At 46.9% G+C, this 144,179-nt stretch overlaps 1 protein-coding gene across 1 annotated transcript; it reads right to left on the bottom strand.

Moving 5' to 3' along the window:
- Positions 1-54,188: 54,188 nt before the first annotated feature.
- LOC123448822 lies at positions 54,189-57,347 on the bottom strand. The gene is made up of 2 exons (XM_045125842.1): positions 57,196-57,347; positions 54,189-56,977 (listed from the first exon to the last, which is right to left on the bottom strand). The coding sequence occupies exon 2, from the start codon at positions 56,945-56,947 to the stop codon at positions 54,317-54,319; it is 2,631 nt and encodes an 876-aa protein (XP_044981777.1). The 5' UTR covers positions 56,948-56,977; positions 57,196-57,347; the 3' UTR covers positions 54,189-54,316.
- Between the last annotated feature and the right edge of the window lie 86,832 nt (positions 57,348-144,179).

The following is a 144,179-nucleotide window of genomic DNA, read 5'->3' as shown; positions in this document are numbered from 1 at the left end:
GGCTCCAAATGACTTGAAAATTGACAGGAAGCTTCACAAACATACCAGGTTCACAATACTAGCACTGAACCAAGTCCAGTTCTCAACAGAATGACCAGCACATCCTCATCTACAGGTGAAGAAAATGTTTCCAGCATCCCAGACTTTGTGAAATTTTCAGAGTTCAAAAATCTGGAATTTTCCAGCCACATGCCCACTTTGTCTAGGCTTAGTTTGCACACACATGTCACCAAGAGGTAGTTGACACCACTATGGTGTTAAGCACAAACCCCTTCTATTGACACACAAAACCCCATGCCCTTGGGCTCCATTTATACCATGGAATCAAAGACCAAACTTCTCACAAAACTGTAAATGCAATTCCATAAGGTATTATTCTAAGATGACAATAACATAAGTGAGTTTGATGTGCACAATGACAAAGTGACATGGGGGTTTGAACCCCATGTTTGTGTCATGCACATCAACAACACCAACACATCTACCAAACTATCCCCACACACAAACACCATGCCCTCTCACATATAGACATGTGAAGGTGCATAGTTTTGCAAAGGTGGAGAAGTTCCACACACAAACATATACTCCACCTAATCCACAAACACATCTTGCTCTAGATCAAGCACCTACCTACACATGTTATGATGGCAATAAACACTAGAATAAGCTCACACACACAATTATATGTGGTGAGGGTGGGCACCCCTACATTCACACAAACTTGCACAAGGCCACCATCATGAGGACAACTAGCACCCACATGCACTAGCCTAGCAAGGCACACAAGTAAAATCACAAATATACACACACTTGCACACACATCACACCTCAAGCACCAACTCACAAGCACCTAGATCCACACCACTACTACCATCACAAATCTACTCCTACTCCTCCAACAAATAACATGGAAGGAAAGAAATACATACGGCATAAGTATTCCATTGAGCTAGACATGGAGTTGCACACATAGCAAGGAAAAACAACTGCAAAAACAGAAAGAAAAGATAAAAGAAAAAGAATCTGGGGCTCACTGGGATTCGAACCCCAGATTCCCTATTGCAACAACACCACACCCACCACTGCGTTGCTGCAATTGCTGTGGACAAGGAAGGTGGTACCTGCAAGACAAGGTATCTCTGCAGTGCACTGAACCGTAAGCAAAACAACCGAAAAAAGAAAGTGCCGAGGGGGGGACTCGAACCCACGCCCTCCTACACGCACATACGATGACAGCGCTACCACTACCACCACGCTACGTTCGACGTCTGGCTAAAACAGGTTGGAACAACCAGGACAGCCCTCTCCACGGCAGGGGAGAGTCCCGCCGGCGGCCGAACCAGAGAGAGCTGGCGCCGCCTCTCTCGACCACCTACGCCCGGGAGGACCCTCGGCGAGGGACGCGGGGGCCTCAGGGATTCCATTCCCGCCCTGAGCACGGGAAAAGGTTCCCCCTTGGCTACCCGGACTGCACCGGAGTTTCCGCTGCTGCTGCACCACCGCTTGACAGGGAAGCACGGCGACAGAGAAGCACCGACTGCTCGTCGAGCTGCTGCTGCTACTGCACCACTAGGGCCTACTCCGACGCTACCCTGCTGCTGCTGCGTGGTGCTAGACACGCACTTCTACTGCTATTGCGAACTTGCCTCTCCACCCAACAACGCACGCACATCACAAATTCGGCACAGAAGTACAGCAACTACGACTAGCCGGAGCCGACGAGGGAGAAGGGAGGACGAAGGAAGGGGAAGGCACCTCACCTTGGGGAAGGAAGGAGGGAACCCCACGGCGACGAGACGACGGAGAGGGAGGGGCGAACTGCTGCTACTACTGAAGAAGAGGAAGAAGAACCCATGGACCGAGGCGATGATGGGGTCCTGGCCGTCGTTGAGGTCGCTCCTCGACCTCAGCGATGGCGGGAATGGAGTGCGGGGACCCACCCCGAGCCCTTGGACATGGCCACCGGTGCCGGAGACGACGGAACGGCGGGGTTGACGGTGGCGGCGCTGCACTCTCTCTCTCTGCTAACTTCTACAGAAGCTTACCAGGGGAAGAAAGAGAGAAGGGGGAAGGTGGCGGCGCTGGGGAGAAGGAGAGGGAACCCTAGGGCGGAGGAGGAGAACCTGGGCTCCTTATATTGTCTCGGGAGGCGAGCTTGAGCCGCTGGATTGGGGGGAGGCGATCGGGAGGTGGAGCGAGGTCCATACGAGAGTGACGTCGCCAGGAGGAAGAAGAGGGACGTCGAGCGGGCTGCTGGAGCGAAGGAACTTGGATTTAAAATAACTTTTGGGAAGAAGGAATTTTGACATGAGATAATAGGAGGGAAAAGGATTTAAAATAGCAAAGAGCTTTGAACAAACTTAGCACTCACTCCTACCCATCACACACCAACATCACATGCATCACACAAGATAGTGCAATACCACAACATAACCCTAGCAAGATCACATGCAATCATAACACCACAATACTAACTCCTAGTAAGAACATATGCCAACATGATCATGACATGCAATCATAAGGTATGGCAAGGAAGGATATGGCATGGATGCATGCATGCAGATGCAAAATAGAAAGTGGCACATGAAATCAACGACACAAGTGACATCATCATATCTCTGACATGGTGGACCCACATGCAACAGGTTCCAAATAGGGAAGGTTCCACACTTGGGGCATTACAAACTCTCCCACACTACAAAGAAGATCTCGACCTCGAGATCTAAGACTGAAAGAAATCGGGAAATTCGGAACGGAGGTGATCCTCGCGTTCCCACGTAGCCTCTTTATCGGAATGGTATGACCACTGCACTTTGAGAAACTTGACAGACTTGTTACGGGTCTTGCGCTCAGTCACCTCGAGAACCGCAACTGGATGCTCGCGATAAGAAAGGTCAGGCTGAAGATCGATATCCTGAAGATGCACAGTGCGCTCGGGGTTCTTGAAACACCTCCGAAGCTGAGAAACATGGAACACATCATGGACATTTGCAAAGGTTGACGGAAGCTCGAGCTGGTACGCGAGGTCGCCCCTCTTGCCAACCACTCTGAACGGACCAACGAAACGAGGCGCAAGCTTGCCTTTGATGCAAAAACGCTGCATACCCTTCATAGGCGACACCTTGAGATAGACAAAATCATCAAGCTCATACGACATGTCACGGTACTTGCTATCGTAATAGCTCTTCTGACGAGACTGAGCTGCTCTGAGGTTGTCGCGAATGATCCGACACATCTCCTCAGCTTCTTCTATCATATCATTGCCAAGGATCTGACGCTCGCCTGTCTGGGACCAGTTGAACGGAGTACGGCACTTCCTGCCATAGAGAATTTCAAAAGCCTTGCCAGAACTAGCTTGATAACTGTTGTTATACGAGAACTCCGCGAAAGGCAGACAATCTTCCCACTTCATGCCAAAAGAGATAACACAGGCTCTCAGCATGTCCTCAAGAACTCGATTCACCCTCTCCACTTGACCACTAGTCTGAGGATGCAACGCTGTGCTGAAGCGGATCTTCGTGCCCATAGCAGACTGAAAAGAGTCCCAGAACTTGGAAGTGAAGATACTCCCGCGATCTGATGAGATCATCATAGGTACACCGTGCAACGAGACAATCCTCGAGGTGTACAACTCTACCAGCTGAGCTGCTGAAATGGACTCCTTGACTGGAAGGAAATGCGCCACTTTACTCAATTTGTCGATGACGACGAAGATAGCGTCATTTCCCTTCTTAGACTTCGGAAACCCTGTGACGAAGTCCATCTCAATGTGATCGAACTTCCACTCGGGAATCGACAAAGGCTGCAAGAGGCCCGCTGGTCTTTGATGTTCTGCTTTCACCCTTCGACATACATCACACTCATTAACGAATTGTGCAATTTCACGCTTCATACGGGTCCACCAGAAAGTCTGCTTCAAGTCATGGTACATCTTGGAACTTCCCGGATGAATAGAAAGCAGAGAATTATGAGCTTCTTCCATGATCACCTTCCTGAGATCACCTTTCGGGACGACAAGATGGTCCTCCAAAAACAAAGTGTCCCTGGAATCAACAGTGAAACACTTATACTTGGGAAGACTCTTTCCCACACCAATCTTGACCTTCTTCACCATAGTATCAAGTAGCTGAGCTGCTCTGACCTGATCTTCCAAGGTAGGAGAGATCTGAAGGTTCGCAAGAAAACCCTGAGGAACCAGCTGAAGATTGAGCTTCCTGAAAGACTCATAAAGACTCGGCTGGAGAGGTTGCAGAATCAGACTGTTGCAATATGCTTTCCTGCTCAATGCATCTGCCACAACATTTTCCTTGCCTGGCGTGTACTCAACACTCGGATTAAAATCCTGTAGCATTTCCACCCAACGTGTTTGCCGAAGATTCAAGTTAGGCTGACTGAAGATATACTTGAGGCTCTTGTGATCGGTGAAAACTTCAACCTTACGTTCCAACAAGAGATGTCTCCAAGTCATCAAGGCGTGCACAACAGCTGCTAGCTCGAGATCGTGCACAGGATAGTTCTTCTCCGCAGGCTTCAGCTGCCTGGAGGTATAAGCGACCACCTTCCTATCTTGCATCAAGACTGCACCAAAACCCTGGAGAGAAGCATCGCAAAAGACCTGGTACGGCTTGGAATCATCCGTAGGAGCCAATACCGGAGTGGAGGTAAGCTTCTCTTTGAGTGTATCGAAAGCGAGTTGACACTCTGGAGACCACACATACTTGACACCCTTCTGAAGAAGACTAGAGAGCGGCTTGGCGATTTTGGAGAAGTTCTCAACGAATCTTCTGCAATATCCGGCAAGACCGAGAAAGCTTCGAAGCTGCTTCACATTCTGCGGAGGTTCCCATTCAACAATGGCCTGAACCTTGGACGGGTCAACCTTAATGCCCTTGGCAGAGATAATATGCCCAAGATAAACCACTTCTTTCAGCCAGAACTCGCACTTGGAAAACTTGGCATACAGCTTGTATTCTCTCAGTTTATCAAGCACCAACCTGAGATGTTTCTCATGTTCTTCCTCATCCTCAGAAAAGACCAGAATGTCATCGAGATATAGCAAGACAAACTCATTCTTGAACGGCGAGAAGATATAGTTCATCAATCGGCAAAGAGTCGGAGGAGCATTAGCCAGACCAAAAGACATGATCGTATACTCATACGAGCCAAAACTGGTCCTGAATGCCGTCTTCGGAATGTCTTCCTCGCGAATGCGAATCTGATGATAGCCCATTCTGAGATCAAGCTTGGAGAATACTTTAGCACCTTTCAGCTGCTCGAACAACTCATTTATGTTCGGAAGCGGATATTTGTTCTTGATTGTCTTCTTGTTCAATGGGCGGTAATCGACACACAGCCGTTCCGTACCATCCTTCTTCTTGACAAACAGAACACCACATCCCCATGGAGACGAGCTTGGTCTGATCAAACCCAAACGCTCCTGCTCATCGAGTTGCCTCTTGAGTTCCTTCAACTCTTCTGGACCCAACTTGTACGGCCGCTTGCACACTGGCTCTGTGCCTGGCTCAAGCTCAATGACGAACTCCACTTCACGGTGTGGAGGCATCCCTGGCAGCTCTTCAGGAAACACATCTTGATATTCGCAGACTACTGGAACTTGCTCAATGGGATTGATCTCACCCTTTTCATTCAAAGAGAACAAGCGGATTGTGTCATCGCGCGCTACGAATATAATCACATCCTCCGAAGAGTGGGTCAGCTTCACTTCTTTAGTTGCACAATCAATTGATGCTTTGTTCATGGCCAACCAGTCCATACCAAGGATCAAATCAATGTCGGACTTGCCCAAGACAATAGGAGACGCCAGAAAAGCATAATTGTCCATTTTGATAGAAACATCCGGAACCCGACAATTGGAATTCATCAATTTACCAGGAGACACTATGGACATAGGCTTAACCAAATCTTGACAAACAAACTCATGCTTAGCAAAGAAAGGACGGGACATGAAGTAGTGTGATGCACCAGAATCAAACAAGACTTTAGCAGGAAAATCATTGACTAGGAGATTACCCATGATCACATCCGATGAATTTTCTTCCACAGCTGCATTCACCATGTTGACTCGAGCTGATCTGGGGTTGAACTTCACAAGAGCGTTGCTAGGAGGTTTGCCTGGAGGAGGAGGCGGCAGACGGAGCTGAGAAGTGCATTTGTTGGCATAGTGACCCTTCTGCCCACATTTGTGACAAGTGACATCTGCTGGCTGCCGGAACTGAATCTGAGGAGGCCCCTGCTTCTGATGCTGATATCTCTGCTGGAAGCCATGGTTGGGTGGGTGGGAAGAACCACGTCCACCTGAGTGCTTCGGCTGCTGAGAGTGCCGAGGAGGAGGAGGAGAAACCCAAAACCTCTGTTGCTTCGGAACCACCTGAGTCGAGGAAGAGCTGGAATCTCTGAAACGTTTCTTGGAGTTCTCCACCCTGAGCAAGGCTGCCTCTGCTCTGAGAGCTAAGTTATAGAATTTTTCAAACTCCTCAGGATCGTGCAAAGCGAGTGCTAACTGCTAACCCTCCTTCAAGCCACCCCTGAACTGGTATATCTTGCTCCTCTGATCCGGAACATCCTGCAGCGCGTAACGGGCCAGCTCGTGGAACTCAACATTGTACTTGTACACAGAATTGCTGCCCTGCTTCAAGCGCCTGAACTTCTCACGCATCTCCTCAACAAAACTGGAAGGGATGTAGTGGGACCAAAAGTCACGACAAAACTCGTCCCAAGCCATCACCCTGCCACCTCTGGAGTCCTTAAGCTGCTGCCACCAAATAGAAGCCTGCCCCTTCAACTGGAATGTTGCAAACTTGACATAGTCCTCTGGACGCACATTGCTACACTCGAAATGCTTGTTCATATCACGGATCCAATCTTCCGCATCAAACGGCTGGTCGCAAGAAGTGAACGTCTTAGGCTGGTTTGACAGGAACTGACTCAGACTGGCGAAGTGGTTGCCACCCTGCTGGAAATTATCCTGCTGATGATTGGCTCTCTCCTGGATCAACTGCAACAGCATCTGAGTGTTTGCATTGGTAGCTGCCATCATCGCCTGCCAGGCCTCTGCAGGAGGAGGCGGCAGCGGTGGCGGAGGAGGAGGTGGAGGTGACATATCCTCACGCGCTGGGGTCTGACGAGTTGGTGGAGCCATCCTGAAGACGGACAGCATATTAGACGACAGAATAATTGAAGATATCGCTGAATCAAAAGACAGAATATCTGAATAGAATTTAGCATAGCACTCGAACAACATAGCAAGAGTGCATCCTCAAAGTAACACACGACAAAATTCCGATAAGGGCCACTGCAACAAGTGTGAGCTAGAACTGCTCGGAACAAACATATGATCAAGATTTCCCCAAACCTCAATCAAACGTATGTAGGAAGATAGTCCTATAAGATACTACTAGATATCCCACCTATGAATTCCCGAAATAACTGGTTATGCAATTAGATACACGGATACAAGGAGTATTTCACACAACTCCTAAACTAACCCGTCACCTGTATCACATCCTTCAACACACGACCAGCATCTCGGACCTTCATCTACAACAGATCCTCGTGATCACAATGATACAAAGTGTGGTAGTACCCCCGAACAATCTACACCAGTACTAGGGACATCGGGGTTATCTCACCACTACCCGTATTGAAGCAATAACGAACACCCTCCGTTCTTGGGTACTCAGAAATCTGAATGATGGCGATGTGCGCGATAATCCCTGGAGCTCAACTCCCCTGATACTTAGAGCAGATAGGAGGCACCAGGACATGATTCTGTCACATCGAAATCATATAGATTTCACAAATACCCGCGTGATCCTAAAAAAAATTTGAGCGAGAAGAAGGAGTAGAGTTAAAGATAACCTAAGACGGAAACCTCACCAGAGCAAAGAAGAGGAGAAAAATGAACCCTACTCTCCGATATAACTACGACTCAAAACATTTTCTAGACTCGACTCGGCCAGATACGATCACACTAAGGCTCCTATGGTCGTAAGGCTCTGATTACCAACTTGTAACGACCAAGATGCGGTCCTTTCCGATCTGGGGTCGAGGCCCCGAATAGGAAAGTAGCGCATCTAAGCGTTTCGCAAGCAAGTAACATAGCACAAAATAATAATACAAGTAGACAATTCGGGATTCAACTGTCTTCTTATTAATAACTCAGAGTACAATGCAGATACAAACAAGGTAGTTCCGGTACGGACTACAAAACAAGGAAAATGCTATGCTACCCACTGCAGGCCCACGATCACGACCACGCCTCAGTCGTCGGGATAGTTCACGTAAAGCCAGTCTGTCTCCTCGTCGTACTGCCACACCAGCTGGGTGTCGTCGGGATCATCTGTCTCTGGGGTACCTGTACCTGCTCAGAGTTTCGGAGGAATCCGTGAGCCAAGGGGACTCAGCAATCTAAGACCTTGGTGCCAGAACTAGTCATGTTATTGGGTAAGGAAGGGATGAAGTGTATCAGGCTGCTGCATCCTATGATAGAATAAGTGGCTAACTTACGCAAAAGGGGAAGTGAAAGTGGTCTATGCTAACGGTCGGGATTACTTGATCAGAAAGTGATCCTGAACACCTACCTACGCATTCATAACCCCACCGTGTTCCCGATCGGAGAGAGGTCTTCGAAGGGACAGTCACGGTTACGCACACAGTTGGCATTTTTATTAGTTTATGTATAAGTTTTCTAATACCGGATGTTAACAAAATATTCCAAGTTGCCACATAACCGCGGGCACGGCTTTCCGAAAGATTAAACCCTGCAGGGGTGCTCCAACTAGTCCATCACAAACGAACACAGGCCGCAAAGGCATCCTCTATCACGAATCTCGTGATCTCGTCGGATTCCTTAGAGAAAAACCTCAACTCTGGGTGAAACCAAAGCTTCACTGGGATTCCTATACGCAAGATATACCGCTAAGGTAAGGCAAGGCTAGCAGGACCTCCCGACGTGTCGACGACCCTGATAAGAGCCGTGTATCTCAGTCTCAGGACACACCGGATGAGCACAGCGTACGGCGGCCTGATAGACATCTCCCGAGTTGCCCCGGGTTGGCCCCGCACACGACTCAAGTTTGGACCAATGCTCATGAGGAGCACTGGCCCGGGTTGTTCATTAGAATCCTCGGGGTAGCTATTCCCTATGCAGTTTATTATTAAGTGATTAGCAAAATAACACGAAAGTTGGGTCCTGCCGGACAAGCCTTAGCACTACGCGATTTATCAAGGGGGTCCCCATAACAACCCCGAACGTGTTAGGAGCGATCATTATGGAATCAAACACCGGTAACCGGTAACTAAGGCGGCAATAACGGAACAAGTCACCCGGCAAAAGGCTAGGCCTCCCGTCATTCACCAAGTATATAGGTGCATTAATTAAATAACAGAATTTAATAGAATGATATCAAGCTCATGTCATCACATGAGTTTATATCACCTGCAACTAACAATGCTAACATTAGTAGCTGAGCAAGCCTACCTAGCCATACAAGTTTGCTAGGAAGGAGTACGGTGTTTGGGCTCATGGCATATGAAGAGGCAATTTAATTTCAGTGGTAGGCAGCGAGCAATATGACATGGAATCGAAACTAACATAACAAGTCTAGAGATGGAATCAAGGTCATATCATCTTGCCTGTGATATCCTCAGCTTGGAATGGTTCTGGATCGTCCTGCACGTACTCTCCTGACTCCACATATTCATTCTCCGCTCCCGGTGCTACCCAACATAATATTAACAGCCAATGAACAGCAGCAGCACAAAATGCAACAAACACATGATGCATGGGATGAAAGTTGAGCATGCACCACTATTCCTATCACTAGCACAAGCAAAATAAGCTACAGCAAGTTTCTGGACAGAACTTTGCACTAAACTATTTGTACATGCATGAGAATGACATGAACAGATGCAGCTCGTAAAAACGGTGCAAAACCATATAAAGTATATTGCAAACGGAGCTACGGATCAACGGGAATCAACGAAACAAGATATGAAGCTCTACGTGAAAGATTCAACACCACACACACAATTGGCACAAATCTGGTATTCCCAGGTTTCCAAGACACATAATAACCCAACATGAATGTAATGGATCAAGGTAGAACACCACAACATCAATTAAACACACACTTTGAACAAAATGGCAAAACTACATAATCTGCCAGTTTCTGCATCTTAGCTGTTTGGGAGCAATATGCAACATAGCTACAGGTCTTCAAACATGACAAATAATATATGTGGCTGTTGCCAACCAAGAACACTACAAGACCCAGCGAGAATCACAGAAAAAGGAATTAAACTCTAGAAGATACAAGGCCACAAACTTTCCCAAAACCATCAGATCTCAGGGACTTAGTGAAAATTCCTGCACCTGAGTTTCTGTTTCTCTTCTGAAGCTTTTTGACAGCAATCAAAACACAAGCTAATGGGCTCCAAATGACTTGCAAATTGACAGGACGCTTCACAAACATACCATGTTCAAAATACTAGCACTGAACCAAGTCCAGTTCTCAACAGAATGACCAGCAAATCCTCATCTACAGGTGAAGAAAATGTTTCCAGCATCCCAGACTTGGTGAAATTTTCAGAGTTCAAAAATCTGGAATTTTCCAGCCACATGCCCACTTTGTCTAGGCTTAGTTTGCACACACATGTCACCAATAGGTAGTTGACACCACTATGGTGTTAAGCACAAACCCCTTCTATTGACACACAAAACCCCATGCCCTTGGGCTCCATTTATACCATGGAATCAAAGACCAAACTTCTCACAAAACTGTAAATGCTATTCCATAAGGTATTATTCTAAGATGACAATAACATAAGTGAGTTTTATGTGCACAATGACAAAGTGACATGGGGGTTTGAACCCCATGTTTGTGTCATGCACATCAACAACACCAACACATCTACCAAACTATCCCCACACACAAACACCATGCCCTCTCACATATAGACATGTGAAGGTGCATAGTTTTGCAAAGGTGGAGAAGTTCCACACACAAACATATACTCCACCTCATCCACAAACACATCTTGCTCTAGATCAAGCACCTACCTACACATGTTATGATGGCAATAAACACTAGAATAAGCTCACACACACAATTATATGTGGTGAGGGAGGGCACCCCTACATTCACACAAACTTGCACAAGGCCACCATCATGAGGACAACTAGCACCCACATGCACTAGCCTAGCAAGGCACACAAGTAAAATCACAAATATACACACACTTGCACACACATCACACCTCAAGCACCAACTCACAAGCACCTAGATCCACACCACTACTACCATCACAAATCTACTCCTACTCCTCCAACAAATAACATGGAAGGAAAGAAATACATACGGCATAAGTATTCCATTGATCTAGACATGGAGTTGCACACATAGCAAGGAAAAACAACTGCAAAAAACAGAAAGAAAAGATAAAATAAAAAGAATCTGGGGCTCACTGGGATTCGAACCCCAGATTCCCTAGTGCAACAACACCACACCCACCACTGCGCTGCTGCAATTGTTGTGGACAAGGAAGGTGGTACCTGCAAGACAAGGTATCCCTGCAGTGCACTGAACCGTAAGCAAAACAACCGAAAAAAGAAAGTGCCGAGGGGGGGACTCGAACCCACGCCCTCCTACAGGCACATACGATGACAGCGCTACCACTACCACCACGCTACGTTCGACGTCTGGCTAAAACAGGTTGGAACAACCAGGACAGCCCTCTCCACGGCAGGGGAGAGTCCCGCCGGCGGCCGAACCAGAGAGAGCTGGCGCCGCCTCTCTCGACCACCTACGCCCGGGAGGACCCTCGGCGAGGGACGCGGGGGCCTCAGGGATTCCATTCCCGCCCTGAGCACGGGAAAAGGTGCCCCCTTGGCTACCCGGACTGCACCGGAGTTTCTGCTGCTGCTGCACCACCGCTCGACTGGGAAGCACGGCGATAGAGAAGCACCGGCTGCTCGTCGAGCTGCTGCTGCTACTGCACCACTAGGGCCTACTCCGACGCTACCCTGCTGCTGCTGCGTGGTGCTAGACACGCACTTCTACTGCTACTGCGAACTTGCCTCTCCACCCAACAACGCACGCACATCACAAATTCGGCACAGAAGTACAGCAACTACGGCTTGCGGGAGCCGACGAGGGAGAAGGGAGGACGAAGGAAGGGGAAGGCACCTCACCTTGGGGAAGGAAGGAGGGAACCCCACGGCGACGAGACGATGGAGAGGGAGGGGCGAACTGCTGCTGCTACTGAAGAAGAGGAAGAAGAACCCCTGGACCGAGGCGATGACGGGGTCCTGGCCGTCGCTGAGGTCGCTCCTCAACCTCAGCGATGGCGGGAATGGAGCGCGGGGACCCACCCCGAGCCCCTGGACATGGCCACCGGTGCCGGAGACGACGGAACGGCGGGGTTAACGGTGGCGGGGCTGCACTCTCTCTCTCTGCTAACTTCTACAGAAGCTTACCAGGGGAAGAAAGAGAGAAGGGGGAAGGTGGCGGCGCTGGGGAGAAGGAGAGGGAACCCTAGGGCGGAGAAGGAGGACCTGGGCTCCTTATATCGTCTCGGGAGGCGAGCTTGAGCCGCTGGATTGGGGGGAGGCGATCGGGAGGTGGAGCGAGGTTCGTACGAGAGTGATGTCGCCAGGAGGAAGAAGAGGGACGTCGAGCGGGCTGCTGGAGCGAAGGAACTTGGGCCAGGGAGGGAGAGCTACTGGGCCAGCAACGGGAGGAAGCCCATGCTGCGCCAGGGAGAGAAGAAAACGCTGGGGGGTTCTATTTAGATTAAAACACACAGGGAGGAAAAATAATACACAAGATAAACTGCTGGGATAAAAATCAAAAGGAAATACCTCCTGGTCATAAGGAATTATGGCCCATTAGAATAAAATAGGAAAGCAATATTTGGAGCCATTGAAATAAATGCAAAACAGTAATTAATTTACTGTTTTGGGTTTATTTGCACCTTTAAAATCAAAGAACAAATCAGCAAAATTACACCTCCTCATAACCACAATTTACTCTAACCACCAGACATTTTAGAATAACTTTTGGGAAGAAGGAATTTTGACATGAGATAATAGGAGGGAAAAGGATTTAAAATAGCAAAGAGCTTTGAACAAACTTAGCACTCACTCCTACCCATCACACACCAACATCACATGCATCACACAAGATAGTGCAATACCACAACATAACCCTAGCAAGATCACATGCAATCATAACACCACAATACTAACTCCTAGTAAGAACATATGCCAACATGATCATGACATGCAATCATAAGGTATGGCAAGGAAGGATATGGCATGGATGCATGCATGCAAATGCAAAATAGAAAGTGGCACATGAAATCATCGACACAAGTGACATCATCATATCTCTGACAGGGTGGACCCACATGCAACAGGTTCCAAATAGGGAAGGTTCCACACTTGGGGCATTACAAAAAGTCCTACGGCCCCAGTTTCGCATAGCTTGCACGCATCATTGTGGTGCATGGGCTAGCGACTCTTTTGGTCGCGGGGAATGGTTTTGATATGCATCCTTCTATGGACGTTCGTCCATTACCGTTACCCTTATCTGTGGATGTCTTCACGTGCATAATTGATAGGTTAACACCGCGCTAATTAATTCTCGGGACCGACAATCTATTTACATCCATTGATGGATATACTTACTAATGCCCTGTGGTATGAAAAATCACCACCGCCTAGATTTACTGAGACCTTTTCGACCATCTTCTTCACATACTCATAGTCGTACAGTCCAATCTGTGGGTTTTTCCAAGTTGGTTTTGAAAGCTCCCTCAACGTCAGGTTGTCGAGCATAAACACCTGCATGTATTTTTAGTTTGAGGAAACTGTGAGAGTGGTCTTGTATCACAAAAAAAATGCAACCATTAACGACAAAAGTGTCGTCATACGTGCGTTTTGGAAAATACTTGCCTCGAGGAAAAGATGGCATCCTATTATATGTATGTTTGGATTCCTCTTGCTGACATCTCCTTTGAATTTCCTAACCGCGGCAAACAAGTGTTTCACCACGTATCCACACCAGTTTCACTATGATGCTTCTTCCAGGTTGTTTATGGCAGCCCAAAAATCAATGGTGATGTAGTCATGCTTAGCAGACAGAGCTAGGATATGTCCAGCCACAAAGACGAGCAGTGCAATTTTAAAACAATCATTTTCAATCTTAGTGCACTCTTGTGTTATTTCCTTCAGCAGTATAATTTCTGCTGCCTTCAGACTGTGAGTTCCTTTGTCATTAAACATGGCTGCCAGTCGAGTATACTCAATGCATGATTCACAAGGATCGACTCCTTCAGCGGTAATCTGTTTCAGACCACAAGGTAATCCAAATATGTCATGGACTGATTGTTCAGACAAAACGATTGAACCTCATGACTCTAGATTTATAACTAAAGAATCTGGATCTGTTCTATCCATTTTATAGGCACTGTACTTCAAATTGATCTTCTGCCGCTTCAAGTCTAGCATTTCTTCAAATCCTATTTCTTTTGCTAGCTCATGTTTGAAATGGCTAAACTTCAAAATAACAGAGCAAACCTTCATGATAGACAATCTAGAACAAATTGAAGGTGATCCAGCCGCACGAAGTGAGTCTGGTGATAATTCCTCCTCGCTACCTACATCCTCGGGGTGGGGATCGCTCATGTTGTCATGAATCTCTAATGTCCGGATTTGATCGGTACCTATTTCAATTGCGTAGGATCTAGTCTAGCACTGGGCAAGCAAGGGGATGTTGAATTAGAAATTGAATGGGTCGGATTCTGCGGAAGTACTACTACTTGCTTGGACTGAAGGATACATTGAAACGGCTGCTGTGGGAGCTCGATCTATAGCTCCGACCACCGAGCTTCATGCAAGAGTTTCAAATCGCTGTGAGCGTCGCCGACATACTTCTGCGCCTTGGGGGCGATGGATGCGTGCTCGGCTCCTCCGCTTCCTGCCTAGTGGAGTAAATGCGGTGATGATGTTGGGGACGAGTGCTGAAATGGTGACTTGACTGCTCGAAATCACTATGGCCTTAAACACATCCCGACGGGCCTCAAAAAAGTATCAATATTCTAATCTACCTTACGCCCCAAACCCGCTGCCTGTTGCACACATGGGCTAACTCCTCCTGCTCATAACCCGTGCTGCCTTCTTGCCTATTTCGTTGTGGTTAACATCCACATATTAGCGTAACGTTATGGTTAAGCATCCTAAATTATTTAGCGTCGACAGTGTCAGCCCCTACAGCTTTTTAATACAAACATCAATCATGTATTTACTACACTCAACAATCAAACAGAAAATCGCTTCTTACTATTCTACCATCTTTACAGTGTTAAGCTCTCACGTTGAACAAAACTTTATTCACCATATGCTATCATTATGGTGCTAATCTGCTGGCTCATGCAGTAATTATATGGCGCCTCCGCCCTGACAAAGCAAACCATCATCAATTCATACAACAGTGGCGACCTACGAACGGGAGTGATGGCCCACCTACAATCTCCCACATGTTCAGGAAAGATGCTGGCTTGCCCAGGTTCGATACCTGTCCCTCCAATGGTGGCGAACAGTAGCGTTAAGTAACGTGATTGTTTAAAAAAACAGAGATAGACTAAGATTTGTTTCTGCCTTAATTTGTACTTTAAGATGATTATGTATTTTTATATATATCCACGAGACTCAAGCAATACAATATTTATTCTACCAATCCCTCGATTCCTGTTTAACATGGCATCTCCCGTAAGTTTCTAGACCTAGCCGCCGCCCACCGCTTCCACTCCGCGCGCCGCCTCCGGGGCGGTCGGCCTCCATGACTGCCGCCGGGGGCCACGCAGCCCGTACCTAGGCTTCGTCCACCGGGCGTGTTGCCCAGCTGCCCTAGTGAGTCTTTTCCTAGTCTCTTGATCCGGATTTTCTCTCTTTCGCAGGTCACTTTGATCGGCGTTTTCTTTTTGGTTTTCCGATCTAAGATCGGTTTGCGTCGCCCGCCGGCGCCGTCGACCACCGCGCCTCTACTCCAACATCGGCGCAATCTGGCCTCTACACCGACACGGGAGCATCGCACGATGCGGTGGCCCCTCACGACCGTAGACCGCGCGTCTGCTCGCCCCTCGCCCTGCACTGACCGTCGTCGCCCTTCTCCGACCGGGACTGCTTCATCATCACCCGCCTCCACCGTCGCCTCGTACGGTCGCGCCGTCGCCTGCCTCGGGCCGGCTGCATCGGGCCGGCTGCGTCGGGCCAGCTCCCGGCTCAGGACGCATCGGCCTCGCCGCCTATCTCGGGCCGGTTGCGTCGGGCCGGCTACCGCCACCGGCCGCGCCGCCTGCCTCGGGCCGGATCCCCGGCTCCAGCTATGTCGGATGCCTCGGGCCGGCTACCGGCCCCAGCCGCATCCGCCTCGCCGCCTGCATCGGGTCGGTTGTCGGCTACTCGGCCGCCGCCACCCCGCCTCCACCGAGCGTCGCCTCCGACCTCGCGCGCGATCCGCGTCATCTACGCCGTGCGAGCGATCTGGCCCATCGGTTGCGCGTGCCCCTGCATGTCCCATGAAGACTGTCCCGAGTAAAGCGCGCCCCTCCACCGATCGAGCATCGGGTTGCCGCTGCGTCGCCCCATCGGGCCGCAGCGCCGCCACCCCGTGGTTCTCCCGTCGACTGCATCGCCGCATGCTGCCGCTACGCTGCCCCATCGGGTCGTCGCGTTGCGGCACACGGTCTACGCCGTCGCCCCGACCCGCGCGCTGCCGCTTCGTCGCTCCTTCGGGTCGTAGCAACACGGCGCGTGGTCCACTCCGCCGTCCCAGCGCGTCGACTTTCTGTGGTATTCGCCGCGCCGTCTCCTTCGGCGGAGGAACACCATCGTCTGTGCCGGTCTTCGTCATGCTATCGGGCTCCTCGCCTACTTCGAGCATTGCCGCTGCGCTCGTAACCAGCCACCGCCGCCGCTCTCCTTTGGCGCTGCTGCAGCTCGCTCACCCGAGCCACACTGCCCGTTCACCACCTTCATCTTCGTCCAGCACCAACTCATCGCCAGCGGCGTCGTCGTCTTCCCCGACTGTCGTGGTTTTGTCACGGCAGATGTCCTCGTGAAAGGACTTAGTACGGGAGCCATCGCACCTTGGTGGCGACTCAAAGGGGTTGAACAGGAGGAACACGGCGGGTTACCCAGGTTCGGCCCCTCGTGTGGAGGTAATAGCCTACGTCCTGCTTTGCGTGTATTGATGTGGATTCGATTACAAGGGAGGCGTAACTCGCCTAACCTAGCACTCGATGATTTCTAGCCCTGCCCTCCTCCTTCCGACTCGCCTTTATATATAGGTCGAGGCTTTAGGGTTTACAAGAGTCCCTTCCTCCTTACAAATCGTGACCATCGTGATCTCTAAGTCGCCGTCTTGCGAAACCCAGAGACCTTCCACAAATCATAACCGTCCCGTGGCCTTGAACCACCTAGGCTGAGGCCCAAGTAGCCCAAAGGATGAATCGCCTTACTAGTAACCCGGCCCACATTGGGTGGGTCACTTAGTAAGCAATATCCCCAACATTAGGCCCCAAATTGACTTGAATTTTCATGCAAATGCTTCCACTTTAGTTGAAGGTGATTCACTCCTTCGTCTTCCTCCATACGTCAGAAATTTTAACTCGCCATCCGGCACCAAAAAAATCTTTGAGTCGCCAATCCATTTCCTGTTGGCATCTTCCTTATCCCTCGATCTTCGGGATCTTTAAATTAATCCCAACGGATCTTTTAGTGCATCATTATCCCAAAATTTTCGGACGTCATCATGGTGAATCTTTTTATTCCCCAACGGTTCCCGCTCACGGCGCCTCGATCCCAGCGCCCGTCCTGATAAATAGGCGGAAGGGACAGGGCTGGCGCTGGCCACCTACCAGTCTCGTCAGTCCCCCCCCATTATCGCAGCAAAAGACCGCATCGCTTCCCGAGGGCTCCGCCGCCGGCCGCAACTTCCGCCCCCGTTCGAGGAGCTTCAGTGCCGCCCGCAAGCCATCGCCGTCGTCAAGCTTCGCACCTCGGTCGATCCGTCCGCCGTCATTGTTCATCGCATCATCACCGGCAACCTCGTTGCTCGCCCCGAGCTCCGCCGCCGCCGAAGGCCTCTTCGTTCGTCGGGACTCCCGCGCTTCCCCAGCGATCTCCGTCACCGTCGGTCTTCTTTGATCGAGAGCATCAGGTTAGGCCCTCGTTCCCCCTCTTAGGAGTAGGTTTATTCCCTGCTTGTATTTCCGCCATTGCCGTAGCTTTGAAGCTTTCCGCTCATAGTCATTCATTTCCCACGAATCGGTTAGTCCGAGCGCCGCTAGGGTAGCCAGTGCCTTGAATAATTTTAACCATCCGCTGTACTTGCGAATTTATGAATACAATGTCTTCTCCAAACGAGGGGCGTCACCTGATAACACATTGTTCATGCCCAGCCATATTCGTAGGTTTTTATATCTGTTCGGCACATCCATTCCTCATTCACTGTTTGTAAAAAACTGTTTGTAACCTTCATCCCCCCCTTAGTGCTTTGGAACGAATAGATTTTACCATCCACGGAACATAGCCTTTGGAAATAGCCCTGCTTCCATAAGTCGCCATATCAATCCAAACCGGCCTCTTAGTCTGGCGGTTTAACATGAACTGATCCCGATTCATATAGTAGATGTCCAAGACATGTAATACCATACTTCTACCCATTTGTAGCATGGGTGCCGTTTTCAAGAGCGATTGGCTTCCTACCAAAGTTGATGATGCCGTCTTAGCTAATTACGTGAAAGCGGGCTGTTTGGATCCTCAAGATGTCATTGGATGGCACACCGGGTTGGGAGAAGATCTCCCCAACCCCAAAGAAGGGGAAATAGTAGTCTTTGTGGAACACTTGGAACGGGGTTTTAAGCCGCCCGGATCCAAATTTCTTAGGGACGCTTTGACCTTCATGAACGTCTGACTCCAGGATTTGGGACCCAATTCCATAAGCAACTTGAGCCAGTTCCAAGTCCTCTGTGAAGCTTATCTGCGGATCGAGCCTTTCGTTCCTCTGTTCTGGCACTTTTTCCATCTGAATCGCCAGACGGAATTCCACAACGGCCCCAGTTTGGAACTCGGCGGTGTCAACGTCCAGCGCCGTAGGGATAGTCCGTTTCCTTCACTCACCATGCCTAGCCATCCCAAGGGCTGGGGTGAATCTTGGTTTTATTGTCAAGAAACGTCCCCTGCTAGTGAGAACAAGCTTCTGGGCTACAGGCCAACCCGCCTTCCGGTTAACTTCAAGCTCCCCGACAAGCTCACCGAGGAAGAAGAGTCGGAGTTCATCCCAATATTGTCTGAACTGAGATCCCTGACGAACAATGGTCTTACCGGGGTTGACCCGATCCGCTGCTGGGTCGAATGGCGGATTCTTCCTCTGAGCCGCCGAGATGGTCTAATGTGTGAATTTGACGGCACTCTAGATCATCCCCAATGCTACTTTCACACAGCATTAACAGAGAAAGACATTGTTGCCATCATCAAAAAACTGACCGGCGAGCCCGCAGGAAAGTGCGGCCAAATCGGCCTTAAGCCCTTCTGCAAGGTTAACCCGGCGCCCAAGGTAACCAAAGCTGACCCGCCCTTGATTTTTATTCCTTCTGTTTTATTGCCATCATGACTTCATACCATATACCTTTCCAAAAAGGCGACAAGTTCTGGTCCAGGAGACCTAAAAAGCAAGCCATGAAAACTGCTAAGCCGCCCTCTAAGAAAAACAAGGGCAAAGGTAAATCTGCTGCGGCTGAGTCATCTGAAGTCGACGAATCTCAAGTCGGCGACGCACTCTCAGAGGTACCAATCCGTCATCTTTTTCACTCGCCACCTATTGCTTTTGACCTTTTATTTATATCTCTCACTCTTCTTGTAATAGAATGAAGATAACGAAAGCCAAGAAGACTCTGTTGAGGTAATTTCTGTTTCCTCCGATTCATCTCCTTCTCCACCTAAGCCGGCCCGGCGAATATGTGGGAAAGTCCCCTTCTCCTAAACTAACCCGTCACCTGTATCACATCCTTCAACACACGACCAGCATCTCGGACCTTCATCTACAACAGATCCTCGTGATCACAATGATACAAAGTGTGGTAGTACCCCCGAACAATCTACACCAGTACTGGGGACATCGGGGTTATCTCACCACTACCCGTATTGAAGCAATAACGAACACCCTCCGTTCTTGGGTACTCAGAAATCTGAATGATGGCGATGTGCGCGATAATCCCTGGAGCTCAACTCCCCTGATACTTAGAGCAGATAGGAGGCACCAGGACATGATTCTGTCACATCGAAATCATATAGATTTCACAAATACCCGCGTGATCCTAAAAAAAATTTGAGCGAGAAGAAGGAGTAGAGTTAAAGATAACCTAAGACGGAAACCTCACCAGAGCAAAGAAGAGGAGAAAAATGAACCCTACTCTCCGATATAACTACGACTCAAAACATTTTCTAGACTCGACTCGGCCAGATACGATCACACTAAGGCTCCTATGGTCGTAAGGCTCTGATTACCAACTTGTAACGACCAAGATGCGGTCCTTTCCGATCTGGGGTCAAGGCCCCGAATAGGAAAGTAGCGCATCTAAGCGTTTCGCAAGCAAGTAACATAGCACAAAATAATAATACAAGTAGACAATTCGGGATTCAACTGTCTTCTTATTAATAACTCAGAGTACAATGCAGATACAAACAAGGTAGTTCCGGTACGGACTACAAAACAAGGAAAATGCTATGCTACCCACTGCAGGCCCACGATCACGACCACGCCTCAGTCGTCGGATAGTTCACGTAAAGCCGGTCTGTCTCCTCGTTGTACTGCCACACCAGCTGGGTGTCGTCGGGATCATCTGTCTCTGGGGTACCTGTACCTGCTCAGAGTTTCGGAGGAATCCGTGAGCCAAGGGGACTCAGCAATCTAAGACCTTGGTGCCAGAACTAGTCATGTTATTGGGTAAGGAAGGGATGAAGTGTATCAGGCTGCTGCATCCTATGATAGAATAAGTGGCTAACTTACGCAAAAGGGGAAGTGAAAGTGGTCTATGCTAACGGTCGGGATTACTTGATCAGAAAGTGATCCTGAACACCTACCTACGCATTCATAACCCCACCGTGTTCCCGATCGGAGAGAGATCTTCGAAGGGACAGTCACGGTTACGCACACAGTTGGCATTTTTATTAGTTTATGTATAATTTTTCTAATACCGGATGTTAACAAAATATTCCAAGTTGCCACATAACCGCGGGCACGGCTTTCCGAAAGATTAAACCCTGCAGGGGTGCTCCAACTAGTCCATCACAAACGAACACAGGCCGCAAAGGCATCCTCTATCACGAATCTCATGATCTCGTCGGATTCCTTAGAGAAAAACCTCAACTCTGGGTGAAACCAAAGCTTCACTGGGATTCCTATACGCAAGATATACCGCTAAGGTAAGGCAAGGCTAGCAGGACCTCCCGACGTGTCGACGACCCTGATAAGAGCCGTGTATCTCAGTCTCAGGACACACCGGATGAGCACAGCGTACGGCGGCCTGATAGACATCTCCCGAGTTGCCCCGGGTTGGCCCCGCACACGACTCAAGTTTGGACCAATGCTCATGAGGAGCACTGGCCCGGGTTGTTCATTAGAATCCTCGGGGTAGCTATTCCCTATGCAGTTTATTATTAAGTGATTAGCAAAATAACACGAAAGTTGGGTCCTGCCGGACAAGCCTTAGCACTACGCGATTTATCAAGGGGGTCCCCATAACAACCCCGAACGTGTTAGGAGCGATCATTATGGAATCAAACACCGGTAACCGGTAACTAAGGCGGCAATAACGGAACAAGTCACCCGGCAAAAGGCTAGGCCTCCCGTCATTCACCAAGTATATAGGTGCATTAATTAAATAACAGAATTTAATAGAATGATATCAAGCTCATGTCATCACATGAGTTTATATCACCTGCAACTAACAATGCTAACATTAGTAGCTGAGCAAGCCTACCTAGCCATACAAGTTTGCTAGGAAGGAGTACGGTGTTTGGGCTCATGGCATATGAAGAGGCAATTTAATTTCAGTGGTAGGCAGCGAGCAATATGACATGGAATCGAAACTAACATAACAAGTCTAGAGATGGAATCAAGGTCATATCATCTTGCCTGTGATATCCTCAGCTTGGAATGGTTCTGGATCGTCCTGCACGTACTCTCCTGACTCCACATATTCATTCTCCGCTCCCGGTGCTACCCAACATAATATTAACAGCCAATGAACAGCAGCAGCACAAAATGCAACAAACACATGATGCATGGGATGAAAGTTGAGCATGCACCACTATTCCTATCACTAGCACAAGCAAAATAAGCTACAGCAAGTTTCTGGACAGAACTTTGCACTAAACTATTTGTACATGCATGAGAATGACATGAACAGATGCAGCTCGTAAAAACGGTGCAAAACCATATAAAGTATATTGCAAACGGAGCTACGGATCAACGGGAATCAACGAAACAAGATATGAAGCTCTACGTGAAAGATTCAACACCACACACACAATTGGCACAAATCTGGTATTCCCAGGTTTCCAAGACACATAATAACCCAACATGAATGTAATGGATCAAGGTAGAACACCACAACATCAATTAAACACACACTTTGAACAAAATGGCAAAACTACATAATCTGCCAGTTTCTGCATCTTAGCTGTTTGGGAGCAATATGCAACATAGCTACAGGTCTTCAAACATGACAAATAATATATGTGGCTGTTGCCAACCAAGAACACTACAAGACCCAGCGAGAATCACAGAAAAAGGAATTAAACTCTAGAAGATACAAGGCCACAAACTTTCCCAAAACCATCAGATCTCAGGGACTTAGTGAAAATTCCTGCACCTGAGTTTCTGTTTCTCTTCTGAAGCTTTTTGACAGCAATCAAAACACAAGCTAATGGGCTCCAAATGACTTGCAAATTGACAGGACGCTTCACAAACATACCATGTTCAAAATACTAGCACTGAACCAAGTCCAGTTCTCAACAGAATGACCAGCAAATCCTCATCTACAGGTGAAGAAAATGTTTCCAGCATCCCAGACTTGGTGAAATTTTCAGAGTTCAAAAATCTGGAATTTTCCAGCCACATGCCCACTTTGTCTAGGCTTAGTTTGCACACACATGTCACCAATAGGTAGTTGACACCACTATGGTGTTAAGCACAAACCCCTTCTATTGACACACAAAACCCCATGCCCTTGGGCTCCATTTATACCATGGAATCAAAGACCAAACTTCTCACAAAACTGTAAATGCTATTCCATAAGGTATTATTCTAAGATGACAATAACATAAGTGAGTTTTATGTGCACAATGACAAAGTGACATGGGGGTTTGAACCCCATGTTTGTGTCATGCACATCAACAACACCAACACATCTACCAAACTATCCCCACACACAAACACCATGCCCTCTCACATATAGACATGTGAAGGTGCATAGTTTTGCAAAGGTGGAGAAGTTCCACACACAAACATATACTCCACCTCATCCACAAACACATCTTGCTCTAGATCAAGCACCTACCTACACATGTTATGATGGCAATAAACACTAGAATAAGCTCACACACACAATTATATGTGGTGAGGGAGGGCACCCCTACATTCACACAAACTTGCACAAGGCCACCATCATGAGGACAACTAGCACCCACATGCACTAGCCTAGCAAGGCACACAAGTAAAATCACAAATATACACACACTTGCACACACATCACACCTCAAGCACCAACTCACAAGCACCTAGATCCACACCACTACTACCATCACAAATCTACTCCTACTCCTCCAACAAATAACATGGAAGGAAAGAAATACATACGGCATAAGTATTCCATTGATCTAGACATGGAGTTGCACACATAGCAAGGAAAAACAACTGCAAAAAACAGAAAGAAAAGATAAAATAAAAAGAATCTGGGGCTCACTGGGATTCGAACCCCAGATTCCCTAGTGCAACAACACCACACCCACCACTGCGCTGCTGCAATTGTTGTGGACAAGGAAGGTGGTACCTGCAAGACAAGGTATCCCTGCAGTGCACTGAACCGTAAGCAAAACAACCGAAAAAAGAAAGTGCCGAGGGGGGGACTCGAACCCACGCCCTCCTACAGGCACATACGATGACAGCGCTACCACTACCACCACGCTACGTTCGACGTCTGGCTAAAACAGGTTGGAACAACCAGGACAGCCCTCTCCACGGCAGGGGAGAGTCCCGCCGGCGGCCGAACCAGAGAGAGCTGGCGCCGCCTCTCTCGACCACCTACGCCCGGGAGGACCCTCGGCGAGGGACGCGGGGGCCTCAGGGATTCCATTCCCGCCCTGAGCACGGGAAAAGGTGCCCCCTTGGCTACCCGGACTGCACCGGAGTTTCTGCTGCTGCTGCACCACCGCTCGACTGGGAAGCACGGCGATAGAGAAGCACCGGCTGCTCGTCGAGCTGCTGCTGCTACTGCACCACTAGGGCCTACTCCGACGCTACCCTGCTGCTGCTGCGTGGTGCTAGACACGCACTTCTACTGCTACTGCGAACTTGCCTCTCCACCCAACAACGCACGCACATCACAAATTCGGCACAGAAGTACAGCAACTACGGCTTGCGGGAGCCGACGAGGGAGAAGGGAGGACGAAGGAAGGGGAAGGCACCTCACCTTGGGGAAGGAAGGAGGGAACCCCACGGCGACGAGACGATGGAGAGGGAGGGGCGAACTGCTGCTGCTACTGAAGAAGAGGAAGAAGAACCCCTGGACCGAGGCGATGACGGGGTCCTGGCCGTCGCTGAGGTCGCTCCTCAACCTCAGCGATGGCGGGAATGGAGCGCGGGGACCCACCCCGAGCCCCTGGACATGGCCACCGGTGCCGGAGACGACGGAACGGCGGGGTTGACGGTGGCGGCGCTGCACTCTCTCTCTCTGCTAACTTCTATAGAAGCTTACCAGGGGAAGAAAGAGAGAAGGGGGAAGGTGGCGGCGCTGGGGAGAAGGAGAGGGAACCCTAGGGCGGAGGAGGAGGACCTGGGCTCCTTATATCGTCTCGGGAGGCGAGCTTGAGCCGCTGGATTGGGGGGAGGCGATCGGGAGGTGGAGCGAGGTTCGTACGAGAGTGATGTCGCCAGGAGGAAGAAGAGGGACGTTGAGCGGGCTGCTGGAGCGAAGGAACTTGGGCCAGGGAGGGAGAGCTACTGGGCCAGCAACGGGAGGAAGCCCATGCTGCGCCAGGGAGAGAAGAAAACGCTGGGGGGTTCTATTTAGATTAAAACACACAGGGAGGAAAAATAATACACAAGATAAACTGCTGGGATAAAAATCAAAAGGAAATACCTCCTGGTCATAAGGAATTATGGCCCATTAGAATAAAATAGGAAAGCAATATTTGGAGCCATTGAAATAAATGCAAAACAGTAATTAATTTACTGTTTTGGGTTTATTTGCACCTTTAAAATCAAAGAACAAATCAGCAAAATTACACCTCCTCATAACCACAATTTACTCTAACCACCAGACATTTTAGAATAACTTTTGGGAAGAAGGAATTTTGACATGAGATAATAGGAGGGAAAAGGATTTAAAATAGCAAAGAGCTTTGAACAAACTTAGCACTCACTCCTACCCATCACACACCAACATCACATGCATCACACAAGATAGTGCAATACCACAACATAACCCTAGCAAGATCACATGCAATCATAACACCACAATACTAACTCCTAGTAAGAACATATGCCAACATGATCATGACATGCAATCATAAGGTATGGCAAGGAAGGATATGGCATGGATGCATGCATGCAAATGCAAAATAGAAAGTGGCACATGAAATCATCGACACAAGTGACATCATCATATCTCTGACAGGGTGGACCCACATGCAACAGGTTCCAAATAGGGAAGGTTCCACACTTGGGGCATTACAAAAAGTCCTACGGCCCCAGTTTCGCATAGCTTGCACGCATCATTGTGGTGCATGGGCTAGCGACTCTTTTGGTCGCGGGGAATGGTTTTGATATGCATCCTTCTATGGACGTTCGTCCATTACCGTTACCCTTATCTGTGGATGTCTTCACGTGCATAATTGATAGGTTAACACCGCGCTAATTAATTCTCGGGACCGACAATCTATTTACATCCATTGATGGATATACTTACTAATGCCCTGTGGTATGAAAAATCACCACCGCCTAGATTTACTGAGACCTTTTCGACCATCTTCTTCACATACTCATAGTCGTACAGTCCAATCTGTGGGTTTTTCCAAGTTGGTTTTGAAAGCTCCCTCAACGTCAGGTTGTCGAGCATAAACACCTGCATGTATTTTTAGTTTGAGGAAACTGTGAGAGTGGTCTTGTATCACAAAAAAAATGCAACCATTAACGACAAAAGTGTCGTCATACGTGCGTTTTGGAAAATACTTGCCTCGAGGAAAAGATGGCATCCTATTATATGTATGTTTGGATTCCTCTTGCTGACATCTCCTTTGAATTTCCTAACCGCGGCAAACAAGTGTTTCACCACGTATCCACACCAGTTTCACTATGATGCTTCTTCCAGGTTGTTTATGGCAGCCCAAAAATCAATGGTGATGTAGTCATGCTTAGCAGACAGAGCTAGGATATGTCCAGCCACAAAGACGAGCAGTGCAATTTTAAAACAATCATTTTCAATCTTAGTGCACTCTTGTGTTATTTCCTTCAGCAGTATAATTTCTGCTGCCTTCAGACTGTGAGTTCCTTTGTCATTAAACATGGCTGCCAGTCGAGTATACTCAATGCATGATTCACAAGGATCGACTCCTTCAGCGGTAATCTGTTTCAGACCACAAGGTAATCCAAATATGTCATGGACTGATTGTTCAGACAAAACGATTGAACCTCATGACTCTAGATTTATAACTAAAGAATCTGGATCTGTTCTATCCATTTTATAGGCACTGTACTTCAAATTGATCTTCTGCCGCTTCAAGTCTAGCATTTCTTCAAATCCTATTTCTTTTGCTAGCTCATGTTTGAAATGGCTAAACTTCAAAATAACAGAGCAAACCTTCATGATAGACAATCTAGAACAAATTGAAGGTGATCCAGCCGCACGAAGTGAGTCTGGTGATAATTCCTCCTCGCTACCTACATCCTCGGGGTGGGGATCGCTCATGTTGTCATGAATCTCTAATGTCCGGATTTGATCGGTACCTATTTCAATTGCGTAGGATCTAGTCTAGCACTGGGCAAGCAAGGGGATGTTGAATTAGAAATTGAATGGGTCGGATTCTGCGGAAGTACTACTACTTGCTTGGACTGAAGGATACATTGAAACGGCTGCTGTGGGAGCTCGATCTATAGCTCCGACCACCGAGCTTCATGCAAGAGTTTCAAATCGCTGTGAGCGTCGCCGACATACTTCTGCGCCTTGGGGGCGATGGATGCGTGCTCGGCTCCTCCGCTTCCTGCCTAGTGGAGTAAATGCGGTGATGATGTTGGGGACGAGTGCTGAAATGGTGACTTGACTGCTCGAAATCACTATGGCCTTAAACACATCCCGACGGGCCTCAAAAAAGTATCAATATTCTAATCTACCTTACGCCCCAAACCCGCTGCCTGTTGCACACATGGGCTAACTCCTCCTGCTCATAACCCGTGCTGCCTTCTTGCCTATTTCGTTGTGGTTAACATCCACATATTAGCGTAACGTTATGGTTAAGCATCCTAAATTATTTAGCGTCGACAGTGTCAGCCCCTACAGCTTTTTAATACAAACATCAATCATGTATTTACTACACTCAACAATCAAACAGAAAATCGCTTCTTACTATTCTACCATCTTTACAGTGTTAAGCTCTCACGTTGAACAAAACTTTATTCACCATATGCTATCATTATGGTGCTAATCTGCTGGCTCATGCAGTAATTATATGGCGCCTCCGCCCTGACAAAGCAAACCATCATCAATTCATACAACAGTGGCGACCTACGAACGGGAGTGATGGCCCACCTACAATCTCCCACATGTTCAGGAAAGATGCTGGCTTGCCCAGGTTCGATACCTGTCCCTCCAATGGTGGCGAACAGTAGCGTTAAGTAACGTGATTGTTTAAAAAAACAGAGATAGACTAAGATTTGTTTCTGCCTTAATTTGTACTTTAAGATGATTATGTATTTTTATATATATCCACGAGACTCAAGCAATACAATATTTATTCTACCAATCCCTCGATTCCTGTTTAACATGGCATCTCCCGTAAGTTTCTAGACCTAGCCGCCGCCCACCGCTTCCACTCCGCGCGCCGCCTCCGGGGCGGTCGGCCTCCATGACTGCCGCCGGGGGCCACGCAGCCCGTACCTAGGCTTCGTCCACCGGGCGTGTTGCCCAGCTGCCCTAGTGAGTCTTTTCCTAGTCTCTTGATCCGGATTTTCTCTCTTTCGCAGGTCACTTTGATCGGCGTTTTCTTTTTGGTTTTCCGATCTAAGATCGGTTTGCGTCGCCCGCCGGCGCCGTCGACCACCGCGCCTCTACTCCAACATCGGCGCAATCTGGCCTCTACACCGACACGGGAGCATCGCACGATGCGGTGGCCCCTCACGACCGTAGACCGCGCGTCTGCTCGCCCCTCGCCCTGCACTGACCGTCGTCGCCCTTCTCCGACCGGGACTGCTTCATCATCACCCGCCTCCACCGTCGCCTCGTACGGTCGCGCCGTCGCCTGCCTCGGGCCGGCTGCATCGGGCCGGCTGCGTCGGGCCAGCTCCCGGCTCAGGACGCATCGGCCTCGCCGCCTATCTCGGGCCGGTTGCGTCGGGCCGGCTACCGCCACCGGCCGCGCCGCCTGCCTCGGGCCGGATCCCCGGCTCCAGCTATGTCGGATGCCTCGGGCCGGCTACCGGCCCCAGCCGCATCCGTCTCGCCGCCTGCATCGGGTCGGTTGTCGGCTACTCGGCCGCCGCCACCCCGCCTCCGACCTCGCGCGCGATCCGCGTCATCTACGCCGTGCGAGCGATCTGGCCCATCGGTTGCGCGTGCCCCTGCATGTCCCATGAAGACTGTCCCGAGTAAAGCGCGCCCCTCCACCGATCGAGCATCGGGTTGCCGCTGCGTCGCCCCATCGGGCCGCAGCGCCGCCACCCCGTGGTTCTCCCGTCGACTGCATCGCCGCATGCTGCCGCTACGCTGCCCCATCGGGTCGTCGCGTTGCGGCACACGGTCTACGCCGTCGCCCCGACCCGCGCGCTGCCGCTTCGTCGCTCCTTCGGGTCGTAGCAACACGGCGCGTGGTCCACTCCGCCGTCCCAGCGCGTCGACTTTCTGTGGTATTCGCCGCGCCGTCTCCTTCGGCGGAGGAACACCATCGTCTGTGCCGGTCTTCGTCATGCTATCGGGCTCCTCGCCTACTTCGAGCATCGCCGCTGCGCTCGTAACCAGCCACCGCCGCCGCTCTCCTTTGGCGCTGCTGCAGCTCGCTCACCCGAGCCACACTGCCCGTTCACCACCTTCATCTTCGTCCAGCACCAACTCATCGCCAGCGGCGTCGTCGTCTTCCCCGACTGTCGTGGTTTTGTCACGGCAGATGTCCTCGTGAAAGGACTTAGTACGGGAGCCATCGCACCTTGGTGGCGACTCAAAGGGGTTGAACAGGAGGAACACGGCGGGTTACCCAGGTTCGGCCCCTCGTGTGGAGGTAATAGCCTACGTCCTGCTTTGCGTGTATTGATGTGGATTCGATTACAAGGGAGGCGTAACTCGCCTAACCTAGCACTCGATGATTTCTAGCCCTGCCCTCCTCCTTCCGACTCGCCTTTATATATAGGTCGAGGCTTTAGGGTTTACAAGAGTCCCTTCCTCCTTACAAATCGTGACCATCGTGATCTCTAAGTCGCCGTCTTGCGAAACCCAGAGACCTTCCACAAATCATAACCGTCCCGTGGCCTTGAACCACCTAGGCTGAGGCCCAAGTAGCCCAAAGGATGAATCGCCTTACTAGTAACCCGGCCCACATTGGGTGGGTCACTTAGTAAGCAATATCCCCAACATTAGGCCCCAAATTGACTTGAATTTTCATGCAAATGCTTCCACTTTAGTTGAAGGTGATTCACTCCTTCGTCTTCCTCCATACGTCAGAAATTTTAACTCGCCATCCGGCACCAAAAAAATCTTTGAGTCGCCAATCCATTTCCTGTTGGCATCTTCCTTATCCCTCGATCTTCGGGATCTTTAAATTAATCCCAACGGATCTTTTAGTGCATCATTATCCCAAAATTTTCGGACGTCATCATGGTGAATCTTTTTATTCCCCAACGGTTCCCGCTCACGGCGCCTCGATCCCAGCGCCCGTCCTGATAAATAGGCGGAAGGGACAGGGCTGGCGCTGGCCACCTACCAGTCTCGTCAGTCCCCCCCCATTATCGCAGCAAAAGACCGCATCGCTTCCCGAGGGCTCCGCCGCCGGCCGCAACTTCCGCCCCCGTTCGAGGAGCTTCAGTGCCGCCCGCAAGCCATCGCCGTCGTCAAGCTTCGCACCTCGGTCGATCCGTCCGCCGTCATTGTTCATCGCATCATCACCGGCAACCTCGTTGCTCGCCCCGAGCTCCGCCGCCGCCGAAGGCCTCTTCGTTCGTCGGGACTCCCGCGCTTCCCCAGCGATCTCCGTCACCGTCGGTCTTCTTTGATCGAGAGCATCAGGTTAGGCCCTCGTTCCCCCTCTTAGGAGTAGGTTTATTCCCTGCTTGTATTTCCGCCATTGCCGTAGCTTTGAAGCTTTCCGCTCATAGTCATTCATTTCCCACGAATCGGTTAGTCCGAGCGCCGCTAGGGTAGCCAGTGCCTTGAATAATTTTAACCATCCGCTGTACTTGCGAATTTATGAATACAATGTCTTCTCCAAACGAGGGGCGTCACCTGATAACACATTGTTCATGCCCAGCCATATTCGTAGGTTTTTATATCTGTTCGGCACATCCATTCCTCATTCACTGTTTGTAAAAAACTGTTTGTAACCTTCATCCCCCCCTTAGTGCTTTGGAACGAATAGATTTTACCATCCACGGTAACATAGCCTTTGGAAATAGCCCTGCTTCCATAAGTCGCCATATCAATCCAAACCGGCCTCTTAGTCTGGCGGTTTAACATGAACTGATCCCGATTCATATAGTAGATGTCCAAGACATGTAATACCATACTTCTACCCATTTGTAGCATGGGTGCCGTTTTCAAGAGCGATTGGCTTCCTACCAAAGTTGATGATGCCGTCTTAGCTAATTACGTGAAAGCGGGCTGTTTGGATCCTCAAGATGTCATTCGATGGCACACCGGGTTGGGAGAAGATCTCCCCAACCCCAAAGAAGGGGAAATAGTAGTCTTTGTGGAACACTTGGAACGGGGTTTTAAGCCGCCCGGATCCAAATTTCTTAGGGACGCTTTGACCTTCATGAACGTCTGACTCCAGGATTTGGGACCCAATTCCATAAGCAACTTGAGCCAGTTCCAAGTCCTCTGTGAAGCTTATCTGCGGATCGAGCCTTCCGTTCCTCTGTTCTGGCACTTTTTCCATCTGAATCGCCAGACGGAATTCCACAACGGCCCCAGTTTGGAACTCGGCGGTGTCAACGTCCAGCGCCGTAGGGATAGTCCGTTTCCTTCACTCACCATGCCTAGCCATCCCAAGGGCTGGGGTGAATCTTGGTTTTATTGTCAAGAAACGTCCCCTGCTGGTGAGAACAAGCTTTTGGGCTACAGGCCAACCCGCCTTCCGGTTTACTTCAAGCTCCCCGACAAGCTCACCGAGGAAGAAGAGTCGGAGTTCATCCCAATATTGTCTGAACTGAGATCCCTGACGAACAATGGTCTTACCGGGGTTGACCTGATCCGCTGCTGGGTCGAATGGCGGATTCTTCCTTTGAGCCGATGAGATGGTCTAATGTGTGAATTTGACGGCACTCTAGATCATCCCCAATGCTACTTTCACACAGCATTAACAGAGAAAGACATTGTTGCCATCATCAAAAAACTGACCGGCGAGCCCGCAGGAAAGTGCGGCCAAATCGGCCTTAAGCCCTTCTGCAAGATTAACCCGGCGCCCAAGGTAACCAAAGCTGACCCGCCCTTGATTTTTATTCCTTCTGTTTTATTGCCATCATGACTTCATACCATATACCTTTCCAAAAAGGCGACAAGTTCTGGTCCAGGAGACCTAAAAAGCAAGCCATGAAAACTGCTAAACCGCCCTCTAAGAAAAACAAGGGCAAAGGTAAATCTGCTGCGGCTGAGTCATCTGAAGTCGACGAATCTCAAGTCGGCGACGCACTCTCAGAGGTACCAATCCGTCATCTTTTTCACTCGCCACCTATTACTTTTGACCTTTTATTTATATCTCTCACTCTTCTTGTAATAGAATGAAGATAACGAAAGCCAAGAAGACTCTGTTGAGGTAATTTCTGTTTCCTCCGATTCATCTCCTTCTCCACCTAAGCCGGCCCGGCAAATATGTGGGAAAGTCCCCTTCTCACATCCAAATGCCCATTTGGACCCAAATTTCTTACTGAAGAAAACACAGCACGCCTCAAACCGGAAGACACGAATTCACTCTGGCGATCTGATATCTGGTTTGCCGGCAACAAACAAAAGAAAACCAAGCGAGGTACCCCTTTTTTTATATGAGCAACCATTGTTCGTGCTTCTTTGGATTACATCTGTAACCGGCCTGTATTATTGATGTATAATTCCTGCAGAATTCTCCCCCCACTTCCGGCGACTCAATGATGTCAACACTTCCACCAATGATTCGAGTTCCGGGGTAAGTCTTTTGCCTTGACTTTTGAGAATAATGATCTTTTCAATTCCTTAATACGCTTATCTCCTTTTGTTATGGCACAAGCCAAAAAAAGGAAAACCAGTGGATCAATCCCTAATGCAACTTCCGAACTTCCAAGGAAATCAACTCCGACTCAAGAGGATCCGGGTCAAGCTGAGCCGGCAATTCAAGTGGATCTTCCTGAGTCGCCGAAAGGAATAGCGGATGCCCCTAAATCGCCGAACGTATTGACGACAGCGGATGACCCAGATGTTGTAGCCGGCGGCAACAGTTCTGTCCAAACACGTAGCATCCTCTTCTCAAGCAATCCCCGAGTCTGGGCTCTCCAAGGCGAATCTTTCCGACTATGCAAATCTGGAGTTTAAAGAACTCTGTTCTGGCTTCGCAAGTCGCCTGGAAGCGAGCTATGAGATGGAGAAAAATCTGCTAAAGATGTTAAACAACAAACATGAGGTAAACTTTATACTTTATACTATCCCCAGTAACCCCCAAGGGTCGGGTCATCAGTAAAAAGATGAGTCGGGTCTTAAAAATTTAGAAAAAGCTTCGCGACCAGTAACCCCCAAGGGCCGGGTCATCAATAAAAGATGAGCCGGGTCTTGATTTTTGCATAATTTTTCCTGAGAAATTATACATTAGCCCCCAAGTGTCAGGGGTATTGCTTTGCAATAATTCTGAGACTTGTCTTTATTTTAAACTTTCCATAGGAAAACCTTGCTCAGACCGAACTGGCGCTGGGCGATTTAAGGAGAAACTTAGCTGAACAATAAGACGCCCGAACCCAGTCAGAAGATAAGTATAAATTGGCTCTAGTCGAACTGGAAAAACTCAAAACCGAGTTAGAAAAAACTCGAGCTGGCCAAAACGCTGCTTTGAAGAGAGCAGAGAAGGCTGAAGCGAAGCTGGCGACTGTTCAACAGGAGTTATCCGGCTTAAAACGTCACATCTCTAACATGACGCAAGCCATCTTTGGTAAGTCTTACCTAAATCTCCAACCTTGTCCCCTCCTTTTGGCCAAATTTCTGATGTTTAAGTTACTAATTATCAAATTCCAGGTCCAAGAGTCGCCAACCTGCAAGAAGACTGTGTGTTGATGCTGAAGGCGATTTATACGCTGACAGAGCAACTGTACACAGGCAGTGTGTTGACCGTCAAAGCTGTAAAGGGTGCAAAAGAGCCGATTACTTCCATCAAGAAAGTACTTGGATGTCTGTCCACGCTTCCTCCCCAGATTGGCGAGTTAACTCGGTCAGCCGCCCGGAAAGGCGTCCTGACGGCCCTGAGTCGCTGCTTAGCGTATGCTCCGGAGATTAATTTGGAAGAAGTAGCCGCCAGCTTCCCTCAGCTTAAAGATGATGGATCGGAATTCGTCGAAGAGGATTACCAGAAAGTTGTCAAGGATTCTCGGTTGGCTGCAACTCAACTCGCCGCAAGTCTTGATTTAACGAAGTATCAGGCGGCTTATGACAGTAAGAATAAGAAAGTCAGCCCGCCAACCTTCATGGTGACCAACCTAATTCCTCGGCGACCCAAGAATCCTTTCGACTGGGAAACAGACTTGGCATCAATCTTGACCGATGAAGACGATTTTGCTTCTTTGGCCAGGTGCAATTGGGTCTTGGGCGATTTACAAATCGAAGCTGGTCAGAGCTCACGCCAGGACTTAGCGGAGTAGACTTTTCTTGAATTTGGCCCGCGAGCCATGTAATAGTCAGTACTGTCTTTTGATGACATCTTCTGCAAGAAAAATCCTTATACCGCTTTTTGAGGCGATTTGAAATATTTGGTCCGCCTTTATAAGAATCTTCTACAATGCTTAATCCACCAAGGATGAAACTTTGAACACATTATCTATGAAAACAAAAGAACTACGAATAGTTTCAGCAAACATGCAGAAAGGATAAAAACCTTCAAGATTAAACCATAATAAGAATAATTTCGTCGGCTCATACGGTCGCGACAGGGGGAGGCGAGTCAGAAAGCTCGTGCGCCCACCCTAAATGCAGGTTTCGTCGGCTCATACGGTCGCGATAGGGGGAGGCGAGTCAGAAAGCTCGTGCGCCCACCCTAAATGCAGGTTTCGTCGGCTCATACGGTCGCGACAGGGGGAGGCGAGTCAGAAAGCTCGTGCGCCCACCCTAAATGCAGGTTTCGTCGGCTCATACGGTCGCGACAGGGGGAGGCGAGTCAGAAAGCTCGTGCACCCACCCTAAATGCAGGTTTCGTCGGCTCATACGGTCGCGACAGGGGGAGGCGAGTCAGAAAGCTCGTGCACCCACCCTAAATGCAGGTTTCGTCGGCTCATACGGTCGCGACAGGGGGAGGCGAGTCAGAAAGCTCGTGCACCCACCCTAAATGCAGGTTTCGTCGGCTCATACGGTCGCGACAGGGGGAGGCAAGTCAGAAAGCTCGTGCGCCCACCCTAAATGCAGGTTTCGTCGGCTCATACGGTCGCGACAGGGGGAGGCGAGTCAGAAAGCTCGTGCACCCACCCTAAATGCAGGTTTCGTCGGCTCATACGGTCGCGACAGGGGGAGGCGAGTCAGAAAGCTCGTGCACCCACCCTAAATGCAGGTTTCGTCGGCTCATACGGTTGCGACAGGGGGAGGCGAGTCAGAAAGCTCGTGCACCCACCCTAAATGCATATTATGTCGGCTCATAAGGTCGCGACAGGATGACACAAATCTTATTTTCTTTTTTTAAAGAAAAAGCCCCCAAGTCGGAGAACATTTTATTACTTCATAATGAAACTGAAAAACTTACAAAGCATGGAGTTTTAAGAACTCAAGTGTAGTAAGGCCGCAAATGAGCAATATTCCAGGGGCGAGTTGACTCAGCCTGTGTAGTCGGTCGATTAGGCCGAAGATCCATCAAGTAGTAAGAGCCATTGCGGAGGTTCTTGCTGACGACGAAAGGCCCTTCCCAAGGGGGGGAGAGCTTGTGCATGCCTGCCCGATCTTGTATCAGACGAAGTACCAAGTCGCCCTCCTGAAAAGCCCGACTCTTAACCCGGCGACTATGATAACGCCGCAGATCCTGCTGATAGATAGCCGACCGAGCCGCAGCTAGGTCACGCGCCTCTTCCAAGGCATCCAAGGAATCCTGACGCGCCAACTCATTATCTTGTTCCACATATGCGGCGACTCTAATAGAATCATGCCTTATGTCAGTGGGAAGGACAGCTTCTGCTCCATAGACCAAAAAGAAAGGAGTGAACCCTGTGGATCGATTCGGGGTGGTCCGGATGCTCCACAATACCGAAGGTAATTCTTCAACCCAACACCCTGGAGTCCTTTCCAGGGGAACCATGAGGCGAGGTTTAATCCCTCGCAAGACTTCTTGATTCGCCCGCTCTGCTTGCCCGTTGGACTGCGGGTGAGCAACTGCAGAAATATCAAGCCGGATATGTTCAAGGCGACAAAAATCCAGCATCGCTCCTTGGGACAAGTTAGTACCATTGTCCGTGATAATACTGTGTGGATATCCAAAACGGAAAATCAGCTTTTTCAGAAATTTGACTGCGGTCTCCGCATCGCAAGCTCCAACAGGTTCCGCCTCAACCCATTTAGTGAACTTATCAACCGCCACCAATAAGTGAGTTTTCTTGTTAGAGGACATCTTAAAGGGGCCGACCATGCCTAGCCCCCAGACCGCGAAAGCCAAGTAATGGGAATCATCCTCAATTCTTGAGCCGGCACATGAGCCTGTCTCCCATACCGTTGGCACCCCTCGCACCGCCGTACTATGCCTTCTGCATCCGCATGAGCCGTCAACCAGAAGAAACCATGTCGAAAAGCCTTTGATACCAAAGAACGTGACCCGGCGTGATGCCCACAGTCTCCAGAATGAATGTCATTTAGGATTACGCATCCTTCCTCGGAGGAAACACACCGCTGAAAGACCCCAGAAGCACTCCGTTTATATAACTCGCCATTAATAATGACCATGGATTTGCTACGTCGAACGATCTGGCGAGCCACAACTTCGTCGGTGGGTAACTTGCCGCGAGCGAGATAAGCCAGATAAGGAAGGGCCCAATCCGGAGTGACATGGAGGGCCGCCACAAGCTGAGACTCGGGATCCGGTATCGCCAATTCCTCCTCCGTGGGTGTAGTCACAGACGGTTTATGCAAGATATCCAAAAAAAACATTAGGAGGGACCGGTTTTCTCTGTGAGCCGAGTCGCGAGAGGGCGTCGGCTGCTTCGTTGAGTCGCCGATCAATATGATCCACCTGGTACCCATGAAAATAGCCCGCCACATCAGATACAGCTCGCCTGTAGGCCGCCATCATAGGATCCCGAGAGTCCCAGGTACCCGAAACCTGTTGCGCCACCAAATCTGAATCCCCAAAGCATCTGACTCGGGTTAGGTTCATCTCTTTTGCCAGTCGCAAACCGTGAAGCAGAGCTTCATATTCCGCCGCATTATTTGTGCAGGGGAACATGAGCCGGAGAACATAGCAGAACTTATCTCCTTGAGGGGATGTCAACACCACACCAACCCCCGAGCCCTCCAACTGCCTGGATCCGTCAAAGTAAATAGTCCAATAGGTAAGGTCAGGCCGCTCTTCCGAAGCCTGAAGTTCCGTCCAATCGTTAACGAAATCAACCAGTGCCTGGGACTTGATGGCTGTGCGGGGGGTATATTGTATGTGATGAGACCCAAGCTCTATTGCCCATTTGGCGATTCGCCCTGTTGCCTCCCGATTTTGGATGACGTCACCGAGGGGGGCGGAACTGACCACAGTGATCGGGTGCTCCTGGAAATAATGTTTAAGCTTTCGACTCGCCATGAACACCCCATAGACTAGTTTCTGCCAATGCGGATATCGCTGTTTGGAAAGAGTTAACACCTCACTGATAAAATATACCGGACGTTGCACCAGGTATTCCTTTCCTTCCTCCTTTCTTTCGACGACCACAGCCACGCTGACCGCTTTGGAATTTGCCGCGATATACAGGAGCATGGGTTCCTTTTCAGTCGGGGCTGCCAAGACCGGCGGGTTAATCAATTGATGTTTCAAGGCCTGAAGCGCCTCGTCTGCCTCATCTGTCCATACGAATCGGTCGGATTTCCTCAACAATTGGTAAAGAGGAATCGCCTTTTCCCCAAGGCGGCTCACGAAACGACTTAGAGCCGCAATGCGGCCCGCTAGCCGCTGAACTTGATTAACGTTCGTCGGCTTCCCGAGAGAGGTAACCGCTTCAATTTTGTCCGGGTTAGCCTCGATGCCGCGCTCCGATACCAAGAAACCCAGCAATTCCCCTGCAGGTACGCCAAAAACGCACTTGGTAGGATTCAGCTTCATCTGATATACTCGTAAATTATCGAAGGTTTCCTTAAGGTCTTCCAAAAGTGTCCCCCCCCCCGGCAAGTCTTGATGACAATGTCGTCAACGTAGGCATGGACGTTGCGGCCAATTTGGTTATGAAGACAATTCTGGATGCAACGTTGATAAGTCGCCCCTGCGCTCTTGAGTCCGAACGGCATGGACACATAGAAAAAGGCCCCGAAGGGGGTTATGAAGGTCGTCTTCTCCTGATCTTCCACGGCCATTTTGATCTGGTGATAACCTGAATAGGCGTCCAAAAAGCACAATCGTTCGCATCCCGCCACCGAGTCAATGATTTGGTCGATGCGGGGAAGAGCGAAAGGATCTTTCGGACAAACTCTGTTGAGGTCCGTATAGTCAAAACACATACGGAAAGTGCCATTCTTCTTGAGTACTAACACCGGGTTAGCCAGCCATTTGGGGTGAAAGACTTCCACGATGAACCCGGCGGCTAAAAGACGGGCGACTTCTTCTCCAATCGCCTTCCGTCGCTCCTCGTTAAATCTGCAAAGGTACTGTTGGACCGGTTTGCATTTAGGGTCAATATTAAGATGGTGCTCAGCGAATTCTCTCGGTACACCCGGCATGTCAGAGGGCTTCCATGCGAAGATGTCCCGATTCTCATGGATGAATTCGATGAGCGCGCTTTCCTATTTGGGGTCCAGACCCGTCCCAATGGTGAACTGCTTGGATGAATCGCCAGGGACGAAATCGACTGTCTTAGTGTCATCCGTCGGCTTGAACTTGAGGGGCGACTCGGAATCTGTAGTCGGCTTCTTGAGTGGTGACATGTCTGCCGGGTCAACATTGGCCCGATGGTGTTTGAGCTCTTCCGCCGCACAGGTGACTTCTTCATAAGCCGCGTCCCCTTCCTCACACTCCTTTGCGATTCTTCTATCTCCGTCAATCGTGATGGGTCCTTTAGGACCAGGCATTTTGAGCTTGAGGTAGACATAGCACGGGCGGGCCATGAAGCGAGCGTAAGCCGGTCGCCCGAACAGCGCATGGTACGGGCTCTTCAGTTTGACCACCTCGAAGATCAGAGACTCTGACCTGTAATTATGCATAGTTCCAAACGCTACTGAAAGCCTGACTCGACCTATGGGATAAGCCGATTTGCCTGGGACAATGCCGTGGAAAACCGTGGTTGAAGGCATCAAGTCTTTCTCCAATAGATTCATCTTCTGGAAGGTGTCGAAGTATAGGATATTAATGCTGCTGCCGCCATCCATTAGTACTTTCGACAGGGTGTAACCCCCCACTTGGGGAGCCACGACTAGTGCCAGGTCGCCCGGGTTATCTATTCTCGGCGAGTGATCCTCTCTGCTCCATGTTATGGTCTATTCGGACCAGTGGAGATATCTGGGAATCGCCGGCTCAATTACGTTGTATGCCCGGTGATTCACCTTTTTATCACGCCTGCAAGCATTAGTGGTGAAAACATGGTACTGCCCATTACTTAGCTGTTTAGGATTGTTGCGGAAGCCCCCGTTGTCATCCTGGTCCTGTGGAGCCCCCCTGTGGGGGCGGCTGCTGGAAGACTCCCGGCGGGTTGTATCGCCGTTGGTGGTGCCCCGGGTACTGGCCGCCACCTGGCTGCGGGCCTCCCTGAGCCCCCTGTCCGGGAAAACCGCCAAAGGGGTTCTGCCTTTGGTTGGGCGCGGCGAGTTGGTCCTGGCACCGGTTCGGGTCTTCGTTTTGGCTCTTCTTGATTGCCTCCGCCCGAAATTCTCGCATCACGAAACAATTCTCCCAAGAGTGGCCCGCCGGGCCGTCAGCCGTGGCGTGGTGCGGGCAAGGGCCTTTGAGTAGCTCTTCATAATTACGCGGCCTTTTCCCACTGAAACCTCGATTCTTCTTTTTGCCGTCATTGGCATTGGTGTTGGCAACCAAATCCGAGGGCTCCTCCTGTGGCCTGCGCTTGCCGTTGGTTCCGTGATTGTGACGGTTGCGGCCCTGGAAGCGGGTGTGATTTTTTGTTGAATCTCCCTTCTTGGGCGAGTTACCCTTACCATCCTCGCCGGGATCCTTGGTATCATCGGCCTCGGCGTACCTAGTGAGGGTGTCCATCAGCTCGCCCATGTCCTGAACTTTCCGTTTGAGTCCCCCAGTTTCTGGACCAACGGCTCGTAGTGGCAGTTGTGCTCGAGGATAAGCACCGCTTGTGCTGCCGTGATGCCGTCTGATGAATGAATAATTTCTGCGACCCGTCGTGACCAATGGAGTGCCGACTCATCCGGGCGTTGTATGCAGTGTTGTAAGTCGACGATCGTCATTGGTCGTTTACAGGTTCCCCGGAAGTTTTTGATGAAATGCTCTTTCAGCTCGGCCCAGGACTGGATAGAGTTGGGAGGTAAGTTTTTCAGCCAAGTGTGCGCCGATCCCTCGAGCATCATGGTGAAATATCTGGCGCAAACCGCCTCATTTACGTCGAGCATGTCCATGGCAATCTCATAGCCCTCGATCCATGATGTTGGTTCGAGATCTGGTGTGTAATTAGGCACCTTTCTTGGTCCTTTGAAATCCTTGGGCATTCTTTCGTTCCGAAGGGCTAGGGACAAGCACGGTACCCCAACTCGCCCTCCGGTCCCTGCGAGGGGGGCCTGGGCACCTTGAATGTTAGGGAGATCTCTGTTCGGCAGGTTCCACTCGGGCGGGTTGTGCTGCGGGAAGTGTCGCGGGCCACTGTTTACGGCTGGCTGATCCTCCGGCCTACTCCTGGTGTAGCTCGCCTGAGGGGTGGAGTGCAATCTCTCAAGGCTGTGTGAGAACTGCGCATTTTGAACCACCGCCGTTTTCAACATCTCGATGGCGTTCCTTGCTTCAATCTCAGCTGGGGTGTTGCCGTGAATCGGAAGAGACTCCAAATGGCGAGTCGCGGCAAGCACGTTATCCACCGGGTTGGAGAAGTGGCCTTGAGGGGTCCGAAAACGAGGAATTTGACCCTCAGTCGGTGGAACCGGCGGGTTAGGCGGGCGGCCCGGCCCTCCCGCCGGGGCGGCTCCCGTCCCGGGGGTTCGAGGAGTGTCGAACAGGCGGGTTGGGTTGAGGTCATGGGGTAGGCGACCCTGGTGTCTCCGCTGATGGACGGCGTCGGACGCGCGCTGCTGCCTTTTGAGCCGCCAGTTGTCTGTGTTCAATCGCATTCTTTCGGCCGTGATCTGGGCTTGTCGAGTCTCCATCCTGGCGGACTCCGTCTCAGCATCCTGATGGGCCTTTGCCACCGCCTCCCTCAGCTTTGCTAACTCTGCGTTTATCTCTTCTTGGTTCTCTGGCGTGAGGGGAGTTGACATTAGTCTCGTGATTTCCGCCGCTAAATCCACCAGGACTGCGGACGCACTTCTGGATGTCCCGCCGGTCCCATCACCTCCGGTGGGGTTCTGCGCGGGTTGAGTCGCCCCGGCCATGTAGATGGCGATCTGGCGGCGGGTTCGATCAAGGATTTCCGGATCCATGGCCAACGACAAGCCTCCGAGACCGTCTCCGTGGAGGGACTGGATGGAATCTGAATCGCCCATGGATGATTCATCGTCAGAGTTGACCGGGGTGACTTCCTGAGCCGCCGCGTGCTCTGGCTCCTCCGACCCCTGCGTGAACCCCACAAAGACCGGGCGGGTCAGATTCCGTGTTATGACTGGGCGGACGTACCTGGCCGGCTCGACGATGTCGGTGGAGATGTCCGGCTCAGGAACAGATGATCCGATCATGCCGATAAAGACGTTGATCTTACCGAAGGGGACCCTGTAGCCTGATTCGAGAGAGTTCGCTTCAGGTCCCCATCGTTGGTTGTCGATGTAGGTTATGCCGCGTCGGCTCCGAGTCATGAGCGCCATCGCATAACTCCCAAACCCTGGTAGGGCTCCCTTTGAGAACTCAACTCCACCGTGCATAGGCCCCACGGTGGGCGCCAACTGTCGTGGTTTTGTCACGACAGATGTCCTCGTGAAAGGACTTAGTACGGGAGCCATCGCACCTTGGTGGCGACTCAAAGGGGTTGAACAGGAGGAACACGGCGGGTTACCCAGGTTCGGCCCCTCGTGTGGAGGTAATAGCCTATGTCCTGCTTTGCGTGTATTGATGTGGATTCGATTACAAGGGAGGCGTAACTCGCCTAACCTAGCACTCGATGATTTCTAGCCCTGCCCTCCTCCTTCCGACTCGCCTTTATATATAGGTCGAGGCTTTAGGGTTTACAAGAGTCCCTTCCTCCTTACAAATCGTGGCCATCGTGGTCTCTAAGTCGTCGTCTTGCGAAACCGAGAGACCTTCCACAAATCATAATCGTCCCGTGGCCTTGAACCGCCTAGGCTGAGGCCCAAGTAGCCCAAAGGATGAATCGCCTTACTAGTAACCCGGCCCACATTGGGCGGGTCACTTAATAAGCAATATCCCCAACACCGACCACTTCATCTACTCCGACCAACTTGGGTAACGTCGGCCCCCATTGATTTGCGTCGCAACTGTCGTCGAGTCCTTCTCTGCTAGCCTCCTCGACATGGCGTACAAGTTGTGTGCAGGTCCCCGTCTATGCATGCCCGGTGCTGGCAACACCGCCGCGTGCTTTCGTCCCCGGTGTGTTCTCAGGCCTGGCAAACCTGGAGCGACGCATCATCAACATCGACTTCGTCCGTCTACGCATGCGCGGTGCTGGCAACACCGATGCGTGCCTTCGTCCATGATTGTCCCCGGGCTTGGCAAACTCGACGCGGCGTGTCTCAACTATGTCTTCCTCCCGGCGCACCACTACTTCGACACCACTGCGCCCATGACTAACTCGGCGTCTCCTTGCGCCCGCGGCTCCACGGCGACTCCCTCCTACGCTGTTCTTCGCACGGCTACCCTGACTCGACATCGACCACGGTGTTCTTCGCACGGCTACCTCGACCACGGCTACACCATCCTACGCTCTCGGCTACATCGACATCGGCACAAAGGGCTACCACCTTGCTTGAGCAACCTCGTCGGTTTCCACTCCAGCCATAACTTCCGCGATGCATCGACTGTTACGACTGTGGGGGGATGACCGTCGGCTTACCTTCGGATTCTTCTTCAGTCTCACCATCTGCGTCGCTATCGTTGTGACTGCGGGGGACGTTGAGTAACGTGATTGTTTAGGAAAACAGAGATAGACTAGGATTTGTTCCTGCCTTAACTTGTACTCTAAGATGATTATGTACTCCTATATATATGTTCACGAGACTCAAGCAATACAACAATTATTTCATCAATATGATTATGTACTCCTATATATATGTTCACGAGACTCAAGCAATACAACAATTATTTCATCAATCCCTCTATTCCCGTTCAACAAATAGAATATGATGATATACGACCTGCTGGAATTGAAAATACAACTGACAGCACACACCCCCATGCCGACGGGCGGGGTAGATTTCGTGCTGCCTGGAGACCGGCCTCTGCAACGTTTTTTGGAGACTTTCCTTCCTTACAGTTCCAGATGCATTTTCTAATAGCAATGCTTGTTGAGCGTTGAGCTTTGACCGCATTAGTCCTTAAGATTCAGTCTTGTCGGTCATGTACTAAAAATGATTCTCACATGTATATATGACTCTTGTATTCCATCTATGATGGGCAGTTTGAAATGTACATTTAGTTATGCTTGAAGGGTATGGTTCAATTTTCTCTATGTACCAACATATTTGTGATAGATACTTGCATACTTTTCAGTGACAAACATCTTCAGTTTGCTTGCATAATTAGTAACGATGTACTGAAACATACGTGTATTTCATGAAATAGATATGGTGCAAAGATTTTTGTAAAACTAAAAGGATATGGGGCATCATGGCTGTGCAGATCTATAAATGGTTGTTGGGCAGAACAATTGGAGAGAGAAATGAGATAGTTGTTTGCACCGTAGGCTCAAATTCTATCCTACTCGTTCCCAAGTCAACCAGGGGAGCGGATCGACGGCAACCAATGCATTCTGAACTGTCCCTTACTATTTTCGTAATAATAATAACATCACAGTCACATGAAAAATGATCAACATATGAACACGAATATTAATGTTAGAGTACGTGAATTAACCTGCAACTTGAAATGTCAATTTAGTAATTCTGACAAGTGATAACAATTATTGACATATTCCCTCCATTTGAAATTATTTGTCGAAGAAATGGATAGAAATTTATTCAACAAGTAATTCCGGATGAAGGGAGTGCTATTTATTTTAGTGTCTTCACCGGTTATCTCCCTTAATAATAAAGCGTGGTTCGCTTCTGTCGTCCGTCGTCTATGTCGTCGCCGTTTTTGCAGAAGAGTTCCTGTATTTTTAAGAATTTAATCTGCACTCCTGTTTTAAGTTAAAAAACGTTTCATTTTATGTAAACCCCCCTGGCAATCACCATTCGGCTCGCTCAGTACCGGGCACCTGGACAGATACAAAGAAACGGTGAGATCGAGTAACAGAGGAAGCGCGCGGGGAAGGGGAATGAGTAGGCGGTAGGATGCGTACCTCGGCGGCGAGGTACTCTAGGACGGTGGCGAGCCAGACGGGGGCTCCGCGTACTTGCCGCCCTTGAGGTACCTGTGAAGCAGCCGACAGGGAACAGCAGGCCGGACTTAGACGACCGGGACCGGGACTTCGCTCTGCCCGCGGGCTTCGCCTTGCCCGTCTTGCTGTCGCCGGAAATTTCCATCTTTCGATTCGCGGTGGAGAGTGAGCGGGCTGGTGATGTGGTCGCCGGAGAGACGGCCGGGATCTGCGAGAAGGTGGAGAATGATTGGCGTTTGAGAGCGGCGCGCGGGGGGAGGAAATGACCTAGGTTTCCCCCCGCCCTGCAGGCAGATGGTTTTGCACTCCCGATCGGCACGCTGGACCGTCGGATGAAATCCGACGACAGAGGCAAAACCCTAGCCCGCCTACCGGGCCTTTGGGATGGAGTGGGCCGACAGAGCCAGCCGGCGCCCCAGACCGGGAGCCACGCGGGAGTGGGCTCGGGCGCTGGGTGACTTGGCCGGTTTCGGCCGAGACTGCCCTCGCCGTTTTTTCTTTTACATATTCTGTTTTTGTCTAGTTTTTTTTTGGGCAGATTTTCATATAGTTTTTCTATTCAAATTAATCCAAGGAAATTTTGTATAGAAAAATAAAAAAAAAGTGACAGAAATAAAAGCTTATGAAAAGTGAAGTTCATGAATTTTCTATTCATGTTTTTCCGCTGCAAAATAAATAATTGTGCTCTTTTTTGAGAATTTTTTTTGATGATAATTAAATTTTAAGAGCATATTAAAGTGATTATTGAAATAAATATTTTAGGAGGCACAGCGCGCGGTGATGCAGCCGAATCAACGCAGCAGGGCACGATGAAGAGGTTGCCGCCGCTCCAGGCGATGTAAGGAAACGGCGGGATGTAGTGCAGCGGTCCGAGGCGGACATGATCCGCGACGAGGGGAAGGTTCCGACGGGGGAGGGCTGGATCCGGTTGATAGCGGCAAGGTGCACGCGAGCGGCGGTGTGTAGCGGTCCGAGACGGACACAGAAGGGCGTCATGTTGAAAAAAAGGATTTGAATAGTGCGAGTTTTTTCCGATGCAACGCACGGCTTTTTTACTAGTACTTTCACCTATATAAACTGATAATAGTGGTGCCAATTGTCTGCATTTTTCGACATTAAAAAACTGAGACGACAGAAGCAACATCACTGCAATATGTTGCAATGCACGGGCACTCTGGTGATTAACATAAAAAAACTATGGGCAATTTGTATGCTGCCAAGCTGGTGCTCGTACATCATATCTAACAAGCTTTAGATCGGTTCTCTTTTCAGGACCAGCACAAACTCAATACGCAATGCAGTTAACAAATAAACCCTGGTATTTTGTAAGTGCAATGACAGCTGAACACAGCAAACAACAGACACAATACATTGACAGAATATATTTCCAATACAGGGCTGTATAAACTTTATCCTCATCCTCTTATTCGTGCTGGTAATATAAATGTTAGAGTACGTGATGGGCCTGGGCACGTTAGTCTTAGGGTTTGCTTAGGGATCAAGTAAGCCTTACTTGAGAGTCAGGTAAACCTCTCTATATATGGAGAGGAGATGTATCAATCTAATCAGGCAAGAATTAAGAAGGAAAACCCTTTTCCCTCTTGCCCGGTCGTGGGAAAGGACTCCACGGCCGGCTCTCTCGCGCCCTCGCAGCTCTCTCTCTCCCGCTCAAACCCTAGCAACCATAACATCTGGTATCAGATTTCTCACGCTCGATCTCGTTCACCCCGTCGCCGCCGCTTCATGTCGCCCTCATCCCGGAGGAGATCGCCGGAGCAATCCGCGATCTCACCACCGCCGTCCAAGGGATCTGCCTCTTCATGGCCGGTCCCTACGGACCGCCGCCGGCCGCGCCATCAGTCGCTGCCTACGGGGCAGAGCGGCTGCCGTGGCAGCCGCCGCACTAGCCGGCCTCCGCCGCGATCGCCGGGCCACGGCAGCCGATGCTGCTGCTGTCGTCGCCGCCACTCGACACCAGGCTGCTGCTCCTGCCGCTGCCGCTCCCCGTCTCCGGGACGATCTATACGGCGGCCTGCGCGCCGCCGCACATCCAGTCGCCACCGGCGCCGCCCCAACAGTACGACAGGCCCTCCCGCTTCGCCGGTCCCAACGGTGCGCCATTCCACGGGGGGTCCTCCATGGTCACAGCACCGGCGCCGACCCCCGCACGGCCGCCGCCGCCGCCCTCGGTTGTGACCACGGCGCCGGTCATCACGTTCCAGCATGGGATGCCCTACGACGGGACTGCGACGACCTCGTTCCCAGCAGCGCCACCGCCGTCCCAAGACAATCCCATCCAACAGATCAAGTTCCAGTCGTCGGCACCACTTCCGGCTTGGATCGCTACCCACCACGTGTCGGCGGCGATGAGGCTGCAGGCTGCTGCGCGCGGCCTCCTAGTGCGTCGGCATGTGCGGGAGATGCGTGATTTGCAGCTGCAGCTCCTCCAAGTTGCGCTTCACGGCGCAACGGACCTCGATCTCGTCCGCTGCGTGGGAGATCTTGGGCATGCGGTTTCCCCCACGGGCGGCGGGCATGCTGTTTTTCCCACGGGCGACGACCTCCAAGTGTGCGACATCGACGATCAGCCGGCGGGGAGAAGACATGGTGTCACCGACAGGAGCGCACCGCGTAGCACCACTGCATTCCGCCGTCGGCCGTCGCAAGGGCTCCCTTGGTCCCGATGGTGTCCTTGGGATCCAGGGGGCTGCAAACGCACAAGTTCGGCGCGCGGAGGATTCTCGCCTTATCGTTCGGAGTCAAAAATAAAGAGTCGGAGTCTCATTCGAGTTAGCTTATTTCAGGTCAATACAATAGGTCGAGATGTAAAAGGCTTGTTTTTTAGGCGTTAGGGTTGTGTGGGGTCGAATCGTCGTTAGGTTGCAGCTCGAGGACGAGCTGCATGTCCAGATGAAGTGTAGTGTTAGAGTAAGTGATGGGCCTGGGCCCGTCAGTCTTAGGGTTGCTTAGGGGTCAAGTAAGCTTTACTTAGGAGTCAAGTAAACCTCTCTATATATGCAGAGGAGATTTATCAATCTAACCAGGCAAGAATTAAGAAGGAAAACCCTTTTCCCTCTTGTCCGGTCGTGGGAAAGGACCCCACGGCCGACTCTCTCGCGCCCTCGCAGCTCTCTCTCTCCCGCTCAAACCCTGGCAACCATAACATCTAGTATCAGATTTCTCAGGCTCGATCATGTTAACCCTGTCGCCGCCGCTTCATGTCGCCCTCACCCCGGAGGAGATCGACGGAGCAATCCGCGATCTCACCACCGTCGTCCAAGGGGTCTGCCTCTTCCTGGCCGGTCCCTATGGACCGCCGCCTGCCGCGCCATCAGTCACCGCCTACGGGCCGGTGCGGCTGCCGTGGCAGCCGTGATCGCCGGGCCGCGGCAGCCGACCCTGCTGCTGTCGTCGCCGCCACTCGATGCTAGGCTGCTGCACCCGCCGCTGCCGCTCCCTGTCTACGGGCCGATCTATACGGCGGCCTGGGCGCCGTCGCATATCCAGTCGCCACCAGCGCCACCCCAACAGTACGGCGGGCCCTCCCGCTTCGCCGGTCCCAACGGTGCGCCATTCCACGGGGGGTCCTCCATGGCCACAACACCGGCGCCGACCCCCGCACGGCCGCCGCCGCCGCCCTCGGTTGCGACCACGGCGCCGGTCATCACGTTCCAGCATGGGATGCCCTACAACGGGACTGCGACGACCTCGTTCCCAGCAGCGCCACCGCTGTCCCAGGACAATCCCATCCAACAGATCAAGTTCCAGCCGTCGCCGGCATCGCTTCCGGCTTGGATCGCTACCCACCACGTGCCGGCGGCGGTGAGGCTACAAGCTGCTGCGCGGCCTCCTAGTGCGTCGGCATGTGCGGGAGAAGCATGATTTGCAGTTGCAGCTCCTCCAAGTTGCGCTTCGCGGTGCAACGCAGCTCGATCTCGTCCACTGCGTGGGGGATCTTGGGCATGCGGTTTCCCCCACGGGCGGCGGGCATGCTGTTCTTCCCACGGGCGACGACCTCCAAGTCTGCAACATCGACAATCAGCCGGCGAGGAGAAGACATGGTGTCACCGACAGGAGCACACCGCGTAGCACCACTGCATTCTGCCGCCGGCCGCCGCGAGGGCTCCCTTGGTCCCAATGGTGTCCTTGGGATCCAGGGGCTGCAAACGCACAAGTTTGGCGCGCGGAGGATTCTCGCCTTATCGTTCGGAGTCAAAAATAAAGAGTCGGAGTCTCATTCGGGTTAGCTTATTTCAGGTCAATACAATAGGCCGACATGTAAAAGGCTTGATTTTTAGGCGTTAGGGTTGTGTGGGGTCGAATCGTCGTTAGGTTGCAGCTCGAGGACGAGCTGCATGTCCAGATGGGGTGTAGTGTTAGAGTACGTGAAGGGCCTGGGCCCGTTAGTCTTAGGATTGCTTAGGGGTCAAGTAAGCCTTACTTGGGAGTCAAGTAAACCTCTTTATATATGGAGAGGAGATGTATCAATCTAATCAGGCAAGAATTAAGAAGGAAAACCCTTTTCCCTCTTGCCCGGCCGTGGGAAAGGACCCCACGGCCGGCTCTCTCGCACCCTCGCAGCTTTCTCTCTCCCGCTCAAACCCTCGCAAACATAACATCTGGTATCAGATTTCTCAGGCTCGATCATGTTCACCCCGTCGCCGCCGCTTCATGTCGCCCTCACCCCGGAGGAGATCGCAGAGCAATCCACGATCTCACCACCGTCGTCAAAGGGATCTGCCTCTTCCTGGCCGGTCCCTACGGACCGCCGCCGGCAGCGCCATCAGTCGCCGCCTACGGGTCGGTGCGGCTGCCGTGGCAGACGCCGCACGAGGCGGCCTCCACCACGATCGTCGGGTCGCGGCAGCCGACGCTGCTGCTGTCGTCGCCGCCACTCGACGCCAGGCTGATGCACCCGCCGCTGCCGCTCCCCGTCTCCGGGTCGATCTATACGGCGACCTGGACGCCGCCGCACATCAAGTCGCCACCGGCGCCACCCCAACAGTACGGCGGGCCCTCCCGCTTCGCCGGTCCCGACGGTGCGCCATTCCACGGGGGGTCCTCCATGGTCACAGCACCGGCGCCAACCCCCGCCGTCACCGCCCTCGGTTGCGACCACGGCGACGGTCATCACGTTCCAGTATGGGATGCCTACGACGGGACTGTGATGACCTCGTTCCCAGCAGCGCCACCGCCGTCCCAGGACAATCCCATCCAATAGATCAAGTTCCAGCCTTCGCCGGCACCACTTCCGGCTTGGATCGCTACCCACCACCTGTCGGTGGCGGTGAGGCTGGAGGCTGCTGCGCGCGGCCTCCTAGTGCGTCGGCATGTGCGGGAGATGCGTGATTTGCAGGTGCAGCTCCTCCAAGTTGCGCTTCGCGCATGCAACGGACCTCAATCTCGTCCGTTGCGTGGGGGATCTTGGGCATGCGGTTTCCCCCACGGGCGGCGGGCATACTGTTTTTCCCACGGGCGACGACCTCCAAGTCTGCGACATCGACAGTCAGCCGGCACGGAGAAGACATGGTGTCACCAACAAGAGCGCACCGCGTAGCACCACTGCATTCCGCCGTCGGCCGCCGCGAGGTCTCCCTTGGTCCCGATGGTGTCCTTGGGATCCAGGGGGCTGCAAACGCACAAGTTCGGCGCGCGGAGGATTCTCGCCTTATCGTTCGGAGTCAAAAATAAAGAGTCGGAGTCTCATTCGAGTTAGCTTATTTCAGGTCAATACAATAGGCCGAGATGTAAAAGGCTTGTTTTTTAGGCGTTAGGGTTGTGTGGGGTCGAATCGTCGTTAGGTTGCAGCTCGAGGACGAGGTGCATGTCCAGATGAAGTGTAGTGTTAGAGTAAGTGATGGGCCTGGGCCCGTCAGTCTTAGGGTTGCTTAGGGGTCAAGTAAGCCTTACTTAGGAGTCAAGTAAACCTCTCTATATATGGAGAGGAGATTTATCAATCTAACCAGGCAAGAATTAAGAAGGAAAACCCTTTTCCCTCTTGTCCGGCCGTGGGAAAGGACCCCACGGCCGGCTCTCTCGCGCCCTCGCAGCTCTCTCTCTCCCGCTCAAACCCTGGCAACCATAACATCTAGTATCAGATTTCTCAGGCTCGATCATGTTCACCCTGTCGCCGCCGCTTCATGCCGCCCTCACCCCGGAGGAGATCGACGGAGCAATCCGCGATCTCACCACCGTCGTCCAAGGGATCTGCCTCTTCCTGGCCGGTCCCTATGGACCGCCGCCTGCCGCGCCATCAGTCACCGCCTACGGGCCGGTGCGGCTGCCGTGCAGCCGTGATCGCCAGGCCGCGGCAGCCGACGCTGCTGCTGTCGTCGCCGCCACTCGATGCTAGGCTGTTGCACCCGCCGCTGCCGCTCCCTGTCTCCGGGCCGATCTATACGGCGGCCTGGGCGCCGCCGCACATCCAGTCGCCACCAGCGCCACCCCAACAGTACGGCGGGCCCTCCCGCTTCGCTGGTCCCGACGGTGCGCCATTCCACGGGGGGTCCTCCATGGCCACAACACCGGCGCCGACCCCCGCACGGTCGCCGCCGCCGCCCTCGGTTGCGACCACGGCGCCGGTCATCACGTTCCACCATGGGATGCCCTACGACGGGACTGCGACGACCTCGTTCCCAGCAACGCCACTGCTGTCCCAGGACAATCCCATCCAACAGATCAAGTTCCAGCCGTCGCCGGCACCGCTTCCGGCTTGGATCGCTACCCACGACGTGCCGGCGGCGGTGAGGCTACAGGCTGCTGCGCGGCCTCCTAGTGCGTCGGCATGTGCGGGAGATGCATGATTTGCAGTTGCAGCTCCTCCAAGTTGCGCTTCGCGGTGCAACGCAGCTCGATCTCGTCCACTGCGTGGGGGATCTTAGGCATGCGGTTTCCCCCACGGGCGGCGGGCATGCTGTTTTTCCCACGGGCGACGACCTCCAAGTCTGCGACATCGACAATCAGCCGGCGAGGAGAAGACATGGTGTCACCGACAGGAGCACACCGCGTAGCACCACTGCATTATGCCGCCGGCCGCCGCGAGGGCTCCCTTGGTCCCAATGGTGTCCTTGGGATCCAGGGGCTGCAAACGCACAAGTTTGGCGCGCGGAGGATTCTCGCCTTATCGTTCGGAGTCAAAAATAAAGAGTCGGAGTCTCATTCGGGTTAGCTTATTTCAGGTCAATACAATAGGCCGACATGTAAAAGGCTTGTTTTTTAGGCGTTAGGGTTGTGTGGGGTCGAATCGTCGTTAGGTTGCAGCTCGAGGACGAGCTGCATGTCCAGATGGGGTGTAGTGTTAGAGTACGTGAAGGGTCTGGGCCCGTTAGTCTTAGGGTTGCTTAGGGGTCAAGTAAGCCTTACTTGGGAGTCAAGTAAACCTCTTTATATATGGAGAGGAGATGTATCAATCTAATCAGGCAAGAATTAAGAAGGAAAACCCTTTTCCCTCTTGCCCGGCCATGGGAAAGGACCCCACGGCCGGCTCTCTCGCACCCTCGTAGCTCTCTCTCTCCCGCTCAAACCCTAGCAACCATAACATCTGGTATCAGATTTCTTAGGCTCGATCATGTTCACCCCGTCGCCGCCGCTTCATGTCGCCCTCACCCCGGAGGAGATCGCGGAGCAATCCATGATCTCACCACCGTCGTCAAAGGGATCTGCCTCTTCCTGGCCGGTCCCTACAGACCGCCGCCGGCCGCGCCATCAGTCGCCGCCTACGGGTCGGCGCGGCTGCCGTGGCAGCCGCCGCACGAGGCGGCCTCCGCCGCGATCGTCGGGCCGCGGCAGCCGACGCTGCTGCTGTCGTCGCCGCCACTCGACGCCAGGCTGATGCACCCGCCGCTGCCGCTCCCCGTCTCCGGGTCGATCTATACGACGACCTGGGCGCCGCCGCACATCCAGTCGCCAGCGGCGCCACCCCAACAGTACGGCAGGCCCTCCCGCTTCGCCGGTCCCGACGGTGCGCCATTCCACGGGGGGGGTCCTTCATGGTCACAGCACCGGCGCCGACCCCCGCCGCCATCGCCCTCGGTTGCGACCACGGCGCCGGTCATCACGTTCCAGTATGGGATGCCCTACGACGGGACTGCGACGACCTCGTTCCCAGCAGCGCCACCGCCGTCCCAGGACAATCCCATCCAACAGATCAAGTTCCAGCCGTTGCCGGCACCACTTCCGGCTTGGATCGCTACCCACCACCTGTCGGCGGTGGTGAGGCTAGAGGCTGCTGCGCGCGGCCTCCTAGTGCGTCGGCATGTGCGGGAGATGCGTGATTTGCAGGTGCAGCTCCTCCAAGTTGCGCTTCGCGCGTGCAACGGACCTCCATCTCGTCCGTTGCGTGGGGGATCTTGGGCATGCGGTTTCCCCCACGGACGGCGGGCATGCTGTTTTTCCCACGGGCGACGACCTCCAAGTCTGCGACATCGACAGTCAGCCGGCACGGAGAAGACATGGTGTCACCAACAAGAGCGCACTGCGTAGCACCACTGCATTCCGCCGTCGGCCGCCGCGAGGTCTCCCTTGGTCCCGATGGTGTCCTTGGGATCCAGGGGGCTGCAAACGCACAAGTTCGGCGCACGGAGGATTCTCGCCTTATCGTTCGGAGTCAAAAATAAAGAGTCGAAGTCTCATTCGGGTTAGCTTATTTCAGGTCAATACAATAGGCCGAGATGTAAAAAGGCTTGTTTTTTAGGCGTTAGGGTTGTGTGGGGTCGAATCGCCGTTAGGTTGCAACTCGAGGACGAGCTGCATGTCCAGGTGGGGTGTAGTGTCAGAGTACGTGATGGGCCTGGGCCCGTTAGTCTTAGGGTTTGCTTAGGGGTCAAGTAAGCCTTACTTGGGAGTCAAGTAAACCTCTCTATATATGGAAAGGAGATGTATCAATCTAATCAGCCAAGAATTAAGAAGGAAAACCCTTTTCCATATTGGCCGGCCGTGGGAAAGGACACCCACGATCGGCTCTCTCGCGCCCTCGCAGCTCTCTCTCCCGCTCAAACCCTAGCAACCATAACAATAAACATTAGCAACACATTGATCACTATATTTTGAAAGCAAAATGATAATACTCTAAACTTTTATAGAATACTTTAGATCACTAAAGTAGTGACCTAAAACATCTTACTCCCTCCATTCTCTTATACAAGGCCACTATGAAAAATACATTTTGCATCTATATAAGGCCACCAACAGTAATCGAGGTAACATTAATGATGTTTTCTCATACTAGCAACTTGTTTAATAATTGCATGCATGTATTCATAATGACACTTGGCTACTTTCTTCTCACTCATTCGTTGCATGCATGCAGCGTATTAATGATTCCGGTAATATGAGTTTGTGGCCTTGTATAAGGGAACGGAGGGAGTATAAAAGTTTATAGAGGGAGTTCTTCACATTAAAAGGAACATCAGGCAGTCAATAAAAAGCTCTCATACTATTTTACATTATCAAACCTTGGGTGTTTCAGTTCGCCAAACATGCAGGCAGGATATTACACATAAATATTTTATAGAAAAAGGTAGCGTAGATGTCTTGAAAATGTCTCACCATAAGCAGTTTGCTTTGCGCACAAATGAGTAACATGCCAGGCTCTCCTCATATAACATAGGAACAGAACGAATCAATTTAGAGTCTATTTTATTCGTCTCCACCACCGACTCTTCTTTGGAGCACATCAAACTATCCCCTGATGAAGTTGAAGGCATATCAAGAAACTTAAGGTGTGCACTACTGGCAACCGGCACCTGATCAAGTGAATAGAGATTTTCAATTGTTTGCTCTACTGGATCATATAGACCTATTTTCCGACCAGTGTTGAGCAGGATCCTTCCATGATCGGGATCAACAGCTAATGGCACCACAACACTTGTCTTGAGGGAATAGCCAGGACATGCTTCTAGGTGAATTGTGTATGCTCTGCCCCATTGGTCAAGCTCTAGCTTCCACACATCTAGTTTGTCTGCAACTGGATCTGCCAGAACAGCACATAACACTCCCTCAAGCTCAACAACAAATGCACGACAGCGGTTTCTACTACGCCATCTTGCAAACCACAAAGGGCACGGGACGACATCGAAAGCACCTGTAGCAAGGTTGAAAGAGACAATGGCCCATTCGCAGCTCTGTCCCAACCTTGGTTCATTCATCCAGTACAGCATTCCTTTAACATAGGCCGGTGGCATATCATTCACAGGCAGAGGTGGTATTGAGTGCTGTTGGGCAGCATACGGAGTATTACACCAGTGTAACGCGCATGACATGTCATACTGACGAGATTCAAAGTCCTTCTGGTTATAGAAGATTTCCACGATAACATGTTCACGAGTCAAAGGGTTGAAACTCAAGCCAACATTTTTATTGCCGACTGTAAAAGCATGCTCTTCTGTTTTTGGCATTCTCGGGCGTAGGTGCAAATTTGGCCCCAGGTTAGAGTAGCCCCTGTGGAAACCTGTACATGGATTGCAGAGATAGTCCTTCGTCTCGGTGCTTAGCAAGTTCAGCCCATGGCAAGGCTTGGAGCAAACCACCTTTGTATCAAGCAATGTACTGTGACTAGGAGCTTCTTTTAGGCATCGACTCAATGGAGCAAAACTGAAGCCCAATTGTCCAGTCCTCTTGAGCACAAGCATGACTTTAGGTCTTTTGTCTATGTTCTTATGCTGAAAGTATGACTGAATGAAGTTTTTACTCTCAATCAATCTGAACCACTGCTTGCAGACAAGTTTGGACAGTATGGCTGATTTAGCTGGGAGGCGGAGTAGGATCTCTCTAGTCGCCTTAGCCAAGTCAGATGACAAGGCCATCTCTTCATCTGTTGTATGCACGGGAGCAAGGGTCTCTTGAATGAAACTGAATCTTGAACTAGGGCACCCATATTGTGGAGTTGAGTGTGTCTCCGTGATTGAAAGGATGGTTTCCAGAGCCTCAGACCTAGTGTCATAGGTGTGAACCATTTTCTGATATTTGTTGGAAATTTTGTGCATGCTAGTAGCAATGATTATCTTCTTCCTTGGCGGCCTGTAACTGCCAAAAGATCCAATAACTCTCAGAATTTGTGACTGACGCAAATCTCTTGCCAGGTGCCCTGACAAATTAATTCGATGATTCAGTAACCAGTCACCAGAGCTATAGTCCAGCAGTTTCCAGATCTCCAAAGTGTTACTACCATGAGGCATTCTGTTGCGAACCAAACATAGTTGGTCATCCATCTCCAGTAGTTGCTCTCCTGATGACCAATTCCTAGAGGTTGGCGGCGCTCCTGGTACCCAGAAGGGCGGTGATCGGATACATGTGAAGGTCTCCTCTGCGACCGAAAAGGACACGATGGCAACACTTGGAGTCGTGATGAAAGAGGCAGGTGTCATCAACCAGTGCAGGCAACCATTGGCAAACACGGGAGATAATTTGTTGCATGACGCGTTAATAACAGCGGCATGTACAAATTTATGCAAGCTGGAGGGTACTCCTCTGGTCGCCGGCCTCCAGCAGCAATCCACATAGGGGCCTCTAGGCGTGTACACCTCGCACCTCACCGGGTCCAAGTTCTTCTGATTTAACATCCCATTGATCAACCTCACCACCTTGTGCTCATTTGTGCGGGCATCAAACCCCAGCCCAGCAGCGGAGCTGGATGCTTCGTCAGCAGAAGGTGGCAGACGCGTGGCTGCCCGTGTGGCCGCATTGCAGATGTAGTAGGCTGTGTCAAGAGCATCGTAGAGAAGGGTGAGGCCATGGCACGGCGCGGGCGTCACTACTTCCATATAGTTGCCACGGGCACCGTCGATGGTGAACAGTAGGTCCCCGCGATCTCTGGGGCGGTCTGATGATGATGATCGCGAGAAGGAGCACGAGTAGACCGCAGTGGAGTCGAATGTGGTGGTCGGTGAGATGTATAGCAGCTTGGCTGGTGGTGCACGCCGCTTTGCAGCCTTGGCTGCTGCCATGTGGAGGCGGCGGAATTCATCGGAGGAGAGCAGCGCAGCCCAGGAGCGGCAAACCGCCTTGAAACGGAAGACGGATTTGACTGGGAGCCACTGCATAACCTCTATGATCATCTCGTATGGAAGCGATGCCCCGCAATCATCTCTTGCAGTGGCCATGTGTTCCCTCCTCCTCCTCCTCCTCCTCTCACTGAACTCCCTCGGCATGATATCCTCCCCCCTGCTGCTACGCATCTTCAACGCCCAATCGAGGTGTGAGATACCCTAGAAAAAAAAATCGAGGTCTGAGATGCAATCAACACATGGGAAAAATCACAGCAAGAAAACCTAACCGATGCTATCAGTATTAGCTAGCTAGGTCATTCAACTGATGGAATCGAACAGCTCGGATCTAGTCTAGGGTGAAACTACTGGGGCAGAAGGGGATCTGGTTGCTCGTCCACTAATCCACTAAACAGGAAGATGAAAGGATGGCCCCTTACCGATGGGAAGGCGGGGTAGAATCGCGTCCTGCGGGCTCAGGGTTCCTTCAGCCGGAGGCTTGGCGGCGAGTCGGCGAGGGAGCGGCGCGGGGCGGGGCGGCGAGTCGCAGGAAAAGACTCGTTTTTTTCCCAACTGGGGAAGAAACAGTGCTAGGAGAGTGAGTGTGAGTATTTGTTGGTGGATACTATCCGAATCGTGTTCGCCTACGCTACGAAACCGCAAGGGCTGTTGCACCTGATGGGCCGGCCTACTTCTGCCTCCTCCAGTTAAGAAAAAAAAAATACTTTCTTCATCTTAAAATTCTTAAATATAGACTAGCAAATATAGCCGTGCGTTGTGACGGGTAGTAAAGATTTCTTACCTGAGACACCTACAACTATGACTACATTTAGGCATCATGTTGATGGTGTGCATCTACGACCACATTCAGGCATCATCGACGTGGTGTCGCTCGACACTCAAGAGACCGTGTTTATAAATTAAGTATATTCCAAAAATCCTATATGTATAGCCATCATATGCAATAGATGAAACACAAATTAAGATTGTACTTATCAATTCAACTGTTATCCTATTTTATTTATCAACATTCATTACTATCAGATGAATAGTTTGTATGTTTTTAAAATAAACCTTCATGGACTTTGATGTTCATCAATTTTATAAGTGCATGTACATACTATAAAAATTGTTTGTGTATTCACTAAAGAAAGTGTAGTCCATTGATAAAAATGCGCGTGGATTCTACCAAAAAAAGGCACATACGTAAGGTCTTAGATCATGAAATATGTACAAAAAGAGAACTTAGATTATAATATTTCTCAAATATTGATGTTTAAGTTTACATGTTACAATACAGATCGTCGGTATGAAATAAAGACAAATATTGATTTACATTGTATCTTATATAGTATTTTGAAAATATATAATAACAACATATTCAAACTCTACACATTTTTTAATTAAATTTGATATATAACATGTTTAAATTGGATTTATGGTTTAAAAATATTGTTATTTGATTTTATTCTAAACAGACTACAGTGTTATTAAAATTATTTAACATGTAAAATACCAACATATTTAAAATCTACACATTTTTCTAATCAAATTTCATATATAACATGTTTAAATTAGATTTACGGTTTAAAAGATATTATTATTCTGAATAGACTCCAGGGTTATTAACACATATGTGAGGGGTTTTACGCAAAATTATAAAAAAACGATTCGCTGTGAATAAAATATGAACTGTGGATTATTTAACGTAAATGTCAGGGGTTGTGTAAAATACAAAAAAAAATGGTTCGATCTCACTTAAAGACGAACTACAGGTTAATTAATGAAAAAAACAGGGTGTTTTTTGGAAAATGACCACGACAGACAAGCAGAAACGTTCCGTCCTTTAATAATAGATATAAATATATCTAGTCACGTTTTAGTGTTAGATATATCCATATCTAGTCAAATCTTAAACAAAAAGTTTAGGACAAAGGTAGTAGTAAATACTCCCTGTGTATCTAAATAGTTATAGTTGAGGAGTACTAAACTAGTTTTCTTTAACTAGAATTATTTAGGTATAAAAATAGTAGTATGTATGTTTCCATCGCATCATGAGAGGTTCAGGATCAGGATGCTTCCATCACCAGTATAAAAAATACTTCCTCCATCCCAAAAAATTTGTCTTAAATTTATATAGATATAATTGTATCTAGTCATATTTTAATATTTAAATATATCCATTTTTAAATAAACCTAAGACAAAAATTTCGAAAATGAAGGGAGTATATCAGTACTTTCATGCCACATAGAAATGCTAAGACAAAAAAAGATGCATCTGCACAAGCAATAGTTTATTTTACTAGTATTTGTTTGTTTGAAGTAAATCGCACTTACTAAAACCGAACTACTAAAATATAGGATTTGATGAGATTTTGTGTCAAGCTACCCGCATAAAAGGGGTGCTTTTTCTGTATTTCTTACAGCTTTCGAGTTCGTTTTTTTTTCTTTCAGTTATTATTATTGTTTCGTCTTTTCTTTTACCATTTTCTCCTAAGTGTTTTTAATAAAGTTCGTAAATTTTCAAAAAAATTGCATTATAATTTTTTTATAAGGTTTTTAAAAAGTTCATATTCGGAATTCTAAAAGAAATTAGGAATTTTTAAAAGTGTTCCAGTTCTTGGAAAAACACGTCCATTTTCATATTTTAAACTTAAATTAAATGTAAACCAAAAAACATACCAAAATGAAAACAAATTGTTAAATGCTCCCTCATTCTACTTAGGGCATGTTCGTTAATCCACCATCTCCACGAAATATTCAGAATCTACGGAGCACCTAATTCCTCGCTGTGTAAATTTGCACTGCAGCCTACTCCGCTCCACTCCACTCCGAAGGTTTTTTGGTATCCTTGAATATGGCTTGGGATGCCGTGGGCATCCCCAATCTTAGGCTCTTGCCACTTCTTATTCCGTAATTCATCAAATCTTTATCCAAAACTTGAAAACTTCACAACACAAAACTCAACAGAAAACTCATGAGATCTGTTAGTATAAGAAAAATGAATCACCACTTGTAGGTACTGTTTTGAACTCATTTATATATATATATATATATATATATATATATATATATATATATATATATATATATATTGATGTAATATTTACTGTTTCAACTTCTCCATGATTCATACTCCCCGATAAAACCTATAGATTCATTCAAATAAGCAAACAACACAAAGAAAACAGAATCTGTCAAAAACAGAACAGTCTGTAGCAATCTGATTACTTACAATACTTGTGTAACTCCAACAATTCTGACAACTTAGGACGATCTGGGAAATTTGTATATAAATCTTGTGTAAAACTTTCAGATTAAAATCACGTTCCAGTGAATTTAAAAAATTCCTGGACTGAGGGCGAAATTTTCTGTTTTTCCAGCAAATCAAATTGCAAACACCGTAGACCATCACAAAGGTCTTACTTGGCTCAAACATTAATTAAAACAAAAAAACACAATTATTACATAGGTAATAATGTGTGCATCACTAAAAAACATAAGCAAAAACAAAAACATAAAAATAAAATTGGGCTGCCTCCCAACAAGCCCTATTGTTTAACGCTCCTAGCTAGGCATAACGCAATAGATCTAGGTATTGTCATCTTTGGTATGCAATCCATAAGTGGCTCTCATAATAGATTCATAAGGTAATTTTATTTTCTTTCTAGGAAAGTGCTCCATGCCCTTCCTTAATGGAAATTGGAATCTAATATTTTCTTCCTTCATATCAATAATTGCACCAATTGTTCTAAGGAAGGGTCTACCAAGAATAATATGACACATAGGATTGAAATCTATATCAAGAACAATGAAATCTACGGGCACATAATTCCTATTTGCAACAATAAGAACATCATTAATCCTTCGCATAGGTTTCTTAATGGTAGAGTCCGCTAGTTGCAAATTTAAAGAGCAATCATCAAATTCACGAAAACCTAGAACATCACATAAAGTTTTTGGAATCGTGGAAACGCTGGAATGTTGGAAATATGCCCTAGGGGCAATAATAAATTCGTTATTATTATATTTCTTTGTTCATGATAATCGTTTATTATCCATGCTGTAATTGTATTGATTGGAAACACAAAATACATGTGTGGATACATAGACAAAACACTATCCCTAGTAAGCCTCTAGTTGACTATCTCGCTGATCAAAGATGGTCAAGGTTTCCTGACCATAGACAAGTGTTGTCACTTGATAACGGGATCACATCATTGGGAAAATGATGTGATGGACAAGACCCAAACTATAAACGTAGTATATGATCATGTCAGTTTATTGCTACTGTTTTCTGCATGTCAATGTATCTGCTCCTATGACCATGAGATCATGCAACTCCCAGACACCGGAGGAATACCTTGTGTGTATCAAACGTCGCAACGTAACTGGGTGACTATAAAGGTGCTCTACAAGTATCTCCAAAGGTGTCTGTTGGGTTGGCATGGATCAAGACTAGGATTTGTCACTCCGTGTGACGGAGAGGTATCTCGGGGCCCACTCGGTAATACAACATCACGACAAGCCTTGCAAGCAATGTGACTAAGGAGTTATTTACAGAATGTTGTATTACGGAACGAGTAAAGAGACTTGCGAGTAACGAGATTGAACTAGGTATGCTGATACCCACGATCAAACCTCGGGCAAGTAAAATACCGAAGGACAAAGGGAATAGTATACGGGGTTATATGAATCCTTGACATAGAGGTTCAACTGATAGAGATCTTTGTAGAATATGTAGGAGCCAATATGGACATCTAGGTCCCGCTGTTGGTTATTGACCAGATAGTGTCTCAGGTCATGTCTGCATAGTTCTCGAACCCGCAGGGTCTGCACACTTAAGGTTCGGTGACGTTTCCGTATAGTTGAGTTATATGTGTTGGTGACCGAAGTTTTGTCCGGAGTCCCGGATGAGATCTCGGACGTCACGAGGAGTTCCTAAATGGTCCGGAAATGAAGATTGATATATAGGAAGTTGGTATTTGGATTCTGAAAGGTTTTCGGGCATTGCCCACAGTGTACCGGGAGTGACGAATGGGTTCCGGGGGCCCACTGGGTGGGCCCACCACGCCCAAGGGGTCTACATGGGTTTATTGGATGTGATAAGGCATAATAGGCTGACAAAGTCATCCAGGGAATGCCCATGAGGAAAAAGTGGAAAATCCAAAAGAGGTGGGAAATTAAGGAAGGAGTCCTAATCCAAGTGGAGTTGGAGGAGGACTCCTGCCTCCTCCACTTCGGCCGACCCAAGGGAGCCTCCCTTTTGGCGCCAAGGCTGCCTCCTACCTCCTCCTATATATACTGTAGGTTTAGGGCTTTTTGAGACACAACTTTGCCACGTGCTGCCCTCTCCTCTAGATCGGTTTTCTGCGAAGCTCGGGCGGAGCCATGCAGGAATAGATCACCACCACCATCGGAGCGCCGCCACGCTACCGGGGAACTGATCTACATCCCCGTCTCTCTTTCTGGATCAAGAAGGCGGAGATCGTCATCGAGCTATACGTGTGCGGAACGCGGAGGTGACGTCCGTTCGACACTGGATCGGGACGGATCACGAGACGGTTCGTGGGATGGATCGTGAAGATGTACCACTACATCAACCGCGCTTATTAACGCTTTCGCTTAGCGATCTACAAGGGTATGTGGATCCGATATCCCTCTCGTAGATGATCATCACCATGATAGGTCTTCGTGTGCATAGGAATTTTTTTATTTCCCATGCAACGTTCTCCAAGAGTAGCATCATGAGCTAGGTTCATGTGTAGATGTAATCTCGAGTAGAACACAAAAGTTTTTGTGGGTGTTGATGTTCGATCTGCTGCCCTCCTTAGTCTTTTCTCGATTCGGCGATATTGTTGGATTGAAGTGGCCCGGATCAACCTTACTCGTATGCTTACGAGAGACCGGTTTCATCGACTAACATGCAACTTGTTGCATAAAGATGACTGGCGGGTGTTTGTTTCTTCAACTTTGGTTGAATCATATTTGACCGAGGCTGTCCTTGGAGAGAGGTTAAATAGCAATTTGCACATCACCGTTGTGGTATTGCGTAAGTAAGATGTGATCATATGTCACGCCCAAGATGCGACCCTATCCTCAATTTGGTACGAAGGCCTCGTCAGGGATAGAAGCGCATCTCGTCGTGTCGCAAGAATGGATATCGTTACAAGTACATGTACTGAAAAGATGAGATATAAATAGAATTATCTTACACTCGCCACAAGCTACATCAGAGTCATAGCAGTACAATACATAATCATCATGAATAAGAGCAGGGTCCGACTACGGACGAAAACAAACGAGAAAAAAAGAACGGCGTCCATCCTTGCTATCCCATGCTGCCGGCCTGGAACCCATCCTAGATCGATGATGAAGAAGAAGAAGAAGCAACTCCAAACGAACAATCAACGCGCTCGCGTCAAATAACCTTTACCTGTACCTGCAACTTGTGTTGTAGTAATCTGTGAGCCGCAGGGGACTCAGCAATCTCATTTCCAAAGGTATCAAGACTAGCAAAGCTTAATGGGTGAGGTATGGTTAAGTGGTGAGGTTGCAGTAGCGGCTAAGCATATATTTGGTGGCTAACTTACGAGTACAAGAAAATAAGAGGGGGAAGATCTACGCATAGCGGACGTGAACTACACATGATCAAATGAATGATCCTGAACACCTACCTACGTCAGACATAGCCCCACCATGTCCTCGATCGGAGAAGGAACTCACGAAAGAGATAGTCACGGTTACGCACACAGTTGGCAAGTTTTAATTAAGTTAACTTCAAGTTATCTAGAACCAGTGTTAAACAAAGTTTCCACGTTGCCACATAACCGCGGGCACGGCTTTCCGAAAGATTTAACCCTGCAGGGGTGCTCCAATGAGTCCATCACAAATTACCACAAGCCGCATAGAAATCCTCAATCACGAAGCTCGCGATCTCGTCGGATTCCCTAGTGGAAAACCTCAACTCTGAGATTACCCAAAGCATCACCAGAATCCCGATGCACAAGATATCTCGTCAAAGGTAAAACTAATCCAACAAGGCCGCCCGGCGTGTCGATGATCCCGATAGGAGCCGAGTATCTCGTTCTCAGGACACGATGGATAAGCTACGCGTACGAGTGCCAAACCTCGAGTTTCCTCACGGTGGCCCCGCACAATGCTCTGTTTTGGACCAGCACCATCAGCACTGGCCCTACCTGTATTATGTAGAATTACTCCTCGGGTAGCGCTAACTCCCTATGCATTTCAATTTAACAGAATTATTATGTTGGGCAAATGTAGTACCAATGTTGGGCCTTGCCAGACCAGCTTTAATCTAAAACGAATTATCAAGGGGGTCCCCATAACACCCCCGATCGTGTTAGGAGCACTCAATTATGGAACATAACACCGGTAGCCGAAACTAAGGGGGGCAAAGGTGGAACAAAACACCAGGCTAGAAAGGCCGAGCCTTCCACCTTTTACCAAGTATATAGGTGCATTAAATTAAATAGCATTAATATGGTGATATGACAAGGACCCATGCTTTCACATGGAAGAAACTGCACCTGCAACTAGCAACGCTAACACAAGGTTAAGCAAGCGGTAACATAGCCAATCAGTGGTTTGCTAGGTCGAACAGGTTGAAGGTTTTCATGGCATTGTTGAGAGGCTGATATTTAACATGTGGTAGGCAACGAGACATAAACGATAGAAGCGATAAAACTAGCATGGCAATTATAGTAATGGTATCTGGGGAAATGGTCATCTTGCCTGAGATCCCGCTTGGAATAAGAATGCCTCCGTGAAGCAGACGAACCGACGTAGTCGAACGGGTCCTCACAATCCGGCACGCTGCGAAACTCTATCGAGACGAAGCAAACCGAAAACAAAAATCAACACACGGAATTCACCACACGATGCACAACACATATGATGCATGAGCAGCTGAATACATGCAAGTCACGACATGACAATTCACGCATACAGACACTACACATTAAGTGAAGTTCAATATGCAACGAGTTGCATATTGACGAAACTCCACATATGAATTATTTAGGTCACTCCCGGTTATTTACACGACAATATTAATGTTGTCAAACATGCAAGAGGTGAAGTGGAAATTAAACTACCTATCTAGACATTTTAAATGAGGTCGGAAATGACATATAGCATCTCCGAGACTACCTCACATGCTAATTTACAATTCTGACCAGATCTGAACGAACACATTTAAATAGTTGTTAAACAGAAAAACAAATAGGTTCACGTGATTCTACGCATTATTTCAAGCAAACTACATATAAAGAACATCTCCAACGGAGCTACGGATCAAAAGTTACAAGCACCGCAAGATATGATGGCATGAATGCAATATGTGTGCAACGACGGTCACGAGCACTTCAAAACATACAACCAGCAAGAGAAAATGAAACTACACGAGATTCTAAGCAAGTTTCATGTAGGACGCGATCAAATCGGAGCTACGGTTCAACAACTACGAGCAAAACAAGAAATCACTACAATCTGTCAAAATCAGCCACATAGCATTTTCTACGCCCCACAACTACGGGCTACACAACTCCGATAAACTCAAGCAAGGCATGACACGAAAGAGGGCAAGAAGCACTACTACAAACAACTAACAACAACTAGCATGGCATCATGGATCACTAGGGTAAGAAGACACAAAAATGGCATCTCACACACTATTTCAGACTTAGTGAAAATAACACTTCATGAAAGTGCAGTTTTCGATCTGAAGTCATATTGACAGCAACAAAACCTATAGCTACAGGACTCCAAATGGCATGAAAATTCACCGCATGCTAGAGAAACACAAGGGCTACAACTAACTCCATTGGACCAACCTCAAAAGAGCTACAGATCACAAGATACAAGCAAGACAAGACAACAACAAAATATAACAGATTCCATACTTAGAAATATTTCAGCACCTCCAAATCAGCACTATTTCTAGCAACTTGAGAGCAAGCAAACCACACCTAAACATGCATTTCTATTGCAACCAAAAATACCAGGGGCTAGACTAAACATCCAAGAACAACTCCCTAGTTGACAACTTAATCAAACGAAGCACGAAATAAATCCTACGAAATAAACAAGAGGGCAACATAGCAAAATATCGCGCGAACTAACTTGCTCTAATGCTAAAACTAATTGCACAGAAAAATCCCCGGAAACATATAAAAAATGTGGGGTTGCACAACAAAAAATATCGCCACACGTAAATACGGGAGAATGTCCTAAACACGGAAAAATAAACTAGCGGCAATTCCTACTCGCAAAAATACCAACGCCTACTCTAAAATACATGGCAATGGGGTTCCTAAAATGTGAACATTTCTACCACGGCATTCGAACAACCCGGACACGCACGAGAAAATAACACGGGACCAAGACGATATAAATAGCACACATATCTAGGCATTCGGCACGCTAAACTACATCAAACAAATATGCAAGTTGTGAAATTGTGTTCTATGCGCAAAACTACACGAAATCCATATACAATACGTCGCGATCCGACTAACGGATAAAAAGATACGGGCATCTAAATATTTACCTATTTATCTGGAATTTATATTAATTCCTAAATCAAGCTAAATCAATAATGGGCCGAACGGGGTGCAATACAGTAAGTTGCGCTGGGGGCATGGGATAGCTCACCTTGGGGGGGGGCTCGGGCCGGTTGGAGTAGTGGGCCGAGCAGGCCGAGGGACTCCTGGGCCGAAGGAGGCCGGCCCAGCTCGGCGCTGGAGAGCCCACTCGCGGAGGCGAGCGCTAGGGCACGCGCTGGCGAGGAGCGGTCCTTCCCTCGTCGGCTGCTCCCGAGCCCGCAGGCCGGCGGCGGCGACGCAAGACGGCGAGGTGGGGCTTCAGGCCGGCGACCTCGAAGGCAGCCAGCGGCGGGGATGGATCCGGCGGGGAGGTGGCCGCGGGATCCGGCGAGGAAGCGAGGTGCGGCCGACGACGAGGCTGTCTACTGCGGGTTGGACACGCGCGACTTCTCGGCGAGGGCTCCGGTCGGGGCACGCCGGCGACGGCGAGCCGAGCAGGCGACGGTGACTCCCTGGCAGGCGGCGGCCGGCGGCATGAGGCACAGGTTCGACCGGCTGGAGGAGCTCGGGCGCAGAGAGCTCTGCAGACGGCGGCGCTCGCCATATTGGCTCGGCCGGGCACGATCTGGGCCTGGCGGGCCCGGCGGCACTGAGGAGGAGGTGTTGTGGGGAGAGAGAGGGTGCAGGAGAGACTAGGGTTTGCACGCTTTTCGAGGCAAAGGAGGGGGCTGTCTGAAAATAAGCACGAGGGGATTATTTATAGGCAAAGGGGGGGGGCTAGGTTTAGCGGTTTTTCGTCCCGGATCCAACCGCGCGGTCGGATTCGACTAATTCCGAATGCGTGACGGACGAGTGGCTGTGTAGAGTATGTATCCGGAGACGAGAGGGAAAGCGGGCGGCGCGGCAACGATATTTAAAACATCGACAAACGTCCGACGGTAGACCGAAGACGGTGCCGCTACGGTCGACCATTCGGGCACCAGACGAACCCTGATCGCGATGAAATTCGACAGGCGGCCTAGCTATAACTAATCACGACTGCATGTCAAGTTTCACCTTGACTAGAGAAAGTTTCCAACACACTTTTAAAACAGGGTTTGACGATGCCGCGGGCGCGTGCGAGTGTGAACGGGCTCAGAACGAACAACGACGAGAACCGGCAACTAACAACGGATGCAAGTTTGAAAACTCGCGACAACGGAGATGCCGATGCAATGCATATGATGTGAATGATGCGATGACGATGCAACAAATAAAAATACCCACACTACGGAAACGGAAAGGAAAGGAGAATCTTCTGGAACGTCGATCTCGGGCTGTCACATCATACTAGATACCCATAGCAGCCACGTAAAACATGCAACAACAAATTAGAGGATGTCTAACTTGTTTTTGCAGGGTATGCATGTGATGTGATATGGCCAAAGACATGATGTGATATATTGGATGTATGAGATGATCATGTTATAACAGTTAAATATCGACTTGCACGTCGATGCTACAACAACCGGCAGGAGCCATAGGGTTGTCTTTAAACTAATGTTTGTGTTTGGAGATGCGTTTACTATATTGCCAGGTTGTAGCTTTAGTAGTAATAGCATAGATAGCACGACAACCTCGATGGTGGCACGATGATGGAGATCATGGTGTGGCGTCGGTGACAATGAAGATCATGCCGGTGCTTTGGTGATGGAGATCAAGAAGCACAAGATCATGGCCATATTATGTCGCTTACGAATTGCATGTGATGTTAATCCTTTTTATGCACCTTATTTTGCTTAGAACGATGGTAGAATTATAAGGTGATCCATCACTAAAATTTCAAGATAAAATTGTGTTCTCCCCGACTGTGCACCGTTGCGACAGTTCGTCGTTTCGAGACACCACGTAATGATCGGGTGTGATAGACTCAACGTTCACATACAACGGGTGCAAAACAGTTGCACACGCGGAACATTTGGGTTAAACTTGACGAGCCTAGCATGTACAAACATGACCTCGGAACACAAGAGACCGAAAGGTCGAGCATGAATCATATAGTTGATAGGATCAACATGGAGATGTTCACCACTGAAACTATACTCAACTCACGTGATGATCGGACTTGAGTTAGTGGATTTGGAACATGCGCCACTCAAATGACTAGAGGGATGTCTATTTTGAGTGGGAGTTCTTAGTAATATGATTAGCTAAACTCAATTATCATGAACATAGTCAAAAAGGTCTTTGCAAATTATGTTGTAGCTTGCGCTGTAGCTCTACCGTTTTTATATGTTCCTAGAGAAAATTTAGTTGAAAGATGATAGTAGCAATTCTGCGGACTGAGTCTGTAAACTGAGGATTGTCTTCATTGCTACGCAGAAGGCTTATGTCCTTAATGCACCGCTCGGTGTGCTGAACCTCGAGCGTCGTATGTGGATGTTGCGAACATCCAACATACACGTTTTTGATGACTACGTGATAGTTCAGGGCATAATGCTTAACGACTTAGAATTGGGGCGTCGAAGACGTTTTGAAACGTCACGGAACATATGAGATGTTCCAAGAGATGAAATTGGAATTTCATGCTCGTGCCCTTGCTAAGAGGTATGAGATCTCCGACAAGATTCTTTGTCTACAAAGTAAGGGAGAAAAGCTCAATCGTTGAGCATGTGCTCAGATTGTCTGAGTACTACAATTGCTTGAATCGAGTGGGAGTTGATCTTCCAGATGAGATAGTGATGGTTCTCCAAAGTCACTGCCATCGAGCTACTAGAGCTTCGTGATGAACTATAAAATATCAAGGATACATATGATGATCCTTGATCTATTCGCAATGTTTGACACTGCGAAAGTAGAAATCAAGTAGGAGCATCAATTGTTGATGGTTAGTAAAACCACTAGTTTCAAGAAAGGGCAAGGGTAAGAAGGGATACTTTATGAAACGGCAAAACAGTTGCTGCTCTAATGAAGAAACCCAGGGTTGAACCCAAACCCGAGACTAAGTGCTTCTGTTATGAGGGAAACGGTCACTTAGGCGGAACTACCCTAGATACTTGGTAGATGAGAAGGCTGGCAAAGTCAACAAAAGTATATAGGATATACCTGATATTGATGTGTACCTTACTAGTATTCCTAGTAGCACCAGGGTATTAGATACCGGTTCAGTTGCTAAGTGTTAGTAACTCAAAGTTATAGCTACGGATTAGAAGGATACTAGCAAGGGTGAGGTGACGATGTGTGTTGGAAGTAATTCTAAGGTTGATGTGATCAAATATCGCACGTTCCCTCTCCCATTGGGATTGGTGTTAAACCTAAATAATTTTTATTTGGTGTTTGCGTTGAGCATGAACATGATTGGATCGTGGTTATTGCAATACGATTATTCATTTAAAGAGAATAATGGTTATTCTATTTGCTTGAATAATTACCTTCAATGGTTTATTGAATCTCGATCATAGTGCTACACATGTTCATAATATTGATGCCAAAAGATACAAAGTAGTAATGATAGTACCACTTACTTGTGGCACTACCACTTGAGTCATGTTGGTATAAATTGCATGAAGAAGCTCCATGATGATGGATCTTTGTACTCACTCATTTTTGAAACGTTTGAGACATGTAAACCATACTTATTGGTATAAACGCATGAAGAAACTCCATGCAGATGGATCGTTTGGACAAACTTGATTTTGAATCACTTGAGACATGCAAATTATACCACATGGGCAAGATGACAGAATGCCTGGTTTTTCCAGTGAGATGGAACAAGAAAGTAACTTGTTGGAAGTAATACATTTTTGATGTGTGCAGTCCAATGAGTGCCGAGGCACGCAGTGGATATCGTTATGTTCTTACTTCACTGACGATTTGAGTAGATATAGGAGTATTTACTTGATGAATGACAAGTCTGAAATATTTAAAAGTTCAAAGCTATTTCAGAGTGAAGATCGTCGTGACAAGATGATAAACTGTCTACGATATGATCATAGAGATGAATATCTGAGTTGCGAGTTTTGGTACACAGTTAAGACAATGTGGAAATTGTTTCGCAATTCATGCCACCTAGAACACCATAGTGTGATGGTGTGTCCGAACGTCATAGCCGCGCCCTATTGGAGATAGCGGATACTATGATGTCTCTTATCGAAATACCATTATTATTTTGGGTTAGGCATTAGAGACAACCGCATTCACTTTAAATAGGGCACCACGTAATTCCGTTGAGATGACATCGTATGAACTATGGTTTGGAGAAACCTAAGTTGTCGAAACCTAAGCTGTCGTTTCTTGAAAGTTTGGGGCTACGATGCTTATGTGAAAAAGTTTCAGTCTGATAAGCTCGAACCCAAAGCGGATAAATGCATCTTCATAGGATATCCAAAACAGTTGGGTACATCTCCTATCTCAGATCCAGAAGCAAATTGTTTGGTTCTAGAAATGGGTCCTTTCTCGAGGAAAGGTTTCGCTCGAAAGAATTGAGAGGGAGGGTGGTGGAACTTGATGAGGTTATTGAACCATCACTTCAACCAGTGTGTAGCAGGGCGCAGGAAGTTGTTCATGTGGCGCCTACGCCAGTTGAAGTGGAAACTGATGATAGTGATCATTAAGCTTCGGATCAAGTTACTACAAACCTCGTAGGTCGACAAGGTCGCGTACTGCTACAGAGTAGTACGGTAACCCTGTCTTGGAGGTCATGTTGTTGAACAACAATGAACCTACGAGCTATGGAGAAGCGATGGTGGGCCCGGATTCCGGCAAATGGTGGAGGCCATGAAGTCCGAGAGAGGATCCGTGTATAAAAACAAAGTATAGACTTTGGAAGAACTAATTTATGGTCGTAAGACTATTAAGTACATATGGATCTTTAAAAGGAAGACAGACGATGATGGTGAAAAGTCACCATTAAGAAAAGCTCAACTTATCGCAAAAGATGTTTCCGACAAGTTCAAAGAGTTGACCATGATGAGACTTTCTCACTCGTAGTGATGCTAAAAGTCTGTTGGAATTATGTTCGCAGTTGCTGCATTATTTATGAAATATTGCACATAGGATGTCAAAACATTGTTTCCTCGACGGTTTCCTTGAGGAAAGGTTGTATGTGATACAACCAGAAGGTTTTGTGGATCCTAAGGATGCTAACAAGTATGCAAGCTCCAGCGATCCTTCTATGGACTCGTGCAAACATCTCGGAGTTGGAATATACGCTTTGATGAGATGATCAAAGCTTTTGGGTTTATACAAGGTTTATGAGAAACTTGTATTTCCAAAGAAGTGAGTGGGAGCACTATAGAATTTCTGATAAGTATATGTGGATAGAGCTAATGTTGATCGGAAGTAATGTAGAATTTTTTGATCGGAAGTAATGTAGAATTTCTGGAAAGCATAAAGGGTTGTTTGAAAGGAATTTTTCAAAGGAAAACCTGGATAGAGCTACTTGAATATTGAGCATCAAGATCTATAGAGATAGATCAAAACGCTAAATAGAACTTTCAATGAAATGCATGCCTTGACAGGTTTTTGAAGGAGTTCAAAATAGTCAGCAAAGAAGGAGTTCTTGGCTGTGTTGTAAGGTGTGAATTTGAGTTAGACTCAAAGCCCGACCACGACATAAGAAAGAGAAAGGACGAAGGTCGTCCCCTATGCCTTAGCCGTAGGCTCTAAAGTATGCCATGTTGTGTACCGCACCTGATGTGTGCCTTGCCATAAGTCTGTCAAGGGGTACAAAGAGTGATCCAGGATTGAATCACGGAACAACGGTCAAAGTTATCCATAGTAACTAATGGACTAAGGAATTTTTCTTGATTATGGAGGTGATTAATGAGTTCGCCCTAAAGGGTTACATCGATGCAAGCTTTGACACTAATCAGAATAACTTTAAGGAGTAAAGCAGATTCGTATAGTGGAGTAGTCATTTGGAATAGTTCCAAATGGCACGTAGTAGAAGCATCTACAGGATACCATTGGTATTTGTAAAGCACACACAGATCTGAAAGGTTCAGACTCATTGACTAAAACCTCTCTCACAAGCAAGACGTGATCAAACCCCAGAACTGTATGGGTGTTGGATTCGTTGAAATCACATAGTGATGTGAACTAGATTATCGACTCTAGTGCAAGTGGGAGACTGTGGGAAATATGCCCCAGAGGCAATAATAAATTAGTTATTATTATATTTCTTTGTTCATGATAATCGTTTATTATCCATGCTATAATTGTATTGATTGGAAACACAAAATAAATGTGTGGATACATAGACAAAACATTGTCCCTAGTACGCCTCTAGTTGACTAGCTCCTTGATCAAAGATGGTCAAGGTTTCCTGACCATAGACAAGTGTTATCACTTGATAACGGGATCACATCATTGGGAGAATGATGTGATGGACAAGACCCAAACTATAAATGTAGTATATGATCGTGCCAGTTTATTGCTACTATTTTCTGCATATCAATGTATGTGTTCCTATGACCATGAGATCATGCAACTCCCGGACACCGGAGGAATACCTTGTGTGTATCAAACGCCGCAACGTAACTGGGTCACTATAAAGGTGCTCTACAGGTATCTACAAAGGTGTCTGTTGGGTTGGCATGGATCAAGACTGGGATTTGTCACTCCGTGTGACGGAGAGGTATCTTGGGGCCCACTCGGTAATACAACATCACAACAAGCCTTGCAAGCAATGCGAGTAAGGAGTTAGTTACTGGATCTTGTATTACGGAACGAGTAAAGAGACTTCCGGTAACGATATTGAACTAGGTATGGTGATACCGACGATCAAATCTCGGGCAAGTAACATACCGCGGGACAAAGGGAATACTATACAGGATTATATGAATCCTTGGCAGAGAGGTTCAACTGATAGAGATCTTCGTAGAATATGTAGGAGCCAATATGGACATCCAGGTCCCGCTGTTGTTTATTGACCAGAGAGTGTCTCAGGTCATGTCTGCATAGTTCTCGAACCCGCAGGTTATGCACACTTAAGGTTCGGTGACGTTTCGATATAGTTGAGTTATATGTGTTGGTGACCGAAGTTTTGTTTGGAGTCCCGGATGAGATCGCGGACGTCACGAGGAGTTCCAAATGGTCCGGAAACGAAGATTGATATATAGGAAGTTGGTATTTGGATTCCAGAAGGTTTTCGGGCATTGTCGGCAGTGTACCGGGAGTGACAAATGGGTTCGGGGGGCCCACTGGGTGGTCCCGCCATGCCCCAAGGGGTCTACACGCGTTTATTGGATGTGCAATAAGGCATAGTAGGCTGACAAAGTCATCCAGGGAAATCCCATGAGAAAAAAGTGGAAAATCCAAAAGAGGTGGGAAATTAAGGAAGGAGTCCTAATCCAAGCGGAGTTGGAGGAGGACTCCTCCCTCCTGCACTTCGGCCGACCCAAGTGAGCCTCCCTTGTGGCGCCAAGGTTGCCTCCTCCCTCCTCCTATATATACTAGAGGTTTAGGGATTTTTGAGACACAACTTTTCCACGTGTTGCCCTCTCCTGTAGATCATAGTTCTTCCTCTAGATCGGTTTTCTGCGAAGCTCGGGCGGAGCCCTGCAGGAATAGATCACCACCACCACCGGAGCGCCGTCGCGCTGCCAGGGAAATCATCTACATCCCCGTCTCTCTTGCTGGATCAAGAAGGGAGAGATCATCATCGAGTTGTACGTGTGCGGAACGCGGAGGTGCCGTCCGTTCGGCACTTGATCGGGACGGATCACGAGACGGTTCATGGGACGGATCTTGGGACGGTTCGTGGGACGGATCGTGAAGACGTACCACTACATTAACCGCATTTATTAACGCTTCCGCTTAGCGATCTACAAGGGTATGTGGATCAGATCTCCCTCTCGTAGATGATCATCACCATGATAAGTCTTTGTGTGCGTAGAATTTTTTTTTAATTCCCATGCAACATTCTCCAACACCCAAATCACACAAAGCATGTCACTCATAATCTTTATTTTAATCTTGATAGTAGGTTCCCACTCATCATAAAGCTTTCTAGGTATAGAAACTTCCAACTCAAGTTTTTTTCAAAATATTTCATCATTGCATCCACAATATGTTTAGTAAAAGCTTTATTTTGATTATAAGCATGCAGAGAATTCAACATGGATTGCAGCAAGGAAATACAATCAATCAAAGAGCAACTATCATAATTAAAGTCCTCGAAATCCAAAAGAGTGGGTTCATTGCTATTTAAAGTTTTGACCTCTTCAATCCCACTTTTATCAATCTTAGCACTAAGATCTATAAACTCCAAATCATTGGGACGCGCTTTAGCTAAAGTTGACTAATCTCTGGTCCCATATTTTTTAAGATATATATTTGAAAACAAATATTCCATAGGAGTCATACCAATCACTTTAATATCTTCATCATTATTATCACGAGAGAAACACTTTCTCAAGCCATTCACGCTTAGCACGTATGCTAGCGGTTCTTTCCTTACACTCATCAATAAAAATTCTCATAGCTTTTGAAGACTCATTAATATCATGCTTGAGTGGAATAGATCTAATTTCAAAGAATCAACCTCAAGAGAAATTGTATCAACGTTCCTAGCGAAATCATCAATCTTGAGCAATTTTTCTTCAATCATAGCATTGAAACACTTTTGCAAACTAATAAATTATTTAATATTATTATCAATATCAGAGGGCATCTTATTATAATTTTCATAAGAATTGTTTTAGTAATTACCATAATTATTAAAGGAATTACTAGGAAACGACCTAGGGTTGAAATTACCTCTATACATGTTATTGCCAAAATTGTTCCTACCAACAAAATTCACATCCATAGATTCATTATTATTTCCAATCAAAGAATACAAAGGAATATAATTGGGATCAATTTGAGTACTCTTACTAGCAAACAATTTCATCAATTCATCCATCTTGTCACTCAAAGTATTTATTTCTTCTATAGCATGCACTTTTTTACTAGTAGGAGATCTTTCGGTATGCCATTGAGAGTAATTTGCCATAATATTATCTAGGAGTTTAGTAGCTTCTCCTAATGTGATTTCCATCAAAGTACCCCCCGCGGCGGAGTCTAAAAGATTTCTGGAAGAAAAGTTTAATCCCGCATAAACAATTGAATAATCATCCATAAACTCAAACCATGCGCGGGGCAATTCCTAATCATGAATTTCATCCTCTCCCAAGATTGTGCAACATGCTCATGATCAAGTTGCTTAAAATTCATTATATCGTTCCGAAGGGAGATGATCTTAGCAGGCGGAAAATACTTGGAAATAAAAGCATCTTTACACTTATTCCCTGAATCAATACTATTTTTAGGCAAAGATGAAAAGCAAGTTTTAGCACGATCCCGTAATGAGAAAGGCAATAGTTTCAATTTAAAATTTTCATTATCCACATCTTACTTCTTTTGCATATCACTCAACTCAACAAAAGTATTTAGATGGGGTGCAGCATCTTCACTAGGAAGGCCAGAAAATTGTTCTTTCATAACAAGATTAAGCAAAGTAGCATTAATTTCATAAGATTATGCACTAGTGGCGGGAGCAATTGGATTACTAATAAAATCATTATTATTAGTAGTAGTGAAATCACACAGCTAGGTATTATCTTGACTCATCGTGACAAATCAAGCAATCGAACAAACAAGCAAGCAAGCAAAAAAGCAAACGAAAGAAGGGCGAATAAAAAGGCAAATTGGTGAAGTGGGGGAGAGGAAAACGAGAGGCAAATGGAAAATAATGTAAATGCAAGAGATGAGTTTGTGATGGATACTTGATAAGCATGATCTTGCTATGTATCATCCCCGACAATGGCGCCATAAATCCTTCTTGCTACTTCTCGAGCTCGCGTTAGTTTTCCCTTGAAGAGGAAAGTGTGATGCAGCGAAGTAGATAAGTATTTCCCTCAGTTTGTTGAGAACCAAGGTATCAATCTAGTAGGAGGAACAATCAAGCCTCCAATATTAGCACCTACACAAATAATCAAGCACTTGCACCCAACGCAACAAAGTGGTTGTCAATCCCTTCACGGTTATTTGCAAGGATGAGATCTGATAGAGATAGATATAAAAGGCTAAAAGTAAAGCAAAAGTAAATAAATTGCAGCAAAGAATTTTTGGTGTTTTTGGTTTATATATCTGAAAATATAATCTGGAAAATAGACCCGGGGGGCATAGGTTTCACTAGAGGCTTCTCTCATGAAGGAAAATAATACGGTGGGTGAACAAATTACTGTCGAGCAATTGATAGAAAAGCAAATAATCATGAAGATATCTAAGGCAATGATTATGCATATAGGCATCACGTCAGTGTCAAGTAGACCAAAACGATTCTGCATCAACTACTATTACTCCACACATCGACCGACTCTTGCCTGCATCTAGAGTATTAAGTTCATGAAAAACAGAGTAACACATTAAGTAAGATGACATGATGTAGAGGGATAAACTCAAGCAATATGATGAAAACCCCATCTTTTTACTATTTATGGCAGCAATGCAATACGTGCCTCGCTACCATTACTTTGTCACACGGTGTGGACACCGCAAGATTGAACCCAAAACTAAGCACTTCTCCCATTGCAAGAACTACCAATCGAGTTGGCCAAACCAAACCAATAATTCGAAGAGACTTGCAAAGATATGAAATCATGCATATAATAAATCAGGAAAGACTCAAATAATATTCATAGATAATCTAAACATAAACTCACAGTTCATCGGATCTCGACAAACACACCGCAAAAGAGTATTACATCAGATATATCTCTATGATGATCATGGAGAACATTGTATTGAAGAACAAAGAGAGAGAACAAGCCATCTAGCTACTAACTATGGACCCTTAGGTCTGTGGTAAACTACTCACGCATCATCGGAGAGGCAATGGAGTTGATGTAGAAGCCCTCCATGATCGAATCCCCCTCCGGCAGATTACCGGAAAAGGCTCCCAGATTGGATCTCTCGGAAACAGAGGCTTCCGGCGATGGAAAAGTATTTCTTGGTCTCGTTCTGATAATGATGGAATTTTTGGGAATTTATAGGACAATAATTAGGGTTAGGAGACCTGTAGGGGGGCCACAAGCCAGGGGCACGACCTACTCCCCCTGACTGCACCCTGCAGGCTTGTGGCCTCTTGGCAGGTGCCTTGCCCCCTACTCCTAGTCTCGCAGGTCTCTTTCGTTCCAGAAAAAATCATTCCGGAGATTTTATTCCGTTTGGACTCCATTTAATATTCCTTATCCGAAAACCCCCAAAACAAGGAAAAACAGAAACTGGCACTAGGCTCTAGATTAATAGGTCAGTCCCAAAAATAATATAAAACATCATATTAATGCATATAAAACATCCAAAACAGATAATATAATAGCATGGAACAATAAAAAATTATAGATAAGTTGGAGACGTATCAATGGCCCATTTTCCTATTTGTCGAGTGGCATCCTTATTGTTGATATATCATTTAGTGGAACTTCCAAAGTAACAGTGATCGCACACTCCTGGAAATAGTGCTGAAGCTTTTGTGATGCCATGAATACCGTATATGCGATATTTGGTAATGTGGGTACCTAGTTTTGCATGGGGTAAGAAGTTTGGATATGTAGTAGACCAACTTTTGAATCTGTAGTTGTTGGCCCTCAGCTTCTCATTCTATGATGAGTACCACGCTGACGACTTGATTGGTGGTCGAGATGTATAGCAACATCGGCTCCCCTGTGAAGGCTGCTGCTAGTATGGGGTTGCTGGCTAATATCGCCTTGATGTCCTCTAGAGCCGTTGTGGCCTCAGCACATGATATAGTGGCACACCTTCTCGCGTAAACGGGATATAAATCGGTTTAGGGCCGCCATGCAGCCTGCCAACTTTTGAACGTGTTGTAGCTCTGTTGGTATCACGAGCTGTGACAATGCTCATATTTTGGCCGGATTGGCTTCGATTCATCTTTGCGATACAATAAATCCGAGGAGTTTTCCGGCGGGGACTCCGAAGATGCATTTATCCGGATTAAGCCGAATATCGTATGCACATAAGCTGGGAAAGGTCGCCCTAAGGTCGTCCACTAGCTGGGTGACGTGTCTGGTCTTGACGACCACATTGATGATGATTTGATGGATATACTTCTCGCCCCTCGTTGGTTACCCCAAGTGGAAGGTGGAGATGTAGTCAGCAGCAGATTTCCCTTACACTGAGACTGTAAGGTTTATCGAACCAGGAGGACTCCTAGGCTCAACAAGTAGGTGTCTTCCACCCTGGTGCTAGCAGAAGACGTGGACCTGCACACACAACAAATAACTTTGCTCCCAAGGAGTACAGAGAGGTTGCCAATCTCTCCGGCCTTGTAGTTTGCAAAGGATCAAAACATAACCGGGAAAGTAATAGTGATTGCAACGGAAAAGTAAATGAAAGCGGTAAATGATGGAGGTGTAAACAATGATGGTGATGTGGACCGGAGTCACATGATGTTCACTAGTGATGTCTCTCTCCCAAAATACGATAAACAACTATGCTTGGGTAAACAAATCACAGCTGGGCAATTGACAGAATTATGATCGCACCGCAATGCTAAGTATGCTACTAGATAGTTAGAGGTTCAATAGTAATGGGGAGTACGCCAAGACAAGTAGACCGTTTATTCATCAACATCTACTTATTAATCATCCACCTTGAGGTATCTATCCAGAACATCTCTCCGGCATTAACTTGCGAGCCCCACCCAAAGTGTAAACTCAAAGCAACGGACAACTGCATTAACGAACTATGCATAAGGTAAACAATCCTTGCAACCGTGGTCACAAGCACTGTTGTTTTCTCCCTGGTGGAAACAAGCACATCCCCTAGTCTCATGTTTCTGTCACTCAAGCTAGAGATCGAGGGGCATGAACCCACAATCATGCATAACGCTCCCTCTTGGAGTTACAATCTACTACTCGGCCAAAGCAATAAATAGCAACGGAGAACATGCATGAATCACTAAGGAATATAATATAAAAGGATAATCAAATATATGACTCATAACAATCTAAACATAATCTCATAATCCATCAGATCCCAACAAATCGAGCATAGCAATAGCAAGAGAATTACATAGATGCCTTGATCATGTAGGGCAACTCGCAAGGACTAACCATTGAAGCACAAGATTGGAGAGAATACATCACATAGCTGTTGTTCATGGACTCATGGTCCAAGGAGGACTAATCACGGCACGTCCGGGAAGCGTCCATGGCGGTGGAGAAGCTCCCAGAGGTCAATCCTCCCTCCGGCAGGGTGACGGGAAGAGGTCTCCTGACGCTCCCGATCTCGGAAGCGCTGCGGCGGCGGAACGATTGAGAAATTCGCGATTCCAGAAGTTGTGGAAGGGTTTCCTCTGGGGACTCTAAATATAGGCCAAAGGAGGCCACCGGAGGAGGTGGGGCCCACCCAGGCGTCCTCCTGGATCAGCTTAGGGCCTGGCCACGTCAGCAGGTCGCCTAGGCAGCCCTTGGCCCCCCTCTGGCCCATCTTCGGTGATCCGGAAGCTTCTGTTTCGCTGATTGTTTCTATATATTTTCTGGAATTTTTTGGGCTTCGGAAAATTGGGTAAAAGCCCCTGCAAAATAGACACCAGCAGACAGAAACTGGCACTGGGTGCACTGAGTTAGTAGGTTAGTCCAAATATGTGTAAAATGATATAAAAGTGTAGCAAAACATACAATTTTTTTGATTAGTTTCCCCAAGCAAGTCTGAATCATGCGTTGGTAAGTGGTGCCCGCGTTTTTCAGGAAGAACGACATTGTGTTAAAACAGAATGGCGCATATGGTGTTATGAATGTGGTTGCTGCCTGATCAGATTCCTTCATTTTGATCTGATGGTGTTCGGAATAGGCATCAAGGAAGCATAGGGAATCATAACCGGTTGTGGTGTCGATAATCTGATCTATTTGGGGCAACAAAAAGGGATCCTTGCGTAAGGCTTTGTTTAGGTCTTTAATATCGACACATAGCCGCCACGATTTATCCTTCTTTGGTACCATGACCAGGTTTGACAACCAATCGGGGTGTTTAATGTCTGTGATGAAACTGGCTTCCAGTAGCTTGGCGAGCGATTCACCCATAGCTTGGCATTCAGGTTTGGTAAATCGGTGCAAGGCCTGTTTGACGGGTTTGAAACCGGCGATTATGTTCAGGCTGTGCTGTGCCTGCCCCCGAGGGATTCCTGGCATGTCTGATGGGTGCGAGGCAAATATGTCCCAATTTTCACGTAGAAAAGTGCATAGTGCTTCGTCGATTTTGGGCTCCAGTTGTGCCCCGATAGATGTTGTTTTATTGGGATCCGTCGTGTGCACCTGGAATTTGACGACGGGCGGTTTGAGGGATGTGGACTTGGGCCGCTTACCGAGGATCACATCATTTTTGTCTCTCACGACACGTAGTGCCGTGAGTTCTTTTGGGGCAAGGGTCTCTGCGAGCACTTCCAGGGCGAGGGATGTTGTTTCGTTTTTGGCTCGGAGGTCTCTTTTGGGGTCACTATTTACCGTGATCAATCCGTTTGGCCCTGCCATTTTGAGTTTCATGTACCTGTAATGCGGTATATCTTGGAACCATGTGAAGGCTCCGCGTCCCAACAGTGTGTGGTAACCGCTGTGGACAGGGACGATATGAAAGAGTAGCTCTTCAGATCTGTAATTATTGGGTGTGTCGAACACCATGTCGAGAGCTACTCACCCTGTGGAGCGAGCCTCTCTTCTGGGGACAATACCCAGAAGGTGGTTGTGCTCGGCTCGATTCTAGATCGGTCGAACTGCATTTTTCAAGCGTGTCCTCGTAAAAGAGGTTGAGTCCACTGCCCCCGTCCATCAGTACCTTGTTGAGTCTGAAGCCGTCAACTATGGGGTTTAGGACTAGGGCGCCAAGTGCCCAACATGTGTTGTTCATCGGCTCATCGCCCTGCTCGAATGTGATAGGTGTGTTCGACCATGAGTTTTCCGCTGCTACATGATGGATTTGATGGAGCTCCTGAAAGGTCTCTTTCTGTGATTTTGTGAGGTGAACGTCTCATAGACCGTAAAGATCTCTTTGGTTGTATCTGGCGGTGCCATTAGCCGATGCTCTGAGGGTGTTGCATTGAGGATGGTTTCTCCGCTCTTTGCGACTTGCCTAAGGACCCAACATGCTTGAAGGCTATGGGTGGAGCTTGATTCAGGCGGGGCGGAATGTATGGGACATGGCTTGTTGAGTAGTACGTCAAGGACCGATTTAGCCCGCGTCAGAGTTCTTTTTGCCGAGTTTCCGGCTATGACCGGCCATGTAACCGAGGTTGTGCGTCTTGTCCGCATTGGTCTGGTGAGGCTAGGGTCATTGCACATTTGCTGAATTTGCAAAGTACTTTCCTTGGCGCAGTATTTAAGCACTATGTTTGACAACTCGGTGAAGGATTGAATACAACAACGGGAGAGTGTATTGAGGATACCCTCATCGCGACACTGCTGCTCAAAAGCGTGAACAAGTTCCCGCTCGTTGCAGCCTCTAGTCCTATTGCAGGGAAGAAATTTGGCCCAAAAGTGGTATACTGATTCCCCCGGATACTGCTTGACTTCATGCATGGTCGAGGAGCCGCATTCTTACATATTATGCTTGGTATGAGTGGTAGGTGGGGAAAGATTTTGGATTCCCATGATTTGCGGGTAGGAGACTTCGATGGCCACGTCTCTAACTAGGTCACGTGCTGGGCATGCCGCTGCCCCGACGCGTTGTTGGGGCCAGATAGATTTTCGGACTATTGGGTAAGTCCGGAAGATCATTGATCGGGACTTAAATCGTCCTTAACTCAGGTGATTGGTGCGAGGAGCCCGTACTCGGTCACTCGATGATCTTGGTCAGGTGCATCACAAGTGGGACATAGATTTCCCTGCCGTCGGGTCTAAGCCCGATCTAGTCATGGACCGTAACCTGATCGTTCGTCATCCCCATGACTTGCATCTGTTCGAGTAGCTTGTGTAGCATGGGGATTTCAGTGGGGATCGTGCCGCTTGATTGTTCGGGTTCAACCCGTGTCATTGATCCCCTGGTGGCGCTCGAGGTCACTTTGAGAGTGTTCTCGGCCGAGCCGCTCTCTGGCGTATGCACCGTGCCAAGCTCTAAGGCCGAGGTGGGGACGATGGTCGTCCTGGCGGTGAGGTGTGCGGCTTCCAACGCTAAAGTATCGAGGGTCGTGGGTTCCTCAAGAGGAGCTAAGAGTTTTGTTAACGTAAGATCTCCTCGGGGGTCATCGGTGAATTCTAGGTTCCCGAACCTGAATTCCGGACCGGGGGAGAAGTTCTCGACTATAGGCTGAGGTGGCCAGTTGGATTAGCATGCAGGACCACGCTTCCGAAGGCGAAGATTTGTCCGGGGACGAAGTCATCCCTGTTGACAATCTCTTCATTGATGACTAGGCACACCGTTGATCTTTTCGGCAATCCAATCAGTGGAACTCTCAATGAAAGCACAAATGTCAGTGTCAAAACCGGCATATCTTGGGTAGGGGGTCCCGAACTATGGACCATAGATCGATGGGTTGCAGGAGAGAGTGGGATACAATGTTTACCCAGGTTCGGGCCCTCTAGAGGAGGTAAAATCCTACGTCCTGCTTGATTATATTGATGTGGATGATGATTACAGAATCTACCTCGAGATCATGTGTACTAAACCCTAGGTGTAATAAAGCCCCTACATGGACGAGGACCCCTAGTTTATATAGTCACCGGGAGGGCCTAGGGTTACATGCAACCTACATAGTCTACTTTACTTGGTTGCTACGCCAGTCTTCGGGATTCTCCTTTCTTGAATATGAGAAAATCGTGCAACCCAGCCCATGATAGGCACAACCCATCAGGCCGACCTCTTAGGAGTAAGTCGACTACTTGAGGACCCCTTAATCCCGGACTCCCTCATCAGGCACCCACATCCACACCTACGGACTCATGATAAACTACTCTCTCGCTAAACTATCTAGACTTCCAGCACCAGCCTTTCTCCATTCTTCAATCTCCTAGATGATCATCGTCTTAAGCTGAGCGGGATCAACCTATTGCGTCGTTATTCCAAAGACCCTAGCATTGTGTTGCTTCCAAAGGGACCATGTAGTGAGCATGAATAGGGAGTCGAATCCTTTCTTTGCCTCTTGTTAATACTACTCCTAGTCGTGATCCACCATTGGGTAAGTGTGTCTTGGGGATATGGGATCGCAATGGTTAGCCTGAAGTGGCCAAGAATCATGTGCCACACCTCTCTCACCTACGGGCATTGCATGAGGATGTGGTCCACCATGTCTTCCTCTTCTAGGTATGTATAGCAAGATGTGATAGAGTCTTGGAGCCCATGCTTGGCTTGCCGGTCCGAGGTCCACACCTTGTTATGTGATGCCAACCAAAGGAAGATTTTGCATTTAAGTGGCACCCACGACTTACATATTAAGGTTGTTGGCTCGAAGGTCGTCATGCCCAAGCAAAGTTCGTCATAGATGGACTTTGTTGTATACTTCCTAGATTTGTCGCATGGCCAAGAGATGTGATCCTCACTCGCCTTGTCTGTGTCTATGAGAGCGATTGCATGCTGTAGCATGCCTAGTTACATCTAAATCATGAAATTGAGCTCGCCCAGGATACTGTGCTCCCATCATTTGGGGCCCAAGACCTGGTGGACTGAACGGGCGTTCCTAACCCTAGTGGGGACTTGGTCAACAAGCAAAGGCGCGATCTCCACCGTTGCGCAGACATTAGTCCAAATATTGCCACCAGGCCGTGGAACACATGTCTTGTCTCACAGTCAAAATAGGATCTTCTTCCCATCTCCCACCGCGATTGCCACCAGGCTGTCGAACACATGTCTCGCCTCACGGTCAAGCACCAACCTCATGCCTTGCCAAGGGCGTGCCTCATCTATTTTCCAGAGCCACTCCCATCGTGACCGAAGAGGGGTAGCCTGGAGTAATAGATGTTGGAAATATGCCCAAGAGGCAATAATAAAATGGTTATTATCATATTTCCTTGTTCATGATAATCGTCTATTGTTCATGCTATAATTGTATTAACAGGAAAGAGTAATACATGTGTGAATAAATAGATCACAATGTCTCCCTAGCAAGCCTCTAGTTGGCTAGCTCGTTAGTCAATAGATGATCATGGTTTCCTGATCATGGGCATTAGATGTCATTGATAACGGGATCACATCATTGGGAGAATGATGTGATGGACAAGACCCAATCCTAAGCATAGCACTAGATCGTATTGTTCGTATGCTAAAGCTTTTCTAATGTCAAGTATCTTTTCCTTCGACCGTGAGATTGTGCAACTCCCGGATACCGTAGGAGTGCTTTGGGTGTATCAAACGTCACAACGTAACTGGGTGACTATAAAGGTGCACTACGGGTACCTCCGAAAGTGTCTGTTGGGTTGGTACGAATCGAGATCGGGATTTGTCACTCCGTGTGACGGAGAGGTATCTCTGGGCCCACTCGGTAGAACATCATCATGAGCTCAATGTGATTAAGGAGTTAGTCACATGATGACGTGCTACGGAACGAGTAAAGAGACTTAGCGGTAACAAGATTGAACAAGGTATTGGTATACTGACGATCGAATCTCGGGCAAGTTCTATAGCGACAAACAAAGGGAATCGTATACGGGATTGATTGAATCCTTGACATCATGGTTCATCCGATGAGATCATCGTGGAGAAAGTGGGAGCCACCATGGGTATCCAGACCCCGCTGATGGTTATTGGCCGGAGAGGCGTCTCGGTCATGTCTGCCTATCTCCCGAACCCGTAGGGTCTACACACTTAAGGTTCGGTGACGCTAGGGTTATAAGGAATTGTTATACGAGGTTACTGAAAGTTGTTCGGAGTCCCTATGAGATCCTGGACGTCACGAGGAGCTCCGGAATGGTCCGAAGGTAAAGATTGATATATAGGACGGATGGTTTTGGACACCGGAAGTGTTTCGGGCGTCACCGGTAACGTACCGGGACCACCGGGACCACCGGAGGTGGCCCCGGGGGTCCACCGAAGGGGGGCAATGACCCCGAGAGGCTAGATGGGCTAAGTGCCGGAGGGCACCAGCCCCTAGGTGGGCTGGTGCGCCCCCCACACCCAGCCCAATGCGCAAGTGGTGGGGAGAGGGGGCAACCCTAGGCGCAGGTGGGCCTTAGGCCCACCAGATGGTGCGCCACACCCCCTCCCACCCTAGCCGCCGCCCCCCTCTCCCATCTGGTGGCCGCCGGCCCCTAGGGAGGGAACCCTAGGGGTGGCACATACCTCCCCCCTCCTATAAATAGAGAGGGGTTTTGGCCATTGAGGGACACGGTTTTCCCTCTCTCTCGGCGCAGCCCTGCCCTTCTTCCTCCTCCTCTTTGTTGGTGCTTGGAGAAGCCCTGCCGGGAGACCTCTTCTCTCCATCGACACCACGCCGTTGTTCTGCTGGAGTTCTTCCCCAACCTCTCCCTCCTCCTTGCTGGATCAAGGTGCGGGAGACGTCACCGAGCTGCACGTGTGTTGAACGCGGAGGTGCCGTAGTTCGGCACTAGATCGGAATCGCTGCGAGTACGACTCCATGAACCGCGTTCTAGCAACGCTTCCGCTTAGCGATCTTCAAAGGTATGAAGATGCTCTTAACCCTCTCTCGTTGCTGGTATCTCCATAGGAAGATCTGAATATGCGTAGGAAAATTTTGAATTTATGCTACGTTACCCAACAGTGGCATCCGAGCCAGGTTTTCTATTCGTAGATTCTATGCACGAGTAGAACACAAAAGTTGTGGGTGATGATTTGTCAATTTGCTTGCCGCTACTAGTCTTATTCTTTTCCGGCGGTATTGCGGGATGAAGCGGCCCGGACCGACTTTACACGTACGCTTACGTGAGACTGGTTCCACCGACAGACATGCACACCGTGCATAAAGGTGGCTAGCGGGTGTCTGTCTCTCCTACTCTAGTCGGATTGGATTTGATGAAACGGGTCCTTATGAAGGGTAAATAGCTTTGGCATATCATCGTTGTGTCTGTCATGTAGGTAAGAAGGCGTTCTTGCTAGAAACCCAAATCAGCCACGTAAAACTTGCAACAACAATTAGAGGACGTCTAACTTGTTTTTGCAGGGTTTGACATGTGATGTGATATGGCCAAAGTTGTGATGTTGCATGTATGATGTATGAGATGATCATGTTATTTTAATAGGTTTCACGACTTGCATGTCGATGAGTATGACAACCGGCAGGAGCCATAGGAGTTGTCTTAATTTATTGTATGAGATGCAACGCCATGTGCTTACTACTTTTACTTCATTGCTAACGGTTAGCTATAGTGGTAGTGATAGTAGTAGTTGGCGTGACGACTTCACAGAGACACGATGATGGAGATCATGGTGTCACGCCGGTGATGATGATGATCATGCGATGCCTGAAGATGGAGATCGAAAGAGCAAAGATGATAATGGCCATATCATGTCACTATATGATTGCATTGTGATGTTTATCATGTTTTTCATCTTATTGCTTAGAACGACGGTAGCATAATAAGATGATCCCTCTTAAAATTTCGAGAACGTATTCCCCTATGTGTGCACCATTGCGAAGGTTCGTTGTCTCGAAGCACCACATGATGATCGAGTGTAATAGATTCTAACGCTCGCATACAACGGGTGTAAGCCAGATTTACACACGCGAAACACCTAGGTTGACTCGACGAGCTTAGCATGTACAGACATGACCTCGAATACAAGAGACCGAAAGGTCGAACATGAGTCGTATGGTTGAATACGATTAGCATGAAGTTGCTCACCATGGTGACTAGTCCGTCTCACGTGATGATCGGACACGGGTTAGTCAACATGGATCATGTATCACTTAGATGACTAGAGGGATGTAGATTTAAGTGGGAGTTCATACTTAATTTGATTAAATGAACTTAATTGTCATGAACTTAGTCTAAAAGTTGTCTTTATAAATATTGTAGATGGCCAACGTCAACCTCAATTTCAACTCATTCCTAGAGAAAAACAAGCTGAAAGATGATGGTAGCAACTATGCGGACTGGGTTCGCAACTTGAGGCTCATCCTTGAAGCAGCTAAAAGGCTTATGTCCTCGATGCGCCGTTAGGTGACCCTCCCGCTCCCGTAGCAGCCCAGGACATTCTAAACGTTTGGCAAACGCGGAGTGATGACTACTCTCTGGTTAGGTGTGGCATGTTAGACAGTTTAGAAACGGGGCTCCAAAGGCGTTTTGAGCAACACGGGGCATATGAGATGTTCTAGGAGCTGAAGCTAGTTTTTCAAGCTCATGCCCGTGTCGAGAGATATGAAGTCTCCGACAAGTTCTTTAGCTGTAAGATGGAGGAGAACTGTTCTGTGAGTGAGCACATACTCAAAATGTCTAGGTTACACGGTCGTCTGACTTCACTTGGAGTCGAACTTCTGGATGATGCTATAATTGACAGAATCCTCCAGTCTCTCCCACCAAGGTACAAAGGCTTTGTGCTTAACTACAACATGCAAGGGATGGAGAAGACCATTCCCGAGTTGTACTCGATGCTCAAGTCTACAGAAGTAGAAATCAAGAAAGAGCATCAAGTGTTCATGGTCAACAAGACCACTGGTTTCAAGAAAGGCAAGGGTAAGAAGAACTTCAAGAAAGACGACAAAGCTGTTGTCGCGCCCGGTAAGCCAGATGCCGGGAAGAAGAAAAGGAATGGACCCAAGCGTGAGACTGGGTGCTTCTATTGCAAGGGAAAGGGTCACTGGAAGCGGAACTGCCCCAAATACTTAGCGGACAAGAAGGCCGGCAATGTTAAAGGTATATGTGATATACATGTTATTGATGTGTACCTTACAAGCGCTCGTAGTAGCTCCTGGGTATTTGATACCGGTGCTGTTGCTCACATTTGCAACTCAAAGAAGGAACTGCGGAATAAGCGGAGACTGGCCAAGGACGAGGTGACGATGCGCGTCGGGAATGGTTCAAAGGTCGATGTGATCGCCGTCGGCACGCTACCTCTACATCTACCGTCAGGATTTGTTTTAAACCTTAATAATTGTTATTTAGTACCATCTTTAAGCATGAACATTGTATCAGGGTCTTGCTTAATGTGAGACGGCTACTCATTTAAGTCAGAAAATAATGGTTGTTCTATTTATATGAGTGATATGTTTTATGGTCATGCTCCGCTGGTGAATGGTTTATTCTTGATGAATCTCGATCATGATGTTACACATATTCATAGTGTGAATACCAAAAGATGTAAAGTTGATAATGATAGTCCCACATACTTGTGGCACTGGCACCTTGGTCATATCCGCGTTAAGCGCATGAAGAAGCTCCATACTTATGGACTATTAGAGTCTCTTGACTTTGAGTCATTTGACACATGCGAACCGTGCCTCATGGGCAAGATGACTAAGACTCCATTCTCAGGAATAATGGAGAGAGCAACCGACTTATTGGAAATAATACATACTGATGTGTGTGGTCCAATGAACGTTGAAGCTCGCGGTGGTTATCGTTATGTTCTCACTCTCACCGATGATTTGAGTAGGTATGGGTATATCTACTTGATGAAGCACAAATCTGAGATGTTTGAAAAGTTCAAGGAATTTCAGAGTGAGGTTGAGAATCAACGTGACAGAAAAATTAAATGTCTACGATCTGATCGTGGAGGAGAATATTTGAGTCACGAGTTTGGCACACACCTAAGGAAGTGTGCAATCGTTTCACAAGTGACACCGCCTGGCACACCGCAACGCAACGGAGTGTCTGAACGTCGTAATCGCACTTTATTAGATATGGTACGATCTATGATGTCTCTTATCGACTTACTGCTATTATTTTGGGGATACGCATTAGAAACCGCAACATTCACTTTAAATAGGGCACCGTCTAAATCCGTTGAGACGACACCGTATGAACTATGGTTTGGCAAGAAACCTAAGTTGTCGTTTCTTAAAGTTTGGGGCTGTGATGCTTATGTGAAGAAACTTCAACCAGAAAAGCTCGAACCCAAAGCGGAGAAATGCGTATTCATAGGATACCCTAAGGAAACTATTGGGTATACCTTCTATCTCAGATCCGAAGGTAAAACCTTTGTTGCCAAGAACGGGTCCTTTCTAGAGAAAGAGTTTCTCTCGAAAGAAGTAAGTTGGAGGAAGGTAGAACTTGATGAGGTAATTACACCCCCTCTCGAACATGATAGTAGCGCAGCGCGGGAAGTTGTTCCTGTGGCGCCTACACCGACTGAAGAGGAAGTTAATGATGATGATCATGAAGCTTCGGATCAAGTTACTACTGAACCGCGAAGGTCCACAAGGGCACGCTCCGCACCAGAGTGGTACGGCAACCCTGTGATGAAAATCATGTTGTTAGACAATGATGAACGTTCGAACTATGAATAAGCGATGGCGGGCCCGGATTCCAACAAATGGCTTGAGGCTATGAAATCCGAGATAGGATCCATGTATGAGAACAAAGTATGGACTTTGGTGGACTTGCCCGATGACCGGCGAGCCATAGAAAATAAATGGATCTTCAAGAAGAAGACTGATACAAACGGTACTGTAACCGTTTACAAAGCTCGACTTGTCGCAAAGGGTTTTCGACAAATTCAAGGAGTTGACTACGAAGAGACTTTCTCTCCCATAGCGAAGTTGAAATCAGTCTGAATCATGTTAGCAATTGCCACCTTTTATGATTATGAAATTTGGCAAATGGACGTCAAAACAGCGTTCCTTAATGGGAACCTTAAGGAAGAGTTGTATATGATGCAACCAGAAGGTTTTGTCGACCCTAAGGGTGCTAACAAAGTGTGCAAGCTCCAGCGCTCCATCTATGGGCTGGTGCAAGCATCTCGGAGTTGGAACATTCGCTTTAATGAGGTGATTAAAGCGTTTGGGTTCATACAGGTTTACGGAGAAGCTTGTCTGTACAAGAAAGTGAGTGGGAGCTCTGTAGCTTTCCTCATACTGTATGTGGATGACATATTATTGATGGGGAATAATATAGAGATGTTGGAGAGCATAAAGGCCTATTTGAACAAGAGTTTTTCAATGAAGGACCTTGGAGAAGCTGCATACATATTAGGCATCAAGATCTATAGAGATAGATCGAGACGCCTCATAGGTCTTTCGCAAAGTACATACCTTGACAAGATATTGAAGAAGTTCAATATGGAAAACTCAAAGAAAGGGTTCTTGCCAGTTTTGCAAGGTATGAGATTGAGTAAGACTCAGTCGCCGACCACGGCAGCAGATAGAGAGAAGATGAGTTCTATCCCCTACGCACCAGCCGTGGGCTCTCTAATGTATGCCATGCTGTGTACCAGACCTGATATAAACCTTGCCATAAGCTTGGTAGGGAGGTACCAAAGTGATCCCGGTATGGAACACTGGACAGCGGTCAAGAATATCCTTAAGTACCTGAAAAGGACCAAGGAAATGTTTCTCATTTATGGAGGTGACGAAGAGCTCGTCATAAAGGGTTACGTCGATGCTAGCTTCGACACAGATCCGGATGACTCTAAGTCTCAGACCGGATACGTATATGTGTTGAATGGTGGGGCAGTAAGCTGGTGCAGCAGCAAGCAAGAAGTCGTGGCAGCATCTACATGTGAAGCGGAGTACATAGCTGCTTCAGAAGCAGCTCATGAAGGAATTTGGATGAAGGAGCTCATCACCGACCTTGGAGTGGTTCCAAGCACGTCGGGTCCAATGACACTCTTCTGTGATAACACTGGAGCCATTGCCATAGCCAAGGAGCCCAGGTTTCAACGGAAGACGAAGCACATCAAACGCCGCTACAACTCCATCCAGGACCATGTCCAGAGTGGAGTGATAGATATTTGTAAAGTACACACGGATCTGAATATTGCAGACCCGTTGACTAAACCTCTTCCACGAGCAAAACATGATCAACACCATAATGCTATGGGTGTTCGATACATCACAATGTAACTAGATTATTGACTCTAGTGCAAGTGGGAGACTGTTGGAAATATGCCCTAGAGGCAATAATAAGATGGTTATTATCTTATTTCCTTGTTCATGATAATCGTCTATTGTTCATGCTATAATTGTATTAACAAGAAACAATAATACATGTGTGAATAAATAGATCACAATGTGTCCCTATCAAGCCTCTAGTTGGCTAGCTCGTTAGTCAATAGATGATCATGGTTTCCTGATCATGGGCATTAGATGTCATTGATAACGGGATCACATCATTGGGAGAATGATGTGATGGACAAGACCCAATCCTAAGCATAGCACTAGATCGTATTGTTCGTATGCTAAAGCTTTTCTAATGTCAAGTATCTTTTCCTTCGACCGTGAGATTGTGCAACTCCCGGATACCGTAGGAGTGCTTTGGGTGTATTAAACGTCACAACGTAACTGGGTGACTATAAAGGTGCACTACGGGTACCTCCGAAAGTGTATGTTGGGTTGGTACGAATCGAGATCGGGATTTGTCACTCCGTGTGACGGAGAGGTATCTCTGGGCCCACTCGGTAGAACATCATCATGAGCTCAATGTGACTAAGGAGTTAGTCACACGATGACGTGCTACGGAACGAGTAAAGAGACTTACCGGTAACGAGATTGAACAAGGTATTGGTATACCGACGATCGAATCTCGGGCATGTTCTATACCGACAGACGAAGGGAATCGTATACGGGATTGATTGAATCCTTGACATCGTGGTTCATCCGATGAGATCATCGTGGAGCAAGTGGGAGCCACCATGGGTATCCAGACCCCGCTGATGGTTATTGGCCGGAGAGGCGTCTCGGTCATGTCTGTCTGTCTCCCGAACCCGTAGGGTCTACACATTTAAGGTTCGGTGACGCTAGGGTTATAGGGAATTGTTATACGAGGTTACCGAAAGTTGTTCGGAGTCCCAGATGAGATCCTGGACGTCACGAGGAGCTCCGGAATGGTCCGGAGGTAAAGATTGATATATAGGACGGATGGTTTCGGACACCGGAAGTGTTTCGGGCGTCACCGGTAACGTACCGGGACCACCGGGACCACCGGAGGTGGCCCGGGGGTCCACCGAAGGGGGGCAACGACCCCGAGAGGCTAGATGGGCTAAGTGCGGGAGGGAACCAGCCCCTAGGTGGGCTGTTGCGCCTCTCACACCCAGCCCAATGCGTAAGTGGTGGGGAGAGGGGGCAACCCTAGGCACAGGTGGGCCTTAGGCCCACCAGATGGTGCGCCACACCCCCTCCCACCCTAGCCGTCGCCCCCTCTCCCATCTGGTGGCCGCAGGCCCCTAGGGAGGGAACCCTAGGGGTGGCGCAACCCTCCCCCCTCCTCCTATAAATAGAGAGGGGTTTTGGCCATTGAGGGACACGGTTTTCCCTCTCTCTCGGCGCAGCCCTGCCCTTCTTCCTCCTCCTCTGTGCTGGTGCTTGGCGAAGCCCTGCCGGGAGACCTCGTCTCTCCATCGACACCACGCCGTCGTGCTGCTGGAGTTCTTCCCCAACCTCTCCCTCCTCCTTGCTGGATCAAGGTGCGGGAGACGTCACCGGGCTGCATGTGTGTTGAACGCGGAGGTGTCGTAGTTCGGCACTAGATCGTAATCGCTGCGAGTACGACTCCATCAACCGCGTTCTAGCAACGCTTCCGCTTAGCGATCTTCAAAGGTATGAAGATGCTCTTACCCCTCTCTCGTTTCTGGTCTCTCCATAGGAAGATCTGAATATGCGTAGGAAAATTTTGAATTTATGCTACGTTACCGAACAATAGATTCTTCACCCCGAGTCCACCAAAGCGATACAGTTTGTGTTGGGGAACATTGCATGGGAAACAAAAAAATTCCTACGAACACAAAGACCTATCATGGTGATGATCATCTATGAGAGGGAGATCAGGTCTACATACCCTTATAGATCGCTAAGCGGTAAGCTTTAAGAAATGCGGTTGATGTAGTGGAACGTGTTGGCGATCCAAATCGCCGCCGTCCCACGATCCGTCTCGATCTAGTACCGAACAGACGACACCTCCGCGTTCAGCACACGTAGAACTCGATGTTGATCTCCGCCTTCTTGATCCAGCAAGAGAAACGGGGAAGTAGATGAGTTCTCTGACAGCGTGACGACGTGTCGGTGATGGTGGTGATCTATTCCCGCAGGACTTCGCCTAAGCACCGTAGAAATCCGATCTAGAGGAAGAACTACAAACTAGAGGAGAGGGTAGCACGTGGCTGAAATTGTGTGTCTCAGAACCCCTCAATACCTCTAGTATATATAGGAGGGAGGGAGGGGAGGAGGTAGCCTCAAACCCTCAAGGTTTGGCCGAAATTGGAGGTCGAGGAGTCCTACTCCAATCGTACTAGGAGTAGGATTCCTTCTTTCCACTTGGAAACCCTTTCTACCTTTGGGTTTTTTGCCTCTCAAACCTCATTGGCCTTTGTGGGAGCTTATGTGAGCCCACTAGGGGCTGGTTTGTATCCTCCCACAGCCCATAAGGCCCCTCAGGGCGTGACACCCCTCCTGATGGTCCTCGGTACCCTCCCGGCACTCCCGGTACTCTACCGATGAGCCTGAAACTTTTCAGGTGACTGAAACAGGACTTCCTATATATCAATCTTTACCCCCGGACCATTCTGGAGCTCCTTGTGACGTCCAGGATCTCATCCGAGACTCCAAACAACTTTTGGTTACTAACACCTATAACTAAACTATACAAAAATATCACCGAACCTTAAGTGTGCAGACCCTGCGAGTTCGAGAACTATGCAGACATGACCGAGACACCTCTACGGTCAATAACCAATAGCGGGACCTGGATGCCCATATTGGCGCCTACATATTCTAAGAAGATCTTTATCGGTTGAACCTCTATGTCAAGGATTCATATAATCACGTATACCATTCCCTTTGTCCTTCGGTATGTTATTTGCCCGAGATTCGATCGTCGGTATATCCATACCTATTTCAATCTTGTTACGAGCAAGTCTGTTTACTCGCTCCGTAATACAAGATCCCGTGAATAAATCTTTAGTCACATTTCTTGCAAGTATTATCGAGTGGGCCCCGAGATACCTCTCCGTCACACGGAGTGACAAATCCCAGTCTTGATCCATATTACTCAATGGACACCTTCGGAGATGCCTGTAGAGTACCTTTATAGTCACCCAGTTACGTTGAAACGTTTGATACACACAAGGCATTCCTCCGGTGTCAGTGATTTACATGATCTCATGGTCACATGAATGAATACTTGACATGCATAAAACAATAGTAACAAAATGACACGATCATATGCTACGTTCATAGTTTGGGTCTAGTCCATCACATCATTCTCCTAATGATGTGATCCCGTCATCAAGTGACAACATTTGTCTTTGTCTAGGAAACCTTAACCATCCTTTATCAATAGGCTAGTCTACTAGAGACTCACTTAGGGACACAGTTTTGTCTATACATCCACACATGCATTTATGTTTCCATTCAATACAGTTATAACATGGATAATAAATGATTATCTTGAAACAGGAAATATAATAATAACTATTTTATTATTGCCTCTATGGCATATTTCCAACAGTTTGCAGATGGAATTCCAGGCTACCAAGCGTTAACCTCTGTTGACCTTCTCCTTTCCCTCCCAGAAGGAGGCGTGCAACCAAGCGTTGATGTCCTCGGAAACCCGCCATGATGCATAGAGGATCATCAAGTGGCGAATTAGCCTTGACGAGAGCAACGATTTGACTAAAATGAACATGCATGGCCTCTGTATGAGACCGTGTTGCCATGCGGGTATGATATGTTTGACTTGGTTGAGGAGGGATTGCCAGTCGGTTTTGTTGAGCTACGAAACATTGAGTTGGATGCCCATGTACTTGCATGGAAATGCTCCAATGGTTGCGATTGATAGTTGAATCGCGGATGATGATCACGGAGGACTTCCTGTAGTCGACACGCAGGCCCGAAGTTTCTCCAAAAATCTCCAACGCAACTTTCACAAAGGTCAAATCCGTGATGGTGGGCTTGAGGAAAACATCCATGTCATTCGCGTATATCCACAACCACTGAGTAGCTGAGATTTCATGGATCGTGGTGACCGCTCCCTCTGCTTTGTCGTGGCGAAGAACACCTATAGTGCCTCCATGGCAATCATGAATATCAGGGGGATGGGATCCCCCTGCCTAAATCCTTTGGTATGAAGGAAGTTGTGGCCTGGATTCCATTGACTACCACTTTGGTCAAGGAAATTTGAAGAAAGATCTCAATCCAGTGAATCCAATAGGGTCCAAACCTACTGGATTTCATTTCCATATCAGTGTGTTGTTTCTTTACATCACAAACATCCAAATTTGTTCTTTTGGAATACCAAATCCAATACACGCCCAATAGACACATCCAATCGGGGTGTTAATGATTTCCGAATTTGATTTCGAGGCCATCGATGATATTCTCTCACGACAAAATGGACAAATCTAACCTATTGACGCTAGTAATTCACAAAGTGAACCGTGCGCGAAAGAAATTCACACGCCTAACCATTTGATGTGGCGCCTGACAGCAAGGCGCCACACTACACTATGTAGCACCCTACAGACATGCGTCGCACCTCCGGCCACACGCTGGCACCCCGGGGCCAGGACTGGCCCCACCCCTGCAGTGCAGCACCTAAGAGATAGGCACCACACTTACAATGTGTGGCGCCTAGCTCTTAGTGTGCCACCCTTTGACTTATGTCCTTGAGGCCCAGCCCTCCCCCATCCCCATCCCCACCCCCACGCATCTCAAGAACTGGAGCTACGACACCCCTAGTTCCTCTCTCCCCCTTCTCAAATCCCTCCCCAAATCAAGCATATCTAAAGGTTTGGTCCGGCGATTTCGATCCCACTCCCTCCCTTAAGGTAATATCCCTCAATACCCTCCCTCTCATACAAAAAATGCTCTTATTTGCTAAGGTTTTTGCAAGTTTGAGAAAACCCTAGTTCTTCATGAATTTCGGAATGTGTATGCTTTTGTTCCACTTTGTTAGGGTTAGGCTTGTTGGTATGTAAGGGTTATGCTACTTGGTATGTTAGCGTCAAGGTTCTTTGTATGTAAGGGTTAGGGTTATGTTGGGGTTGGGGTTGTTCAATATATATGTTAGGAGTAAGGCTTGTTTTTTTGATTATGCGAATGTTGTAACCTTTGGATGAGTGCTTATAGAATATATTCTATGTTGTGTGTTCAAATTTATTAGGTATGGGAAGAACATGTGTTTATGTTCATCATGTGGACAAGGATGCCTTTTTGAAAGGCAATATTGACCCGGACCCAGATGAGGTTGACATGGTATTTGAGTGTAGTCCTAACTACGCCGAGTTGTTGGAACAAGTGAGAAAAGATTTGAATTGGATAGACCCAAGTGATGCTATTGAGTTTGATGGAAGGCATAATGTGTGATTTGGAATGCACGTTCATTGGAATACCATGCATGTGAACTCCGAGCAACGTTGGGTTGCATACAAGGAGACGGGGGTTGAATCACTAGATAGGGCTTTAGAGTTATTTTCCACCAAAAAGGTTGATGCTAACTTGCACTTAAATTTGAACCCGGTTGCCTCTCCGATTATTGATAATAATCCTCCACATATGAACGAAGATGACATGAGTGAACCTGTTTTGACCCAACAAGTGAGGCCAACATTGACCCCGATTTTGAAGATTCAAGATGAAGCATTGCAAGATGAGAATAATGAGTATGAGGATGATGAGAATGATGATCTTGTAATCCATGACAACAATGTTGGTGATTTGAACAAATATTATTTGCAAGAGACCATGGAACATTCCATTATGTATTCCCATGGCTATGCATCAGAGTCGAACAATGACGGTCTCGATGAAGAAGCTGATGAGGAAGTTTCAAGGCCAAGGAGGTCGAAGCTTTCAAGAAGGTACTATGGCGGGATCATCGGGCACCATTGTTCAAAGGTCTTAGTCTTGTAGATGAAGCTGTGGTTAATGGTGCAAAGGCATACTGCTTGGATATAGGCCAACATGTCACTGGGAAAAAACATGGGAAGAACGGTATTTCTACCGGGACGAAGTTTGAAATGTTCTCAGAATTGAGGATGTGGTTGGATGACTTTTTGGTTACTCATTATCGTCCACACAAAGTTGTTCATTCGGGCGTCAAGGTGCGTTAGACAATTGCATGTGAGGAGCTAATGCTTGTGATCTCTGTTGGGTTTTTTGTGAAGAGGAACAGGTGACGCAACACCACATAGGCAAGTATTTCCCTCAGTAGAGAACCAATGTTTATCAAACCAATAGGAGTAACAACCAAGCCCCATCTTTAGCGACTGCACATGGGAGAACCAAACAGTTGCACCCAACGCGGGTAAGAGGATTGTCGATCCCATTGTATCGTTATATGAAAGCAAGTAAGTAGTGTGGTTGGAAGTTGCAAAGTGAAAAGTAAATAAAAATTAAAAGAAGGTGGCAAGGATTGTTGTTTTTGTAAACTTATAAGTGAACAGTCCCGACAGTCATAGTTTTCCCTAGTGGGATCTCTCATGGAAGCAAGCATACGGTGGGCAGAAAAATTACTATTGGGCAATTGATAGAAAAGTGCACACTTATGTGATATTCATGGCAATGATCATGTGTCTCTAGGCATCACGTCCATAAGTCAATAGGCCGACTCCTGCCTGCACCTATTACTATTACTCCACCCAACGACTACTATCCAGCATGCATCTAGAGTATTAAGTAAAACAGAGTACTGCTGAGAGAATATTGACATGATGTAGACAAAGAGAATTCAATTAATATGAACTAACCCCATCATTTTATCCTTAGTGGCAAAAATACAAAGACGTATCTTGTCCCCAACTATGTCCCTTGGTTATAGAAATGGAATTTTTTTAAAACAAACCTTCAATATGTAGGTGAAAGCTAAATCAAACCCCGAACTTCCAATCCGTGAAATTAGCACACTAAACTCTCTTATCCCGGTCTATTTCGAACCTTGAGAAGATTTAGCCGGTATTTTCTGAATTGGGCGAGCCCATTAGTGCGCTCGCTCGCGCTGGTCTGGTTTTCATGATTTTTTTCTCTGGTTTTTTCCTTCGCTATACTTCAGTTTTTTGCCGATTTTATCTCGTTTTTCTTTCTTCCTTATACTTTTAGTTTCTTTTGTTTCTTTCTTGATTTTCTTCATATTTTTTACTTTTGTTTTGTTTCTTTACCAGTATCTGGTTTTCTTTTTTACACATGAATAATTATTCTCAATACCCATAGTAAATTTTTAGCATAAATATATTTTTAATACACTGTATTTACTTTTTTTGGATATTTGTTTTCCAAAAAATGCTATACACGCTAATATTTTTCAAATACATGCTTTACATTTCTTAACGACAATCTTTTTATAAAACTACACGATTTTTTACATTGTTAGACATTTTAAAATTATATAAACTTTTTCAAACACATGTCATGTATATTTTTTTAAGGGTATGACATATCTTTTTACATCATGATTTTTTTTGCATTGTATACACTTCTTCGTGAAAATGTCACAAGCACATTTATTTAAACTCGTGAACAGTTTTGAAATGTTAGATTTTTTTAAATTCCACGTACTTTTTCTAAACTCGTGATATTTTGTAGATGTCACAAACATTACTTTTCACATTTGTTCATGTTTTAAACTTTGTTCCCATTTTTAAAGATTAGAAAAAGTGTTTGCACTTACAAAAATCTGGATTCAAAATAAATATATTTCAGAAAGTGTTTGCTTTTTTGAAATTGATTATTTTTCAAAAAAATAGTTGTTTTTTTAAATATTCAGAATTTTCAAGAAGTTCTCACACTCTACAAAATGTTCAGTCATTCCGAAATAGTTTACATTTTCAATATTTGTTTGTACAAAAAATAAATCCAAAGTTTGTTGCTTCACTGTTTTCCAAAACACAAATAATTTATGAAATTGCAAAAGCATTATTTGTAAAATGCGACACAATTTTAGAAAATCCGTATCATTTTTCGTAGCATGTGAAAAATTGTTGTAATTCTGAATTTTTGACAAATGTAATTTTTTTGATATCACACAGAGTTTCAAAAAATGCGAATAGAATTTCAAAAATTCTAAACTTTTTTTTAAAACAAAAATGGAATTGAGTTTCTACCAAAAATAAGAAAAGAACATTTTTTAACTTCTGGACAATTTTAGAAATCCGTCAACATTTTTTGAACTTCATGAATTCTTCTTTTGGTAAAGTAAGTCGGCCGAAATTGAGAGTAGCAGGTAATCCCGGTCGGGATTGTAGTATTCCTAGGATGCCAAACAGATTTAGGGTCTAAAATAGACCCGGCTTATAAGTTCATAGTGCCAATTTCCGGGATTCAAAGTTCGAGGTTTGATTTATCTTTCGTCTACCACTTGAAGGTTTGTTTTGGACTTATTCCTATAGAAATCCATCAGATTTAACCCACTACAATGCACCCCTCTCATTGAACAAAGATTAATCAACCTCGCCAAAGAAAATCAATAGATCCAAGAGATTTACGAAGCTATGATGATCATGCACATAAGAATCATATTTAGTATTCAAAGAAGACTCAAATATTTATCATGAATAATATGAACATAAACCCACAATTCATCGGATCCCAACAAATGCACCACATAAAAGAGTTACGTCAGATAGATCAAACCGAAGGTGCGATGATCATTGTTTTGAATATCAAGAGAGGGAGAGAGATATCCATCAAGGTACTAACTACGAACCTGTAAGTATGTGGTGAACTACTCACACATCGCCATGGGAGCAGCGGGGATGATGTAGAGGTCCTCCATGATCGACCCCCTCTAACAGGGCACCGACAATGGGCTCCATATGGGCACACAGTGGAACAGAGACTTGCAGCGGTAGAAAAAGTGTTTCAGGAGGCTCTCTAGGATTTTGAAGAAATTTGTGAATATATAGGATGAAGAGGTATGCTAGAAAGTAGCCGAGGGGAGCACGAGGCAACAGGGCGCGCCCTACCCCCTGTTCCCAACTTGTTGCGTGGTGCTCCTCTCGTGAGTCTTCTGGCCTCCTCCCAAGCTTGCACGTCTTCTTTCGGTCCAGAAAAAATCACGAATTTTTTTGGTGGCAATTGGACTTCGTATGGTACTGTAAACCAGAAAAGGCAAAACATGCAGAAAACAGCAGCTCGCACTGGGTCAATAGGTTAGTGCTCAAAAAATTATAAATTTGTAAATAGATACCCCAAAAGTATTCTAGAATGATAATATATCAACATGGAATAATAAAAAATTATAGATAAGTTGGAGACGTATCATCATCACCAAGCATAGTTCATGCTCGTCCTCGAGTAGGTAAATGATATAAATATAATTTTTATGTGACATGCTATCCAACATGTAATCTATTGTAGGTTTGATCATTGGGAAACGATGAATTCACAAACATTGATATGTCTCCAACGTATCTATAATTTTTGATTATTCTCTGTTGATATATTATCATTCTAGAATACTTTTGGGGTATCTATTTACCAATTTATATTATTTTTGAGCACTAACCTATTGACTGAGTGCCTAATGACACATGCTGTTTTGTGCGTGTTTTTACCTTTTCAGGGTTTCCATACCAAACAAGGTCTAATTACCAAAACTTTTTGGTGATTTTTCGGGACCAAAAGAAGATAACGAGCATCGGAAGAAGGCTAGAGGCCTCACGCACGGCCCACAAGCCTAGTGGACACGGACTGAGGGGTCGCGCTCTGATGGCTTGTGCCTCCCTCGTAGCCCTCCTGACTCTGTTTTTCGGCCTATAAATTCTCATCTAGCCAAAAAACACCAGAGGGAGTCCCGAAACACTTTTTACGCCACCGCAAGTCTCAGTTCCGACGGGAGGCCATATGGACCTCCATCTAGGCACCTTGCCGGAGGGGGGATCAATCACGGAGGGCATATTCATCAACCTTGTTGCCCTCACGATGATGTGTGAGTAGCTCACCATAGACCTACGGGTCCATACTCACGACCTAGATGGCAATCTCTCTCTCTCTCTCTCTCTCTCTCTCTCTCTTTGATCTTCAATATAATGACCATCACATCTTTGCTTTGATCCATATGATGTAATTCCTTTTGTGCGGTGCATTTTTTGGTTCTGATGAATTGTGGGTTTATGTTCATATTATTCATGATAAATATTTGAGTCTCCTCTAAATACTTATATGATTCTTATGTTCATGATTATGATAGCTTCGTAATTCTCTCGGATCAACTGAAATAGTTTTTCCAACTAGATCGATATTTCTTCGGTGAGAGAGGTGCATTGTGGTAGGTTCAACCTAGTGAATTACTATATCCCAGTGATAGAAGGGGACAAGATGTGTCGTTGTGTTGTTGGTACTAAGGATAAACTAATGGAGTTTATTCATATTGCTTGAGTTTACTTTGTCTACATCATGTCATTGTCCTCCATGCATTACTCTGTTTTACTTAATACTCTAGATGCATCCTGGATAGCGGTCGATGAGTGGAGTAATAGTAATAGGTGCAGGCAGGAGTCAACCTATTTGTTTATGGACGTAATTCCTATATACACATGATCATTGCCGTGAATATTGTGTAACTATCTAGTTTTCTATCATTGCCCAATAGTAACTTGTTCACCCACATATGCTATTTTTCATGAGAGATGCCATTAGGGAAAGCTATGACCCCCGAGTCATTCACAACACATTGATAAAACCTTCACTACCTTGCTGGCATTTCTTGTTTTTATTTTATCTTGATATCTACAATTATCTAGACACCTCACTTGCTTGCAAATAACAAGACAATAGGATTGACAACCCTCTTGCCCGCGTTGAGTGCAAGTTGTTTATTCTTTTGTGTGCAGCCGCTGAAGACGGTTGTGGTTGATATTCCTATTGGTTCGATAAACCTTGGTTTCATATCTGAGGAAAATACTTACACACATTGTGCTGTGATAACTCGTTCCTCTTCACGGAAAACCCAACGCAGATCACAAGTATCAAACATCAACATAGCAGTGCTTATAAACATAAGCAACATAATCATCAAGTTTCAAAGCATACGATCCTTAAGGAATGTCCACCCACTATTCATTTTATCCTATAAGTATAGCATGGCTCCGTCCTCACCACATAAATATAAATGTTAAGCACCACGGTGTCAAGTCAAGCAATTGGATTGTACTTTTTAATGTGCTTCAGCTTTTTATTACATGCGCAATATATGAGCATGAACCATGTATATAGCATCAAGGTGGAATAGAATATGGTGGTAGGTTTCAAAAGGGTGAAAGTGGGGAACAAATTCTCTTATCAACTAGGCGTATCAATAGGCTATGGAGATGCCCATTAATATATATCAACGCGAGGAGTAAGGATTGTCATGCAACAGATGCACTAGAGCTATAAGTGTACGAAATCTCAACTCGAGCTAAGTGGGTATGCATCTAACTTTCTTGATCATGAAGACCTCGGGCATTTGAGGAAGCCCGTCATCGGAATATACAAACCAAGTACTATAATGAAAAATTTCCACTAGTATATGAAAGTGATAAAACAAGAGACTCTCTATATGAAGAACATGGTGCCGCTTTGAGGCACAAGAGTGGAATAAGAGGTAGTATCAGTGTCCCCTCTCTCTTTTGTCTCATTTATTTATTTCTCTCTCTTTTCTCTTTTTTTCCTTTTCCTTTTTTTCTTTCTTCCTTTTGTTTCTTTCTCTCTTTTTTATTTTTTTCTTTATATTTTTCATCCGGAGTCTCTTCCTTACTTGTGGGGGAAACATTGACTCCATCAACCTTTCCTCACCGAGACATTGTCCTAATAATTATGATCATTACACTTTTATTTACTTACAACTCAACATGAAGAACTGATAGGACGATCTAACTCTATATGAATGCTGGCAGTGTACCAGGATGTGCAATGATCAAGCATAACATGTATAAAAAATGATAAATGGTGGATTTTCCACAAATACTATGCCAACTTATATGATCATGCAAATCAATATGATGGTGGAAGTACAAGTCATATGATGTTATGGTGGAAATTGCATGGCAATATATCTCGGAATGGGTATGGAAATGCCATGATAGGTAGGTATGGTGGCTGTTTTGAGGAAGACATAATGAGGTTCATGTGCAACAGAGTGATTCATGTCACGGGGTTTCGATGCACGGGCGAAAGTTGCAATGATTCTCGAGGTGAGAATGGGCAATGCACGGTACCGAAGAGGCTAGCAAATATGTGGAGGTGAGAGAGCGTATATCCATGGATTCACATTAGTCATGAAGAACTCACATATTTATTGCAAGATTTTATTAGATTTCTCTAAGCAAAGCACTTATTGCATGCCCCTAGGGAGGAGGTTAGTAGGAGTTAACCATCGCGCGCGCCCGATTCAAATAACACTAGGATTTCAACGAGGAATAAGTATCCTCACACATCATTATCATGCCATAAAAATATTTGGATGAACAGAAAATTAACATATCTAATTCACGATACCTATATTAACCACCTTGGCATTTCCTGTGGGGGAGTCTGATTGATCCAATCACGACGAATGATGTCAACCCCCTCTTTTGCACCTAACTTGACTCTAATTCTCCCACTATTAGAGCTGATCCAGGGGCTAGTTCGGCTACAGAATGGAATTTACGAAAGCCCCTCGTCTTTCTGACTCAATGTATTGATGCATTGCATGGTTTTCAGCGACCTGGTAAGGAGTCAAGTCAAAGTTTACAAAGGTAAGCGTGAATGCTTTAGGTTCGCTACGATAGTAGTTACTCACTGGGGTTTATCCAGCGGAGGTTCGTATCTCTTCCATGTGAGACCAGCGACCCAGAATTGAACGAGATGACACCCACCAACATCTTCCAACACAGGATCTCCCTTATAGGGCCGTCCTTCTCTCTTTCTTCCCAAGAACACCGGGGGTGATCATGCACTCATGCTATTTCCCATTACCACATTAATATCATTAACCATGATTTCTCTTTTATAAGCTACATGTGGTGTTAATTATGCACTCATTGAATATGTATTATTTCTGAAATAATCTTATAACCCATGCAAATTACTGTCTGTGTTTATTCACTCTCAAACAAATATAAGTGAAGAACTAGAGTGAAATTATTTCTATAAAATCTATATGCCATCATGCTCTAGAAGATATAAGTGAAGTACTAGAGAAACTCCTAAGCTTAAAAGATATAAGTGAAGCACAAAGAATATTCTAACAAATCATGGTGATCGTGTGTCAAACTCAAGTAGATGTATTCAGAGAATAATGATTGTTAAAAATTAAAACAAAACGCAAACTAAGCAAACGACGCTCCAAGAAAAACTCATATCATGTGATGAATAAAAATGTAGCTCCAAGTGACATACCGGTGGATTGAGACGAAAGAGGGGATGCCTTCCAGGGCATATGATGGAGTCTAAGATTAGGGGGGTCTTTGGGACACCTACTTTCCTTCATGTGTCGGACTCTCTATTGGAACTAAGATGGACTCTTTCGAAGACTTGACGTGTATCTCAAGGAGATGTAGTAATCAACATATTCCTTCTTGATAATCCCCAAGTGCAAGGAATCACCGTAGCAATTTCCAAAGGTGGAACTGATACGTATGGAGTGTCGAACCCACAAGGAGCTAAAGGTAAGATCAATATTCCCTCAAGTCCTATCTGCCAATGATACGGCTCTACGTACGCCGAACGTTTGCTTCCAACTAGAAATGAGAAATAAAACTATGTTGTGGCTATGAAGATAATAACTTTGCATGATAATGCAGAATTGGAATATAAAAATAGGTGCTTTTATCATAATGTTAGAATATATTACAATATATTACAAATAGAGAGTGTGGAATAATGATGGGTCGTTGTGCGGAATTGTCCTAGGAAATTGTTAACAAGATTGATAATCATTATTGCAATTTTATATGAGGGAGAGGCATAAGCCAACATACTTTCTCTACTTTCATCATATGCACTTACGATTGGAACTCTAGCAAGCATCCGCAACTACTAAAGATCATTAAGGTAAAACCCAACCATAGCATTAAAGCATCAAGTCCCTTTTATCCCATACGCAACAACCCCCTTACTCGGGTTTATGCTTCTTTCACTAAAACTACCCACTATAAGCGAATCATGAACGTATTGCAACACCCTACATCGGGAATCCTTCATGTGTGCGCTTCACAGAAGGCACCATCGGACAACACCAAAATAAATTTACAACTCACACCAATCTTGATCATCAATCAACCCAAAGGACAAAATGAATCTACTCAAAACATCAAAGGATGGCAACACATCATTGGATCATAATATGTGGCACAAAGCACCATGTCCAAGTAGGGGATTACAGTGAGGTATGGGAGAGTGAAACGCCGAAAGAAGATGAGGATGGTGATGAAGATAGTGATGTTGATGAAGACGATCACTGCGGCGATGGTTCCCCCGATGGCACTCCGGCGCCATCGAGAGAGAGAGAGAGAGAGGTTCTCCCTCTTGTGCTTCCTCCTCCATGGCCTCCCCCTGAGTGGGGAGAGGTTCCCCCTCTGGTCCTTGGCCTCCATGGCGATGGTGGAGACCGCCGGGATGATGAAGATGGCCTCCGGTGAAGATGACCCCCTCTGGCAGGGTTCCAGAGAGGGCCAAGATTGATCTTTCATGGCTCTGGAGGCTTGCGGCGGCAGAACTCCCGATCAAGGTTTAGTTTGAGAGGTTTCTATATTTATAGGAATTTTTGGTGTCGGAATCACGTCAAGGAGGTGCCCGAGGGACCCACAAGCCAGTGGGGCGCGACCTATGGGGCGCCCTTGTGGCTTGTGTCCTACTCAGTCACTTCCTCGCCTAGCTCAGGTGCTTCAGGGGTCTCTTTTGGTCCATAAAAATAACCGTAAATTTTCAGCCCATTCCGAGAACTTTTATTTCTGCACAAAAAACGACACCAAGGTAGTTCTCGTGAAAACAACGTAAGTCCGGGTTAGTTCTAATAAAATCATACAAAAATCATATAAAATTGTTGTAAACATGGCATGAATACTTCATAAATTATTGATACATTTGAGACGTATCAGCATCCCCAAGCTTAATTCGTGCTCGTCCTCGAGTAGGTAAATGATAAAAGAAATAATTTATGAAGTGTGAATGCTAGAAAGTGCACAAGTTTGATCAATGATAATTCCAATCACTTTTTCTAGCATCACTATAAATCATAAACAATATCTCATCCCATAAAACTTCTCACGATGAAGTAACAAGCTATTCACAAGTTAAAGTATAGGCCATAAAGTTTCTTGAAAACTAACAAACTATGCTTTCAGTCACCAAACAATTGCAATTCATCTTATTTCCACGAAGGGTCTATGTAAGAGCTTTTGATTTAGCAAATTCCACATACTCAACTATCATATAATCTTCCATGATTTCTAACACTCAAAGCATATTTTTGGAGCAAATGGCATCCGTCGAACAGAGAGAAAGATAGGGGCTGAATGTTTCGCCTCCCAACTTATTTATCATATAGATAATTGTCAACAGTAATAATTCATGATCCAATATATTTGCGTGGATATATGTGTCTAGATCATTCCCCAACACATGCTTCTTGCCAACTAATACATTGAGGTTGGAATAAGAAGTTGACTCAACATGAATAGTGAATAACATGAAAGTAAATAGTTTGTCCCTTCGCAGAGGGAAGCAGTGATTTGCATATGTGCGAGAGCTCGAGCTTTGAAAATAGAGATGAATAATACTTTTGAGCGGTATGCTTTCATTGTCAACATAACAACCGAGAGATATCGGTATCTTCCCTGCTAGATAGATTATAGGCGATTCCCAAACAGAAAGGTGAAGTTTTAACTCCCCCTCCACAAATCAATCACACTCCACGACGAGCCGAATCCATGGGTACCGTCCATACCAACAACATTCCTGTTGGAGTTTTGTTTAATTATTTGCAATTTTTTCGGGACCGGGAATCCGTAATATCAGCCACTTTCTCGTGAATGATAGTGAATCAACACATATCGTGAGTATAACCCACCTAGCATGGAAGATACAGACAACCCACCTACATGAGCAATTTACATGAGCAATTCGGGCATACAAAACAGAATATTATTTGAAGGTTTAGAGTTTGGCACATATAAATTACTTGGAACAACAGTTAAATACCACATATAGATAAATATAGTGGACTCTCATGGCAAGAAACTGGGTTTAAGTGTTCTTGGATGCACAAGTAGTATCTCTACTTAGTACGAAGTGTTGGCTAGCAAAAGGTTCTAAACAAGCACCACATGTTGGAGGATCCATAACAATATAACTTCTATGCAAATATGCCCAAACATAACTCATTAAGTTGTCTTCCTTGTCCAACTTCAACTAATTTGCTCAAGTTTGAAAATAATTAATGGGGCTCAAATCATAGAAGATGTCCAAGATAGTATATTTATATGTGGAATCTCTCTTCCTTCAATATTCTTTCATGAATTGTTCAAGTGACCAATGTGGTGTTTGCTAACTTTCAATAAATTTTACCACCTATACTTATTATGTGTGAAGTCGTTACTCCCCATGGGATAAGTATATGAAGCACATTTAATTTTAGATTTATTATATTCCATTCATTCAACCATTTACTTATAGGATATAAGTGAAGGACGAAAGTAAATGACAAAACTACTCCAAAACATATAAGTGAAAATCAATGAGTAGTCAATTAATTAAATATCCATGTGAGGACTCTCTCTTTTATTCAGAATTTCAGATCCAATGCTTTTATTCAAACAACAAAACAAAATAAAAGTGGCACTCCAAGAATAGCACGCATCATGCGAATGAATAAAATTTAGGCTCAACATAGGCTAACCGATAATTGTTGATGAAGAGAGATGGGATGCGTAGCATCCACAAGCTTAGATGCTTGAGATTTCTTGAAATATTTACTTGGGGTGCCTTGGGCATCCCCAAGCTTGGGCTTTTGTATCTTGTTCAATCCTCTCATATCCCGGTTTCACCTATTCTCAAAAACTTCATCCACACAAAACTTGAAAAGAACTCGTGAGATAGGTTAGTGCACATAATAATAAATCAACTCTTTATATACCGCCAAGACAAGTTGCATAACAATTTTCAAACATTAGGTACTGTATACTATCAGTTCCACAATTTATATCTACAAATATAGGCTATGGAATCTATATGATAAGTAGATAACAAAACTATGACAGCAATCTGTCCAAACACAATAGTATGTAGCAATTTATGAAAGCAGTGTACTTATGCACCTAAAAAATTATGAAAATTTAGGACATAGTAAAAATTTATATAGCAACACTGTGTAAATTTTTCAGAAACTTTCCAGGTTCCAGTAAAATATGAAAATTCAAACACTACAACAAAAGTTTCTGTTTTTACACAACACACGTCAAACATGCAATGCAAGCGTCCTAAGGGCAATTCTTGGAACTTTTAATTGAAAAAAAAGATTATAAATAACACCTAACAGAGAACAACAAAATAAAAATACGCTCCAAGCAAAATTCATATTATGTGATGAATAAAAATATAGCTCCAAGTGAGGTTACCGATAATGTTGAAGACGAAAGAGGGGATGCCTTCCGAGGCATCCCCAAGCTTAAGCGCTTGAGTCTTCCTTAGATATTACCTTGGGGTGCCTTGGTAATCCCCAAGCTTAGGTTCTTGTCACTCCTTATTCTCCTCATATCGGTGTCTCACCCAAAACTTGAAAACTTCAATCACACAAAACTTCACGAAACTTCATGAGATGGGTTAGTATAATAAATAATGATCATTCACTTAGGTATTGTAATTACAAGATACATAATTGTTCCCACATGATACCTACTATATTATACTATTCCCATAATTTATATCACTGAATACAAGCTATGGGAACGCTAAAACAAGCAAACTATGCATGCAAAACAGAATCTGTCAATAACACAATAGTCTGAAGATCTGTAGTGTAACCATAATTCCCCGCCTCTAAAACTTCTGAACAATTATTAAAACCAGAAGAATTTGTATATCAAGACTGTGTAAAATTTCATATCATTATCACGCTCGAGTAAAAAATGAAAATTCCTGTATTGGAGTCAAAAGTTTGTGTTTTGGTTCAGCATCAATTCTGCTCATCTTGTGAGTCATCCCAAAGGCTTTACTTGACACTTTATGAAATAAAAGACACAAAACATGATTAATACAGTAGCTTAATCATGTGATCTCATAAAAATAGTGGGTAAAAGTGTTGGGTTGTCTCCCAACAAGCTCGTTTTTAAAATTCCTTTTAGCTAGGCATGGTTATTTCAATGATGCTCTTCCAAGCCTAATTCCGATGATGATTTTATTCAAACTCTAAAAGATATAAATGAAGTTCGTAGAGCATTCTACAATTAATATATATCAACCAATATCCAAGCTCAAAATATATAAGTGAAGCACACGAAGCATTCTATAAGGCCATACTCAAAAGATTTAAGTGAAGCACAAAGAGCATTCTACAAAGATATACTCAAAAGATCTAAGTGAAGCACAAATGGCATTCTACAAAGCCATACTCAAAATATTTAAGTGAAGCACATGAATCATTCTATGAATCAATGAAGGACTACCTCATACTATAAGGGTGCATAAAAGGAAAGGAAAACACTATCATGTGAACAAAGAAAAAACCGAGGTATACCGATAATTGTTGAATAATAAAGATGGGATGCCTTCTGGGGCATTCCCAAGCTTAGATGCTTGAGTCTCCTTGAAATATTTACTTGGCGTGCCTTGGACATCCCCAAGATTGAACCCTTGTCTCTCTGTATTCTTCTTATATTGATATCTCCTTGATCTTCGAACACTTCATTCACACAAAACTTAACAAAACCCTCGTGAGATCCGTTAGTATAATAAAGTAAAATACTACTTTAAGTACTATTGTGAACTCATTCCAAATTCATATTAGCATTATATCCACTGTAGTCCAACTTCACCATGGTTCATACCCCCCGGTACTACCCATAGGTTCATCAAAATAAGAGCACAATACATAGAAAACAAAATCTATCAAAAACAGGACAGTGTGTAACAATCTGGATACTTCGTATACTACTGTAACTGATAAAATTCTGAACATTTATGAAAACTTAAATAATTTGTATAGAAATACCATGTAGAAATTTCATAAACATTTGACGTTCCAGTAAAAAGTGAAAAATTCATGCACTACAGTCAAAGTTTTTGTTTTTGCACCGCACAAAGCAAACAAGCTATCTAATCATCCTAAAACCAAATCTTGGCACATTATTTTTACAATACAATGGATATATATAAGGGGATAATTATTTTTGAGAAACTTCCATGACAAATTCTACATTGTTTCCATGAGCATGAACACAAGTGTTCGAGGTCGACCCTCACTTATCCAATGCACAACCTTCCAATCACTTCTCTTTTTGAAAAACTTCTTAGGCATAAGAGCCAAGTAATTATTCTTGTATTTTTCATTATTAGTTTTTTTTGTTTCACACACAACTACAAAAAGAAAAAAGGAAAAACAAAATCTACTTAATGAAGAAAGAAAACAAGCACACACGAGAATACCAACCCCACATTATTGCTCCCCAGCAACAGTGCGAGAAAAGAGCTCGATAATCCCCAAGTGCAAGGATCATTGTAGCAATTTCAAAAGGTGGAAGTGATAAGTACGGAGTGTTGAACCCACAAGGAGCTAAAGGTAATATCAATATTCTATCAAGTCCTATCTGCCAATGATACGAATCTACGTATGCCGAATGTTTGCTTCCAACTAGAAACGAGAAATAAAACTATGTTGTGGGTATGAAGAGAATAGCTTTGCATGATAATGGAGAACTAGAATATAAGAATAGGTGTTGTTATCATAAAGTTAGAATATATTACAATATATTACAAATAGCGAGTGTGGAATAATGATGGGTCAGTGTGCGGAATTGTCCTAGCCAAATGTTAACAAGATCGGTAATAATTATTGCAATTTTATATGAGGGAGAGGCATAAGCTAAGGTACTTTCTCTACTTGGATCATATACACTTATGATTGGAACTCTAGCAAGCATCCGCAACTACTAAAGTTCATGAAGGTAAAACTCAACCATAGCATTTAAGCATCAAGTCCCCTTTATCCCATACGCAACAACCCCCTTACTCGGGTTTATGCTTCTGTCACTCAAGGAACCCACTATAAGCGAATGATGAACGCATTGCAACACCCTACAACGGGAATCCTACACATGTGCGCGACATGGAAGGCTCCATAGGACATCACCAAAATAAATATACAACTCACCCTAATCTAGATCGTCAATCAACCCAAAGGACAAAATAAATCTACTCAAAACATCATAGGATGGCAACACATCATAGGATCATAATATATGGCATAAAGCACTATGTTTAAGTAGGGGATTACAGCGAGGTACGGGAGAGTGGACCGCTGAAAGGAGATGAGGATGGTGATGAAGATGGTGATGTTCATGAAGACGATCACCGCGGAGATGGTTCCTCCGATGGCACTCCAGCGCGAGCGAGCGAGAGAGAGAGAGAGAGAGAGAGCTTCTCCCTCTTGTTCTTCCTCCTCCATGGCCTCCACCCTGAGTGGGGAGAGGTTCCCCCTCTCGTTCTTGTCCTCCATGGTGATGGTGGAGACTGTCGGGATGATGGAGATGGCCTCCGATGAAGATGACCCCCTCTGATAGGGTGCCGGGGAGGGCCAAGATTGATATTTCGTGGCTCTGGAGGCTTGTAGCGGCGGAACTCCTGATCTAGGTTTAATTTTAGAGGTTTATATATTTATAGGAATTTTTGGCGTTAGAATCAAATCAAGGAGGTGCCCAAGGGACCCACAAGCGAGTGGGGCACGACCTAGGGGGTGCGCCCTTGTGGCTTGTGGCCTCCTCGGTCACTTCCTAGTGCAACTCAGGTGCTTCGGGGGTCTCTTTTGGCCCATAAAAAATCACCGTAAATTTTCAGCCCATTCCGAGAACTTTTATTTTTGCATAAAAACGACACCAAGGTAGTTCTGCTGAAAACAGCGTCAGTCTGGGTTAGTTCTAATAAAATCATACCAAAATCATATAAATTTTTTGTAAACATGGCATGAATACTTCATAAATTATAGATATGTTGGAGACGTATCACTTCTCTATTGTAACCGACCTTGTGTAAACCCTGACACCCCAAGCATTTATATATGTCGGGGGTTTGTGGCTCATAGAACAGAAAAAACTCATTACGATTAGGGTTTACACCACAACACCGATCTCGTAGTAGATCAAACTTGTAGTCGGTACTATCTCATCAATAAGAGCAAGAGAAGGACGTAGGGTTTTACTTCCATCAAGAGGGCCCGAACCTGGATAAAACATCGTCCCCGATATTGGTGCTTTCATTGAGAGCTCCGCTACAGGATCACGAGAAGGATGGAAGGCTTGAATCATCATCAGCAACAAAATCCGCATTGGGGATATCTTTGCCCCTGGATAGATCTTCGCGTTCGGCAGCGTTGTGTTTCATGCCGATCCCACCGGTCACTTGGACCAGGTCGGGAGTTCCCCCCCCCCAATTATGAGATTCAGTATGGGAACCTAGAGTGCATCGCCGATCCCAGGGAGATATTATTTTAGCAACTTCCCTTCCCAAAGATGTTTTAACATCATAGGAGGTGGATTTCATCCTTGAAACAACTCACGCTCGGGCTCCAGTTTCAGGTCCTGAATTGGACGCCCAATGCGAATCACTAGCCGGTAATCACACTCCATGCCCAACTCTGAATACCCGTGAGGAAACAATTCCCTCGGTGAATCCCGCATGCTCCACAGTCACGGAGGCCGTGGATATTGAGAAATTAGATGAGCTGCATGGCCGAATACGAGCCATGGGAGTGTCCCATGACCAACCATCGGTCTATGACCAGATCAAAATCAAACCCGATGATAGGGAAATTTATGTCCCACCCATTACTCGCCTAATTGCCACCATTTAGGAACCAACGGGGGGCCCGCCCTCCCGACCACCGGAACTCAAGACCATTTGTGTCCCAATATTTAATAAAGTGGATTCTCCGGCGACTCAATTATGCCCCAAATGCAATTCGGACTACGAGTTGTCATGTCTCGTCAGCCATACGGGCCCCAAGCCTGGTGCTCCAAACATTATGGTAGTCTATGGAACAGGTATTGTCTAAACACTAAATCATTTCCCACCCACCACCCAGTCTAGGTATCATTTGAGTATCAAAGAAGGACCTAGCATAAGGGACCTCCATCATGTTAGGCAGGTGTTGGAATTATGCCCTAGGGGCAATGATAAATAAGTTATTATTATAATTCCTGTATCAAGATAATCGTTTATTATCCATGCTATAATTGTATTGAATGAAGACTTAGATACATGTGTGGGTACATAGACAAAACACTGTCCCTAGCAAGCCTCTGGTTGGCTAGCTAGTTGATCAAAGATAGTCAAGGTCTTCTGACTATGTACAAGGTGTTGTTGCTTGATAACTGGATCACATCATTGGGAGAATCATGTGATGGACTAGACCCAAACTAATAGACGTAGCATGTTGATCGTGTCATTTTGTTGCTACTGTTTTCTGCGTGTCAAGTATTTATTCCTATGACCATGAGATCATATAACTCACTAACACCGGAGGAATGCTTTGTGTGTATCAAACGTCACAATGTAACTGGGTGACTATAAAGATGCTCTACAGGTATCTCCGAAGGTGTCCGTTGAGTTAGTATGGATCAAGACTGGGATTTGTCACTTCGTGTGACGAAGAGGTATCTCGGGGCCCACTCGGTAATACAACATCACACACAAGCCTTGCAAGCAATGTGATTTAGTGTAAGTCACGGGATCTCGTATTACGGAACGAGTAAACAGACTTGCCGGTAAACGAGATTGAAATAGGTATGCGGATACTGACCATCGGATCTCGGGCAAGTAACATACCGAAGGACAAAGGGAATGACATACGGGATTATATGAATCCTTGGCACCGAGGTTCAAACGATAAGATCTTCGTAGAATATGCAGGATCCAATATGGTCATCCAGGTCCCGCTATTGGATATTTACCAAGGAGTCCCTCGGGTCATGTCTACATAGTTCTCGAACCCGCAGGGTCTGCACACTTAAGGTTCGACGTTGTTTTATGCGTATTTGAGTTATATGGTTGGTTACCGAATGTTGTTCGGAGTCCTGGATGAGATCACGGACGTCACGAGGGTTTCCGGAATGGTACGGAGACGAAGATTGATATATAGGATGACCTCATTTGATTACCGGAAAGTTTTCGGCATTACCGAGAATGTACCGGGAGTGACGAATGGGTTCCAGATGTTCACCGGGGGGGGGGGGGCACCCCACTCGGGGAATACCATAGGCTTTAGGGGTGCCGCACCAGCCCTTAGTGGGCTGGTGGGCAAGCCCAAGAAGGCCCCTGCGCAGGATAAGAAGAAAATCAAGGAGAAAGAAAAAAAGGGGAAGTGGGAAGGAAGGGAAGGACTCCACCTTCCAATCCTAGTTGGACTAGGATTGGAGGAGGATTCCTCCTCCCCCTTCGGCCGACCCCCTTGGGGCTCCTTGAACCTCAAGGCAAGGCCCCTCCCCTCCCTCCTATATATACTGAGGTATTAGGGCTGATTTGAGACAACTTTGCCACGGCAGCCCGACCACATACCTCCACGGTTTTTCCTCTAGATCGCGTTTCTGCGGAGCTCGGGTGGAGCCCTGTGGAGATTAGATCAGCACCAACCTCCGGAGCGCCATCACGCTGCCAGAGAACTCATCTACCTCTCCATCTATCTTGCTGGATCAAGAAGGCCGAGGTCATCATGGAGCTGTACGTGTGCTGAACGCGGAGGTGCCGTCCGTTCGGCACTAGATCGGAGCGGATCGTGGGACGGAATACGGGCCGGTTCATGGGATGGTTCGCGGGGCGGATCGAGGGACGTGAGGACATTGCACTACATCAACCGCGTTTATTAAACGCTTCTGCTGTGCGATCTACAAGGGTACGTAGATCTGAAATCCCCCTCGTAGATGGACATCACCATGATAGGTCTTCGTGCGCGTAGGAAATTTTTTGTTTCCCATGCGACGTTCCCAAGCAGTGGCAGCATGAGCTAGGTTCATGCGTAGATGTCATCTCGAGTAGAACACAAAAATTTTTGTGGGCGGTGATGTGCGATTTGCTGCCCTCCTTAGTCTTTTCTTGATTCCACGGTATTGTTGGATCGAAGCGGCTCCGACCGACATTACTCGTACGCTTACGAGAGACTGGTTTCATCGCTACGAGCAACCCCGTTGCTCAAAGATGACTGGCGAGTGTCGGTTTCTCCAACTTTAGTTGAATCAGATTTGACCGAGGAGGTCCTTGGATGAGGTTAAATAGCAATTCATATATCTCCGTTGTGGTGTTTGCGTAAGTAAGATGCGATCCTACTAGATACCCATGGTCACCACGTAAAACATGCAACAACAATTAGAGGACGTCTAACTTCTTTTTGCAGGGTATGCTTGTGATATGATATGGCCAACGATGTGATGTGATATATTGGATGTATGAGATGATCATGTTGTAATAGTTAATATCGACTTGCACGTCGATGGTACGGCAACCGGCAGGAGCCATAGGGTTGTCTTTAAACTAATGTTTGTGCTTGCAGATGCCTTTGCTATATTGCTAGGATGTAGCTTTAGTAGTAATAGCATGAGTAGCACGACAACCCTGATGGCGACACGTTGACGGAGATCATGGTGTGGCGCCGGTGACAGAAGATCATGGCGGTGCTTTGGTGATGGAGATCACGAAGCACGTGATGATGGCCATATCATGTCACTTATGAATTGCATGTGATGTTAATCCTTTTATGCACCTTATTTTGCTTAGAACGACGGTAGTATTATGAGGTGATATCTCACTAAAATTTCAAGACGAAATTGTGTTCTCCCCGACTGTGCACCGTTGCTACAGTTCGTCGTTTCGAGACACAACGTGATGATCGGGTGTGATAGACTCAACGTTCACACACAACGGCTGCAAACCAGTTGCACACGCGGAACACTCGGGTTAAGGTTGACGAGACTAGCATGTGCATACATGGCCTCGGAACACATGAGACCGAAAGGTCGATCATGAATCATATAGTTGATATGATTAGTATAGGGATGCTTACCACTGAAACTATCCTCAACTCACGTGATGATCGAACTTGAGCTAGTGGAATTGGATCATGAACCACTCAAATGACTAGAGAGATGTACTTTTTGAGTGGGAGTTTAGCAAGTAAATTGATTAAGTTAAACTCTAATTATCTTGAACATAGTCTAAGTCCACTTTGAATGTATTTGTGTTGTAGATCAATGGCTCACGCGACAGTCACCCTGAATTTTAATACGTTCCTAGAGAAAGCTAAGTTGAAAGATGATGGAAGCAACTTTGTAGACTGGGCTCGTAATCTTAAGTTGCTCCTGCAAGCTGGGAAGAAGGATTATGTCCTTAATGCTGCACTAGGAGATGAAGCACCCGCTACGGCTGACCACGATGTTAAGAACGCTTGGTTAACACGTAAGGAGGACTACTCAGTAGTTCAATGTCCAGTCTTGTATGTCTTAGAGCCAGGACTTCAATGTTGCTTTGAGCGTCATGGAGCATATGAGATGTTCCAGGAGTTGAAGTTTATCTTTCAGAAGAACGCCCAGATCGAGAGGTATGAGACCTCTGATAAATTCTATGCTTGCAAGATGGAGGAGAATTCGTGTGTCAGTGAACATGTGCTCAAAATGTCTGGGTACTCAAACCGTCTAGTTGAGCTGGGGATTGAACTTCCGCAAGAGGCTATCACTGACAAAATTCTTCTATCACTGCCTCCAAGCTATAAGGGCTTTGTGTTGAACTATAACATGCAAGGGATGAACAAGTCACTCGGCGAGTTATTCACAATGCTGAAAGTCGGAGAGTCAGAACTCCGTAAAGAGCATCAAGTGTTGATGGTGAATAAGACCACTAGTTTCAAGAGAAACGACAAAGGAAAGAAGGGTAATTCGAAGAAGAGCGGCAAGCCTGTTGCCAATCCGACAAAGAAACCCAAAGCTGGACCTAAGCCTGAAATGGAGTGCTATTATTGCAAGGGTATGTGTCGTGGTTTTTTCACGGCAGATGTCCTCGTGAAAGGACTTAGTACTGGAGCCATCGCACCTTGGTGGCGACTCAAAGGGGTTAAGCGGGAGAAACACGGCGATTTACCCAGGTCCGGCCCCTTTGAGTCGCCACCAAGGTGCGATGGCTCCAGTACTAAGTCCTTTCACGAGGACATCTGCCGTGACAAAACCACGACAGTTGGCGCCCACCGTGGGGCCTACGCACGGTGGGGTTGAGTTCTCAAAGGGAGCCCTACCAGGGTTTGGGAGTTACGCGATGGCGCTCATGACTCGGAGCCGCCATGGGATAACCTACATCGACAACCAGCAATGGGGGCCTGAAGCGGATTCAATTGAATCTGGCTACAGGGTCCCCTTCGGCAAGATCAACATCTTCATCGGCATGATCGGATCATCCGTGCCTGAGCCGGACACCTCCACCGACATCATCGAGCCGGCCAGGTACGTCCACCAAATCATAACGCAAAACCGAACTCGCCCGGTCTTCGTGGGGTTCACGCAGGGATCGGAGGAACCACAGCGCTCGGCGACTCAGGAAACTACATCGGTCAACTCTCATGACGAATCATCCATGGGCGACTCAGATTTAATCCGGTCTCTTCATGGGGATTGTCTCGGGGGCTTGTCGCTGGCCATGGACCCAGAAATCCTTGACTGAACCCGCCGCCAGATCGGCATCTACATGGCGGGGGCGACTCAACCAACACAAAACCCTACTGGAGGCGATGGAACCGGCGAGACGTCCAGGAGTCCGGCCGCAGTCCTGGTGGATTTAGCGGCGGAGATCACAAGGCTAATGGCGACTCCCCTGACACCAGAAAACCAAGAGGAGATAAACACGGAGCTGGCGAAACTCAGAGAGGCGATGGCCAAGGCCCATCGGGACGCCGAGATGGAGTCCGCCGGAATCGAGACTCGACAAGGTCAAATTACGGCCGAAAGGGCGCGTTTGAACACTGACAACTGGCGGCTCGAGAGACAGCAGCGCGCGTCCGACGCCGTCCATCAACGGAGACACCAGGGTCGCCTGCCCCATGACCTAAATCCGACCCGCCTGTTCGACACTCCACGGACCCCTGGGACGGGATCCGCCCCGACAGGAGGACCGGGCCGCCCACCTAACCCGTCGGCTCAACCGGTTGAGGATCACATTCCCTGGTTCCGGATGCCTCAAGGCCACTTCTCCAACCCGGTGGATAACGTGCTTGCCGCAACCCGCCATCTGGAGTCTCTCCCGATTCACGGCAACACTCCTGCCGAGATAGAAGCAAGGAACACCATCAAGATGTTGAAGACGGCGGTGGTTCAAAACGCCCAGTTCTCACATAGCCTCGAGAGGTTGCATTCTACCCCTCAGGCAAGTTATACCAGGAGCAGGCCAGAGGACCAACCCGCCGTGAACAGCGGGCCGCGACACGTCCCACAGGACAACCCGCCTGAACGGAACCCGCCGGGCCGGGACCTCCCGAACATCCAAGATGCCCCGGCCCCCCTTGTTGGGGGCGGAGGGCGAGTTGGGGTACCATGCTTGTCCCCGGCCCTTCGGAATGAAAAGATGCTCAAAGACTTCAAGGGACCAAGGAAAGTGCCTAATTATACCCCAGACCTCGAGCCGACGTCATGGATCGAGAGTTATGAGATCGCCATGGACATGCTCGACGTAAACGAGGCGATTTGCGCCAGATACTTTACGATGATGCTCGAGGGGTCGGCTCGCACTTGGTTGAAAAACTTACCTCCCAATTCCATCCAGTCCTGGGGCGAGTTAAAGGAGTGCTTCATCAAGAACTTCTGAGGAACTTGCAAACGTCCGATGACGATCGTCGATCTACAACACTGTGTTCAGCGTCCGGACGAGTCGGCCTACCACTGGTTGCGGTGGGTTGCAGAAATTATTCATTCGTCAGATGGTATTACGGCGGCTCAAGCCGTGCTCATCCTCGAGCACAATTGCCATTACAAGCCCTTGGTGCAAAAATTAGGGCGACTCAAACTAAAGGTTCAAGACACGGGCGAGCTGATGGACACTCTCACTAGGTATGCCGAGGCCGATGATACCAAGGATCCTGGCGAGGATGGTAAGGCTAATTCTCCTAAGAAGGGCGAGTCATCCAAAAATCACGCCCGGTTCCAGGGGCATAACCGTCGCAATCAAGGGACCAATGGCAAGCGGAGACCGCAAGAGGAGCCCTCGGACTTAGTCGCCAACACCAATGTCAACAACGGCAAAAAGAAGAATCGAGGATTCAGCGGGAAGAGGCCGCGTAACTATGAAGAGCTACTCAAGGGCCCTTGCCCGCACCACGCCACGACAGACTGCCCGACGAGTCACTCTTGGGAAAACTGCTTCGTGATGCGAGAGTTTCGCGCGGAAGCGATCAAGAAGAGTCAACACGATGACCCGGACCAGCGCCAGGAGCAATTCGCCGCGCCCAACCAAAGACAGAACCCCTTCGGCGGCTTTCCCAAACAGGGGGCTCAGGGAGGCCCGCAGCCAGGCGGTGGCCAATACGCGGTACACCACCAGCGGCGGTGCAACCCGCCAGGAGCTTTCCAACAGCCACCCCCACAGGGGGCTCCGCAGGGCCAGGACGATAATGGGGGCTTCCGTAGCAACCCCAAAGAGTTAAATAATGGGCAGTATCACGTTTTCACCACTAATGCTTGCAGGCGTGACAAGAAGGTGAGTCATCGGGCGTACAGTGTATCTGAGCCGGCGATTCCCAGATACCTCCATTGGTCTGAGCAGACCATAACGTGGAGCAGGGAGGATCACCCGCCGAGAGTGGATAACCCGGGCGATCCGGCGTTGGTCGTGGCTCCCCAAGTTGGGGGTTACACCCTATCTAAAGTATTAATGGATGGTGGCAGCAGCATCAATATCCTATACTTCGACACCTTCCAAAGGATGAATCTATTGGAAAAAGACCTGATGCCTTCAACCACGGTTTTCCACGGAATTGTCCCAGGCAAGTCGGCTTATCCCATAGGCCGGGTCAGGTTGACAGTGGCGTTTGGGACTGCACAGAATTATAGGTCGGAGTCTCTAATCTTCGAGGTGGTCAAATTGAAAAGCCCCTACCATGCGCTGTTTGGGCGACAGGCTTACGCCCGCTTCATGGCTCGCCCGTGCTATGTCTACCTCAAGCTCAAAATGCCTGGCCCCAAAGGGCCTATCACGGTTGATGGAGATAGAAGGATCGCAAAGGAATGTGAAGAAGGGGACGCGACTTATGCGGAAGTCGTCTGTGCTGCGGAAGAGCTCAAACTCCATCGGGCTAATGTTGACCCGGCGGATATGTCACCCCTGAAGAAGTCAACTACAGACTCTGAGTCGCCCCTCAAGTTCAAACCAACAGATGACACTAAAACAATCGATTTCGTACCTGGCGATTCATCCAAGCAGTTCACCATTGGGACGGGTCTGGACCCCAAATAGGAAAGCGCTCTCATCGAATTCATCCGCGAGAATCGGGACATCTTTGCATGGAAACCTTCTGACATGCCTGGTGTGCCGAGAGAATTCGCTGAGCACCATCTTAATGTTGACCCAAAGTGCAAACCCATCCAGCAATACCTTCGCAGATTTAACAAGGAGCGACGCAAGGCGATTGGGGAAGAAGTCGCCCGTCTTTTAGCCATCGGGTTCATCGTGGAAGTTTTTCATCCCAAATGGCTGGCTAACCCGTTTTTGGTACTCAAGAAAAATGGTACTTTTCGTATGTGTATTGACTACACGGACCTCAACAGAGCTTGTCCAAAAGATCCCTTCGCTCTTCCCCTCATCGACCAAATCATTGACTCGGTGGAGGGATGCGAACGATTGTGCTTTCTGGACGCCTATTCGGGATATCACCAAATCAAGATGGTCGTGGAAGATCAAGAGAAAACGGCCTTCATAACCCCCTTTGGGGCCTTTTGTTATGTGTCCATGCCCTTTGGACTCAAGAGTGCGGGGGCGACTTATCAACGTTGCATCCAGAATTGTCTTCGTAACCAAATTGGTCGCAACGTCCATGCTTATGTCAACGATATTGCGATCAAGACCCGCCAGGGGGAGACACTACTGGAAGACCTCAAGGAAACATTCGATAATCTACAGGTGTATCAGATGAAGCTAAATCCCACCAAATGTGATTTTGGTGCGCCTGCAGGGAAATTGCTCGGTTTCCTGGTATCGGAGCGCATCATTGAAGCTAATCCGGACAAAATCGAAGCGGTTACATCCCTTGGAAAGCCGGCGAACGTTAATCAAGTTCAGCGACTGGCGGGTCGCATTGCGGCCCTGAGCCGTTTCGTGAGTCGCCTGGGGGAGAAGGCGATCCCCCTTTATCACTTATTGAGGAAATCCGATCGATTTGTTTGGACAAACGAGGCAGACGAGGCGCTCGAAGCCCTGAAGCGCCAATTAGTCAACCCGCCAGTCCTGGCCGCCCCAACTGAAAAAGAGCCCATGCTTCTGTATATCGCGGCAAATTCCAAAGCAGTAAGTGTGGCTGTGGTCGTTGAGAGAAAAGAGGAAGGGAAGGAATACCCAGTGCAACGCCCGGTATATTTTATCAGTGAGGTGCTAACTCTTTCCAAGCAGCGGTACCCACACTGGCAGAAATTGGTGTATGGGGTGTTTATGGCGAGCCGAAAACTTAAGCATTATTTCCAAGAACACCCTATCACAGTGGTAAGCTCTGCCCCCCTCAGGGACATCATCCAGAATCGGGAGGCAACAGGGCGAATCGCCAAGTGGGCGATAGAACTTGGGCCCCATCACATACAGTATGCTCCCCGCACTGCCATCAAGTCCCAAGCATTGGTTGATTTCGTCAACGACTGGACGGAGTTACAGGCTCCGGAGGACCGGCCCGATCTCACTTACTGGACTATTTATTTTGATGGGTCTAGGCAGCTGGAAGGCTCGGGGGCTGGTGTAGTGTTGGTATCCCCTCAAGGAGATAAGTTCTGTTACGTTCTCCGACTCATGTTTCCATGCACTAACAATGCAGCGGAATACGAAGCTCTGCTTCACGGCTTGCGACTCGCCAAGGAGATGAATCTAACACGGGTCAAATGTTTTGGCGACTCTGATTTGGTGGCACAGCAAGTTTCGGGTACCTGGGATTCTCGGGACCCCACGATGGCGGCTTACAGGCGGGCTGTGTCTGATGTGGCGGGTCATTTTCATGGCTACCAGGTGGACCATATTGATAGGCGCCTCAACGAGGCAGCTGACGCCCTCTCACGACTTGGCTCCCACAGAAAGTCGGTCCCTCCTACTGTTTTTCTGGATATTTTACATAAACCATCAGTAATTTTACCATCAGAGGAGGAATTGGCGATACCAGATCCCGAGTCTCAGCTCGTGGCGGCCCTCCATGTCACTCCGGATTGGGTTCTCCCTTACCTGTCTTATCTTGCTCGGGGCGAGTTACCGGCCGACGAAGTTTTGGCTCGCCAAATCGTTCGGCGCAGCAAATCCATGGTCATCATCAATGGCGAGTTATATAAACGAAGCGCCTCTGGAGTCTTTCAGCGATGCGTTTCCTCCGAAGAAGGATGCATAATTTTAAATGACATTCATTCCGAAGATTGTGGGCATCATGCCGGGTCACGTTCTTTGGTATCGAAGGCTTTCCATCATGGTTTCTTTTGGCTGACGGCTCATGCAGATGCAAAGGATATAGTTCGTCGGTGCGAAGGATGCCAGCGTTATGGGAGGCAGGCTCATGTGCCGGCTCAAGAATTAAGAATGATTCCCATTATTTGGCCTTTTGCAGTCTGGGGGCTAGACATGGTCGGCCCCTTTAAAATGTCCTCTAACAAGAAGACCCACCTGTTGGTGGCTGTTGATAAGTTCACCAAGTGGGTTGAGGCGGAACCTGTTGGAGCTTGCGATGCGGAAACGGCGGTCAAATTCCTGAAAAGGCTGATTTTCCGGTTTGGATATCCGCATAGTATCATTACTGATAATGGTACTAACTTGTCCCAAGGGGCGATGCAGGAGTTTTGTCGTCGAGAACATATCCGACTTGATGTTTCTGGAGTCGCTCATCCACAATCTAATGGGCAGGCAGAGAGGGCGAATCAGGAGGTTTTGCGGGTGATTAAGCCCCGACTCATGGTTCCCCTGGAAAAAACCCCAGGATGTTGGGTTGAAGAATTACCTTCGGTGTTGTGGAGTATTCGGACCACCCCGAACCGATCCACGGGGTTCACCCCTTTCTTTCTGGTCTATGGAGCAGAGGCTGTTCTCCCTACTGACATAAGGCATGACTCGCTTAGAGTCGCCACATATGTGGAACAAGACAATGAGCTGGCGCGTCAAGACTCTTTGGACGCCTTAGAGGAAGCGCTTGACCTGGTTGCGGCTTGTTCGGCTATCTACCAGCAGGATCTGCGGCGTTACCATAGTCGCCGGGTTAAGAGTCGGACCTTTCAGGAAGGCGACTTGGTTCTTCGGCTGATACAAGATCGAGTCGGCATGCACAAGCTGTCACCACCTTGGGAAGGGCCATTCGTCATCAGCAAGAATCTCCACAATGGCTCTTATTATTTGGTGGATCTCCGGCCTAATCGGCCAACCACGGAGGCCGAGTCAACTCGCCCCTGGAATATTGCCCATCCGCGGCCTTATTACACTTGAATTCTTAAGCTCTACACTTTGTAAGTTTTTCAATTTCATTATGAAGTAATAAAATTACAAATAGTCCCTGGCTTGGGGGCTTCTTCATTACAGAGCAATTGTGTCATCCTGTTGCGTCCTTATGAGCCGACAGAATCATGCATTTAGGGTGTGTGCTCGAGCTTTCTGACTCGCCTCATCCTGTCGCGACCTTATGAACCGACGAAACCTGCATTTAGGGTGTGTGCACGAGCTTTCTGACTCGCCTCATCCTGTCGCGACCTTATGAGCCGACGAAACCTGCATTTAGGGTGTGTGCTCGAGCTTTCTGACTTGCCTCATCCTGTCGCGACCTTATGAGCCGACGAAACCTGCATTTAGGGTGTGCGCTCGAGCTTTCTAACTCGCCTCATCCTGTCGCGACCTTATGAGCCGACGAAACCTGCATTTAGGGTGTGTGCACGAGCTTTCTGACTCGCCTCATCCTGTCGCGACCTTATGAGCCGACGAAACCTGCATTTAGGGTGTGTGCTCGAGCTTTCTGACTCGCCTCATCCTGTCGCGACCTTATGAGCCAACGAAACCTGCATTTAGGGTGTGTGCACGAGCTTTCTGACTCGCCTCATCCTGTCGCGACCTTATGAGCCGACGAAACCTACATTTAGGGTGTGTGCACGAGCTTTCTGACTCGCCTCATCCTGTCGCGATCTTATGAGCCGACGAAACCTGCATTTAGGGTGTGTGCACGAGCTTTCTGACTCGCCTCATCCTGTCGCGACCTTATGAGCCGACGAAACCTGCATTTAGGGTGTGTGCTCGAGCTTTCTAACTCGACTCATCCTGTCGCGACCTTATGAGCCGACGAAACCTGCATTTAGGGTGTGTGCACGAGCTTTCTGACTCGCCTCATCCTGTCGCGACCTTATGAGCCGACGAAACCTGCATTTAGGGTGTGTGCACGAGTTTTTTGACTCGCCTCATCCTGTCGCGACCTTATGAGCCGACGAAATTGATGTTGCTATTTTTTCTTCATGGCATAGCCTCGAGGGTTTTTAAGCCTTTCTTTCTAACGCCTATTGAAAATATTTATCATTTGTTTGATTTCACATATGCTATTTTCAAAGCTTGAGTCAGGAGGATGATCAGAATTGTTTCATCCATGGCGAATTAAGCATCATAAACGATTCTTATAAAGGCGGGTCAAATTTTTTAAATTGCCTTAAGGGCGATATAAAGATTCTTGCAAAGGGTATCACCAAAACAGTACTGCCTTATGGAAAAAGATCTATTACATGGCTCACAGGCCAAAATCAATAAAGTTTATATTGCTGGCACCTTAGGATCATCCTGATGTGAGCTTTGGCCGACTTCGATTTGCAGGTCACCCAGTACCCAGTTGCACTTAGCCAAAGCTGCGAAGTCATCTTCATCAGTCAAGATTGATGCCAGGTCAGCCTCCAAGTCGAAAGGGTTCTTGGGTCGCCGAGGAGTTAGACTGGTCGTCACAAAGGTTGGCGGGTTGACCTTCTTGTTTTTGCTATCATAAGCCGTCTGATACTTTGATAAATCAAGGCTTGCTGCAAGTTGGGTTGCTGTCAGCCGGGAGTCCTTGACGACACGTTGATAGTCCTCTTCAACAAATTCTGACCCGTCGTCTTTAAGCTGAGGAAAGCCTGCTGCTACCTCTTCCAGGTTGATTTCTGGAGCATACGCCAAGCAGCGGCTCAGGGCAGTCAGAACACCCTTTCGGGCGGCTGATCGAGTCAACTCGCCAATCTGAGGGGGAAGTGTGGATAAGCAGCCAAGCACCTTCTTTATGGAAGTTATGGGTTCTTTGGAACCCATCACAGCTTTAACAGTCAAGACACTGCCTGTGTACAGTTGCTCTATCAGCGTGTAAATCGCCTTCACCATCAGCACGCAGTCTTCTTGAAGGTTGGGGGCTCTCGAACGTGAGCAAGGAATCATGATGATCAGCGACTTATGATGAGAATTATTTAAAAAAAGAAGAGGAGATCAAAAAGTTTAAGTAAGCTTACCGAAGACGGCTTGCGTCATGTTGGAGATATGGCGCTTTAAGCCAGACAATTCCTGTTGTACAGTGGCGAGCCTGGCTTCAGCCTTCTCTGCTCTCTTCACGGCGGCATCTTGGTCAGCCTGAGCTCTTTTCAACTCGGCCTTGAGTTTCTCCAGTTCTGCCACGGCCAATTGACATCTCTCTTCCGACTTAGCTCGGGCGTCTTGTTGACCAGATAAGTTTTTCTTTAAATCGCCCAGCGCCGATTCGGTCTGAGCAAGGGTTTCCTATTGAAAGTACAAAATAAGGGCAAGTCTCAGAACTACTGCAAGCAATATCCCTCACTCTTGGGGGCTAATGTATAATTTTTTCAGATAAAATTATACAAAATCAAGACCCGACTCATCTTTATACTGATGACCCGACCCTTGGGGGTTATTGGTCGCAAAGTTTTTCTAAATTTTTCAAGACCCGACTCATCTTTTTACTGATGACCCGACCCTTGGGGGTTACTGGTCGCAAAGTTTTTCTAAAATTTTCAAGACCCGGCTCATCTTTTTACTGATGACCCAGCCCTTGGGGGTTACTGGTCGCAAAGTTTTTCTAAAATTTTCAAGACCCGACTCATCTTTTTATCGATGACCCGGCCCTTGGGGGTTAATGGGAATAATATAGTATAACGAAGTTTACCTCATGTTTATTTTTTAACATCCACAGCAGGCTTTTCTCCATCTCATAGCTCGCCTCCAGGTGACTTGCAAAGCCCGAGCAGAGTTCCTTAAACTCCAGATTTTCATATTCGGAAATCTTCGCTTTGGAGAGCCCGGACTCGGGAATGGCTTGAGAGGAGGATGCTACATGTTTGGACAGGACTATTGCTGCCCGCTTAGAGAAGCCGGTACCAGTAATAACCACAACATCTGGGTCTTCTGTTGTCATCAATGGACTTGGCGGCTTAGGGGTATCCGTTGTTTCCTTCGGCGACTCAGGAAGGTCCATTTGATCTTCAGGCTCAGTTTGATCCGGGTTATCTTGAATCAGAGTTGATTCTTTAACGGGTTCTGGAGTTGCGACAGGAGTTGATCCACTGGTTTTCCTTTTCTTGGCTTGTGCCCCAAAAAGAGGGAATAAGCACATTAAGGAACTAAAAGTTCGTTACTCCCAAGATTCAAAGCAAGGTTATCAAAAGACTTACCCTGGAACTCGAATCATTGGTGGAAGTGTCAACATCACTGAGTCGCCAGATGTGGGAGGAGAATTCTGCAAGAATTATACGTCAATAATACAGGCAGGTTACAGGTGTAATCCAAAGAGACATGAAGAATTGTTATTCATAAAGTACCTCGTTAGGTTTCCTTTTGTTTGTTGCTGGTAAGCCAGATACCAAATCGCCGGAGTGACTTCGTGTTTTCCGATTTGAGGTATGCTGTGCTTTCTTCAGTAGGAAATTTGGGTCCAAACAAGCATTTGGATGTGAGAAGGGAACTTTCCCACAAATTCGCCTGGCCGGCTTAGGTGGAGAAGGAGATGAATCGGAGGAAACAGAACTTACCTCAACAGTGTCCTCCTGGCTTTCGTTGTCTTCATTCTATTACAAGGAGAGGGAGAGATATAAATACAAAGGTTAACACTAATGGATGGCGAGTGAAAAGAGGACGAATTTTTACCTCCGAAAGTGCATCGCCGACTTGAGATTCATCGACTTCAGATGGCTCAGCCGCAGCAGATTTGCCCTTACCCTTGGTTTTGTTTGAGGGCGGCCTAACATTCTTCATGGCTGGCCTTTTGGGCTTCCTGGACCAGAACTTATCGCCTTTCTGAAATGGCATATGTTACGAAACCATAATACAAATGAAGCATAAAGAGTAAAGACCAAAGGCGGGTTAGGTTTGTTCACCTTGGGCGCCGGGTTAATTTTGCAGAAAGGCTTGAGGCCGATTTGGCCGCATTTTCCCGCAGGCTCGCCAGTTAGCTTTTTGATTATGGTAACAATGTCCTTTTCTGTTAAAGCCGTATGGAAATAACATTGAGGATGATCCAGGGTGCCATCAAATTCACACATCAGACCATCCCGGCGGCTTAGAGGGATGATACGCCATTCAACCCAACAGCGGATTAGGTCGACCCCAGTAAGGCCGTTGTTCGTCAAGGATCTCAATTCAGACAGTATCGGGATGAATTCCGATTCTTCCTCCTCAGTCAGCTTGTCTGGAAGCTTGAAGTTGGTCGGGAGGCGAGTTGGCCTGTAGCCTAGAAGCTTGTTTTCGCCTGCAGGAGACGTCTCTTGACAGTAAAACCAAGACTTGCCCCAACCTTTGGGATGGCTAGGCATGGTGAGTGAGGGGAACGGGCTATCCCTGCGGTGTTGGACATTGACGCCGCCGAGTTCCAAGGTGGGGACGTTGTGGAATTCCGTTTGGCGATTCAGACGAAAAAATGCCAGAATAAAGGAACAGAGGGCTCAATCTGCAGATAAGACTCACAGAAAACTTGAAATTGGCACAAGTTACTTATGGAATTGGGTCCCAAGTCTTGGAGGCGGACGTTCATGAAAGTCATGGCGTCCCTAAGAAACTTTGATCCGGGCTGCTTAAAACCTCGTTCCAGGTGTTCAACAAAGACAACTATTTCTCCTTCTTTGGGGTTAGGGAGATCTTCTCCGAACCCGGTGCGCCAGCCAATAACATCCTGAGGATCCAAACTGCCCGTTTTCACATAATCGGCTAATATGGTGTCATTGACCTTGGTAGGAAGCCAGTCACTTTTGAAGAAGGCGCCCATGCTGCAAATAAGTAAAGTATGAAAGTACATGCCTTGAACATCTATTGTATGGGATGAAATCAGTTCATTTAACTCGCCGAGTACTTTGATTAAGGAAGGGTTTGACCCGCCAGGTCAAAGGGCCGAGTTGGGTCACTAGGGCGACTTACGGAGTGTGGCTATACACAAAGGCTACGTTCTAAAGATGGTAAAGGCGTTCGTTTGAAGTGCCAGGGTACGAAGACTATAAACAACTTTTTGCAAACAGTAAGTAAAGAATGGATCTACCAGGCAGACGAGAAAACCTAAGAAAAATGACTCGACGCAACATTTTATTATCAGATGACGCCCTTCGCTTGGTGAAAACATTATTCCCAAAGATTCACAAGTAAAGGCGGATAAGTAAAAGTGTTCGAAACATTGGCTATCCTATCAACATTCATACTGATTCATTCAGAGTAGGCGGCGTCTGTACGCGAGGAGCATCAAGAACATGGCAATGGCTAGAGTTTCAAGCAGAGATTGAATCTACTCCTAAAAATGGGCGGAGGCCTAACCTGATGCTTTCGGGTAAAAGGAGCCGACGGTGATGAAGTTTGTTGGAGAAGCACGGGCGTCCCGTCGAGCGAAGAGGTCGTCGACGGCGGCAGAGTTTGCGGTAAATGGCGAGGTGGTCGACGGCGATGCAGCCGACGGCGACGACGGCGGATGTGTTGGTTGCGGCACGAGACTGGACGACGGCGAAAGCCTACAGGCGGCACCGAAGCTCCTCGCGTGAAGGCCGAAAGCATGGTCGGCGGCGGATTCCTCGGGGGCGATGAGGTTTTCTCGCTGCGCAGGTGGGGAGGGAGGTGACGGGACTGGTAGGTGGGAAGCGCCAGTTCTATCCCCCCTGGCCTATTTATCAAGGCAGGTGCTGGAATTGAGGCGCCGTGAGCGGGAACCGCCGGGGAATAAAAAGATTCGCTATAAATGCGTGCCGAAGATTTCGGGATAACAATGCGCCAAAGATCCGTTGGGGTTGTGACTGTCGTCCCAAAAATCGAGGAATAAAAAGAGGCCAATCAGTAATGGTTTGGCGACTTAAGGGATTTTCAGTGCCCTATGGCGGCTGTACAATTTTTGACATATGAAGAAAAATGAGGGATGAATCGCCTTCAATGAAGCAGAAGTATTGGCATGAAAAAGAAAAGTTCAAGTCAATTTGGGGCCTAATGTTGGGGATATTACCTGTGGATAACCCGCCCTAGTTGGGCCGGGTTATCCATTGGGCGATTCGTCCAAATATTTAGTTGGGCCTCGTTTTGGCCGGATCAAGGTCGTATGACGGTTATGGCTCTTGGAAGGTCTCCAAGCTTCGGAAGATGGCGACTTAGAGACCGTAGGGGTCACGAGTTGTAGGAAGGAAAGAATCCTTGTAAACCCTAGGGAATCGACCTGTATATAAAGGCGAGACCCGGGGGACAGAGGGGGGGGGTTAGAAATCATCGAGTGCTAGGTTCGGCGAGTTACGCCCTCCTTGTAATCAAATCCATATCAATACACACCAAAGTAGGACGTAGGCTTTTACCTCCTCACGAGGGGCCGAACCTGGGTAAATCGCCGTGTTTCTCCCGCTTAACCCCATTGAGTCGCCACCAAGGTGCGATGGCTCCAGTACTAAGTCCTTTCACGAGGACATGTGCCGTGACAAAACCACGACAGTATGGGTCACTGGAAGCGCAACTGCCCCAAGTATCTGGCTGATAAGAAGGCGGCCAAAGAAAAATCAGGTATATTCGATATACATGTTATTGATGTGTACTTAACAAGCTCTCGTAGTAGTGCCTGGGTATTTGATACCGGTTCTATTGCTCATATTTGCAACTCGAAACAGGAACTGCGGAATAAGCGAAGGCTGGCGAAGGATGAAGTGACGATGCGCGTGGGAAATGGTTCCAAGGTTGATGCAATCGCCGTCGGCAGAGTTTCACTTCAGTTACCATCAGGATTAGTTATGAACTTAAATAATTGTTATTTAGTGCCTGCGTTAAGCATGAACATTATATCAGGATCTTGTTTATTGCGAGACGGTTACTCGTTTAAGTCAGAGAATAATGGTTGTTCTATTTCTATGAGTAATATCTTTTATGGTCATGCACCCAATGTGAGAGGATTGTTCATATTGAATCTTGATCGTGATAATACACATATACATAACATTGAGACCAAAAGAGTTAGAGTTAACAATGATAGCACCATGTTTTTATGCCACTGCTGCTTAGGTCATATTGGTGTAAAGCGCATGAAGAAACTCCATATCGATGGACTTTTGGAGTCACTTGACTTTGATTCACTTGACACGTGCGAACCATGCCTCATGGGCAAGATGACCAAGACTCCGTTCTCCGAAACAATGGAGCATGCAAGTGACTTGTTGGAAATCATACATACCGATGTGTGTGGTCCGATGAGTGTGGAGGCACGCGGCGGACATCGTTATTTTCTCACCTTCACCAATGATTTGAGTAGATATGGTTATGTCTACTTGATGAAGCACAAGTCTGAAACATTTGAAAAGTTCAAGCAATTTTAGAGTGAAGTTGAAAATCATCGTAACAAGAAGATCAAGTTCCTACGGTCTGATCGTGGGGGTGAATATCTGAGTTTCGAGTTTGGTGCTCACTTAAGACAATGTGGAATTGTTTCACAGTTGACACCACCTGGAACACCGCAGCGCAATGGTGTGTCCGAATGTCGTAATCATACTTTATTAGATATGGTGCGATCTATGATGTCTCTTACCAATTTGCCGTTATTGTTTTGGGGTTATGCATTAGAAACAGCTGCATTCACTTTAAATAAGGCACCATCAAAATCCGTTGAGACGACACCATACGAACTGTGGTATGGCAAAATACCAAACTTGTCGTTTCTTAAAGTTTGGGGATGTGATGCTTATGTCAAAAAGCTTCAGCCTGAAAAGCTGGAACCCAAAGAGAAAAAGTGCGTCTTCATAGGTTACCCAAAAAGAGACAGTTGGGTACACCTTCTATCTCAAATCCGAGGGCAAAGTGTTTGTTGCTAAGAACGGAGCTTTTCTCGAGAAGGAGTTTCTCTCGAGAGAATTGAGTGGGAGGAAGATAGAACTTGATGAGGTTGTCGAACCTCTCATCCCTCTGGATGGTGGCGCAGGGCAAGGGGGAACCCGTGTCGTTGCAACGTCGGCTGAGGAGGAAGTTAATGATGATGATCATGAAACTCCGGATCAAGTTCCTGTCAAACCTCACAGGTCGACGAGACCGCACACTACTCTAGAGTGGTACGGTAATCCCGTCTTATCAATTATGTTGTTGGACAACAATGAGCCTGCGAATTATGAAGAAGCAATGGTGGGCCCGGATTCCAACAAATGGATGGAGGCCATGAAGTCCGAGATAGGATCTACGTATAAAAACAAAGTGTGGACTTTGGAAGTACTACCTGAAGGCCGCAAGGCTATTCAGAACAAATGGATCTTTAAGAAGAAGACAAACGCTGACCGTAATGTGACCGTTTATAAAGCTCGACTTGTGGCAAAGGGTTTTTCACAAGTTCAAGGGATTGACTATGAGGAGACATTCTCACCCGTAGCGATGCTTAAGTCCGTCCGAATCATGTTAGCAATAGCTGCATTTTTCGATTATGAAATCTGGCAGATGGATGTCAAAACGGCGTTCCTTAACGGTTTCCTTAAGGAAGAGTTGTATATGATGCAACCTGAAGGTTTTGTCGATCCTAAAGATGCTAACAAAGTGTGCAATCTCCAGCAATCCATTTATGGACTGGTGCAAGCATCTCGGAGTTGGAATAAACGCTTTGATGAGGTGATCAAAGCATTTGGGTTTGTACAAGTGGTTGGAGAATCTTGTATTTACAAGAAAGTGAGTGGGAGCTCTGTGGCGTTTCTAATATTATATGTGGATGACATATTGCTGATTGGAAACAACGTGGAGTTTTTGGAGAGCATAAAGGATTACTTTAATAAAAGTTTCTCTATGAAGGACCTAGGAGAAGATGCTTACGTTCTAGGCATAAAGATCTATAGGGATAGATCAAAACGCCTGATAGGACTTTCACAAAGCACATACCTTGATAAAATTTTGAAGAGGATCAAAATGGAATAGTCCAAGAAGGGGTTCTTGCCAGTTTTACAAGGTACGAGATTGAGTAAGACTCAGTGCCCAGCAACTGATAAAGATAGAGAGCATATGAGCACCGTCCCCTATTCTTCAGCCATAGGTTCTATCATGTATGCAATGCTATGCACTAGACCAGACGTTAGCTTGGCCATAAGTATGGCAGGCAGGTTCCAGAGTAATCCAGGAGTGGATCACTGGACGACGGTCAAGAATATCCTGAAGTACCTGAAAAGGACTAAGGAGATGTTTCTCATGTATGGAGGTGACAAAGAGCTCGCCGTAAAACGTTACGTCGATGCAAGCTTTGACACAGATCCAGACGAGTCTAAGTCGCAGACCGGATACGTATTTATTCTTAATGGGGGTGCGGTAAGCTGGTGTAGTTCCAAGCAAAGCGTTGTAGCAGATTCTACATGTGAAGCAGAGTACATGGCTGCCTCGGAGGCGGCTAAGGAGGGTGTCTGGATGAAGCAGTTCATGACGGATCTTGGAGTGGTGCCGAGCGCACTGAATCCAATAACCCTGTTTTGTGACAACACGGGCGCCATTGCCTTAGCAAAGGAACCACGGTTTCACAAGAAGACCAGACACATCAAACGACGCTTCAACCTTATCCGCGACTACGTCGAGGAGGAGGACGTGAATATATGAAAAGTGCACGCGGATCTGAATGTAGCAGACCTGCTGACTAAACCTCTTCCACGGGCAAAGCATGATCAACACCAAAACTGTATGGGTGTTAGATTTATTACAATGTAATTCGCATGGTGATGTGAGGGCTAGATTATTGACTCTTGTGCAAGTCGGAGACTGTTGGAATTATGCCCTAGAGGCAATGATAAATAAGTTATTATTATAATTCCTGTATCAAGATAATCGTTTATTATCCATGCTATAATTGTATTGAATGAAGACTTAGTTACATGTGTGGGTACATAGACAAAACACTGTCCCTAGCAAGCCTCTAGTTGGCTAGCTAGTTGATCAAAGATAGTCAGGGTCTTCTGACTATGTACAAGGTGTTGTTGCTTGATAACTGGATCACATCATTGGGAGAATCATGTGATGGACTAGACCCAAACTAATAGACGTAGCATGTTGATCGTGTCATTTTGTTGCTACTGTTTTCTGCATGTCAAGTATTTATTCCTATGACCATGAGATCATATAACTCACTCACACCGAAGGAATGCTTTGTGTGTATCAAACGTCAGAACGTAACTGGGTGACTATAAAGATGCTCTACAGGTATCTCCGAAGGTGTCCGTTGAGTTAGTATAGATCTAGACTGGGATTTGTCACTCCGTGTGACGGAGAGGTATCTCGGGGCCCACTCGGTAATACAACATCACACACAAGCCTCGCAAGCAATGTGATTTAGTGTAAGTCACGGGATCTTGTATTACGGAACGAGTAAAGAGACTTGCCGGTAAACGAGATTGAAATAGGTATGCGGATACTGACCATCGAATCTCGGGCAAGTAACATACGGAAGGACAAAGGGAATGACATACGGGATTATATGAATCCTTGGCACTAAAGTTCAAATGATAAGATCTTCATAGAATATGTAGAATCCAATATGGGCATCCAGGTCCCGCTATTCGATATTGACCGAGGAGTCCCTCGGGTCATGTCTATATAGTTCTCGAACCCGCAGGGTCTGCACACTTAAGGTTCGGCGTTGTTTTATGTGTATTTGAGTTATATGCTTGGTTTCCGGATGTTGTTCGGAGTCCCGGATGAGATCACGGACATCACGAGGATTTCCGGAATGGTCCGGAGACAAATATTGATATATAGGATGACCTCATTTGATTACCGGAAAGTTTTCGGCATTATCGGGAATGTACCGGGAGTGACGAATGGGTTCCGGATGTTCACCGGGGGGGGGACCCCACACGGGGAAGCCCATAGGGCTTAGGGGTGCCGCACCAGCCCTTAGTGGGCTGGTGGTCAAGCCCAAGAAGGCCCCTGCGCAGGATAAGAAGAAAATCAAAGAGAAAGAAAAAAAGGGGAAGTGGGAAGGAAGGGAAGGACTCCACCTTCCAATCCTAGTTGGACTAGGATTGGAGGAGGATTCCTCCTCCCCCCTTTGGCCGACCCCCTTGGGGATCCTTGAGCCTCAAGGCAAGGCCTCTCCCTCCTATACATACTGAGGTATTAGGGCTGATTTGAGACAACTTTGCCACGGCAGCCCGACGACATACCTCCACGGTTTTTCCTCTAGATCGCGTTTCTGCAGAGCTCGGGAGGAGCCCTGCTGAGATTAGATCACCACTAACCTCCGGAGCACCGTCACGCTGCCGGAGAACTCATCTACCTCTCCGTCTCTCTTGCTGGATCAAGAAGGCCAAGATCATCGTCAAGCTGTACGTGTGCTGAACGTGGAGGTGCCGTCCGTTCGGCACTAGATCGGAGCGGATCGTGGGACGGATCGTTGTGCGGTTCGTGGGACGGTTCGCGGGGCAGATCAAGGGACGTGAGGACGTTCCACTACATCAACTGCGTTTATTAAACACTTCTGCTGTGTGATCTACAAGGGTACGTAGATCTGAAATCCCCCTCGTAGATGGACATCACCATGATAGGTCTTCGTGCGCGTAGAATTTTTTTTGTTTCCCATGCGACGTTCTGCAACAGCAGGCGCCAGGAGAATTACTTCAACACTTCTGGGCCAGATTCCTACTAAAGATAGATACCACACTACACCTTCCATGACATTATAATCATATTTCAACATAACTGCCAAGAAGAGGGAATCTTGAGTGCTCTCGTCCGTCGCCGCATCCATAGCCTCACTTAGTTTTCAGCTCTCATACATAAATATTGCACCATGGAAAGTACCTCGCAGTTTCAGCAGCTGTAGGCGGAGTCAACCCACACCGAGAAACCCACAAAAGCTTGAAAAAAACGCACACTTCGGCATCTACGAAGTAAATACGTGTCGGGGAATGTCGCATGGGAAACAAACAATTTCCTACGCTCACCAATAACAATCTATAGAGACTAACATCCACGAGAGGGGGGAGTGCATCTACATACCCTTGTAGATCGCTAAGCGGAAGTGTATATAATGCAGTTGATGTAGTCGAATGTCTTCATGATCGAATCACGATCCATCCCGCGATCTCATCACGATCCGTCCCGTGATCCCATCATCATTCGTCCCGATCTAGTGTTGAACGGACGACACCTCTGCGTTCAGCACATGTACACCTCAATGATGTTCTCCGCCTCCTTGATCCAGCAAGCTAGGGCAAAGAGGTAGATGAATTCTCTGACATCATGACGGCATGGAGGCGGTGGTGGTGGAGCTGTCGCGGCAGGGCTTCGCCAAGCACTACCGAAACCGATCTAATGGAGAAAGTTGATCTATGGGAGAGACATGGTTGCGCCGTTGGAGAGTCCCCATCCCCCTTGCGCCTCCCCACCTTTATATAGGTCTGAGAGGGGCTGGTGGCTTGCCCTCCCAGCCCCTAGGGTCGTTGGTCAAGGGGGAAGGAAGGAAATCCTTCATTTCCTTCCCCACCGACCACTATCCCCCTTTTTTAGGGATTTCGATCAAATCCTTTTCGGATATGATCCTATTCCTTTTAAGGGGGGATCTTGATGCGCCTAGACCAGGGGTGTGGGGACTTTGCACACTACCCACGTCCATGTGGGTCCCCATGCTGGTGGGCCCCACTCTAGAACCTTCCAGGACCTTCCCGGTATAGTACTGAAAAATCCTAAACATTTTCCGGAACCCTGAATATGACTTCCTATATAAAATCTTTACCTCTGGACCATTTTGGAGATCCTCGTGACTTCCGGGATCTCATCCGGGACTCCGAACAACCTTCGGTTATCACCACACATAACTCATTAATACCAAATCGTCATCGAACCTTAAGTGTGCAGACCCTGCGGGTTCGAGAACTATGCATGCATGACCGAGACACCCTCCGGTCAATAACCAATAGCAGGACATGGATGCCTATATTGGATCCTACATATTCTACAAAGATCTTTATCGGTCGAACCATGATGTCAAGGATTCAATCAATCTCGTATATCGTTTCCTTTGTCCATTGGTACATTACTTGCCTGAGATTCGATCATCGATATCTCCATACCTAGTTCAATCTCGTTATCGGCAAGTCTCTTTACTCGTTCCGTAATACAAGATCCCGTCACTAACTCTTTAGTCACATTTCTTGCAAGCTCATTGTGATGTTGTATTATCGAGTGGGCCCTAGAGATACCTCTTCTTCATACGGAGTGACAAATCCCAATCTCGATTCACGCCAAGCCAACACACACCTTCGGAGATACCTGCAGAGCACCTTTATAGTCACCTAGTTACGTTGTGACGTTTGATACACACAAGGTATTCCTCCGGTGCCCGGGAGTTGCATGATCTCATGGTCATAGAATCAAATACTCGACATGCAGAAAACAGTAGCAATAAACTGACACGATCATATGCTACGTTCATAGTTTGGGTCTTGTACATCAGATCATTCTCCTAATAATGTAATCCCGTTATCAAATGACAACTCATGTCTATGTCAGGAAACCTTGCCCATCTTTGATCAACGAGCTAGTCCTTAGAGGCTCACTAGGGAAAGTGTGTTGTCTATATATTCACACATAGCATGGATAATAAACGATTATCATGAACAAGGAAATGTAATAATAAATAATTTATTATTGCCTCTATGGCATATTTCCAATAGTCTCCCACTTGCACTAGAGTCAATAATCTAGTTCACATCACTATGTGATTCACACCCAATAAGTTCTGGGGTTTATCATTTTTGGCTTGTGGGAGAGGTTTTAGTCAACGGGTCTAAACCTTTTACATCCGTGTGTGCTTTACAAATCTCAATGTCATTCTACAGATGTTTCTACCACGCTCCATTTGGAACTATTCCAAATGACTTCTCTATTATACGAATCTGGTTTGCTACCAAGAGTCATCCAGATTGGTGTCAAAGCTAGCATCGACGTCACCCTTTATGATGACTCTTTTATCAGCTCCACAATTGAGAAACATTTCCTTAGTCCTCAAGTTACTAAGGATAATTTTGACCACTTCTAGTGATCTATTCCTGGATTACTCTTGTACCCCTTGACAAACTCATGGTAAGGCACACATCAGGTGCGGTACACAACATGACATACTATAGAGCCTACGGTTAAGGCATAGGGTACGATCTTCGTCCTTTCTCTTTCTTCTGTCGTGGTTGTGCTTGGAGTCTTGATGAAATTCACACCTTACAATACATGTAAGACCTCCTTCTTTGACTGATCTATTTTGAACCCCTTCAAAATCTTGTCTAGGTATGTATTCATTAAAAGTTTGATCAAGCATCTTGATCTATCTCTATAGATCGTGATGCTCAAAGTTCAACTAGCTTAATCCAGGTTTTCCTGTGAAAAACACCTTCCTAACAACCCCATATGCTTTACGAAAATCCTACTTCCTTTTCGATCAACAATATGTCAAGCACTTATACTTATCAGAAATTCTATAGTGCTACCACTCACATTCTTGGAAATACAAGTTTCTCATAAAGTTTGTATAAACCAAAAATCTTTGATCATAACATCAAAGCGTATATTCCAACTCTGAGATGCTTGCTCGAGTCCATAGAAGGAGCACTGGAGTTTGCATACTTGTTAGCATCCTTAGGATCGACAAAACCTTTTGGTTGTATCACATACAACCTTTCCTCAAGGAAATCGTCGAGGAAACAATGTTTTGACATCCATCTACAAGATTTCATAATTAAAAATATAGCAATTGCTAATATAATTCCAACAGGCTGTAGCATCACTACGGGTGAGAACGTCTCATCGTAGTCAACTCCTTGAACTTGTCGAAATATTCTTTGCGACAAGCCAAGCTTTCTAAATGGCAACATTCACGATCGTCATCTATCTTCCCTTTTAAAGACCCATTTGTACTTAATAGCCTTACGACCATCAAGTAATTCTTACAAAGTCAACACTTTGTTTTCATATATGGATCCTATCTCGGATTTTATGGCCTCCAGCCATTTGTCAGAATACGGGCCCAACATTGCTTCTCCATAGCTCGTAGGTTCATTGTTGACCAGCGACATGACCTCCAAGACAAGATTACCATACTACTCTGGAGCAGTACATGTCCTTGTTGACCTACGAGGTTTGGTAGTAACTTGATCTGAAGCTTCACGATCTTCATCATTGGCTTCCTCTTCAATTTGGTGTAGGCACCACAGGAAAAACTTCCTGCACCCTGCTACGCTCTATTTGAAATGACGGTTCAACAACCTCATCAAGTTCCACCATCCTCCCACTCAATTATTTCAAGAGAAACTCTTTCTCGAGAAAGGACCCATTTTTCAGCAACAAACACTTTGCTTTCGGATCTGAGATAGGTGGTATACCCAACTGTTTCGGGTATCCCATGAAGATGCATTTATCCGCTTTGGGTTCGAGCTTATCAGGCTGAAGCCTTTCGACATAAGCATCGCAACCTCAAACTTTAAGAAAAGATAGCTTAGGTTCCTACAAACCATAGTTCATACGGTGTCATCTCAACGGAATTATATGGTGCCCTTTTTAAAGTGAATGTGGTTGTCTCCAATCCATAACCACAGAAAAGATAGTGGTAAATTGATAAGAGACATCATATTATGCACCATATCTAATAGGGCACGGCTACGTCGTTCAGACACACCATCCCACCATGGTGTTCCAGGCGACATGAGTTGTGAAACAATTTCCACATTGTCTTAAATGTATACCAAACTTGCAACTCAGATATTCACCTCTACGATCATATCGTAGACATATTATCCTCTTGTCACGACGATCTTCAACTTCACTCTGAAATTGCTTGAACTTTTCAACACTTCAGACTCGTGATTCATCAAGTAAATACATCTGTATCTACTTAAATCACAAGTGAAGTAATAACATAACGAAATCCACTGCATGCTTGAGCACTCATTGGACTGCATACATCAAAATGTATTATTTCCAATAAGTCGCTTGCTCGTTCCATCTCACTGGAAAACGAGGTCTTCAGCCATCTTGCCCATGTGGCATGATTTGCATGTCTCAAGTGATCAAAATCAAGTGAATCCAAAATATCCATCTGGATGGAGTTTCTTCTTGCGTTTACACCAATAGGCATGATTCACATGCCTCAAACGATTCAAAAACGAGTGAGTCCAAAGATCCACTAATATGGAGCTTTCTTCATGAGTTTTATACCAATATGACTTAAGCGGCAGGGCCACAAGTAAGTTGTACTATCACTTCTACTTTGTATCCTTTGGCATCAATATTATGAACATGTGTATCACTACGATCGAGATTCAGTAAACCATTCATATTGGGTGCATGCCCATTGAAGGTATTATTCAAGTAAACAGAGTAAGTATTATTCTCTTTAAATGAATAACTGTATTGCAATAAACACGATCCAAGCATGTTCATGCTCAACACAAACACCAAACAACATTCAGGTCTAACACTAATCCCAAAGGTAGAGGGAGCATGCGATGGTGATCATATCAACCTTGGAAACACTTCCAACACATAGTCACCTCGCCTTAAGCTAGTCTCTATCTATTCGATAGCTTTTATTCTGAGTTACTAACATTTAGCAACTGAACCGGTATCTAATATCCAGGTGCTACTAGGAGTACTAGCAATAAACACATCAATGACACATATATCTAATATACTTCCGTTGACAGCCTTCTTATCTACCAAGTATCTAGGGCAGTCCCGCCTCAGTGACCATTCCCCTTATCATAGAAGCACTTAGTATCAGGTTTGGGTTCTTGGGTTTCTTCATTGGAGCGACAACTGACTTGTCATTCTTGAATTTTCCCTTCTTTTCCTTGCCCTTCTTGAAACTAGTCATTTTACTAACCATCAACACTTGATGGTCCTTCTTGATTTCTACCTTCGCGCTGTCAAACATCGTGAATAGCTCAAGGGTCATCTTCTCCATCCCTGGTATGCTGTAGTTCATCAGAAGCTCAATAGCTTGGTAGCAGTGACTTTGGAGAACTATGTCAATCACTATCTCATATGGAAGATCAACTCCCACTCGATTCAAGTAATTGTACCACCCAGACAATCTAAGCACATGCTCAACGATTGAGATTTTCTCCTATACTTTGTAGGCAAATAATCTTGTCGGAGGTCTCATACCTCTCAACACGCGCACGAGCCTGAAATCCTAATTTCAGCTCTTGGAACATCTCATATGTTCCCGACGTTCAAAACGTCTTGAGCACCTCAATTCTAAGTCGTAAAGCATCACGCGCTGAACTATCACGTAGTCATCAAAATGTGCATGTCAGATGTTCGCAACATCCACAAACGATGCTTGGGGTAGCACACCAGGCGATGCATTAAAGAGATAAGCCTTCTATGCAGCAATGAGGACAATCCTCAGTTTATTAGATATACTATCTTATTTCAACTTAGTTTTCTCTAGTAACATATCAAAAACAGGGGAGCTACAATGCAAGCTAATCATCTACAACATAATTTGCAAATACATTTTTGACTATGTTCATGATAATGAGTTCAATTAATCATATTACTTAAGAACTCCCACTCAAATTGACATCCCTCTGGTCATTCGAATGGTACATGATCGAAATCCACCAACCCATGTCCGATCATCACGTGAGATGAGGTGGTTTCAATGGCGAACATCTCCATGTTGATCATATCTACTATATGACTCATGTTCGACATTTCGGTCTCCTGTGTTCCAAGGCCATGTATGTACATGCTAGGATCATCAAGTTTAACCCTAGTGTTCCGCATGTGCAAAACTGTCTTGCACCCATTGTATGTGAACGTAGAGTCTATCACACCCGATCATCACGTGGTGTCTCGAAACGACAAACTTTTGCAACGGTGCACACTAGGGGAGAACACAATTTTATCTTGAAATTTTAGTGAGGGATCACCTTATAATTCTACCGTGTCCTAAGCAAAACAAGGTGCATAAAAAGGATTAACATCACATGCAAATCATAAGTGACATGATATGGCCACGAACTTGTGCTTTTGATCTCCCTCTTCAGAGCACCGACATGATCTACATCGTCACCGACACCACACCATGATCTCCATAATCATGATCTCCATCATTGTGTTGCCATTGAGGTTGTCGCACCAACCATGCTTGCCCTACTATTGCTACCATTTAGCAATAAATTAAAGCATTACATAGCGCATAATGAGTGACACGAAGGTCATACAATAATCAAAGACAACCCTATGGCTCCTACCGGTTGCCTTAGCATCGACATGCAGGTCGATGTTAACTATTACAACATGATTATCTCATACATAAAATATATATCATTATGTATTTGGCCATATCATATCACAACATACCCTGCAAAAACAAGTTAGATGTCCTCTAATTTGGTGTTGCATGTTTTACATGTCTGCTATGGGTATCTAGTAAGAATGCTTCTTACCTACGCAAAAACCACAACGATGATATGCAAGTTGCTATTTAACCTTCTAGAAGGACTGCCTCTGTCGAATTCGTTTCAACTAAAGTAGGAGAGACAAACACCCGCCAGCCAACTTTATGCAACAAGTTCCATGTCAATCGATGGAACTGGTCTCTCGTACGTGGACGGGTGAAATTGGTCCGGGCTGCTTCATCCCACAGTACCGCTGAACCAATAAAATACTAAGGAGTGAAGCAATCTGAATATAAACGCCCACAAACTCCTTTGTGTTCTTCTCGTGAAGTCATCTACGTATAGACCTAGCTCACGATACCTCTGTTGGGGAACGTCGTATGAGAAACAAAAAAACTCCTACGCTCACCAAGATCAACTTATCGAGACTAACATCTACGAGAGGGGGGAGTGCATCTACATACCCTTGTTCATCACACGTACAGCTCGATGACATTCTCCACCTCCTTGATCCAGCAAGCGAGGGCGAAGAGGTAGATGAGTTTTCCGATAGCACGACGACATGGCGACGGTAGTGGTGGAGCTGTCCGGGCACGGCTTCGCGAAGCACTACTGAAACCGATCTAATGGAGAAAGTTGATCTATGGGAGAGACAGGGCTGCGCCATTGGAGAGTCCCCATCCCCCTTGCGCCTCCCCACCTTTATATAGGTGTGGGAGGGGCTGGTGGCTTGCCCTCCAAGCCCCTAGGGTCGTTGGTCAAGGGGGGGGGGAGGAAATCCTTCATTTCCTTCCCCACCGATCACTATTTTCCCTTTTTAGGGATTTCAATCTAATCCTTTTGGGATACGTTCCTTTTCCTTTTAAGGGGGATATTGATGTGCATAGACCAGGGGTGTGGGGACTTTCCCCACTACCCATGTCCATGTGGGTTCCCATGCTGGTGGGCCCTACTCCGGAACCTTCTAGAACCTTCAAGCTACAATACCGAAAAATCCTGAACATTTTCTGGAACCCTGAATATGACTTCCCATATATAAATATTTACCTCCAAACCATTCCGGAGCTACTCGTGATATCTGGAATCTCATCCGGGACTCTGAACAAGCTTCGATTATCACCACACATAACTCATTAATACCAAATCGTCACCAAACCTTAAGTGTGCAAACCCTGCGGGTTTGAGAACTATGCAGACATGACCGAGACACTCTCCAGTCAGTAACAAATAGCACGACCTGGATGCCCATATTGGCTCCTACATATTCTACGAAGATCTTTATCGGTCGAACCACGATGTCAAGGATTCAATCAATCTGGTATATTGTTCCCTTTGTCCATTGGTATGTTACTTGCCTGAGATTCGATCATCGACATCTCCATACCTAGTTCAATCTCGTTATCGGCAAGTCTCTTTACTCGTTCCATAATACAAGATTCCATGACTAACTCCTTAGTCACATTGCTTGCAAGCTCATTGTGATGTTGTATTACCGATGGGACCTAGAGATACCTCTCCGTCATACGGAGTGACAAATCCCAGTCTCGATTCACGCCAACCCAATAGACACGTTCGGAGATACCTGTAGAGCACCTTTATAGTCACCGAGTTATGTTGTAATGTTTGATACACACAAGGTA

Source organism: Hordeum vulgare, chromosome 4H, assembly GCF_904849725.1.
Source record: "Hordeum vulgare subsp. vulgare chromosome 4H, MorexV3_pseudomolecules_assembly, whole genome shotgun sequence".
Classification (NCBI taxonomy): domain Eukaryota; kingdom Viridiplantae; phylum Streptophyta; class Magnoliopsida; order Poales; family Poaceae; genus Hordeum; species Hordeum vulgare.
This window is presented reverse-complemented; position numbering and strand designations above follow the sequence as displayed.

Bases quoted from the DNA above. Each gene is read 5' to 3' on its own strand.
- LOC123448822 (XM_045125842.1), bottom strand. From the start codon at position 56,947: ATGCGTAGCAGCAGGGGGGAGGATATCATGCCGAGGGAGTTCAGTGAG.